Source organism: Pocillopora damicornis, chromosome 1 (assembly GCF_964200805.1).
Source record: "Pocillopora damicornis chromosome 1, jaPocDami1.2, whole genome shotgun sequence".
Lineage (NCBI taxonomy): Eukaryota > Metazoa > Cnidaria > Anthozoa > Scleractinia > Pocilloporidae > Pocillopora > Pocillopora damicornis.
In genome coordinates this window covers 20,500,147-20,639,981 of record NC_142670.1, presented here as the reverse complement: position 1 = coordinate 20,639,981, position 139,835 = coordinate 20,500,147, and the positions used below count along the sequence as shown (strand labels likewise).

Genomic DNA, 139,835 nt, shown 5'->3' with positions numbered 1-139,835 from the left:
CACCTGTAAGAGTGTTCGTTAGGTCCGGGCCTTGTAACAGGTGTTTATTCAGAGACTCTCCCTTGAACTCTGCGGCACAGTCGAAAACAACGCGAATCTTAGTTGGTTTCTTCGGATGGTATACTCCGTGGTGTGGGATATACCAGACGTTTCGTTGTTCCGTATATGACGACGAAGAGGCGCTTTGTTTCACCTTTTCGGCAAAACCCTTCTCTATCATATTCTCCATGAAGGTGACATAGTCGTCACGGTATCTTCTGTCGGCCATGAATCTTCTTTTGAGTTGTAACAAGCGACGAAAGGCTGACTCACGGTTGTTAGGAAGAACAACACTCGGATTCTTCAGGGGCAGGGGTAGTTCATAGTGGCCATTTTCTAGTTGGGTAATTCCTTCCCTGGCGATGGCGAGGAATCTTCTGTCTTCTTTTGAAAGCCCCGATCCAGGAATAGAATTCTCTGAGAAGTCCCGTTCGAACATTCGTGTCACTGCGAAAGGATTTATTTCTTCTTTAGTTTGTGAATTGAGAACGAAGCTGCGGTTGCTACAGCGGCCAGTATCAACTTCATACGCAAGGATTCGATTACAAGACGACGCTAAATGTTCTCCACAGTTCGGCTGGATACCTTCTAACGGACTGACGGGACCAATTATTCCCCATCCTAGGAGAGTGCGGACGGCATAAGGGTCTTCTCCCTTACCCAAAATAACTTCTTTAGGCTTGATCGCCTTCGGACAGTTGCAGCCAATTAGCAATCCGATTTCCAAGCTTTCTTGATACGGCATAATCTTGTCTTTGATCTTTTGGAGATGTGGCCACACAGCTGCAACTTCGGGACTAGGAATCTGGTCTCTTCTTGATGGTATCTGGTCTCTGGAGTACGTCCTGGGTAGCTCGACTTGAACGCGCTGGTCTATCCTCTCAACTACCAGCCCATCCACTTTGCAAACGTTGATTTCTTCAATTCCAAGCATGGTACTGAGGATAAGTTTCGAATTAACTCCAGGGATTCCAAGCTTATCTTTCACGTCCGTTTTGATAAACGTCGTGTCACTAGCGTCATCCAATAACGCATAAACCTTGACTTTAAGTTCGGGGTGACTCTTACGAAACACATAGACTGGGATGATTAAAGAGTTCGTTACAATGCCTTGCCCACTCACAGCGCTACACACACCGACATTGGGGTTGGAGATTGTACTGTCGTCGTTCGCGACCTCTGCACTTACTTGATGACTTTGGACCGGATCGGGCCGATATGATTCAGGAGTATTCTGTTTGCTAGATCCTTCTTTATACGTAGGGTCATGAAGTGGAGTCGGATGCTGCCTACCGCATTTCTCGCAATTTAACCTAGCTCGACAGTTCTTCGATTGATGACCCCTTTTCAGGCATCCAAAGCAGAGGCCTTTCGATCTAACCAGTGCCAGGCGCTCGTCAATGCTCTTCCTGCTTAGTTCTCCGCACTTGTGAGGTGGGTGGTTACCACCGCAGAAGACGCATGAACTTTGCTGTTTCGGCTCTTGCTCTGCATCAGGCCTTCCTCTGCTCTCCCTAGGCGGGGTACGAGAGGAAAACGATGCAAAACTGTTTGCTCCCTGACTTCTCATTACTCGGCTTCTGTCAGGCGCCTTGTTTTTTCTACCTTTCAACGCTTCGGGAGAAAAAACCGGATCGTTTGCGAGATCTGCTTCTTCTCTGACAAATTCTACTAGATCGTGGAAGGATACCGTTCTCTCCGTTTTCTTCAGGACATCACGTGCTTGGCGACACCACCTGGAGCCTGACTTGAAGGGTAGTTTTGTGCTCACTTCCTGTAGTAACCTTGTTGAATTTAGATCTTCCATGTACTTCATGGACTGCATGGCTCCTTCACAACGGACAAGAAAATCAGAGAGATCTTGAAGACCGGAGCTATCTCCTTCGACGATCTGCGGCCAATTTCGCAATTTAGCCTTATAAGCTTCCGCTACTCGAAATGGGTTGCCGAAGCGCTGAGCCAAGAGCTTACGAGCTTCTTCATAACCTTGGTCAGAATCCCAGGTCAAGAAACCTTTTACGACTTCGTGGGCTTTGCCGGAAGTATACTTGCTCAAAAAATACAGTTTATCCTTTTCTGAGTCAACTTTCTTATCTATCATAGCATCGAAAGCAGCTATGAATGTCGGGTAATCGAAATAACTTCCTTTAAAGACAGGCGGTTCTTGAGAAGGAAGCGTACTGGCTCTTTGCTGGTTGACAATTAGAGCGCTTAATTCCGCTTGTTTCGCTTGGAGACTGACTATTTGTTTAAGAGTCGCTTCTTGATGTGTTGTCGGCTCGTCTCGCTTTGGAGCGAAATTGTTAACTTTACTAGCGGCTTCTGTTATTGGCGGCGTCAACGGTGCGAAAGGAAGTGCTTCCGGTCTCAACAATGAAGGTTCATGTTTTATGACAGTTTTTCCGACATCGAATTTAGCTTCGCGGAAACTTTGTTCGAATCTCTCATCAGATTTCATATCTTCGCGAACTATGCCATTTTTCACTTCTTCGTTCATAACCAATTTTATAGCTTCTTCTTCAGCATCTGCTAAGGCGATCTCCCTTTCCAGCTGAATTCTTCTTAAATTGGTTTCCTGATCCAGGTACTTCATTTCGACCTTTAGCTTCGCTGCTCTGGTCGCCGCCTCTACTCTCTTTGACATGACCGACGACCTAGAAGATCTTGAAGAACCTGAAACCCTTGACCTTCCAGAACGGCTTGATTCAGTTTCTTGCCTATTAGATTCGAATTTTTCATGCTCTCGTTGTTCGACTGAACGAAGGATTTCGGATAGTCGCACTCTACATTCGATAAACTCCCGATCGCACAAATCGAAATATCGGTAAGCGGCACCTTTAGCGCTTTCATCATCAAGTAACTCGTCATACGATCGGTATGCCTGGTTAAGTTCCTCTTTAATTACATCCAGGATTTGTCTTTCCTTTTCTAATTCTTCGGTACCCGGGTGGGAGTCGAGCAATGAGTAAATTCTTCCAACATGTTTACGCAATTTGTTTTCCACTTCTTGTTTCTTTAAAGCGCGAATTTCCAATTGATAGGCTCTGCCTTTGTCAGTCAAAGTCCGCTCGTGCGGTTCTCTCAAATTTGGAGGATCGTGTTTCCTGCCACGAGGACTATTGGCTTCGTCTAAACTAAGATCTCTTAAATCGCATAGTTCATTCGGAATTTCAACTTCTGCTTGTTCCTTCTCCAATGTGAGAATCTTTCGAACTGTAGCTCGAGGCGATCGACTACCACTATCGCTCATTCTCAACGAATTTTAATTCCAGCCAAAGGCGTCAATTGGTGATATTTTACTGTTGCGGCAAACGAACATCAAGGCTCGATGAAATACCAAGAAAATCGTGACCGGAGAAAAATGCCAACCAAATCCAGGGAATATATTACAGGGATATAACTTTAATCAATCTCGTAAACTGTAAACGAATTAAAAAAGGGACTTATATAATAGATTGTATTCAATTAAACACGTGGCGACTTAACAGCGTAAATGAATCTAACATAATAAAAGAACTAACAAATGAACCAAATGCTACGGCAAACACGAAATATATTTACAAATAAGGACGAAAGAGCTTGCTCGAAACGAGATAAACAACAAAAAAGCGAAAACAACTTACATATCAGTCCCTATACGCCGGTGGCTTGAAATCACACTTTATAAATTAACTTTGTATGCACTCCGAACATGAACAGGCGATTAATGAAAGCGGGCGAGAAAAACTATTTAAAGGAATCAAATGGCACAAAGGCCAACTGTAACGCAAATGTCACGCAAGTTCGAAAGTCACGCATTTACAGTGTGTTTTCTTACTAATCGTACTGTACTATTTCGCAGTTTCGAAAGCAGAATCCTGAAGATACTCTCGTTCTTTTGTTATTTCTTTCCCACTCTCTCGTGTAATCAGACTTATCTCCGTGAGGGAAGAACCTTCATTTTTTAATTTTTTTCCCAGTTTTGTCATTAGTACGTGAGCTGTTGTTATCTGAAAGCAGAGCCCTTCCTTTTTTTTTTTACCTGGTTCTGTCTCTCTTGGGTAGTCAGTTCTGTTTGGGCTGTTGATATCTGATGGCAGAACCTTTCCCTTTTTTTCACCTGGTTCTGTCTCTTTTGGGTAGTCAGTCCTATTTGGGCTGTTGTTATCTGAAGGCAGAACCTTTCCCTTTTTTTCACCTGGTTCTGTCTCTCTTGGGTAGTCAGTCCTATTTGGGCTGTTGTTATCTGAAGGCAGAACCTTTCCTTTTTTTCCACCTGGCTCTGTCTCTCTTGGGTAGTCAGTAGTCAGTCCTATTTGGGCTGTTGTTATCTGAAGGCAGAACCTTTCCCTTTTTTTTCACCTGGTTCTGTCTCTCTTGGGTAGTCAGTCCTATTTGGACTTTTGTTATCTGAAGGCAAAATCTTTCCTTTTTTTTTATTTGGTTCTGTCTCTCTTTGGGAGTTGTTTCATTTTAGACTATGCGTTTTCATCTTATGACAAACTAATTTTGAATTGCGACATAATTAAATTTACTTGTCTTGATTTTTTTCCTTTGCAGATTTAATTGAACGTTAACCGCGAAAAGTAGTGATGAAAAAGCAGTTTGTTTTAATAAAAAAAGATAGTTTTCCTGTTTAGATGACCAACCAACCTTAACTTAATTACACATCATAAGTGCACGTTCCGTTGACTGGTAATTTTTACGTCGATGTTGTGTTTGCCTTGGTGGTGTCTGTCCTCAAATCCCGTGATGTTTCAATTAAAAATAAATAACGAATTTAGGAATAAATTTACCAACGAGTAAAATACCTCTTCTCGTAACGTATTAAATTGCATTTACATTTCCAACTCTTGCTTCAGACACGAGATGTAAAATCGGTCATAGATTGTAAAAGAGATTTGTGAGTAACGAAATGAGCCTTATCCCTCTGACAAACAACAGGGTGAAATCACGACATTTGCGTGGTCTAAGAAACAAAACACCGAGAGCAAATTAATATATAGAAAAAATAGGAAAAACTTTTGGGCTGTGGTGCATTTTTAGTGAGAATATTACCTTAGTGTTTCGCTGAGCTTAGCATACATGTTTAAAAACCTTTCATATTGCATTTTTTTTGTACAAGTTAAGGAAATAAGAGATGCTTAAAAGTTGGACACCAGAAACTATCACTTTAACGTTGACCATAATTTTTCTTTCTACTCTATCGCGAGGAAAATGCTTCATCAACATTTTACTTGAAACATTTGGAAACCTGTCTCTCAAAACTTCACGTCAGAAAGCAATCCATCTTTGTTTCAGCCGTGAAAGGAAGTGATATATAAGCATACAGTAAAAACTTGCACCTGCCGTTTTCTTTTCAAATATCTCTTCTGCACTGATTTCCTGCTACTTTTAATGAATGGGAGTATTTCCTTCCGAATTACTGACAACTTCTTGTTTATCGCCTGAGGTTATGATTCAAAATCCACGTCTTAGATTAACGTTATCTACAACACCTTTTTAAAAAATGAAACAAAAGCACACGACGTATTTTTGTCATTAAGACAATTTTGTTTTATTTACTGAGCTGTTAACGTAAATTGGCCTCCTTAAAAAGTTTTAAAGCTGACGTTTCGAACGTTAGCTCTTTGTCCTTATTATTCCTTCTACAATTTGTTTTTTAATTATTTCTTCCACCTAACTGCAGATTAAAATAAAAGTGCTGCTCAGATGGTGACTGTAATAAAACTTAAAACACCAATCTCTAACTTGAGAACCGCCCCTATGTTTTAACAGCAATAAAACGAGAATACGGTAACAAAAAGAAATATATGTAGATCCTTATAAAGATAAATAGCAATAATTTTTTGGTTGTGTTCCATCATCAATGTAAATAATCTTTTACTCTTTCTTTTACTCTTTCCTTGAGCTCAGCGTGATACAAAGGTGAACGGAGTTCTTGTTATTAAAACGAAACAAAGAGTGTTTATTGCACTCATAGCCAGAAATTCCGAACCAAAGTGGATGGTGCTTATTTCCGTTACGCGCCAGCGCACATGACAGCCTGTCGAGAAAGCTAGCGTGTGATTGGTTCATGGCGTCGCACGAGAAACCTTTTAGAGGGTACTTGTTGATGTTAAATGCCATCTCATTCACGAGTGCCGACTCTGACCAGCCAAAGAAACTAATCAAGTACGGAAGATCAACTTATTGGGAGTCGAAAGGCTCGTCGAAAGACGGGAAAGAAATGAAACGGTAAGTGTTTAGTCGTAGTTCCTGTCTTCGCACGTGCGCGCTTGTGTTTATATTTTTTTTAATGAATTCAGTCGAAATCAGCGCAGGTTTTTTTGCCTTTCATTTAATTAGATAGAATACTTAGTTGGCTTGGAAGGGCTTCTCGCTTTACGAAGCCTCGTGGGAGGCAGAGGAGGGTATCTTACCGCGATGCGTGGAGTTATTCAACAGGCCAAGCCCGGACGTTGCAATAATTCATGAAAATGTGTGTTTTTTTAGGGTGGCCGTCGAACGGCACTTGAAATCGCGGTCACGTTGGCCTGTAAGGTTGTTTTTTTGGGGGGAACATTTTTCGTTTCTTGTTTGCTGGTAAGGGAGTGTCTAGGGAGGGATGGACATTTTTTGAAAAAGATGATTTCAATGCTGCTTATTTTCCTCTTGGGTGGGATTCCTGGGTGAATTCTCATGGCCAAGGAATGGAGATTTTTTTACCTTATGACGGTTAGAACGTTTATTTCTTGGTCCCCAAAGAAGTATGAAATGGGTATGGGTGGGATTTCTACTGTGTTGCCAACAGCATATCAGGAGAACATTTCTTTTGATGTCATTAAAGTGGTTCTAAATGATTGAATTATGAAGAGCTACTTTATAAAAATTAATTATGGCAATTGAACTGAGCAGAGTGCAATTGGGTCTGTAATCATACACGCGATTTCAAAATAAAGGAAATACTATCCTGATATGCTCTTTTCAGATTAAATAAAGACTATATGACTTTTGCATGAGACAGTGGAAAACATTCTATACACGCGCAATTAGGAATTTCTGGTTATGACTGGCTCATTAGGTGCAAAACCCCATTATTACGTATTTTACGCCGCAACGTATCGTATCCTTAGACAAGTCTGTGCTTTAATTCTTCTCGTTCGTCAGCTAATTACTGTAATTCCGGAGATCATCTGTAAAGACAAAAATTTTTTTATTCTTTGCAAAATAACACTTGCCTGGCAGCAATGTCTTATTATTACCAGTCATATGTAATTTGGGTATGATTGAATACGCCCGCCTAGACGAACAATAAAAACTTGTCATTTCAAAGCCTGCGCATTTCATAACCTTTACTATATATTTTCAAATGCTTCGATAGTATTACGTTTTACAGTAGTATCGCCATATAAGCACACTTCATGTTAAGCTTCTCGTGCATCACCGCATAAAGGTGTCTGCCAAGTAAAAGCTATGTATTTCAAATGTGAAATTACGCAAAAAATAGTCCAAAGTCACATTTAATTTTTTTTCATAGTAACACTAACATGTACAGCAACTATATTATATTACTATCAAAGGTATACAAATTAGTCATTCAAAGATAAGAATAACAAGGCTAATTTCCATGAACACAAAAGATTGCTAATCATGCTTATTATTAGGTCTATGGCAACCCCTCCTTGTTGCTTATTAAATTCGTTTATCTACATGTATTATCTCGCTATTTCCCGCACTGAGTCCTCTTGGAGACTTACTTATCATTACGTAAATTAAATCATAGCGTTGCCCGTACTGAACCTTCAAACAGTACTCCTTTTACACGATACACCTTTTATCGCAAATTTGTTGCGTAAACTACTGATAACGGTATGTTACATGAGACTATTTTTAAAGAGACAGTCTTAACAAAGTTTAAGCCTCCTAAAGCTCTCGTAGCTCCTGTTCAACAAACTCTTGCTTGTTAAATATTATGATAATTATTATCACCATCATTTCTATCTTTCATATTATCTCTTCCTTTTGCTTTCGATCTTTAGGTCTTATACGAAATATACTCCACAGAATAACTGGAATGGCTTTGTTTCTATTTTTTTCGGGTGCTTGTGCCAAAAAAGAAACAAAATTCCATAAAATACGGAAAAAAAGAGATATACGTCTACAGCGTTGTCGCTAATGTGTTTGAACACCTATAGAGAAATGTGGTCATTGTTCAAAATACCCCACGAATAATGATTTACCGAAATTGTTGGTACACCTTGACTGCCGTAAAATACTTAAATATGTGTATTCGGTAGTTATCTCATTTTGGCGGAGTGTACCAAATACGTAAACAGTGCCTCTCGCGCGCGCTAATTGGCTGGTTCGGAAGTAATTAGCAAGTACTGTTTGCCTCCGAGCATACTTGTTGATCTTGCATATGTTAGTCATCTTGCGTTGCTAATTTTTGAACCGAGATCAAAAACTAGCCACGTGATGCATATTCAAAAGGTGAGCAATAACTATTATCGGTATTATGTTACATGGGGTTTGATTTTTCATACAACCCTCTTGCACGAGAAATTGTTGATGCAATTTGTCTTGTGTAACACCACCTTTATAAGAAAGGAGAGTCAAGAGAAAATGAAAACACGTAACTTTCTCATCCTTAATTAAGATTTTAAAAAAAGTAGATTCTTTCATTTCCTTTATGAGTAAACTTTAATAGTTTCCTCTTGCCTAGTATAGTCCTTACTTTGATGGAACAAGCCGTAACTTTTCCATTAGTTACTATTCATTACATGTATATATACGCTTACATTTTAAAAGATCGTAGGCTACATCGTTCAGGGGTAGTTGTGATAGGTATAGAAGCAGTTTTTACATACATAATCTTTACGATTGCGTTTTTAACTGCTTCGGTAATTCGACTTTTAACGATTATTTCTGATTCCTTACTAAAGTGTGATCACAGCCCGAATGAATACAGTTTATATTCTCTTCGGTCACTAGAAAACTCCACCTAGAAACAAAAAGCTAGTATGTTGTCAATATGAGCATGCTACAATAAGTTCGTGCATTGTAATGCCACGAAATGACTTGTAGCAAAAAAAAATTTGATGCAAGTCACCTTTTTTGTTTGCGACCAGTCTAATTGTTGCACACCACACCAGCATCCTCACCATGGCTACAGTTTTCGATTTCCCAACCAGGGAACGTACATCGAGATAACATTGCCTCTCCCCCTTGGCAGTAGACCTCATCCATCCAGACTGGGTCAGAACCCTGACCGTATTCAGCGCAACAACTAGCCCGAGATGCACCAGAGAAGCCAAGCTGACTACACACCACATTTGCTTCGTTGATTGTCCAGTGATCATCACACACTGTGCCCCACTGCCCGTTGTGATAAACCTCTACGCGGCCGTAGTTTGCTCCACCGCCCATTAAACGGATAGGAGCGTTCTCATTAGTGGCTGTGTAATCAACATACAAATGACTAAGTGCTGGAGGTCTCTGAAATCAAACTGAGCTCGATTGTGCTTGAATCATTTAAATTAGGCTTTAAATCATCCGAGGAACGGACTCGGGAAAGCTGTGGAAATCATGCTTAACCCTTTAACTCCCAAGATCTTATTGTCAATTCTCCCCTCTAGCTATTACAGATTTCCTTATAAACTAGTCATAAGAATTTGGCGGTAGATGAGAATAACACAAACCTGCCTGCTAAGTTTGAGTGTTCTCATCGCCTGTTTGCCGGATAATGTAGGGTATTATAGGGAGAAGTGTCGAGTTAATCTCTTCTGGGAGTTAAAGGGTTTAACTCGATCTCAATGTATTTGTTTTAAAATAATATCAATACACTGCACTCCCCGATAGTGAAAAGGGGTCAAATAACCTCCACTACTTATCATAAAGTCTTAGTACCCTACACATAACAGTTTTTTTCGATTGAAGCTGAAACCATGGCTTCAAACAAGCATTTTCCTTTTTGATTCTTGTCCGATCATTTTTGCATTTAGCTGCCCAGAGCACACGAATAGTTGTCAAGGAAACGGCTGCCTATGTGAAATGAAAAGTTTCACTGTACGATTAACAATAAGCTTAAAGCAGAACTCAAAATTGTTCAATTACAATTCAGGAGTATTTAGCTGCCCAGAGCACACGAATAGTTGTCAAGGAAACGGCTGCCTATGTGAAATGAAAAGTTTCACTGTACGATTAACAATAAGCTTAGAGCAGAACTCAAAATTGTTCAATTACAATTCAGGAGTATGAACTTTTGATTGCAATAAGACATTGCATGTGTTTCCTGAGAAGTCTGTGACATAATTGACGGCAGGGTGAACCACCAATGATCTTTCTCCTGGCTTTCAAACTACGTTTATATTTCTTTCTCTCTCCCTCTCTCTCTCCCTATATACATACATACATACATACATACATACATATATATATATATATATATATATATAAATATTATGAGAGGAAAAAACGACGCAACTACATATCCCGACAAGCCTGTTTCGTGAATCGCTTCACTCTTCAGGGGTTTAAACCCAAGCAAGAGCAATAGCAAATTTCGTTGGCAAAAGAAGTTATCACCGAGAAGCCATGAAAGAAGTAACCGTGGAGAAGACCTGGCTGCAAATATATCAAGATGTCAAAATTCCAAATTACATACAGAATGACAGAAATAGGGACATTTAGCCAAAACGAACCGCTTTAGCGGTTTAGAGTATTTTTGCTGTTGTTGCTGCTGCCGTTTTTAACTGCACTTACGTAGTTTTTAATAATTTTATAAGACAAGCTGAGGTTGCTTACAGTGTTCAAATATTGTACCGATTAAAATATACTGAGAAGCAGATTGTCGCGGCAATAGGTCTTCCCTACCCACAAAGAATGTAAAAGATAAGAAGAGGAAGTGTAAGGATATAAAGGAAGAGGGATCCATCAAGTGGATACTAAAAAAGTATTGATGACAAACAATGCAAATGCTGCACAACAGGCAATTGTTTGTGTAAATATTTTTAACTCAATCACATTTTACATTTCAAACTGAAATGATCTAAGGGCCAGTAATGATTGTTTACGTTTTTTAATGTGGAGTTTGCTCTAAGAGGATAAAGGCCAAAAACTTAAACATCGATTTTCATGATGAATTAAGGTACCTTCTGTTTTCATGTCGCAGTAAGCGAATACAATCTTTTCAGGTATGATGGAGTAAATCCAGTAACTCGCACTAACCGCTTGCCCTCCTTCACTTGTTTTAATCTCTTTACACGTTTCAGCCGGAAGTTCTGGAACGGACCCGAGAGGCACTGAAAAACAACGGATTGCTTCTTGTTTACATGTATAATTTATCATTCCATAATACATGCTTAATTTTTTATTTTCTTTTTTCTAACTTTAACATTAAGGTCTCACCTCTCTTCATGTCTTTTCTGAAATAATATCGTTCAAAGTTTGGTACAAAATCTTCTGGTCTGGCTTCCTTGGTACGGTTGCTCAATTCGCAAATGTCTTCGGAAAAGACGTAGTTAAAACTCTGGCATCTGATGTCTTGGTAACATTCCCGTAAACACAAATCACCGCGAGCCGCTTTTATGATCTTTTTGAAGATATGTCCTTGGAGCATCATACCCAAGATCGACACTTCTCCTTTGGCTTTGCCATCTTGAGAACTTGCATCTAAGAATTTTGAACTTACAACTATCAACAGTAGCAGGGTAAGGGCCATCTTGCTCCACTCAGCAGCTTGATGACAATTGCTGGCGATAAAAGTATCAGAAGATTCGGCTGATGGAAAATTTTGCCAGGTCGCTGACACTTAGTGGAAGGAGGAAACAAGATTATTTAAAGATTTATTTATTGTTTGCGAAGAACATATTTAGGGAGCGCCAACAGTTTTTTAAAGCCAAATAAAACAATCTTCTGCCAATTTAAGATTAATAAACGACCTTCAGGAAACCGCAACGGTGACACCAGGGAGAACGTGGCCAAACAAAAGATCTACTTCGCAGAACAATATCTCAGCACGTACGTTTTTAGCTTTGTACATTTCTCATTCCTTTGAAATACAACAGAGTGAAAAGACATTGCGTGATCTGAGAACCAAAACACCGAGGGTAAATTAATTTAATTTCCATTTAAAAGTGAACGATGCTCCCATACAATATGCCGAATTTGAGATTTGCGACCTTGAGAGACAGTTGACGAATCCAGCCATTCGCTAAAAATTAATTCTACGATCAAACCACGTCTTTCTCAGCGTTGCAGTTCTCACAACGTAAGGTCCCTCTAAACGATACTAACCCTTCCTGAAGGGCACTTGAAGAAGAAAACAAAAAATTCCCAAAAAAAACAAAACAAAAGAATTGTCGTTCTCAATATCCAGGGAATTTTCGAGAGCAACCTTGTCGACATAAGTGTATCAATATACATATACAGTCACCCAGAGCCTAACCGTTTTTCAAAACATTAAACATAACTAAGATAAATTAGATAGAGTGTGATTAAAATTTGACAAACATTTAAAGCTATCGCTTTAAATAACAAGAATTTACATTCCGTTTAAGCCAAAAGGTTTTACTTCAAACTACTAGCAAAAACAGCCTTACCAGTAGCAAATGTCTTCTCCCCAGAAGAACTGCTTATTTCTTTTGCTACGCGCCTTTTCTGGTTATCAGATATGAAATAGGTCTTGAGTATCGACTAGCTGGTCTTTAAAACCTGATATAAAAGGTGTATTTCAAACGGGTTTGGGTAAACAAGCGTCCCTTAATTAAGCTAATTGCGCTGTTTTTGACGTTGTTTCTTTAGGCAAACACCAAATCCAACAAATTATATAATTTTTTTTGGTTGAATGAAGTTGGATAAGAACATCAAAACTTCTTAATTTATTGGCATAAGTGCGAAGAAAGTTAAAATAGTTTACGTATAATAGTAAGAAGCAGGTAAGAATGCTCTGGTTCTTTCCTCATGTGGATGAAACTGAAGCAAATACTAGTTTATCTAATTCATTATGCCAATTATTCAAATTAAATGAACTTGTCTGCTTAATTTGACGGTCATTGTGGCTGCCATGGGCGCTTTTCAGCAATAAACGCGACTTAATGATATATTCTATTGGCTGTGGTCCAACTTCGGTGAGAGTTCTTCCTTTTGTGTTTCGTTGTGACAAAAAGATTAAACAAAATGCGATGTAAATTTACTGATATGCCAAATACTTAAAAGCTGTTGCTAAATATTTTTTAGCATGACGGTTTTTAATGAGTCATCGACAGTGTAGTTCAAATAAAATAATGGAGCTGCAAATATAACTTTCTTTCTTTCGTTATACACACTGTCTTGAAATTTGCTTACGTCCTTTTCGCATTACTAATAGTTCATTGAATTGTCCTCTGTCTTGTCTCAAGAAACCTTAAATCAACTCGTAATAATGATTCGAAATTATTTCAAAAGTTCCTATTCTTGTAAAATCGTTCGATCTTCTTCCCAGGGCTTCGTCACCACAAGTTAGACAGGAAGCACAACGTTTTCCGTCCCGGTATGATAAAATCATCCCGACAATTTGTGCACGATGAAACATTTAGCCAGCTTCACGCATTCTGTGGGAGTTTTAAAACATTTTTTTTAGGCGCACTTTTACCAGAATTAACAATTCATTTCTCCCCTATTACTTAACATAGTAAATGTTTTGTTCAAGATGACAGACAAGGCAGATAACAGAAACTTTTTATGTCTTTTTATGAGCAAAAAAATGACGTCTTTAATAAATTATCTCATATATTTTTCCAGCTTGCCTAATTCTTCGGTGGAATTTGCTCGAATTTTGAAGTTACGCTCATAATTGTTTAAGTTCTTATTAGACATGACATGCCACGGAAAAATAGCTCAATAATTTCGAACTTCAATTCAATTAAAGAAATAAAACGTTGGAAAAATTGTGTGATCCACATTGCTAGTCCTCAAGTCTCTATTGTTAAATTTGCAATTGTATTAGTCTCGATGCACGAATGGTTCAATTTCTGAAATTGAAAACTGTCAAACAATCTTTAGAACTTATGCACGGAGGAACATTTTTATTTGTTTTGTATCTGAGGCGAAGAACTGTACATAGATTAAAAAAAAAGTTCCAGTAAAGAACAGTGAAATTGTTTCAAAGACAGCTTTCAAGACATGGGTTTTGCCTAAGTTAAGAGGCTTGCATTTTTCAGGGAATTTATTCAGCGTCGCTCTTAAGGCCCTGTTTACTATTCAAGTTGTTATCAGATAGTTGTCTTTTGACTGTCGACTGGTCTCATTCGCGTTTTCAACGATATAGAGAATACTTTATTTAGGCAGGCGATAAATTAAATCGTGCTATTTTTTGCAATTACGACTAGACCAAACTGTTCGACTGAAGTTCATGTAGACTTATTTTCCATCGATTACAATTCATCTTTCGTTAAATGTGATTCACTGGCGCCTTGAAACGAAGTAAGTAGGTAAATATGTAGAATATGGAACTAGCAATCAAGGAGATGCAGATGATAGAAATACAGAATATTGTGGTGAAACTTGCGCGATTTACTTTACGAAGCATCATGTTATAGTCTTCATCCTGAACTTTTCATCTTACACTTAACGAAGGGTAAATTATGATTTTCTTGGTTTTTGCTTAAGCATTCATGAAATAATCAGTTCGGGAAGTTGAACGCTGACTACCATGCAATACTGCTTCCGTTGAAGGAAAACAACTCAAGGCCGCTCAGAAACTGGCATTACATCGTCGTTTTACAATCGATAACAGAATCCTTGGAATCTTTTAGCCATCACGGGAACATTACAGCATTTAGGTTTTTAAAATCATATAGGAACAATAAGCAGCAGGCTCGTATAACTTCAAGGTGGTAAGACATCCAATAAATTTTATTCGTACCTTGAAGTATGAGTTGCCTCTATTTCATTTTCTACGGTCTTCTTAAGGACAGGTGTCTATAAGGAAACGGTTGCCAAATCCTTTTTTTTATTATAACTCTACTTTTGGTGTGCTGTCTTGTAACAAAATAAATAAAAAAAGAGAAATTGCAGGTTCCGCGTAACTTAACGAGCCCACCGAGGAGATTACGGGAAAACGGAGAAAAATTAACACTGCATTCATTTGCAGATTTTTTCCTATCTGAGAACATAGGTATTTAGGATAAAATTCTTTGTCTCAATTCCGCGCTCAGAAATTTCCTCGTGATTTCAGCTGAGATAAAGGAGGTTAACACATAAAATGCTTGGGACAAGACAAATTTGAGTAAAGTTTTTTAATTGTTTTTGTTCATGTCGTTGTTACCGCTGCTATATTTTAAATTCCCAACTTTATGTATAATACGGGTCCTAGATAAATAGCTCTGGCCATCTCCCTCCCAAAAACGGTAAAAAAGGGAGAAACAAGAACAAAAATTGGCAGCATCGAGCATCACTTGTCTTTTGTGAAGACACAAGGTTTGTAGAGAGCATTTTCGTGTGTTTTGTTTCTCCTGAGCGATATTGTTTTAGGGGAGATAGAACAAAAGCCATCACTAAAAGCCATACGCAAATTTTTCTCAAGTTCCTTTTCTATTTCATGATCGATAAGTTATAAAAAAAATTCATTTTTCTTGATAAACCTTTTTTATATAAATAAGGTTGTACTCATAAGTGAATCGAAGGATAAAAAATGATTCGCCATCTGCGACCCACCTTTTCCAAAAGTCAAGTTAGTCAATAATGCATTCCAGGCTATGAACATGAAAAATGAAACAAACTCCATGCCTGCTTCAAAGTAACAGTTTTCCGTTTCTACCCCACGCGTATGGCGCAGGTATTAAGTTGATCACAAGCTCCTAGCAGTGGATTAAGCTTCCAAAATTAGCCTGTTTTTATGAAAGAAACCATACTATGGAAGTCAATCAAAACATAAAAAACAATTCAAAATTCTTGGGGCTATCAAGTCTATGTGGAAAGTAATAGAAATGTCGCAGATAGATGTTACCCGCTTCCCTCGATGGAGAGAAGTGGGTCTCACAGGAATATCTTTACAAGTTAACATACTTATTAGACATTGAAATTAGTCCTTAGAACAACATTGTAAAAATGTTGATCTATTTCTTTAGAAGGTCTAATTGACGGCAAAAAACCCCCAGGAAAAGCAGATATTTAGACGTTAAGTTCTCTTGGACTTTTTAATTAAATTTGACAGATGAAGAATATTTTCGGCATATTTATCCAGCATATTTTTTATTCATTCCTATCGAAAGATAAACACCTTGGAAAACTTATCATGCTTTTAATATTTGTCGTATGGCAATTTTGCTAATAATAGACATTTAATCGAAAGAAAAGTCATGTTCCCGTTTCAAGTCCGCTTTCATTTGTCAGTGTTTGGAGTTAAATACGCAGACGTGTTATTTTCATCAAACTTCGCTCCTAAAATTGTCTGAAAGAGTTGATAATCAACCCTGATACAAAGCTTTTTAGCGCACGGATATCTCCCTCCATTAGGTGTTCTTAAACTGCCCATAGAAAAACGAATGTCCATTCAGAAACGTTGGTTTTAGATGTGAAGTGACGACGACTCGACCTCGACAAAAACTTCAGAAGAAATAATGTATTCTTATTGAGCGAGAAAAATAATACGATCTTTGACAAGTTGGCTAATTAGCATTTACAAGCTGCTGCTTATCCTCATCTTATATAAAACAAAAATCCCGATGATTGTTGAAACCCTTTATTTATCTGCTAAGTCCAATAACCAAAAGGGCAAGAAAGATTCAAACATAAAGTTTCCAAACTATATCCGATGAATAATCCTTTCTAATACATCAAACATTTTGGACGGAGTTGAAACTTCAGCGACCTTTTGGTAATTTTTGTGGTAAACAGAGCAAAATATTGTTTGCCAGAGCTTTCGTGTTGCATAGAGATAAACATTTAAAGGTTCGGTTAGTAATCCCCGAGTATTGATAATCTGCTTTCGTTGAAAAAAATCCTGACTTAGTTTACTTTTAAAATCGCACCATATCCTTATTTGGGAATGAAGCCAACCTTTTTCTTTTGCTATGTAGAATTAAAGGAGCCGCGGGTAAATATCCTTTTCGTAAAGAATATGGATTTTCCAGGGAGAGTATTACTCAAATAACCCATCAAGGTTTTCGATATGATCAACTCTTACCTCTCAAGATGCAAAGCTCTTTGGTCCCTTACTGCTTTCGAGGTAAAAGTGCTTTCTTTTATAACAATATGGTAGCTACGGTTACCATAGAAACACCTGGTTTCAAGCCAAAACGATGATTAACTGTAGAAACACCTGGTTTCAAGCCAAAACGATGATTATTTTAGATAAGAACTTCCTTGTTCTCTCTACAATGTCACTGAACCATGACAATAATTAAATAACAGTTATCACGATCACGATCTCAAATTTTGCAATAAGCGTAAGTTTCGGCTGGTAACGTTGACAAATTATCATTATGAAACATCTTATTCGGCCTAAATTAGCTTTTAAACGATGTTTAAGAAGATTTCCCTTAAGTTCTCAAATAATCCAGTGTTTATCTATGGAAACTCCACCGTGTGATAATAACGGATCGCTAATGAAAACTAATACGGAAAGGATGTCTTGGACAAGGAAATATTGCCAGCCTCGAGAAACGTTAAGCTTTCCGTTGCATAAGCTATTCACAAAAGCTCTAAACATACAATAACACTCCTATGTTTGCAGCAATTAAAAGGGTCCCACTTACAGAGTATGGAACTTCTTTAAAATAAGTAGGGGCCGACTAGATTTTTACGGGCAGGGAAAACTGCTTTTTTTTTTTCTTTTTGCCTTAAGAAATGTTGCACTTTCTTGTGGTTTTGAAAGTTAGTTCTCTAATTAAGAAAGGACTTTAACCAACCTGTCGCGTAATTTTAGTTTGAAAAGTAACTTTCTCTGGCCTCGAGAAAGTCTTCCAGCAAATACTGACGATTCGTGTTGGAATTTATCTATTAAAGTTTGTACGGCTCCATTTTGCGCGAAAGCCACAATGACCATAACTCACGGACGTCAAACACATGCAATACAAATGCTTTGATCGAACCTCAAGGGCTTCAGAGCTACAATACAAATTCAAGTTGACAGTAAGGATAAACAGATTAAACATGATGCGATATAAAATTTCATTGATATGCCAAATACTTAAAATTATCGCTAAATATTTTTTAGCTCGACAGTTTTTCATGAGTCATCGACAGTGTAGTTCAAACAAATTAAAGGCGCCGCAAAAATGACAATTTTTTTCGTCATACACAGTTTCTCGAAATTTCCTTCCTTTCTTTTAATATTACTCGTAGTTTATTTAATTGTCTTCTGTCTTATCTCAAGCAACTTTAAATCAACATGGAATAATGACTCGAAATTATTTCAAAAGTTCCTATTCTTGTAAAATCGTTCGCTCTTCTTCCTTGGGCTTCGGCACCACAAGTTAGACAAAGAGCACAACGTTTTTTTTGGTAAAAACATCCCGACAATTTGTGCATGATGAAACATTTAGCCGGCTTCACGCACTCTGTAGGAGTTTTAAAACATAGTTTAGGCGCACTTTTACCAGAATAAACAATACATTTTTCCCCTATTATTTAACATATTAAATGTTTTGTTCAAGATGACAGACAAAGCACATATCAGATGCTGTTTACGTCTTTCTATGAGACACCAAATGACGTCTTGAATAAATTATCTCTTATCATTTCAGCTTGCCTAATTCTTCGGTGGAAGGTTCTCGAATTTTCAAGGTACACTTAAAATTGTTTATGTTCTCAATAGGTGTGATATGCCACTGAAAAATAGCTCAATAATTTCGAACTTCAATTTAATTAAAGAAATAAAGCGTTCGAAAAACTGTGTGATCCACGTTTCTAATCCTCAAGTCTCTATTGTTTAAATTTCAATCGTATTAGTCTCGATGCACGAATGGTTTAATTTCTGAAATTGAAAACTGTCCAACAATCTTTAGAAGTTATGTATGGACGACCTTTTTTCAACATTCGTTACATGTTTGTTTTGTATCTGAAGCAAAGAACTTTACATGAATTCAAGAAAATGTTCCAGTAGAGAGTTGTAAAATTGTTTCGAAGACAGCTTTCAGAACATGGGGTTTGCCTCAACTAAGAGGCGTGCATTTTTCAAGGAACTCATTTAGCGTCGCTCTAAAGGCCCTGTTTACTATTCGAGTTGTTATCAGATAGTTGTCTTTTAACTGTCGACTGGTCTTACACGCGTTTTCAACGACATAGAGAATACCTAATTTAGGCAGGCGATAAATTAAATCGTGCTATTTTTGGAAATATGTATCGACCAAACTGTTCGAATAAAGCTCATGTAGACTTATTTTCCACCGATTACGATTCCTCCTTTGTTAAATGTGTTTCATTGGCGCCTTGAAACGAAGTAAGTACGTGCATATGTAGAATATGGAATTAACAATCAAGGAAAGGCAGATGTTAGAAATACAGAATATTGTGGTGAAACTTGCAAGATTTCCTTTGCGAAGCATCGTGCATGTTATAATCTTCATCCTAAAACTTGCATCTTACCTTTATCAAAGGACAAATTATGATTTGCCTGGTTTTTTATGAAATAATCAGTTCGGGAAGTTAAACGCTGATTGCGATAGCAATACTGCTTCCGTTGAACTAGAACGACTCATTGATAACAACTCAAGGCCACGCAAAAAATAGCATTACATTTGTCGTTTTATAATCGATAACAGAATCCTTGAAATCTTTTAGCCATCACAGCAACATTACGGCATTGAGGTTCTTAAAATCATGTACGAACATAGAGCAGCAGGCTCGTAGAACATCAAGGCGGTAAGACATCCAATAAATTTTATTCGTACCTTGAATTATGCATTGCCCCTATTTTATTTTCTACGGTCTTCTTAAGGACAGGAATTTGTGAGGAAACGGTTGCTAGATCCTTTTTTCCCTTATAACTCTACTTTTGGTGTGCTATCTTGTAAAATTAGGAAAAAAAAATTATAGGTTCCGTGTAACTTAACCAGCCCACCAGGAAGAATACGGGAAAATGGAGAAAAATTGATACTGCCTTCATTTGCGGATTTTTGCCTATCTGAGATAAAGAAGGTTAACAAATAAAATGCTTGGGACAAGGCAAATTTGAGTGATGTTTTTAATTTCTTTTGTTGATGTCGCTGTCACCGCTGTTGTATTTTAAGTTTCTAACTTTTTGTATAATAGGGCCCTAGATAAATATCTCCAGCCCTCCCCCTCCAAAAAACTGTAAAAAAAAAAAGTAAAACATGAACAAAACTTGGCATCGAGCATCACTTGTCTTTTGTGAAGACACGAGGTTAGTGGAGAGCATTTTCGTGTGTTTTGTTTCTCTCCTCTTATTATTTTAGGGGAGATGGAACAAAAGCTGTTAATAAGCTACCCACAAATTTTTCTCAAATTCCTTCTCTACTTCATGATCGATAAGTTATGAAAAAAAAAAATATTTTTTTTATAAACCTTTTGTCGTCTTCATCATTTTACAAGTCCTTGAAAATTCAGATTTTTCCTACTTGAGTTTACACGATTTCTTTCGGTTATTTAGACCGATTATCATAAAAAGAGGAAATTTATGTTAATTTTCATTCAGACAAGATATCTTTGTCTAGCATCACGCAGCAGATTCAAATACAGGTTCAAGATGTTTCTATCGATGAACTTAGTATACATTGGAAATTCGACTTTTTCCAGGAAATAGTAAATTAAAATAGAAAACACTGTATTTTTCAAACCAAAAATATCGAAATTATCAACAATTTAACGGTCGACAGATGCCACCTGTTTTTGAGGTGAGTAACTTTAAACTTATCATTAAACATGTTTTTGCTAATAACTTTCTCCGAGACATGCACAATAAGCGATTTTAACTTTTGACAGATAAACTATGTTTATGGAAGAATATACAACAAGAAAAATGTAACTAGTCCATTACCATATGTCAGCACTGTTCTTATGTAAAAACAATTGTTCTGAGACGATTAAGAGCGGTTAAAATGTGCTTCCATACCATGCAAATATATCAAATTCCCGCCTAATAAAACACAGGGAAATTGAACATAACATAGTGTCATGCTTAAATGTTGTTGAGAGAGGAGAGATGGGAATGTAACCATTTTGAATAAAGTAATTCGTATTTGCCGAAGTTTTTGGTCGTTTTGCATCCAAAATCCAATTTTCTTAAAAAGAAACGATAAAAAATTTCCGTTAAATACCTTTTAATTTTTCAAAAATGAGTTCCAGGGCTGATTTTTTCGAATTCTCCTAACCTGGCTTATGACGTAAATGATGACGTCATCAATTCTAGTTAGGAGAATTGATTTTTATCCTATGACGTCATCACTATCACCATGACAACTTGACTTATGACGTCATTAATTCTAGCTAGAAGTATTGACTTTTTTATCCTATGACGTCATCATTATCACCATAACAACCTGACCTATGACGTCATCAATTCTAGTTAGGGGTATTGACTTATTGATCCTATGACGTCATCATTATCACCCTGACAACCTAAAACTGGGTTAGGTTCGAATGAATATATGTCACGTTTCGATCTTTCCGATCAATGTGGTAACCTAAAAAATGCGCATGCGTAGTTCTTGTTTTTGGTTTTATTTGTTTTTTGTTGTAATCTGCATTTCTTGTATGCTGTAGGAAAGAGAAAAAATGATACCTTATGGAACGTTCCCGTGAAAATAAATAATCACCAATTCATGAGGAAAAGCCACCAAGGAGGTACCATATCATAGTCCCGATAATATTTACAACCTCTACATATACAATGGTTTCTGTGAAGAGAGGCGCACCCATAGAGGTCATGGAGGTGAACAACCCGATTGAACTATAGATTAAAAAACTGACCTGAATACCCAACGAGGAATGTGGCGAGGATAATATTTTATGAGATAACAATGTCCCCACAGCCCGCGAACGAGATTCAATCTTGCACAGGTTTGGGACTTAAAAAACAAAAACAAAAAGAACATACCTTAGGCAAGAAAGATACAAGATCCAGCTAGGAAAAATATCAAGCGTTTTGTGCCATGTACACGCCTCGCAGGAACACGTCTTAGGGGGTGCAAAAAAAAAAAGCCGAGTCCTAGAAGGTACTATTTAATGTTAAATTAAAAAATGACAAAACAAAAAACTTACCAAATGCCTGTGTACTTTTTTTCACTGCTTGGACTTTTTGTCAATCATGTGATTGGTCCACTTGCGGATTATACTGTTTCGTTCTTTGGGTGGTAACGCATCAGTGAAATAGGTCAACTGAAAAAAAAACAAACCATTGATTTACTTGGGAAAAAAATACTTTTCGATAAAAAAGCATACTCACGTCGTCCCATGTTTGAAACATATCAATCTTGTTTTGTATGACTTGGAGCAAGATGATCAATTTGATTTCCAATGGACATCTTTCAAGGTTCATCCGTAGTGGGATCTGCTCTTTGGAAAGGACTGGAAACGGTAAGCTGGCGACCATCCTTACGCGACCAAGGGAAAGACTAAAATAAGATCCAATAGACGTGCGACAGTCCTTTTTTATAGTAGTGACACGAGGAGACGACGCTTGATACGACGCCATCTAAAAATAGGAAGGGTATTGTTCTCTCCGCGTCTTACCATATATGGGAAACGACCGTTGACACGACGCCATCTAAAAAATAAGAAGGATATTGTTCTCTCCGCGTCCTACCATATATGGGAAACGACCTTTGATACGACGCCATGTAAAAATAGGAAGGGTATTGTTCTCTCCGCGTCCTATCATATATGGGAAACGACCTTTGAGACGACGCCATGTAAAAACAGGAAGGGTATTGTTCTCTCTGCGTCCTATTAGGAAGGGTATTGTTCTCTCCGCGTCCTATCATATATGGGAAACGACCTTTGAGACGACGCCATGTAAAAATAGGAAGGGTATTGTTCTTTCCGCGTCCTATTAGGAAGGGTATTGTTCTCTCCGTGTCCTATCATATATGGGAAACGACCTTTGAGACGACGCCATGTAAAAATAGGAAGGGTATTGTTCTCTCCGCGTCCTATCATATATGGGAAACGACCTTTGAGAAGACGCCATGTAAAAACAGGAAGGGTATTGTTCTCTCCGCGTCCTATTAGGAAGGGTATTGTTCTCTCCGCGTCCTATCATATATGGGAAACGACCCTTGATACGACGTCGTGTTAAAAATAGGAAAGGTATTATTCTCTCCGGTGACGTGGGTACCCCCTAAGAGAATCACGTGTCATAGATTATAAAAAACACACGGCGCGCACCCCTCGCCAAAATTTGTTTACACCGATCATGGAGAACGAGAACACGTACTATCTTTTGGGTTACGATCAGGACGTGGTAGAAGAAACCCTTATATTATTGGCAGAAGGCGAAAAGCATTACCACGAACGTCAACCACGTCCCATTATCACGAACGTCATGGAACTGATACACCTCTTGCAGGAAAATAAGAAAGGAGCGAGACACGCAAGACTCTTGAACGAAGAACGGAAACGTGAAAAGGTCCGTGAAAATAAGAGACGTAGTCGCGAGAAAAAGAGACACTTGAAAAAACTATTGAAAATGAAAGAGGTATGCTTTTTTTTATCTTTACAGATGGTTACGCTTTATGTGTTATTTGTGGACTCCCCGAACAATCATTTCCGTGTGGTACTTCATTCCATCGTGAAAACGACCATGGAAGTCATGAAAACGAGATTGCAAGCTTTGGTGCAACGGTGATTATCATTTATTTAATTTTACACAAAAATCATAATGCCATTTTTAATGTAACATTTTTTTATTTTTAAAAAACAGGTTATTGAAGGACATCGATGAGAAGGGGGAGTACATTATCAAGATACGATTAGAAGAATGGACGTGTAAAATCAAAGTGTAATAAAAGTTACATGATGCAACACGGGTCTGGTCTTACTGTTGCGTGCGTAGCGTGTGCCCAATCGTTTCTATTTATCTTACCCCCTCTCTCACGATAGGTTTAATATTTCTTTTCGTACTTGTCTTGTATGCGCTTGATTCATGTTCGCTCTTGGTATTGAAATACTCTTAATCACGTATTCTTACTACACGATGCAAACGTTTGCATTCCATCGTGGCTCTGAGAATCTGGAACGTCGCGTTTTATGCGTCTGTTTTTAGCTACTAGACTATACCACGTGGGAGAATATTTCACATGCGTCCAAGCCTCCATGTCGCCAACTAATAACGGGACAGTTTTTTGGTATCGTTCTCTCCAGTTTGTGTAAGTAATCATGACGTCCCTTAGAGTGTGTCTCTTGACTTGTAATTCCTTTCCCAAATCCACGTACTCGAACCAATGAGTGAAAAGATGAAGTTGTTTTGTAGGCTCCTTTTGGGCAGGCATAGTGTTTTAGTTGCTCCGATACGGGGTCTTGGATGTCCTCATCGCAAAACATTAGGTAGTTGCTAGTGCTTTGAGGATCCCCATAATAACGCGGGGGAATATCTTTTTTTCGCTTGTACACCTGTTGTAATACGTTTAGAAATACCAAATGTCTTCGTATTCTCTGACCTTGGAAACGACCCTGTGCCTTAGTTCTTCGGAAAATCCGCGTCCAGATTCGAAACCCAAGATGTGAAAGAAGAGAAGGCTTGTCGAAGGGTCTTTTCACGCTCGTCTACGTGGAACTTGTAGTACGGATGAGGACATATGGAACTTTGATAGTGAAGTTCAGCGGGACCCCTTTCGTCTCTATTGCACATGACGTTCAGCCTTTCTGAAGTGAACTGTGAGTATCGTTGCACCTTGTGAGAACTGAACCAATTGATTCTTATCCGTCTCACTTATCTCCGTTTCTATCTCCTCGATATGGGGATTGCGTAATTTTACGTATTGAATGATGGGAGCGTCTTACGAATACGTTCCTGTCAGGAGCGGTCGATACGGGACTTGTCTCAATAAGAAGGTGGTCTGATCGCCTACCATGACGGGATTGCATAGAGAAGAATACACGTACAAACTCCTGGGTTTGTTATCTTTCTTGTAGGTACACGTCTTGGTGTTTAGGAATGTCCAGGTCACTTCGTGGAGATAAAATACGACAGCTTTGAAATTGAGGGAATAAGACAAGTCGTAGAGGGTGAGGGAATGTTTACGAACACCACTTTGTCGTTTGGAAAGGGATTCGTGCCAACCCTGACGGTTTTTCTCTAGAGTCAAGTTATTTCCGTTTTGAATGGTGGGTGTCCCGTCCGACGCAGGGAGTCCATCTTGTATCCATTGGAACAATCGACACAAATCCTCGCGTAGCATGACTTGGACGAAGGCAGCCACCGTATCCAAACTCAGGGTGGAAGTTTTAATGTTCTTGGCGGTAAGGGTACACGTTTCGCTCTCTTCATCCAAGCTGACATCGAACTGTAAGTGTTTATTGGTGAGATTGATGTAGAACGTGTTATCCAAAGCGATGACGAAATGGTCACGTTCCACGTCAAAGAGAGCTTCAAGCAAATCGTGTACGGTCACCAACCTTTTGTCTCGTACATCTTTGTAACGAACTATGGTGATTTTTGTGTCGTAGGATCGGCTCAGGGTATTGTATACTTTGCGCACACTTCGTAAAAGTACGTCGTCAGCTTTCAAGGTTTGTAGATAGTCTTGTAATAATGATTCGCACGGTAGACTGATGCTGGCCAATCCTACCTCCAATCGCCCTCTAGATCGATACGGTGCGAGAGGCGATTTTTCCAGGAATGATTCGTATTCTGTGGATAGTATTTGATGCTACCGTCGTTGCTAGGTAATGTAACGTAGAAGTGATTTATCATCTTTGGACACTTGGCGCACACGTCTGAAATGAATGGTGAGTATGGACGGACCTTCGGTGAACTGAGCTAATTTATTCTCGTCCGTTTCTGTTATAGCTGTTTCGATGAAGGAGATGTGGTTGTTCCGGAGACGCTTGTATTGAATGGAATGCGGTTCGTAACACGAATGACCTTTCAACGTAGGACGGTACTCCACTTGTCTCAATAAATCGGTCGTTTCATTTCCCATGATGGTTGGAGCACAAAGCGACGAGTAGACGTATAGTGCACGGTGTGACGGACCTCTCTTGTACGTGCAGGTTACGGTAGGTGTGAACGTCCACGCAATGGAATCGAGATAGAATACAATTCCTTTGAATCCATTTATGGTGGTGTTTTTAAGACCGTGAGGTCTATTCTGATTTGATCTGACTATCTTAGACTCTATCCATCCCTTACTGTCATGACGAAACTGCTTTGTTAGATTAGGTCCAGTGGTCAATGCCTGACCATTGTTTATCACGACGTCTCTGACCCATCCGAACTTATAACACATGTCGTCACGTAACATGACGTAAACATTTTGTATCATGTTTTTGGGAGTTATGCTATCGTCTCCAATGTTTGTGGCGGTGACGAGACACTCTTCCTGTTCCTTGTTGAAGGATACATCAAATTGCTTATGGTAATTTGTGGGGTTTGGCTGAAAACCACTGTCTAAACTATCGATGAGTAAGCGACGTTCGGTTTCAAATAGTGCTTGCAGTAAATCTTGTATAGTTTCCATCCTTTCTTCTTTGATGTCTTTGTAATACACTATGGTTACGACTGTGACATTCCCACCGGTAGTATTGAAAATACATCGCGATGTTCTCAAAAGACCGTGGTTATCCTCAAGGGTGGAGAGATATTCACTCAATAGAGATTCTGTAGGTAATGCAATATTCGTTAACCCCATTTCCCACTCACCATCCATGTCTAAAGGTACCGGTAACACGTACGTCCATGAATTGTTCCTGTTTTCGGGAAAGGCCTTAATGCTGCTGTCGTTGCTGGGAAGAGTGACGTAAAATCCGGATTAGGGGTAGGAGGTATTCATTGCGTCGCTAAGTAAAGTCAAGAATGAGACATGGGTACGTTACAAACCTAATTTTATTTTACCCTGCATGATCTTTTTCACAATCTTTTCGGTCATTGTCTTTTTTCCAGGAAATCGATCGATACCCGCCACCATTTTACGATCGGCTATCAATTTGTCTTTGTGACTCGTGGCGCGAGAATAATCGATATCGTGCTGTTTGGCGAGTCGATCTAAACGGTTTATACCAGGATCCCCGCGTTTCAATCTTTTTTCTAGTTTCGTGCCCGGCCCCATGTACTGGTACCCCGGTCAGTGAAACTCTACTCCCAATTTAGAGATCCATTTTTGAATGTCCAATCCTCCACCTCGCTGGCGTGTTCTCTTCCTGGAAGGACGACGACCACCACCTCCAGATTGAGGACATCTTTTAACCGGTCTTTTTTTTCTTGCTCTTCCCTTTCCCCTTTTTCCCCTTCCCTTGGCTCGTGCTTGGTGCGTATTGATCTTCGTCATCTTGAAATGCTTGATGGGGATCGTATCCTCTCTTTTCCCAAGGTTCCCACGAACCGCACTCTTTCAATCGTTCGACTTCGGTCTGTTTACGTTTTTTCTTAGGCTTTGGCTCCTCCTTCTTTACCGTCAGAGGTGTTTGGGTGATTTGGGGGACAATGGATTGTGTGTTGGCATTTATGGATTTTACCAATTCTTTCAACAGTCTTTCTTGTAACCCATCCATCTTGTCGTCGTCGACGGGGAGTTGAGGGACTCTGTCAATCACACTGATGTTTGTTATGGTGTAGTTCACAAGACGTTCTCCCGTGAAGAACAGAGTGGATGGAAATGCTAAGATACGGCATTGATCTAAAATAGATGAAACGTTTAAACCATAACACTAGGACTGATCTGAGGAGGATTGTAGATGTTCTTGATTTTCATGAAACACTTTTTTATATGAACGTTTGACAGTTCGGGCCAAAACCATTTCTGGATATCGGTTTCGAGCTTTGTGATTGGGTGAGATCAAAACCAAAACAAAGCAAATTTGGCCGAGAGGTGCTGGAAACAAGAAGAAGCTCACTTTTTTAGTTTTTTTTCTGTGGCGGCCATGTTGTAATGCGGTAGTAAGCTGAAACAAAATTCGCTAATAAGGACTGGACGTAAGATACCATTAAAAATATTCGTTTATTTCAAACATTCAACATGCATGTCCTCGACATTCTCGCATTCTGGAAGAGTAAAGCGGATTCTTTCTAGCACAAATTCTTTGTAACGCTGTGGTCCTTCCACCGAGAGCGTCACAGGAATAAAAGCTCCTCCGCCAGCCTGTTTGTTTCTGGAGAACTTCTGGGTAGAGCTTGGCCTCAATGTTACTGTCCGTTCTCCGTTGATTTCCCTATTTTGGGTTACAAGAAAACCAATTAAATAAGGTTGAACCAAATAATGCGCACTGATAACAATTGGGACGAGTGAGGTGTGAGATCGCGGAATTAGGACAATTTCATTTCTCTTCAGTATAGGTCGAGGAAAGATAATATCTTGCTTCTCTCCGATTTTTAAATAGCCATTATCAATTTCAGTCCATCAAACCTTTACGAAAAAGTAACAGTAAAGCAAGAAAACAGTAACTTACCCTTCAATTCCTGGTTATTTTGCCACATCGAAGCAAAGCATGCAGCTGTATGTTTAGAAAGTGCTGAACCGTGCCGATTTGCTGCCCTTTGATATCTCCTAAAGTGTATGTCTTTCTCTGCGATTTGCTGAAAAACTGGACTTCTCGTAGAGCCTCTGGAATGCGTTCCATTTCTCGTGGAAGAAGACAAGCCAGTGACTGCGAGTCATACGTGTTGTCGTCTTCACTTTGAATAACAAGCGGTGTTCCACGTGGAGCTTTGATCTTGAAATTATGATACCTGGAAAATAAACGCCAATAAATACAGGAGTGGCATAAAATAAAACAAAGTAGTCACAATCTATATTAAGACGAATACACATGATAGAATTCAATGCAAGAGAATCATACAAGGTATTTTGCGCGCTATGGATCGATTCGCGGGAGAATCTAGGTCTCAGAACACTACAAATTCGGTCCTACAGCTTTTAGTCAGCAATAACATGTCCTTTACAATTACCCTTTGATTTGAACACCCTGTATAGAAAGTTTGTTTAGGTAATCACTGCAAAATGTGAAAGCACGAGCGGTGTTTCTAAACGAGTTTCACAATTACAGACAAGTCCCTTGTGGTTTTAGACGAAAATTTCACTCTCATCAGTTCGTGTAGTTAAACTCCAACCTTTGTTTCCGGTATGCTGAGACACTTCGGCAAGGCTTTCCACCAATGTGATTTCTTTATTTTCATCTTCATGCCGCTCTTATCGCACATTTCCCGGTTACGATACCTAAAGATGTGAGAGCTCAGTGAACGAATACCTCTTTGTTTTATGTTTGCCCGAAGGAGAACTTACTCGCTGGATAATCACATTTATGTGTTAATTTATCTTTACCTTAATATCAGATGACAGGAAAGAAGAATTAAGACCACATATACAGATCAGTTAGTAAAATTGTTTTTCACAATAATATTTACACGGATTGAAACACGATTTCTTGTTTAAGTTAGTTAATCCTGTCCTCTATATGATTAATCCAGTTGTCTTCAAAGCCGAAATGTTATTGATTTTAAGCCTAACGCCGAAACAAGATACGAAGAAAGAAAAAGAAATCTTGCATGAAAGGACCACTAAAAGTATTCATGGGGTCATTGTCACGGCAATATTTTCCACTTTCTAGTAAACTTTGTCATCACCCTTTCATCAAAGCTTACTTGGTTTGAGGGGCTTTTACCCACTAACTGCCAAGAGTGACCAAGACAGAATTTCTCCCTAAAATATCAATACTATATCTGACAAGTGATGAGAATAAAGAAAAATGCTAATTAGGGGATCATCAGTTGATCTAATACCTTATTCTCCCAATTAACATCATATGAATCGGATGGTAAAAGTAAGGAGAATTACAAATGAGATCCTGGGAGTGAAAGGTATAAGAAGAATATACTGGTAACATCATAGGGCACAAAGAAGAAGTGAAAGTTTCATCAGCGATGTCATCGATGTTTGTCATTGATGCCTCCTCGGTTCCTGGCGCTAAGCTTTTGTCTGGGTGTATTAAGATGGCCAACCTCCTAGAGGCTCGGTTAATTTCCTCCCATACCTAAGTGTTCTGTCTAACAGTCTCAGCGCACGGTTTGTAGAATGTCAGAGACAACAGTTAAAATTGAGAAATGTAAGCTTCCAGTAAAGAAATAGCATGAGTTGTTGACGAAGATGAAGAAAACAAACTGACAAGAAAAGCTTATAAGTTTATGAAAATAGCTGTTGATCACTCTACCACTGCATGGACGTTGCAAGTCTGCAGATTTAGTCATTTAATTTTGCTGTTTATTTCATGACACAAGTAGATTTCATTTTATTGCTTCTTCAGTTACAAAAATATGCGATGTCGTATGTTGTTACTCGTTTTAATTGAGGTGATAATAAAACCAAGGCAATAATTTGAGACTGATCGATGTTACTCATCGTACCTGGTCGCTCCGGCTGTCAGCCCCAGTCTCTCTTAGTTATCTTTGGCTGATTTCAACCTGTGAATAGCTTCTGCCTGTTCTTTGGTGTAACGCAAAGTTGTAGAGGCATTGACCTGGACTGGTTACCATCATTTTCTATTGTTGCCAATACTGATTGAAATAGGGTCTGGAACAGTGACAGTTATTGTAAGTGTTAATTATTCAACACTCCTGAAAGTTCCAGGAGCTTATATAGTTATAAAAATAGTTATTACAGAGCAAGTGAATGCAAAAATGAAAAAAGGTGACTTCCATTGTTAAGTCTTCTACTTGATACATATGCATTTCACGGTGAAACGTTGGACCATAGCTTATGTCCATAGAAATGGCTTGGAAATCATGCTTCACCATACTCTTGAACGGCGACGGTCCTTCTTCTTTTGAATGAAATGAAAACCTTGTCTATCCTACGATATTCTTTGGACGATCGTTATCTATACGTTAAGACTATAAGCTATCTTTTTGTGGGTAATTTATGTTTAGCTTACTCATTTTATTTATAAAAGCCACACCAAAGTCATAATATGAACTACTCCTTAGTTACCAACTTAAAAAAGTGTAAAAAAATGAATTTTCTTCGAAATTGATCTCCCGCAATGGCCTCCGACGTAGTGTGTACTGGAAAAATTTCCATAGGCAACTTTGAAAACACATTTCAAACAATCCCCATAAAATTTAAAGTAGAACTCCTCGGGACTGAAATTGTGCAGAAGTTTTCTTTGGGCGGTCAGATTTGATACCTGGTCATTAAGCTCAAATAAACATCGTCCATTTAGAATTGTCGATCCTCTTTCGGTTTGCAAATAAAGCAAGCTAAAACTGGAAAGTTTTTGCAGGACAGCACATTTTCTATCCTTCTCTCTGATATATATTTCATGGTGGTTATACTTCAAATGGCGCAATTTTTTTTATGCGAACGACACCCGCGAAGGTCTACCGTATTCTTAAAGAAATTCAGATCAGATAGACGAACAGATTCTTGAATTCTTACCTCTTCGGATATAAAACCGTAAAAGGGCTGAAAGGAAATTCCGTGGTCTCTCCTCCTTAGTGCGGTTATTTAGTTCACATATTTTGTATTTCTGTTGTAGTTATAGCTTCAGCACGTGGTATCTTGTTCACATTTGATATCGCAAAGGTGGGGAGCCGCCTATGACCATCCTTCGAAGACAGAAATCTTGAGAGCCACCTAAAATGCTTACTTCTGTCCTGCATTGATCATTAACTGTGACAAACTCCACCAGAAACGCGAAGAAGAGAATTTTTACAAGGCGAAATGTTCACAACACATTTCTTCGCTCTTGATGACTCTACAGTTAACGCTCAAAGAAAACCAACCGAATTCAGACGCTGCCGTCCATCCACACTTTTTTGTTAAATAAACAACCCAATGCGTTTTCCCTCTTTAATCAAATGTTTTGTGAGGTTATCACAGGGGGGAAAGCAGACTCAAGCAGTGATCCTCGACACAGTGGTGAATAATCCTCCCTCCCCTTTTCAAAGGTAATTTATCGCTTGAAGGAATTCCTTGTCCGACTGTTAAAATTTCAAAATTTACATGGGCCCGAAACAGAAGTGACGTTTTTAAGTTTTTACGCCAGTGTCTAATCTAAGATATCCTACCGTTTAATAAAAAGAGATCGTTAACAAAATATCTTATCACCTCAATGAATGTCAAACCCTCCTTTGCATTTTCTCTCCACACATCTCCTATCCGTATTCTGTGACACTCAGGCGTCTTAATGGCTGTTCTATGTAAAACAGCTTCACTGACATCACATCCATTTGAACGGCAGGTGCCTGATAAAATTATACCAAGCCAATTGAAACCTCAATCTACATCATTCTATTTTCTTTTTTAAAGCAACTGATCAAAACAAGAAGCCATCAGCCGTAACAAATTGTTTTCCTTATTTTCGGTCTTCACAAAACCTTTCTATGCAATTTTACTCTGAATTTTCATCGACCTCGATCGAGTGAGTCGTCCAGAAAATACTGATGATGACTGGTGTCAGACACGCATGATGCAAATGATTTGAACGGAACTTGAGAGCAGAATGATAACCCCAATAGAATTCAAGTTTGAGGCCAGGACTCAGAAAAATGCATTAAAAATTCACACATCTACAAGAAGAAAATTCATATTTACACACTTCTTAGTTTGAACGTATTTCTTGAAACGTGCTTGGATTCTGTTTATATTGATTTATCATACAAGCTGTACATCATAACTTCCTTTCTGAAAGTGGTGCCCAAATTAAAAGCTCGTTTCTAATCTGGTACATTTCTTTGTTTTTTTTCATCACAGTTGATTCTCTCATACTCACTAAAGTTGTTATTGATATAAGTTGCCAATTTAGTTCAAGTAGAACCGCACAATAAATCTTGGTGCGTAAAACGTAACTAGAAAGGCCAAATTATGATTAACCAAAACAAATGAAAGGGAAATAAAGCGCTACGTTCATTGTTTCATAAGCTTATTATCACAATAGTAAGCGTTGCGCAGCGTTCATGACCACCTCTGAAGCGCTATTTTGGTGTCCATGTCTCATTTTGCTGGTTATAACACACCTAATAACTGTGTTGAGCTAGAAGCAAATATCCTGAGAATAACTGGCATGTTGGTTAATGTAAAACCTTTAAAGAAATTAACAAAAACAGCAAAAATCTCCAAGAAAAGACGAAAACTTCGCCCCTGCTTTAATAAGAGTGAGTGGTAACTACCAGATAATTTCTTTCCCAAAAAAATATCTCGCGAAGATTTCTGATTGTTACCTGACTTTGTTCAACGTGTAAATATGAGGATTCCAAAATGATTATGCGACGTGTCGTGGTTTTACGCCTCTAAAATAAACTACAATACCCTGCCAATTATTCTGTAAGATTTATTAAAGTTGTTCTTCACACCTCTTAAAATGTTATTGGATTACTTAGCTTTGATTAGAAACAAAAACTTAATAAAAAGTTCAAACAACAGATCTCACTTTAAGGTATGCAGTTATAATAATACTAGCAACAAAGTAGAGAACTCTAATGCCCGCTAGACGTAATAAGTCGAGCCTAAGTGACCCTTGGAGTTTATCCTGGTTACGGCAATTGCAGCATGTACACCCTTGTATATCACACGTAGACGCCCTTTTCCTGGACGGGATGTTAATCCATCGCCAGTTATTGCCCACCAATTCGCTTTACAATTGCTGTTACCAAATAATATCCCCCATTAGAGCCAATGCGAGGTTTAAGTACCTGGTCTAGAGACACAAATAGACTTGGTATTGTGTGTCCAGCTTTAGGAGAGATAAAACACCTCTACTTCATCAGGAGTAAATCTTAGACTCCCAGCTAACACTGTATCCTTCTCCTTTACCTCACTTGGAGCCAAGAAGGAGTGACCAAACCTGGTGTATGAATGAACATTATGACCTGCGTTGTTAGCAATATGAATATCGAAGCCTCCACCAAACGTTGGACCGTGACTCATCTCCATATAAATGGCTTGGGAATCATGCTTCACCATACTCTTAAACGGCGCCATTCCTTCTTTGTTGTCGAGTGAGTAAATAAAAGCCTTATCTGTCCTGCGATATCCTTTACTAGGATTTTCATCTACAGTCAAGACAATAAGCAAAAATTGCAACGTTTTTGGAGGTTATTTTTTCGTAGCTTACTTATTTTCTCAATGAAAGCTGCAGAAAAGTGCTGATAACATAAAGCCTAAGTTGAAAGAAACTATGCAAACACTTATTTTTTGCATATTTTTGAGGCTAAGTTGAAAAAAGCTATGCAAACACTTATTCTTTGCATATTTTTGTCATAAAGGTATTGAAACTGAAACGAGCGGGAGAGGAAAATACTGACAAGTATAAATTATGGCGAATAACTTTCCTCCTTACCACAAGACGCCCAGTCACCATTGTAGACAGCATCGAATGAACACCACGGTTTCCCGAAAATTCCCAGTATTTTCCCTGCACACTTGTGGTACATATGGCCTTCATACTCGAAAGGAAATACACAACAGCGACCTGACGGGTCCTTTGTTCTTGCTCCCGGAGGACAATCGGCTAAGAAAACATTTTGAATCCGTTAGCCATGAATGGATCCTTTTTCTCGGATAAAAGATGATTAGAATTAAAAGGAAATGATCTCCTTGCTCAGTATTTAGTGGTTAGGATTATGACAACCATTTTCAGAAGTCCTTCATCTTGATGTCAGTAACCCTGGTTAAAATCATTACACGAAAACCATGGCAGAAATACGAGAATTTGTGTCAACAGATTGAATCATGAGGCTTCAGTTGTAGTTCTGACATGAATTTCGAGGGATTGATTTATTGAAAACGCGTGCCTTCACACAAAATGCTTTAAAATTCTAGACTCACGAACCGAACAGTCTCCCTGTAGTTTTCATATCAACATTCGAACCGTTTGGTTTTCCGAAAACGGAAGCGCACGTTTGTAAATAATTGCACGCATACTACTACTGACAAGGCGGCGAAGAGGAACAAAGTAACGACATAATCTTAAAATCCCTTTAAATGCTGCAAAGGAAAGCTAAGACTGTGTTTTTGAGTCTGTTTGTTTGTTTGTTGGACGAGACATCGATAGGTTAAGTGGTTTGGGATGTAATCGTGATCGCAGGGTTGCAAATGGCGAAAAATTACTTACCCCATGGAACGTCAGTGTAGCCTCCAAAAACATACTGGTTTTTCTTTATAACTGTTACGGTATATTTCTTTCCATCGCAACGAGTGTGGAAGTCCTTTCCTTCCCAGCCATGTAAAGAGGCGCGGTAGCATAGCAACCAGTGGGAATTATTTCCGACGGCAGGGACCAGGAACTCATGAAGATAAGCCAAGTAAGATTCATTTATTGTCAGTATATTTGAATTCCTGATGAATCCTGCAAAAAAGAAAAGGGTCATCACGGAAGAGGGTTAACTATATGTGTATATACATGGATAAAGATTGTTTAGTTGATACTCACTGGGCCTACGCTATCACACCAAAACTTCCATTGACATAAATAATATTCCTGGCAGGCTTCTCCCTTTTTTGTGATCTCATTTCGAGCTTCGCAGCTCAACACAGCCAAGAGAGAAAAGCAGATGAGGAAATGATTGCATTTCCATCACATCTGTGACCACAATAAAAACCTGTAAACGCCTTGTCTCTTCCTCGTGTTTTGTGAGCAGTTGCAAATTTCGCTCCTCATTTGAAAACTGAATTGGGAAACATTTTCTGATAGCTACCTTTTATGCAGATTACAGACTATGCACTCATCGTAAGCATTAATTTTTAACTAGGTTATGCCGAGAGATCTTGTTAAACCTTCACAGTTGTGCCCGTCTACAGTAAACCCGGGTTTACAACTGCATCTAAATGATCCTGGCTTATTTTTACAGACCCTACCAGTCATATTGCAGTTGTGGGTATTTTGAGCACACTCGTCAATATCTGAAAGAAAATCCAGTAGGTTTATCATTATTGGTTGTGTGCTTCTATTGGAAGTAAAAGTTTCTTTTTTGAGCGAAACATCCCACTACGTTACGAGCCAAACAAAGGGGAAAATCTGGCTGTCTGTTTTATAATTGATTTTATGCCACTAAACCCAATTCCACAGGTCTATCATTCTTTGCTGGTTTTGTCAATACATGTTCCTTTGTTCAAACAAGGACTGTTGGCACAGCCGTTGATATCCACAAAAAACGAAGTTAAGCGCAAATTTCCAGTAGTCTTTAAACCAGTGTACAAATTAGTTATAACGAAAAATATTTTAAGATGTTTATTATCCTCTAATGGTAAAATGTAATCAACGTCTCAACATATGATTAAAATCTGTCTTTTTTACGTGCAGAAAACATTTTAGTTGGTAAATCTTATATATCAGCTCAAGTCATTTTGCCAACCCCCATTTTTCCGCAAGCTGAGGTTATACCCCATGCACAACCAAACTTAAATATGCTCTAAAGCTGTTTTCTTAGGCACAGTTCATAACATTTTTCTTCGTAGAAGCTGCTTAAACAGATGTTTGTCCACTTCAAAAGAAGGACTTTGAAAATATAAGTTAGAAATTACTTGAATCCTATGGAAAACTCAGTTTTTCAGTTCTCTGTTTTCTATTTTCATTCAGTTAAACCTGGTTTAACTAAACATGTTTTGCTGGTGTTAATTTGGTGTTAGTTTTAATTAGCAAACTTAGACAATCGACTCTTTACGTAACTACCTAATTTAGTAAATTATTTTGGATTAAACAGTTCAAGCCTCAGTGCATTGCACTATCTTTTTTTCGCAGTTATCTCCAGTAAACTAGAATCGACTTTTGTGGCTTTATCTACAAAATTTTGCCGAAGAAGTTACTAGCGCCTTTGCAAATGTTACAGGAACAGTTAGTTATTAATGTACCAAAAGAGATTATCAAATAAGAATAAAACATTGCTTTATCTAACCTGTGTCACAGTGATCACCAGTGAATCCTTGTAGACATTTGCATTTGTATCCAAAAGCTTCCTCGATGCAGGTTCCTTTATTGTGACATGGATTTAGCGCACAGTCCAAAATTTCTGTTACAATAATAAGATTGATAACAAGCTTTAAGTGACCTCAGGAAAGCCCTGTCGTGTATCATAAAGTCCAAAAAGCGCCTCACGATCGAGAATAGTAAAGCCAAGCCAACACTAAATGCGCTTGCCAATCAGAAAAAAAGGTTTAACGATGCAATAAACCAAAGGCATTTCAAAATAATACAGCCATCCAGGCTCAAGCACACGAAACTTCTGTTACTTATCAGCTCTAAAGAGCAATCCACGACTTGAAAATTTGCTACATTATGCTCAGCGTTGACGTTGGTACATATCCTTAGCGGTGGGGGCTAGCATTGATGCATATTATAAGTTCGTTCGTTATCATAAAAAGGTACTTATCAAAGAGTGGATACTTACCTTAATAATTCAAACGATTTTTCATTTTAAATAGAAAGGTAGATACACTCCATTCACACCCATAGCGGGCGTAAATAGCCAGTTTTCTCTATACCGTGACGTCATGAAACTTGGCGTCACCGTCCATTTTTTTAAACTTAGCCCTGCATTTTAGTCTCGCCTTTTCGTCTCTGATGTTTATGGCCCTTGGGACCAAATTCACTTGAAATAACACAAACAGCGCTTCACGTCAAGAGCAGTTTGAACGGCGTCGGTTGTATTTGTCAGAGAAATCTCAATTTTTTTTTCTTGAGAACAGTCTGTAAACTTTATGACAAAGGACGGTCAAGCAAGACATTCCGATAAGACTGAAGGAAGATTATTCAAAAATGAGCTTCCGGTTCAATTTAAAATAAAATCGACCAGGACTCTGATGATATTCATCCCAAATGGGTCTGCTCGGCATGCAAACTAATACATTATCTAGTCTAGGAAACCTCGGATCAACAAAAAATTGTTTTGACCCCAAACGATCTTTTTTTGTGGACATCTCATCGTGAACAAGACTGCCCTTGTGTGAGAAAAACCAGAACGCGCCCTTCAAATCAAGAAAACAAACGGCCTGAGGCCTAAGTTGGTCAAAGTATGTTCCCTCAAATTCTCGTGAGACCACTTCCAATACGAGACATTTCCTCTAACATTCATATGGAAATTGTGGATGGGATTCAAGTAAAAAATATTATTTCACCGGCCGCTTCTTTCCACGCGGTGTCTTTTAGACATCTCACCGGAAACGGATAGAATTTGACTACAAAACATTGCGAGCAGAATACGTGTACATGCAACACGTGAATAACAGCATGTACCACTAAGCCTCAACTGTTAATGATCTAAACCCGGGAGCAGCATTAGCTAGACGATCCGACCACGTAAAGAAATGAATATCAGAATTAACAATTGTTGGTACCAAAGAAATTTAAAAGCAACTCTAGATGAAGAAAAATATATACATACACACGTATGGGTGTATGTATGTATGTACGTATATATTTCTTAGGGAAAGAGATCACACCTGTCTCCAGTGCCAAGGATCTCGGAATAATTCTAAATAACAACTTAACCTATGATCAACACATATATCAACTTACCTCATCGTGCATGACCAAACTTTGTCAAATAAACAGGGTAAATAAAAGTTTTGATGGGGACACTCTACGCACGATCATCTTCGCTCTAGTCCTAAAAAAATTGTTCTATTGCTCTACAGTTTGGTCAAACACAAGTGCCACAAACATCAAGAGGCTTCAAGCTGTTCACAATTTCGCGTTCAGAATCATCACAAAAACCAAGAAATTTGAGCACATAACACCTGCGTTACGCGAGCTCAAATGGCTACCGGTTAATGAGCATCTCCACTACAGAGACACTGTAATGACGTTTAGGTGCATGAAGGGCCTGGCCTGTGCGAGTCTCTCCGAAGAGGCAAGTCTATTCACTATCATAACACTAGAAACAGAGAATCCCTTGATATTCCTCCAAGCAAGACAAAGTCCGGCCAGCGACGTTTCCTCCGTAGAGCAGTCAACATTTGGACTTTAAACTTTAAACAGTTATCTTTAACATCATTTTAAAAAAAAAGTTGACAATGCGCATGCTAGAGAATTATTTTAATTGACTGCTTTTTATAATTTTATTCATTTTTTATTCTAATGTTCTTTGCTGTTTAGTATTGAAAAGCCCCTAGCGAATACTAATAAAGTATGTAGGTACGTATGTATTACGAACGCTCTGATTGGTCGAAAACCTTTTGTTTCGTTCAGCAATCTAGTAGACCGCTCTTAAAAGCTCACTCCGACTCATTATTTACAAACTTTTCTTGTGTTCTCCCATCCCGCGTAGGTTATTACGCCGGTAAACCGATAGAAAGTGCGCTTTGGTGTTTTAATAAAACGAGAATGGGAAGTAAATGGGTTGCCATCAGTGCATGTCTTTCCACAACCCATAAATCTAGCTTGTGGCTCAGTATTGGGGCATTAGACCGCAAAACTCTAAGGTTTGAGATTCTATTCAGGATAATATTTCATTCTAAAGGGGCAGTAAGATATCTTTCCGTTAACATACTAGTAAGTGCACCTTACCGCCAAACAATTGGCTCTCACTTATGCCACACTGGGCTGAGTGTCAATAATTCATCCAATATTCCCTTTTTTTCCTAACTCGACGTAAAATAAATTATCCCTTGATAGTTTCGATACCATATTCATTCACAAAAATTTATACGATGGTCGTTTTCAAAGAATGAGCCCCTCTACATCACGTGATACCCTACAAGCCACGATAAACAAAGATCATAGTTTCTCACTCATTGACACGTTTTATAATAACAGACGTACCTTCTTCGCAGTTTTCTCCAGAATATCCAGGAAGGCATTCGCATTTATCGCCTACGCAGTTGCCGTCATTCTGACATGGATTGCTGTCACACCGATTGGCTATAACTATCAAAAAGCAGCACTGTTAGGGACTAAAAAAGGCCGTCTGATTAGAAGTTTGCCTCGCTTGTGTATAAGGCACTCGAAATACATTAAATGAAAATGCGGTTACCGGTCAATTCCTACACCTTTACTCACCGTATCTCGCTTTCGATCCCCTGCACATGCGTATAAACTTCTCTTTCTGTTGCAATTATCTTCTTTCTGAATTATGTTAAGTCTGTTTTTCTTTTCCTTTTTTTGCACCCGGCAGATACTTTTCAAACAAAGGCTACAATACTTACCTAAAATAATGTGTTTTTCGCTATATATCTATTTTATTGTTAGGTACAAGTGTGACTTAAGTATCATCATCATTAATGCCAAACAGACTGTCGTGAAGTTAGCAGGTAATTTAGTTTTAACAACTGGGTTGAAAACGTAAATTAGCCACCGTAAAGGGTAAAAAGCTGACGTTTCGAGCGTTAGCCCTTCGTCAGAGCAATAGATTAACGCTCGAAACGTCAGCTTTTTTACCCTTTACGGTGGCTAGTTTACGTTTTCAACCCAGTTGTTAACACTAAACTACCTGCTATACTCTCCCACCGACGCAGCACCACAGTTTCTTTAGAAACTTACCCCTTTATTCATTTGTCGTGAAGTTAATTTTTTCATTATTGCTTGTTTTGCGTTTTCAGTTCGTTTAATTATTTTTGTTTGCTTTCAGTTTTTTGCTAACGTTTGTAAAGTAATCATAGCTGTCAGTTTAGTCTTTATTGAATGGAAATCGCCTGTAGTATATTGAATGGAGACCAGTGAAAATAAGGATAGTTGACTGACATCTACTTATGCATTGAATGCCATTTATATGCCTCATACATTTGTGAAAAATAATCACATAATTGTCTTTGTCTTCATAGATGCGGATTAAGATACGATTTCAGAGTAATTAAGGTGTGACTAACCTATTTCGCAAAGTTCTCCGGAAAATCCAGGCTGACATTGGCATTTACCGTCCTCACAGGATCCTTGGTTCTGACATGGATTGCTGTTACACTTATCTATGACTTAAGAAAAATAAACAACCTAAGTTCTAACACACCTGCCGAGTAAAATCCCTTTAATGAATTTGCGAGTTCGTTATTCGACAGGCATCGATTTATCTCGTTTGAAAATGTGAAGATATTTGATTAGCATCTACTTCTACATTTGACGCCATTCATATACCTCATACTTATGGGAAAAATAACCATATAATTATCTTTGTCTTTATAGACGCAGTTTAAGATACGATTTCAGAGTAAAACTACATCTGATAATAATAATGTATGACTAACCTATTTCGCAGAGTTCTCCGGAATATCCAGGCTGACATTGGCATTTACCGTCCTTACAGGATCCTTGGTTCTGACATGGGTTGCTATTGCACTTATCTGCGACTAAAGAAAAATAAACAACCGAAGTCCCAAAACACCATTACACTTTTGCTACTCTTGTAATGGTCAATTAGTGGATGAAAGCTATGGAAGAAAGAGGGATTTAGTAGTAGACTTGTGAATAACCGGTGGAAAGAGATGAAATTTCGACAGCCATCGATTAATCTCGTTTGAAAATGTGACAAATCTTGATGCTTAAATGAGGACGTTCCTTTTCCATTTACCCATTCCCGTACCCATTCCTTCCTCTTCCACGTCCTCAACCGATTACTTTCCCTCAGGCTCCATCTGAGTTTTAATTACGGCGACTGTACTCATCGTCAGGACAAAATTTGTTTAATTTGATCAAATAATTTTAATTGTTTCCTTAAAAGGAAAACAGCAGTAATAATTTCCTACCGCGATCACAATTGTGGCCAGTAAATCCGGGAGAGCATAAGCAGCGATATCGTTGACTGGTAAAACCTGATTGACAGGTTGCATTGTTCTTGCACGGTGAATTACCACAGGCATTCTAAAGGGGGAAGATGAAAGCACTAATCATCAGCAAACTTGTTTTGTTACTTTATTTGTCTTTGGGTCTGCTTTATTCTCTTTTATCCTTAAATCGATTTTGTAACTCTTTGTAAAATCAGACATGATTTGATACTACTCTGGTTTAAAGATTTAGTGAATGTAACTGAGAAGTTACAATTCATAGAGGCAAAGTTTCGGCACTCCTGTCTAGTGCCTTCATCATTGTCCACCTTGTTGCTATGTGAGCTTCAATATATTTTCTTTGTAAAATATTCTTACATTCGTTCCATGGTAAACATAATTTGCTGCCTTGATCAAGTCCTTCTCATGTTCTTGACTGGTTGAGTTGTTCAGTTCACAGTTTTCTGTCTCAGGCTCTTTCGGTTGAACATTAAAGTTGATACTGACACAGCTGTGTTCCAGGTAACAACCAAATTCGCACGTGTCCCTGTCAATCACACTGATTGTTGCTATGGTGTGGTTAACAAGACGTTCCCCCTCGAAGAATAACGAGGACGGAAAGGCTAATAAACGGCAGTTATCTAAAATAATTTCGAATGTTAGGAGGACAATAAACGAAATAATTAAAATACAGCAAGGTCACCAATGTCACTACTACGCCATCACCTTGATACACATGCATGCATTTCAAAACTCAGACTTAACGTGTTACGTTAATAATTGATGAAGGATAAGAGGCCTTACTTGGATATGGCTTGAATCGATCGTATCAGCCGTGATGAGTGTTAAAAGGATATAAAACAAACAAAATACAACCAGAAATCCTGAGATGTTGAGTCATGTAACGATTCTCCACGCAGCAACCTTGGGTTTTTTTCTTATGAGTTAATTCGTTTCATATGGTTAGAAACTATCCTACCGGCCGCGATGAGTGTTAAAAAGAAACGAAACAAACAAACAAAAACGAGAAATTCTAAGATGTTGACTCATGAAACGATTCTCAACGCGGAAACCTTGGGTTTTTTTGCACAACTTAATTCATTTTATATAACTTGAATCTATCGTATCGTCCGCGATGAGTGTTAAAAAGAAATAGAGTGAACAAAACTAAGTGAAATTCTGAAAAGATCTAAACTAATGGTGAGGGTTGGAGCCATCTGCTCCGCCGCGTTGTGATGTAATAAGAAAAGTTAAAGAAGTCGGGAATATGTCTCAATAGGAATATTAACATTCTTATTGAGAAAATGCCTGCTACCCAAATTAATTTTTAAGGTTTCCGAGAAGAGTTTTGGGTATCAATATTGTTGAGTGTCACCGATATTCAAATAATGTCGTGTGTAAAATACATGTAATATTGTTATGCATCGTGTGCAAGATAGATGAAAAGAAAACATAATAATCCGCATCCACTAAACACCATTAAGTGCTTCCTTTTCAAAACTGAGCAATTTTTTCGTTGGTTAGTAGTGAAGTGATGCAGAAAGAAGTTAAGATTGTAAAAAGGGTAAAAGTTATATGAGTATAGAATTATAAATTCAGCAAAAACATGGAGCTTCTTTAAACAACTTACCATCTAAACAGGCCAAAGCTCTCTTTGAATTAATAATTAACAAGAAAAAGCTAAAATGAACTAAGAAAATCATAACGACGAGAGGAAGTTCAGTTGTTCAACTGCAATGGACTAAGGAAACCATAACGATTTGAGGAACTTCACTTGTTCATCAGCAATAACCTGTCTCTAACAAAGTTGATAATAATACACATGAAAAATACTTTCGGCTGATTGGATGAAAACAAGCGCATTTTTCATGTAACACAAGTGAAAATTACAAATTACAAAACTACAAATTACGCGCTGACAAAATTTCGTTTGTTTTGACTTTCTTTGATGCTTTTCACGTAAATTATTAACAAGTAGCATGATCTCTCGCACAATTTGGCGTAAAAAAGAAAATATTCCCTCTGCGTTAATGAGCACTGGTAAAATTTTCAAAGATCAAAAATTGCACTGGCGCTACGGGCTGGCGCGATTTCGTTGTCTTTGAAAAATTTACTTCTGCTTATCAACACCAAATTGCAGCTTGTTTCCCCCATTATGCCTGCGTTTCTCACTGAATAACATCTTCTTTTCAACAAACAACAGCTGAAAACTCGCTCATCTTAAATTGAATTCAAACGAATGATTTCATCGTTGTAGACGTAAGGTTTGGAAAATAGGAAATATCACTTTCGTTCATTGAAATTCAATTATCAACAAGGCATTATCTCAAAAAAGGTCAGTAGGTGCCTCGGAAAGCAATTTCAAGCCACCTTTAATCTGTAAAATTGAAGGGCGTTGAAGATAATTTTTTTTTTGGATTGATTTACAACCTTTTGTCTGGGTGTATTAAGATGGCCAACCAGCTATAGGCTCGGTCAATTTCCTAACTGAAACGACGATCCAGACGAATGGGTATGTTAAATCATTACATATCGTTTACACGTTGAACTTGATCGAGCGCTTTTCGATTGAGTGCGGTGAAACCAAAACTAAAGCAATTACAACGGCCAATGAGCAGAGAGAAAAATACCGCCTAAAGCGCAGGGAAACGCGGGTGACCAAGTCGGTCACTGGTTCGACTGCGAAGAAGGAAAGATGTTTTTTTGGCGCTGTAAAATTGCAGGGCGTTGAAGATATTTTTTTTTTTTGGATTGATTTACAAATTTATCTTTTCTTTGAAATCGGATAACAGGAAAGAAAAATTAGGACCACATATACAGGTCAGTGTTCACAATAATATTTACATGGATTGAAACACGATTTCTTGTTTAGGTTAGTTAATCCTGTCCTCCATATGATTAATCCAGTTGTCTTCAAAGCCGAAATGTTATTGATTTCAAGCCTAACGCCGAAACAAGATAAGAACAAAAAATCTCGCATGAAAGGAGCAGTAAAAGTATTCATGGGGTCATTGTCACGGCAATATTTTCCACCTTTTAGTAAAGTTCTGTCATCAACATTTTATCAAAGCTTACTTAGTTTGAGGGGCTTTTACCTATTAACTGTTAAGAGTGACCAAGACAGAATTTCTTCCTAAAATATCAATACTATATCTGACAAGTGATGAGAATAAAGAAAAATGCTAATTAGGGGATCATCAGTTGATCCAATACCTTATTTTCCCAATTAACATCGTATGAATCGGATGGCAGACAGTAAGGGGAATTACTAATGAGATCTTGGGAGTGAAAGGTTTAAGAAGAATAGACTGGTAACATCATAGTGCACAAAGAAGACGTGAAAGCTTCATCGTCGGCGTGATCGATGATGTCATTAAAAAAAAAAGCCGGCGACATCATCGACACCGTGGTCTATCTCTTGTTCAGTGTTATCTGTGAGACTGTAGTAGAGCAGCACGGGCATTCACCAACGCTTTGAAGGCCTCCTCGGTTCCTGGTGCCAAGCTTTTGTCTGGGTGTATTAAGATGGCCAACCAGCTATATTTCCTCCCTGAAACGATGATCCAGACGAATGGGTATGTTAAATCACTACATATCGTTTACACGTTGAACTTGATCGAGCGCTTTTCGATTGAGTAAGGTGAAACCAAACCTTAAGTTATTACAACGGCCAATGAGCAGAAAGAAAAATACCGCCTAAAGCGCAGGGAAACGCGGGTGACCAAGTCGTGATTGATGTTGGTTTTGCAGCTGATTGGTTGAGGGAGCGGCGCGAGTTTTGTGGACCAATCACAGAACAAAGTTAAGCAAAACCAGTGCAATCCCGGATTACTTTTAACTCTGTCTAAAATGTCTCTTATGAAAGCCATTAGATTGGGCTTTGACTATGACCTAGCGATCATACACTTAAGGTAATTTAATTAGCAAATGATCATGGGAAAAAATAAATCGGGAAGTGCCGGTCATTTACGTGATTTTTAACCCAAACTACGGTTTTACGCAATCAGTGTGCCTCAGAATTTCTCTATAAGAGGGTTGATTTGATGAAAGAAATGTCTTTCCACTGTTAGCTTTCGGCCCTCTTGGTGCTGTTCACAAAAATGAAAGTTCAGAGAAAAGGTTCAGCTTAATCGAGGACTGTTGAGGAAGCAGTTTCGTTAATCAACGGCTAAGATGTGTTTAAATCATCAGAACTAAGTGGTCTGCTTAACAGTCTCAGCGCACGGTTTAGAGAATGTCAGAGACAACAGTTAAAATTGAGAAATTTAGGCTTCCAATAGAATAATAGCACGAGCTATTGACGAAGACGAAGAAAACAAACTGAAAAGAAAAGTTTACAAGTTTATGAAAATAACTGTTGATCAGTCGACCACTGCATGAACGTTGCAAGTCTGCAGATTTAGTCATTTTATTTCGCTGTTAATTCCATGACAAAGGTAGATTTCATATTATTGCTTCTTCAGTTACAAAAATATGCGATGTCGTATGTTGTTACTCATTTTTACTTGAGGTGATAATAAAACCAAGGTAATAATTTAATACTGACTGATGTTACTCATCGTACCTGGTCGCTCCGGCTGTCAGCCTCAGTCTCTCGTAGTTATCTTTGGCTGATTTCAACCTGTGGATAGCCTCTGCCTGTTCTTTGGTGTAACCCAGAATTGTAGAAGCATTGACCTGGACTGGTTTACCACCATTTTCTATTGTTGCCAATACTAATTGAAATAGGGTCTGGAAAAGTGACTGTTACTGTTAGTGTTACTTATTCAACATTCATGAAAGTTCCAGGAGCTCATATTAGAAGAGTTATTACAGAGCAAGTGCATTTGTACATGCGGTGATTAACAAAATGGTTTCGATGGGTAAGAATCAGAGTTCAGTTTGAAATGCCTCTCTTACGCCAACCAAATGCAAACGACTCTTTTTAAGAGCCATCACAAATGAGAAAGGCTTAATCAACACATTTTTTAAAATCTATTTTTTTTTAAATTTTATTTTCCCTGAAACGTTCGATATTATAGTGTTTGCAATAAATCGATTGCTAACAAACGACCTTTTGTTCTTTTACGAAAGAGTTATCAGCTAAAACCCCCACACCGGCTCCTAGCATCGCAGATAAGACACGGGAATAATGGTGACCTTTGATGTCACGCGGCCTGTCACGGTTATGTCACAATACGTCTCCTTAATGGCCCCTCTGTAACTTCAAATCATTTGGAAAATCGCTACTCACAGTTCACATGAAACGAATTAACCTCATTAAAATGCTTTTCCCCTCAATTCATCCACCTTACATTAGCTGGTTTTATCTTAACCAATCCAATGTTTTTTAGAGATTATTTTCTCAATTAAACGTTTCTTAAAAATAAAAAAAAAGGCCACAATCAAGATGCTAGCTACGGCCCTTATTGTCTGAAATTTTGTTTTCAAAATTGCCTATTAAAATTTTGCCGATACTCATTACGTCGCAGGCCATTGCGGGAGATCAATTTTGAAGAAAAGGAATTCTCTCTCACTCTATTTTTTAAGTTGGTAACTAAGGAGTCTTTGAAGCAAATTTCAAGCCCATCTGTAAAGTTTTCATACCCTGTTAATTTGTTCAAGAAGACACATGCGTAAACACGAAGTAGGCTTTGTTGGCTTTCAAAGTGTAGCCAACATCTCACGCCTTTGGGTGACCACATGTCAAGTTATGTTATTTGAAAAATTGAAATGTCGACCACCCGTGGCTTCCTGCGCATATTTTGCTCGTGACAGACCTCAGTTCAATTTATGACTTTGGTGTGGCTTTTATAAATAAAACGAGTTGGATTAACCACCTACAAGAAAAAAGGTTTTTGTCTTAACTTATAGATGACGATCCGTCTAAAGGATATCGTTTTTCGCTCGAAAAAGAAAAAGGACTGGTGCTGTTCAAGAGTATGGTGAAGCATGATTTCCATTTATGTGGACATAGGCCATGTTCCCATGTTTGGCGGGGGCCATGATATTCTTATTGCTGACAACGCTGGTCAAAATTCACGCTCGTACACCAGGTTTAACGAAACCTTCTCGGCTCCAAGTCCAGTAAAGGAAAAAGGATACAGTGTTAGCTGGGAGTCCCAGTCCCCATGAAGTAGAGGTGTTCCCTTCAATCTATATTTAAAATAGCAAAACGGTCCGACAAATTTCTCTCGGTAGTGAACAGTTTTCCGTCAAAAATTCTCTTTGTGTCTCCAGGAAAGGTACTAAGTCTCTCTTCTCACTGGGGAATTCCTTCGGTTAACAGACATTTACACGCGGCGATGTATATATTGTTGGAGGAAAAAGACAAATAAACTACCAGTTCATCCCTAAAGACCTGTTTCATGGTTGCCCACTCATCAGGGGATTTAATGAGAATAGATCTTTCCCATGGCTTATATATACACAATATGATATTTATGCAGTGCGGAATTTAACAGTTACTTGTTGCGTAGGAGGGCTTTGTTTCTGTGGCGGCAGGAAGACACGAGTCCGTTAGCATACATTTGAACATCTCATATTGCATTTGTTTTGTGTAAGGGTTAAGAGATGTTGGACACCACAAACTACCACTTTAACGTCGATCATAATTTTTCTTTCGACTCTCTCGCGAGAAAAACGCTTCATCAACATTTGGAAACCTGTCTTTCAAAACTTCACGTCAAAAAGCAATCTATTTTTGTTTTCATCACACTTAAACACCACCCGTAAAGAGAAGATAAAAGAAGTCAACCTATCTTTCCTGCAGGTTCATTACCTGTCAAACGGTAAAATAAGAACTACAGGAAGAGGGAAAATTGTCCTTAGATAGAAGAAAATTATACATTAGGGTTTTTATTATGAGCTTTCTATGCAAGAATTATGTACGTTTCAGTGGAAGAAGTGAAAATAAATTAAATAGGCACTAAGGAGGAAAGTCAAAATTAGGTTAATTAATGTTCAGCTTTGTCTCATTTTGTCATCCTCGGAGGATAATATATTCTAGGTTAAATATCATCTGGAACATTAGATGGCATGAGAGATGATTGTTTTATTTCTTGAGTAAGCTTTCTTGAGCCATTAGCGCATTTAGGTGACCTACAACTCTGTTTTTATTTTTCAATATACTTCACATGCATTAATTTTTCCCATTTATCAACACCCACTGACTGAAACAGAGGAAGTGTTGATGTTCACTTTAAGTCTCACCTTCTTTAAAAAAATTTCTTCTATTTTTCACTTTCGCGAGAAAACGCTTAATCAATATTGTTTGACTTAACATTCATTTTATCATAATCAATTGCTAAATTTAACGCGCGCCTAGTTTATGTTTACTGTTCCCCGCACGCTTTAATAACCTGCGTTATATATTATATATTTTTGTATGCTTCGATAGTATTGTATGTTTTACAGTAGTATCGCCTTATTAACACAGGGCTAATTGGGCTTCTCGTGCATCACTGCATCAAGGTGTCTGCCAAGAAAACGCTATGTATTTCAAATATGAAATTACGCAAAAAATGGTCCAAAGTTTAAATCGGAATTTCAGGCTAGCATTAAGTTCTTTCCGACTCATTGGAAAACACTCTCATGCGATATACTTAACATATGACTAATTTACGTGAAATAAGATCATTCAAAAGTCACGAATGCAAGGCTGTCAGTCTCTTTCCCAGCTCATTTTCTTTTGTTCAAAATGCACCACAGCTACTTAAGAACTTGTTGTTTACAGTTAAATCCAATCATCAATTTAAAAAAAAACAGTTTCTAGTATTATTTCATAGATAGTCGTAGCATGATGCCACGTTTTAAAAATTGCTCGCAAACTTTTCAGTTGACTGAGGAATACTGATTTGCAAATGTATGCGTGCTTTCTATCGGAATAGATTAACTTTAGATGGAAAGAAAGGTTTCATCAGTTTTCGTTTCAATTTCCCGATAGGTGGTCTAAGATTAAAACAATAATCGAAGTTATTGCCGCGCAATAGGGATATATTGCTTGCTGTTAATGTACCGTTTTAGGACCTGGAATCAAGAATCATCCGTCAAGATGATGTCATCGAAATTTTCCAGTGGGCGCCTGGATGTGAAAAATTGACGCAATCTAATGTTTCACTAGCAAAATGCATGCATTTGAAGGAACGAATATCGCGCCTTCTTTGCTCAAAAGCTTTTCGTTAACGTCATTACGCAATCATGGACTATAGGCGTCTTGAAGATATTTAAACAATGACATAGTTGTTCCTGAGCCTATAGATAGTTATACCTTAGGGGCAATAAACTCAGGAAAAAGGTAGATATAGAACAAACGTTACATCAGCTCTCCTGTACCAGGAAGAATATGTGCACTAAACGGGTTGATTGAAAAAAAGAAGAACAAGTAAAAAACTGAAGAAAACAAACAAACAAAAAAAAAACTTCATTGCAGTGCAGGGAGGATGAAAAGATGGAATGCAGGTCTTTGTAATACAACACCACGTTTTAAACTTCTACATCACAAATTGGCTAAATTTCAAAAAGAAGGACTCCCAATTCTCGATTTAACACTGCGTCAAGCTGTCAGCGATATTATAATTTTTTTCGCCAACTCATTTATTAGTGGACACTCTCAGAGTGATTTTGGAAGGAAGGAGAATGGGGGGGGGGGGGGTGGGGGAAGGTCTCTTCTTTATTTTAACATGTAAGGTAGATTTACTATAGATAGATAAAAGTTGAGGCCTATCATCACCTAAACTATCGTAAGAATATTCACTGAATTAATTGTGATGCACCATGACAAAGCAATCTAAACCAAACTCTTAATTGAAAAAATTATTTTCATAATCGATGAACACTGCTACAAATCAGCACACGAACGCCATGTTGGATTCACAACAACACGACGTTTTTCTTTGGATAAGTGGTTGTCGCTATGGTTATTGTGATCAATTCTGTGATTGTTGGATTTAAATAATAATATAATTAGATGCTTCATCTTTCCGATTACAGGTGTCGGATTACAGCCAACTGTCAGATTGCACTGTCCGATCACAAGTGTAGAGAATGATTCGTGAAAACTGAATCTGCGTATGCACCAATAGCAATTAAGGAATTTGTAATGGTTATGATTAATAATGGTAATAGGACAGAGTAGAGTCCAATTCGCTCTGTAATCATTCGAGTGATTAACAAAATTGGAGGATCGCGAAGCAGGAGCCCAATTTGTCAATCAAGAGTATGATTACAGACAGAATTGGACGAAAAGAAGTTCTCTTACCAATTAATCACAACCGTTTCAATTTCCGAAAACAACAACTACATTTAGGTCGAATATCTCCGGTAGAAACAATGCCCAAAGTAAAAAAATTTCTCCATTTCCCAAATTTTTTTAAAGAATAAATGGCTGTCGCAATGGTTATCGTGTTTAATTCTGTGATTAGTGGATTTGGCTGAGTGGACTTTGTATGATTAACTACTTCAACTGTCCGATTATAGGTGCCGATTACAGCCAACTGCCCGATTACAGCTCTACAGAATGATTAGTGAAAAAATCAGGCAATTTTAAACGACATTGAGTCAAATCGCGCGTTCCTCCAGTCGCTGCTTTTAAGGTCATAATTTCATTCATTGAGTAACGGGCTTCAATGAATTTTTTCTAAAATTTCTCTTATTTAAAGGGGATAATTTGTTAACCAAAACTATGCGGCAAAAATATAGGTCATCGTGCTCGTTTCAGAGTGAAAGACCATCGCACCTCTTTACCTGGTCCATTGATTGAAAAGCAACACCGCGTTCTCGGAATGCACGCGCGCTTCTTCGCCCGATTACGTTATTTTTAAGCGCAGTATAGGATGCGCAGTGCAATACTAAGGAGTCACCTTCAACGAAATACCGTAATTTCAAACAAAATGAATGTTCAGGGGCATGGTCACAATACTTCCAGGGCAAGTTTTTAAGTGTGTATGAGCTCCAGCTCATCCACAAGTGTAAAGGGTGTGAACAGAATTATACAGGTGTTTTGTTTTGTGGAACCGAGCGAAGGAATTGATCGAGTACAGCTTTTTTCTCAATATCCTGGACTCAATTCCCAGCACCGAACACAAGAGTTACGTGTCATTAACTTACAGAGACAAGCTCTGGTTTTAATGTTTTTCAACCCTTCAGGCCTATCCAGTAGTGTTAAAAATGTTGCAAATATTTTTTCCTCTGTGTGATAACCAACGTGGCAAACCAATATAATTGCTGCTCGGAGGAATCCCACAAACGAGCTTATGCTTTGCAAGGTCACGTGGAGCCACAAAAGTTCAAGGCAGGATTCGCACGTAATCCTGAAATTTTGAAGGTAGCTGGCCGTTTTTTTTAATTATTTTTTTAAGTCAGAAGCATTTTTTTTTCTTAATTTTTAAAATAGTCAGAGTCCGACTCGAGGGACTATTGGATATTTTTATATCATAATTTGTGACTTTATTATCGTATCCGAGATGGCATTGACTGGCAGTTGTCCCACTTCATTTTCATAACTACAGAAATGCATTTGCGTCTAGCCAAAATGAAATTCAGCTTAGTACCACTTGAGTTTAATGCTTTCTCTATAAGGTGACTCGGTGTATTCACGGAATTGAATGAGACTGCAGGGGAACGTTTCACTTTTCACTAATCCTTCAATCTCGAAAAAGAAAACGGCTTTAGTTTTTTTAATATAAAAGAAAAGCGTTTAGCAAACTTTTACTGCGCCAAAAGGCGCTCTTTACTCGTAGAAAGAGACGTGTCAAAAGATGAAATTTGTTAAATGATGGTTGCATCCACCCCAGGACGTTTATTACTTCAATTACTGGGGTTCTGTTTTTAATATAAAAGTTTTCCACGAGCTAAGTTTATCTTCATGAAGTCAAAGGTTGCTATTGTCTTGATTTAAGCCGTTCCTTTCATTTAAATACATTGCAACACTTACCATGATGCTCCAAGCTAACGCATCGTCCTCAAATTTACACGGTAGTCTTTAAGTTGGGAATCTCGATACCTAGCGCAGTTTAAATTGAACCTTCTCCGAACCTTCCCTGACCCGCAAAGAACTTTTAAATCTCTTTTTTAGCAGATAAATACTTTTATTGTTTAGAAACGTGCAGATGAACAGATGCTGTAATTGAAAGAAGCGTTACAAAATGAATGAAACCTTGAGATTGGAATCTAAAAGCAAGCAAGAGTCGATATTCTTCCAACTTCCCAAGTTTTGAGATTACATTATGTATACACAGGAAAGGCGTTCACTTTCAGTCAAAAAGAAATTCATCTTTAATAATAACACTTGACTAGATTGTTTCCCAGAATTAGCGGTGATTCGTTGTATGGCCTATAAACTGGAATTGAGTGAAATGAAATCATCGAAGCTGAGAGTTTCATAATATTGACTACACAATATGATCGACGTCCCGTAACCAGCATGGCATTTTATCCCTTGTTAACAAGGGGTATTTTAATACAGTCTTCCGTGAAAGCTAGAAGGAGCGCCTCCGCTAAACCTGGTATTTGAAAATTTGGCAAAACTTCGGACGTTTTCGTTTGTCATAAACGTGAAACTTATGTTGAGATAAGAGCTCTTCTCGAAAATTAGGTTTTGTTACAAGGCCTTACTATCTCAAGAATCCGCCTTATATCTGCCGTCGCAACCGCTGCCACTGGCACATCAACTAGTGCATACGACCATGAAGAAACATAATTATCTTATAATCGCTGTTTTGGTTTTTTAGTTGTTACAATTGTTGTAGTATTTTGTTCGTTCGGTTTTCGGTTGTTCGTACTCTTAACGTTGTCGTGTGACTGAATAGATGCTAGTTAGCTAATCAGTGCTGCAATATCGTAGAGTGCACGCTGGTGTTGGTGGAAGATTATAAACAAAATAGGAGCCACAGTTCCTCACTTCAATGTTGATGTTCCAGAAACAACAGTTTGAACTCCAGTTGAAGCAGACCTGTCGTGTAACTTTTCCGTCAGCTGTAGTAGGGTGGACTCCGTTTAACCAACCAGTAGAGCATGCGTCGCACCTGTTCGTAGGTGGGCATGTGGTAGGCATCCGTGTACCTGCGGCATCTTTGAAACGATACCAGCCACTGAGGGAGCTATCACACGTGTAACAGCCCCTTGTGTTTGAGGTTTTTCTATCGCTTGTGGTAAGAGATTGGTAATTGTCACATTCTGAAAAATTCATCGCAAGGGTATATTGATACGCATTACTATATTAGTACATGGCTTGTGGTCAATACAAGGCGCGCTGTGATGGGCTAAAAGTGAGATCAAAGCAATTGAACTTGGCCTATTATTGCTCATGCAAATTAGGAGGAACACAAAAACTCATTCAAGGACCGAGAATTCTTTTTTCTTTTTTTTTTCCTTTTTCGTCATCGCGGAAAACGGTCAGGAATGTGATAACAACGTTATTTCTCGTCGATAGAAATGAGAAGGTAAAATCGTTTTTATTTACCCGCTGGTAACCTTAACCATTAGTAAAGTTTACAGTGGTGTCCGCAAAATCCAACTTACGGACAGAATGACAACACAATAAATTGGCCAAACCTCTCCCACATAAAAACCCTAAAATAGCAAAACTTCGGTGAAAAATCATAAAATCAAAGAATGTATCACGCTTTTTTTACCTTCCGGTAGCGCTATCTCGCAACTGATTTTCCCGTCTCCTGTATATCCAGCATTACATATACAGCTGTATGATCCGTCTGTGTTGATACAAGATGCAAGGTCGGGAAGACATCCATGGGATCCTTGAGTGCATTCATCAATATCTGATGACGATTCAATAAAGTTTGATAAATAAAGAACTTACAAGGAGAAAAAGGAGTATGATATGGCCAATCATCTCATCACCTGTGCAAGTCAGTCCATCCCCAGTGTATCCTGTTTTGCAGGAGCAATTAAAAGATCCCACAGTGTTTCCACATATTGCATTTGCATCACACGGACTTACAGAAAAACTGCATTCATCTGCGTCTGAAATGAATCAAACAGGCATGTAATGTCAAAAAATATTGAGTCACTGAGGGGCTTGGGGCATTAAATGTTTCGGTATTGCCGGCTATTTTATTTGTACAACACCGAACCCTAGATGTTTCAAAAAAGATAAGGAGTGGACTTCAGCTTTCTCAAGGTCTGGATAGAGAAAGATATTTTTATGTTTTCCGAAATTTCCTAGGTTCTGTTTGTTACTATGGTCGTTGTTTTTGCATACACCTGATATTGCCTTAAAAATCCTCATCATTAGTAGAAATTTAGAAAAATTAGAAATTTAGATCAATATCTCTTACCAGTGCAGGTTCTTCCGTCTCCAGTGTATCCGCTTTGACACAAACATTGAAATGATCCAACAGTATTTTGACAGGAGGCTAAGGGATCGCAAGGATTCAGTGAAGAATCGCATTCGTCAACATCTAGGATAGAGAGAAAAATAGGACAACGATTGAGAGAGGTGGCAGTATTTTTGTTTGATGATGGAAGGGAGGGTGGTGGTAGAAAAATTAGCAAGATTTTCAATTCAGATACTAAGTAGCATCACTCGTATTCGCGCTTCGTTTCTAAAAAAAGTACCACTGGTCCTATTTTCTGTAATAAAGACACTTGATAACCGATAATTCTCATAAATAAGAACGAAAACGAAGCCATAAGTTTGCTTTTACTTCAGTTCTCGTGTCTCTTTTTAGCTTCTTGTCCAAATGCGGGAGGTTTAAACCGGAAAGGCCTACAGTTAAGACTTCTCTGAAAATCCTCTCTTTCCAGGAAGATTAATTGCGTAACTTTCTGGTGAATATGAATTTAGTTAGAAATGATTGATTTCAGGAGAAGCAGTTTTCCTGATGTCTACCAGTTTCTTACCACTGCAGGTTTTTCCGTTTCCATAAAATCCCGATTTACACGAGCAAAGATAACATCCAAAAGTATTCTGACAGTCGGCGTTAGGGTCACAAACTGCACTGCCAGTACTGCACTCGTTGACATCTGGAAGAAAACACCATAGAGAGGCCAACTGCAATTTCTTATGACAATCCAAATTAATACACCCTTAGGTAGTTACAAAGGGGACGATGGAAAGGTATGATAAGGAAATAAATGCGAAGTCTCTCACCGGAACATGCTTTCCCACTTCCAGTAAAACCAGGCTTGCACGAGCAAACATATGAACCCCAGGTATTCTGACAGTTTGCATTGATATCACAGGGTCTAAATGAGCTCTTACATTCATCCAGATCTTAAAAAAAGTACAGATGTCAAGATTACACTTTTTTATCTATTCAATTTTTTTTCCTTGCAAAGTTGGCATACTAATTGCTTTTCAGTTAATATCAGAGATAAGACAAAAAAGTATTCTTAGAGCTCCTCTCATTCAAGGGATTACAATTTCTTTCCTAGCTTCTGTGATTTATAACTGTCCTAACCATGGTTATCGCTTATGAATGTTGCGCAGTAAAACGCTGAGACTGCTACTTCTCTGAGAAATAGAGACAGGCTGGTGAATGGAGAACATGGAAATAGAGTATTAGCCACCGCTGACAAAAGGTTAACAGCACCCAGCTGACTGGTTTCTGGTCATAAAACTGCGAAAGGAAACGTGAATTAATAGCATATGATCATGGGGAAAATATTCCCTTGAAGACTGAGGGAACGTTAAACCGTTCTAAGTAAATGCGAACTTCGTAATTCTGATTCCCAACCTGGCCGATAAATTGGCGTTTGGGGGAACTCCCTATTTTCACGCAAGCATGCTGAAATACAAACCATTGCAGTATCTCCCGGAAAATCCAACTTCACACGAACAAATAACTGAACCAACAGTATTCTCACAGCCAGTTGCATTGGTGGCGCAAAATGGCTTGGTAGAGCTACACTCGTCGAGGTCTGCCGAGGAAAAAAAATATAGATATATTGATAAACAAACGTATAAATCCATTCTAATAAAAAATCGAACAAAATACTAAATTTTCAATCAATATGTGCGACAGTAGATAGAGTTAACAGATGGAAGATAGAGTAGTTCTGATGAGAAAGGACGGTACTGTGTATTTGTGACTTACTTATTTTATTTAGTCTGTTTACCTTCCGTCTCCATATTACAATGAGCCTGGACAACTTCTCCAGGTATTAAAGAATCAAACCAGTATTTGCCACTGGTCGCATGTCCTCCCTCACTCGCCTTGATTTCTCGACAAGTTTCAGCCGAAACATCAGGGACTGAACCAAGTGGAACTAAGAAAAATTAAGGGCATTTAAGTTCTCTTTAACCTCTTTAACAGTTTGGGAAACTGTTGTGAGGTGATAATCAGGAAAGTTCCTTTACCTCACATCCCCTTTTTTTGTTCACAAGAAAAAAAGATCACTTCATCGCCGCCATATGTTTTTAACGCTCTAGTGCTGATGACTTAGTGCGTGGCAGCTCGAAAACGAAAAAAGAACAGGACTCTAAACTGAACCATGGTCAAATCAGAAGCCCAATTTAGGCTCCAGGGTCCAGTCTTTGTTTCAATTGGTGATTGGTGATTTCCACTCGACACGACATAATCCTGATCCGACAAAATAGAGCATGCGATCTGACCTAACCACTTTTTATGATTTTTTTTAAAGTTAGATCTTTTCTTATTTCATAATAAACAAATATTTATCATCACTTTACATTTCTAATTACAATCTGATCTATAACGTTAATCAATCTATTTAATATTTACACGGGATGAGATTGAGTCGCTACCTCAAATTTGTGATCACAGTCGGTCATGTTTACCTACCTAATTTTTTATTTCTTCGAGAATAATACCGGTGAGGATCAGAAATAAAATCTTCAGGCCTGGCTTCTTTGGTTCGGTTGTTCAACTCGCAGATGTCTTTCAGAATGACGTAATTAAAACTTCGACAGCTAAGGTCATCGTTGCAAGCCTGGATACACTGCAGAGCACTTAAGGTTTTCAATTTCTTGTATGTGTGTCTCCTTAGCATCATGTTAAATATTGAGATGTCGCTTCCACACTGCTGAGCGGTTATCTTGTACAAAATCAAACACACAACGGTGACAGATAAAACGCTTTTGACGTTGTGTTGCTGATCCATGTTTCCCGCTGAAATTGTAACAAAAATGATTGATACATCGCATATGCAGAAAGGCAAGACGAGTTTAATTCTTTAGTAACTGAATGGCAGGTCCGTCAAACGAATTCGTGGTCGCGAATTTAGTACCAATAACCACCCAAGTTGACTTAATAATTTGTCAGAAACTGCAGCTGGCTTACCGGCTGCAGAACATACGAGCTCGAAAGGTACAACATTATAAGTGAAAATATCTCATCCTCCTGTAATTATGGGTGTTTCTACGCACTTGTCAAGACGTGTTTTCCTAATGAGTGTTTCTGCATCATTCACTCGATTTCCCGTTAGAATTTAGTGTGCATAACAACCTTAAAATTAACTGTACACCAGAATACAAAGAATAATAGAGCTCCCTATCAGTAAATAATGTATATTCTTTTTCCGGTGTTTTAAAGAATTTAGTTATTTATGATCCCTCTCGGGGTGTAGTTGTATTATGAAAGTGGATATGATTCAATATTAAAATAAGAGGTTGTTCGAGTTTTAGTCGATAGGCGAAGTTTCCTAATTTTCACTCTTTTAATGTAGCTGTCAGTGTAATTTTTTGTATAAACCGCATAGCCATTTTGGATAACCTCGGCTTGGACTTCCATTAATCGATTAGTGTCTTTTCATGTTTCGTCATTTCCATATTTCGAAAGACAATTTTGCCCCATATTTTGGATAGCCATTCAGCTCCAAACTCCAAACTAATTCGGTTTTGAGGTATGTCTCGGTTACATGACGCAATTTTAGCCGTTTTGCTTTTTAATTGGGTGCATCATGTAAACCTGTTTTCACCATCCTTCCACCCCTTTAAGAGCGTCTTCAGGACTATTTTGTGAATGACAACAAATACCGGCAATAATAGCTGTCAATGCGAAGGTTCAAACCAAAGTTCTCTAAAGGAGAGAGGATTTAATGAGGTAGAAAAATTATCACAAAGCTTCCACTCGGCGAGGAATGCTCATCTTTTCCAAGACCTTCATCATCTTATTTTACTAGTGTAAGGCAGCTCGCATGAAATTAAATGTGTACCATTACTTTCATTGTGCGAGAGATCAAATGCTGTCTTACCTTTGGAAATGTTTTTCCCTCCCTGAAATACCTAGATCTCGAAAATGAACGGGAATTTTTTTGCTTTAGTTTTCTTTCTGAACTTGCTCGGCAGTCTCAGACTGCGCTAATAAGGTTGAAAATTCGTAGAGGGAGACGCACCGACAGATGATGTTTGTCAAATGAGGTTTACATCCACCCATGGACGTTTAATAGCTTATCGTAAGGACGTACCTCCTGAGGTTCTGTTTTCACCGTAATTTATATATCTGTTATGTCCCAGAATGATCACTATATTACTACAGGTTGCTACTGTTTTGAATGAGGTCGGTTTTTTTAATTCAAATACACTTCAACATTTACTTTGATGTTCGAAGAGACATAGTTGCCTCTGAAATATTAATTTTACACCCAGTTTGAGCTGTAAGTATTTTTTTACCACTTTTTCAAAGCGGCTTTGCTACTCTCTGAGAGCCTCACGATCTTTTTTTATACATATATACAGATCAATGCTTTTATTATTTAGAGATGTGCAGATTAGCAGGTGTTAAACTTGAAAAAGCACCAGCAAATGAGTTAAACCCCGTAGCGGTGATTATATCTCTGAAATTGAAACTTTAACATTTGATGGAAGAGCGAAACAGTTAACATAATTTGAGTGCTTTTCCCCACTGTATTGACCAGGTATTTGACAGGATTTCTCAGTAAGTTCTCAAAAGGAGATTTAAAGCGTAACTAGCGATAATACATGACAGAACAAAACGATAGAAATGATAACAACAATAGTAATAATAATTATAATTTCAAGACGTCCAAGAGATAACTGAATATCCCGCATGGAATTTAATTACAAGAGATACCTGGATGGAGCGCCTTTTCTGCAAGTGGTATTGTAAATGCAATGAAACTCAGGGCTCGACATAACTGTGCAAAATTCCATTGAGTAATTCATCCTCCCCCCTTTAAAAAAAAATTTAAAAAAAGTTCAATTGATCAAGAAATTATTGAGGAACTTTGTAGACTTGCGTCTTCGGAGTGATCACAATCTTCATTTCCCATTTCAAGAAAAAATATTATAATAACCCCCGTCAATTGGTGCACCTCTATAATAATAGTTGAATTTACGGAGAAGTGCGAGGGATATTTTTAGGTAAGTGAAACTCTTTAGAGTGTATTTACATAACTATTTATGGAAAGCGCTGAGACTGTAAATTCATGAATTTTGGAAAACTCCGCTTCCCTGTCCTTCGATCAGTTACTTTTGGGGGTGAGTAATTTAAGTAGGTAATTGTGATAACGTTAACCCGATCAAGGGATTGTGGAGGAGCATTCTACACTGGCGTCTTCGCTGTGTCCACAATCATGATTTCCCCATCCATCATGATTGCACTCGTCGATGCGTAACTCATATCCTGAGCAGTCCAAATTATCAATCCATATCTGACCAGACCCTTGACCATGCGTGGCGCTATAAAAGGCTTGAGTGGCTGAAGGGAAGCCAAGCTGTCTGCAAATCACATGAGCGTCGTTGATGTCCCAGCCGTCTTCACAGATTGTTCCCCACTGGCCGCTATGGTAAACTTCTACCCTCCCAATTAGTGTCGTGTTTCCTCCAACAAGGCGAATTGTGTTATAAGCTGTATGGAATAAAATTAAGAAACCACAATTATCAATAGACTTTTGCCGTTATTTTTTCCACTATCATAATTCAGATTATCTTAAAGAACAATGATTTCACAGGTGCACCATGATCAACAACTATTTACTGAAGTGGAGGTGACCTGTGGTAAATATTTCACTTTGATGAACAACAGTGTTAGTGAATACTAAAACAGTTAGATGATATAGCACAAAAGGATGATTTTAACTCATAATGATTACAAAGTTTTCGGCCGCAAATCCCGCGCGCGTTAGTCAGTGAAATACAAAGGATATTCAGACTTCAAGTAGCTATAAGAACTCACCTTCAACTTTATCCCCTGTTTTAGTATATACGAATATATCATTGTCATGGTTTGCTGTTCACCTTTTCATTCAGACCTCAGTTATTTCACCCGTGTTCTTCGTTTGTAAGAAATTATTTCTCTACCTATTTTCTATCTTTTCACTGCTTCTAGAGAGCATGCCTATACCAATTTTTCTGTGGTTAAATTTAGTTTTCTCTCTTGAACTATAATCAAACATTTACATCGACGTTTTATTAAAGTAACTCCTTAGGTTGTTTATCTGCCCTGAGTTTTATTAAAGAGATGCAGCTCCAGTTATTCGGCATTAGAACCTTTGATGTTGCAAACCTGTAAATGTTTATATCTCTAATGTGATTTGCTTATGGTTGAAAGCCACCTAGTTATCTAGCGAACCAAGTCGAGCGGAAAATTAGGATAGAAGGACAGTTTACACTTATTCATCAAATCTGAGGTGGCTGGTGGTGGATATTACCAAGCCTTGTGGCTGCGAGTTAAATACCCACCCACCGACATTGAGAGGATAGTTGTTTAATATATATAATAAAACAGTGAGATAATGTAGCGTTAGAAGATTATTTTAATTCATTTACTCCTGCAACGATTACAATTTTTTCGAGTGCAAATCCGGCGCGAGTTGCTCGGGGGTGAATAACAAAGGCTATTCGGAGTTTGGGTAGCCAATCAGAGCCCGCCTTCATAGCTATCCACTGTTTTAGTATATGCTAATTACTCTGAATTCTTTTTTTTTTCCATTTACTTTTACAGTAATAACGAGAGTACAAGAATTCTGACAATTATACAAAGATACCTTACCGTGGTAACTTGCCGCAAACCCAGAACTTGAAACTGTTTTGTCACTACTAAAGGTGACGTAAAGCTGTTTGGATGAGCTTGTGATGACCGCTGGTAAGGATTTTCCGTGGTATTTGCCAATTAAAGAGGACATTATAGATGCGCCATCGTACACGTAGATATAGTCGTAATTTTCTTCAGTATCGAATTTGAAAAATATTAGTTCCACATTATTACTAGACGATATACTCCAACTGCAATTCACGTCATTAGCGTAGGCACCATCTCTGTTTGAAAATATCATTCCACTTGAACTTGACCGAACGGTCAACATGTCTGCACATGAACTCGAAACAGTCGCAAATGGCTGGCCAGATACTGAAAGAGGCGATAAAACAACGTAAAATAATGAAAACAATAAAAAAAAAACCACGTTACCAAAAATGTTCAAAAAAAAAAGAACAAAATACAAAAACGTTTCTTTAGAAGTCCTTTTCAACCATTTTATTGAAGAAAACGTTGTACGCTCGACTTTGCATATGACATACGGAATTTTATTTGTAGTAATGGACGACTCTTGAGCCGCTCTTATTATACCCGTACTATAAATGCGAGCTAATTTGGCTGTACAAGGAGATGGAAATTATAATTAATAATCTTATGGTAAAATTAATGATGGATTTCTCATCCGCATAATCTCAGTCAGTGTAAGAACTTGTTTGGTGCGGATGAGTGCAGCAAGGCCAAGCTCAAGATGAAAACATAAGCCATGGTCCTGAATTTCGGACGTCCCGAGCAGCCTTAGCAAATTTTGAAAGGCTGATTCTCCATGAGCTACCTTTTATGGAAACGTGTTGATACTTACTATGATAGTTCGCTAAGAACCCTGATTTTACAACTGAGCCGTCAGTTGTGAAAGTAACAGAGAGCTCGTGAGAAGAGCTTGTAATGCTTGCAGGCAGAGAGTCTCCATCATACTCGCCGATCAGTGTGGAAGATGTTAGGCCATCGAACACCTTAACAAAGTCACAACCAGACTCAGTTTGGAATCTTATAAATGCAAGTTCCAGTTTTGCATTTGAAGAAATTGTCCAGTTGCAATTCATGTCGTTCGAGTATTTCTGCTGCATGTTAGAAAATATTATACCACTTGCATATGATTCCACAGTCAGAAGGTTTGGACATAAACCTATGGCCCTCACAAAGGACTGGCCATGCACTGATGAATAACAAAAATATGTTAAAGTTACAAGATAGATAGGCAAAACACAAACGATTGACAACCAAGCATTCCCACTTTCTAAAGGAAGAAAAAAAACAACTAATACTCACTATGGTAGTTTGCTAAGAACCCAGGGTTTGTAACTGAACCGTCAGTTGTGAAAGACATAAAGAGCTCGTGAGAGGAGCTTGTAATGAGTGTAGGCAGAGAGTCTCCATCATACTCGCCGATCAGTGTGGAGGAAGATGTTGGGCCATCGTACACCTTGACAAAGTCATAACCAGACTCAATTTGGAATCTTATAAATGCAAGTTCCAGTTTTGCATTTGAAGAAATAGTCCAGTTGCAATTCATGTTGTTCAAGTAAGTTCCATTATAATTTGAGAATATTAGACCCGTTGTGCTTGTTTCTATGATCAAAAGGCTTGCGCAAGAACTTGTAACTGTCACAGACGACTGTCCAGATACTAGGAAAAACACCATGAAATAATTAAATGATTGGACCACTCAATCAATCGATCGGTCGGTAGAACAAAAGGCTGATCATATAACCGATAAATCAAACAGTCGATCAATTATACTCTCAAGCCATACAGCAAACAATCAGTCACTCCATCGATCAATGCTTTGTAATTTGACCGCAATAAATAGTTTGAATCCAAGGTAACATGTGATGATATGGGAGTAGTCGGGATTTTCCCGCAAAAACTTGTCTCGAGCTTTAAAACTTTCTGTCAAGAATTCAATTCGCTTTATCGGTTATGAACAATTAATGATGTCAATGCATTCTGCCCGATGGAACTATCGAGAAACTGCACTTTTTCTCAAATAGGTATAGGTTAATGCAAGAGTCTACTAGCAGCAAAAACGCTTGTAATCTTCTCCGTCTTTCGAACGAACTGTGACGTAAACTCCAAGTTCGTCCTTTTAAAATTACCGTTAATTTTGCTTTTTGGGTGTTTTTGTTCTCTGTACTCTTCTTAAATTTTCTAAATTTGAAAGTTATTAGTTTCCCCAAACCTGTCTGCCATTTTGCTTTTTTGTGCTCTCGCGACTTTTCTGCAATTCAATTAACTTTGAATTGAACCCCTCTGAACTTAAGACTGTATCAGATAAATTGACGTGGCCTTAGCCAATGAGCATGCGGCTGATGTTTTTTTAATGAATATTACTTATCTTTGAATTAGGTGCTCCTACCTGAACACATGTTTTTGCCATCTCCTTCATATCCTGGTTTGCACATACAATCATACGAGCCAACCACATTTACACAGTTAGCAATCTCGTGACAGTGATAGGACCCCTTTTGACACTCATCAACATCTATAGACGTATGAAATGTATCCCGATAGTTATAAAGAGAAAGACAAAATATCATGATTATTTGTTCCTCGAGAGATTAGAATATGAATAGATCATTTCGTTACCTCATTCTGCACGTATATTCTGCGTGATAGGTTGTCAATGATTTCTCTGGGGATTTTGTTTTAAATTGTGTCCGATGATTTCGTACATTTGATCAAATTTTGCATCAAAGCCCTATGCAGGCGAATGATATCACCAAGGACATTAGATTTGGATTGATATTAGTTCACTGCTTGACGAAGCGACACAATAACGAAGCTAAGATACTGCAATGTAATCTCACTCGTTATCACTTTAATTTCACGTGGGATATTTAAGTTCATTCATGGTTCCCCTCTCTCAACCATGGTCACTTAGAGGTATTAAATGATAATACGAAATCTTACATGCGATATCTCTAAATAAAAATTAACGAGGCACATAAAAAACCAACTAAGATGTTTCACGAACCTAAACACGTTGTGTCGCCGTCCCCGGTGTATCCGGGTAGACATGTGCAATCATAGGAACCTTGCGAATTCACACAATGGCCTTGAGCATGACAGGAAAATGAACCATCTTGACACTCGTCCACATCTGATAAAAAAACACAAAGCGCTTTGGAAAAGGTTAAATAAAAAAAGAGGTACACAATTCTACAGTTTCTCTCTTAATGATGAAGACTAAACATATCTTCATAAGAATTAAAGGCGACAGCAATTTTGGATGTAGAGACTGGCGTAAGGTGATTGTATCTATTTAATAAAATGCAATTCTTGCAAGCATTTTTTTCTTCGTCAGTGACAACAGATGTTACAATGTAGATTGAGACATTATGGCAAAAATAGCCCTAAGGAAATTTGTACGGTCATCATTAATGCATAAGATTGCCATAAACATTAATGTATATAAACTCCTTAATATCGAAAAAAAAATGTACATGTTTGTTGACCTCTAATCACTATCATTTTCAAAAGAGGTGAATTGCTATTTCATTTGCTATGCATCGTTATCTACTATTTCCATAATAATAAATGTCGTCATTATCATTTTCCAAAGTCATCATCATGTTGGTACCTGAGCAAACCTGCTGACCATCTCCCCCATATCCAGATAAACACGTACAGTTATAAGAGCCATTCACATTGACGCACTGTGCTTGTGCGTGACATGAATGTGAACCCGCCTGACACTCGTCCACATCTGTTAATGAACATGTTATACTTCACTTATATAAAGGAAGAGATTGCTTTTAGACATAACTTTTGCAATAGGTGCTTCGATAGTTGTTTTCGTTATTTTAAATACGTTCCTAACATCTTGGACGAAATTTCTAGGACTTGAAAATTTAAAGAATTATCTTCCACGAACTTGCCATAAATCGAAAGGGGTCTAAAACTTTTGTAGTATAGCAGTCACGTTGAGATGATAGATGAGTAAACAGGTCTGCTTTCATCACCGCTTTCTCTTAGGTAGGAAAAGCTATAAATTACCCGAGCAAACATGTTGACCGTCTCCTGTATAGCCTGGAAGACATCTGCAATCATACGAGCCCATTACATTGATACACTGGCCTTGTGCATGACAAGAAAAAGAACCGGAATGACATTCGTCGACATCTGTTGAAAAAGCAATTGTTTTCCATGGCGAAACATAACATACTTTGTACAAAAACAGAATTGCATGTGTATAGTGCGTTTTAAGTCATATCTCTGCTGTAGAATCCTGACTTTAATTGCAGCATGTGCTTCGCGTGCAGATCTAAAAAAAAACGTACTTCTTACAATAAATCGCTAGCCCGGCTGGAAACAGAGTATATTCTCTCATCATCAAAATGCTTTTATTTGATCTTTCTTCAGGGCATCGTGAATAATCGACCTAAGAATGCACGAGGTAATATCCCAGAATCTTGGGTTTTATCAGTGTCTAATGTCCCTTCCTAATCAAACTGTCTCCTACCAATGCAGGTTCTACCATCCCCGGTGTATCCGCTTTGACAGAGACAGAGAAAAGACCCAGCGGTATTTTGACAAGATGCCAAGGGATCACAGGCTACAACTGAAGCACTGCATTCGTCGTAATCTAAAGGAAGGAAAATAGCGAAACAGCCATTAACAGGAGAATGCAAGGCGGTAATTTTATATCCGTTCATGAGGAAATTCTTTTAAACGGCTGATGATAGAGATGTGCTCTACTATGTTTTTTTATCACTCCTTAGGAGTGTTTTACATTCAAAAGGGGGTGAAAATAAAACTCTTTCAATCCATAAGGTTAAAGAGTGCCAGTTTCCGAATGCTTTCTTCTTTCTCACCGGTGCAAGTTTTTCCATTTCCAAAGAACCCAGATTTGCATGAGCACAGATATGATCCAATGATGTTCTCACATTTGGCATTGGCGTCACAGACTGGACCAAGAGCACTGCACTCATTTATGTCTACAATAACAAAAAAATAGAAACAAAAAAAAATTAAAAATTTCATTAAAACAAGTACAATTCCATATATATATACGTACATTAATAATTCACCAGAAACCTGTCCATATCTTTTCACTTAGCTTAGTGATCAAAAATGGAAATCTGGGAAAGGAGAAGAAAATGGAAAAAAATCAAAGACGGGTGAGAAAAATGGGAAACTCTAAAGGATTAAAACTACAAGGAGCTCTTTTCTTACCAGTGCAAATATTTCCATTCCTATTAAAGCCAGCTTTGCACGTGCAAACATAAGAACCACGTGTGTTCTGACAGTCAGCGTTTACATCACAAGGTTTGACTCGGCTCTTACATTCGTCGATATCTTAAGAAGTGGGAAAAATGCATTATTTCAAGCGAAAGCATTGATGAGTATGTTTATTGTTGGCCACTATCATCCTACTAAGCAATTTTGTTGCTCTAAGTTAATTAACGGTGCCCATTCATGCGTTTTATAAGTACTAACCACTACAATATCTCCCGCCAAACCCAGCTTCACAAGAGCAACTAAAAGAACCAACAGTGTTCTGACAGCCAGTTGCATTGGTAGCACAAACAGGTTTGGACGCGCTACACTCGTCAATATCTGCCAAAGAAACCAAGAAAAAGAAATAATAGCAACAAATATAATTGCGAAGCAGCCTTAATTTAGCAAAGGGTGAAATAAACAAGACTGATTTCTGTATCCCTGGACGTCTACATTTGGAATTGAATTCCATGATAGGCCATTTAACTTTCCTCACAAAGTCTTTTTTCACATGCAAACTGAGCTCCACGACCTTCACCATCACAACCCTTCCTCTAAAATAAGGCTCCATACAGATATCTTTGAAATAACACTTTTGTCCCATCGACATAATGAATAACTAGAATTAATTTATGAAAAATATTCCATATCTTTATCTCATCTTAAGACCATATTATACATTGCTTTGTTGTAACAAAACTATTATCATCTGTCTCCTTACCCAGACAGAAGAAGTCATGATGTGTAGATTACCTTCCGTCTCCATGTTACACTCGGCCTGAATAACTTCTCCAGGTAATAAAGAATCGAACCAATATTTGCCACTGGTCGCACGTTCTCCATCACTCGCTTTGATTTCTTTACAAGTTTCAGCGGGCAGCTCAGCGACTGAACCGATGAGAACTAAGAATAAACCAAATGAGTTTTTTTAGTTTTCGTTTCGGAAGCATGAACGATAAACTAAAAAACCAACATTAATTAATGAAGGCGTGAATGATGACAGTGCCCAAGGTTTGCCTATTGTTTCTTTGGTTTGTTTATTTCTGTTGATTGGTTGCAATTTTTGTTTGTTTGTTGTTAAATTATATCATCTTGACTGACCTAATTTCTTCTTTCTTCTAGAATAATATCGGCGTGGATTAGAAATAAAATCTTCAGGTCTGGCTTCTTTATTTCGGTTATTCAGCTCGCATATGTTTTCCAAGAAAACATAATTAAAGCTTTGACATCTGAAATCATCGTTGCAGGCCTGGTCGCACTCAAGCACGCTTGAAGTCTTGAACGTCTTGTATGTGTGCCTCTGAAGCATCATGCTTAGTAAGGAAAAGTCGCTGTCACACTGCTGGGCGACTATTTTGTAATGCATTACACAGAAGACGGCGGCAACTACGATTTTGTTTAGGTGAAGTGGTGGATCCATTTTCTTCATTCCAACAAAAAACTGCAATAAAATCGTCTCAGTCATTATTTTGACGTCGAGCAATTTATTGTGTTTTTTCCTTTTTTTTTTAAGAATTACACGCGCCTATATGTACTATTGTACAATCGAATAGCGCACAACGTAAAATTACAAACTTCTTCAGGAGATCAGTAAATGTAAAGGCACGAAATGCAAATCCTTCAGGTATATTTTGAGCGATGAAAGATTGCGTATCTACATTTTTTACAGGTTCATTCGATTAAGGGATTTCCTAGATTTCATAGAAAAGGATGCAAGCAGGCAAAACATGTTTTGAATTTTCCTAGATTAGTTCGTCTCGAAACATTTATTTCTAGAGTTTTTAGAAGATGATCTTAAATTCCTTTTTCTGTTTTCTCTCAGTATGTTTCACAAGGTTATTCGTAAAACGCCGGTAAAGTATGACAATTTTTAAGTATTTGAATGAGACAGCAAACAACCTACCTTTCACAAAATCGTCTGTCCTGATAACTGGTTGCCCAGCGAAGTTCTTCAAATGAAAGCGTTGCTGGATTTTTGTTATAGCTTTTAAGCAGCCGCGAAGAAATGAATTTCTTTTACAGAGGAAGTAGATAACTGGATCATGTCAATAACGGTGTGTGTTCTTGTTATGGAGTTAATTGACTTACTCAACAGTTAGACCACCTACTATTCTGTTTTCAATACTTATAAAAGCTGTCTAATGGCATGATTTATCAGTATCAATTTGCAATGTTATGTTTTCGATGCTGTACGGTTTGTTTCAAACATATCAACAAAAAGGGTTTACGTAAGTACTTTATTAAGCTCACCTATTATGAGTTCAAATGACTAAGCATTTCCCAAATACCTAGAGAAACTGTTAATCAGGTAAATCGCTTCAATTCAATTCAATTTGATTCTTAGCACAATACAAACTCATCGATTTTTCCCCTTTCATTACTTTCTTAAGGCTGTTTCTTTTTCATAACTGCATACGGTTTGCTTTTCTAACAAAACTCTTTACCGTTGTTTGGAAATGTAAACAGATGTTACAAATTAAATTACGAGACAAAAACATTGAAAATTCGAGAATGCCGATCGGCTTGCCTTCACTTGGACTTCTATGAAAATAAGAATAAATGAGTAAAATAAATCAAAAAATTAATGGCTTTGCTAAACTTTTTTACACAGGTAAAAAAACTAAAAAAAAATTTTCAGAGTTCTAGGGGGGAAGTTTCTTAATTACTTGGAAAACGAGATGTTTTGCAACACATTTGGTAAATAAACATAAAAATTCAAACTTGAAGAAGTGCCGATCATTGAATTAAAAACTGAACGCTTATGAATACCACGAAATGATACTAGGCTAATCGAGCTGCGAAAAAAATCTTGGCCGAGCTAGACAGGTAGCAACACGCACAAATAAAGATATTTGTCTTAAACGATTGCCTTTAACAAAAACACACGACTTTATCATCATAAGATTATAGATAACTCTACGGCTATTATTTGCGGTAACAGATCGTCACTCGCCGATGTTTGCTTTTTGTGTTGTATTGTTTGCTTTATGTCGAGATATGGCAAACCATATTGTAACTTTTCGTTTGAGGAAGGCTACATCTTTCACATTATCTCCTTTCGTTGGTCATGCAATAATTGATTTAATGAAATTTTATTTTCACTGATTGTATGTTGTGCGATCTAAAGCTGAGTATGTGAAGCCCGCGGCCTTCTCTTCGATCTCTTCTCGTGTCTACTTTGCCAAATTTAATGTAAAGTACCAGACTTTTTGCAATAATATTAGATTTCCCTCGCACAGAGTACCCTAAATATGTTTTTTGTTGCTAAATCAATGTGACTTCTTAACGGTTGCACGAAAATAGCCTCACGAAGGATGATTACCCCGCGTTACCCAAAAAAACAACCGTCATAAACAACCTTTCCATGTAGTGTAGCACACTTTGAATTGAAATAATGATGAACCCCCAAGAGATACTAAGAAATTTCTTAATCAGAGTTGTAATTTAATCTTTTAATCAGCGGAACATTAAGTACTAACACAATTATCAAGTATGATTAACAACAAAAAAAAGTCCTAATTTCTGACTAAAAGGGACCTTAGACAATCACAACAGCAACTTCAAGAAAGCAAACGCATGAATTCCCCTAGATTGATACTTATTTAGATTTTCACAGTTGTTATATTTGAAAAGCTTGATTAGTTACGATCCGCTGGAATACCAAGACCACGCTGCTAAAATGATTTAAAATTCAGACTTTGCAAATTGTTTAAAACTCTAGAAAGATCTTGGCAGCATTGAGTGTGTCAATGTCCTCTGGCGTTCAATTTTCGTGTGTCGATGATGTGATTTTTTTACCTGATCCGTTTGATCTTTTAAAACTGTCGACATATCAACACTGTCACTCTTGATGATTAACATAAAGACTAGACAGTTCTAATCTCTGATTTGATGGTAATCAGCGCCTAAAGAAGGTCTCAGTGGGGTTAACCGTTAAAATGACATGACATTTTTTTTTTAAACCATCGGTTGTGAAAAAATTAACCTTTACAATTTTTCTGATAACTATACCGTTAGCCGTAAAAGCCATCACCCTATCGAGACCCTTGAATAACTATCTCGAAATTATTTACAATGCTATTATAATTTATTGAATATTGCGTTTAGTCTAAACATGGCGCATGCGTTTAGTCGCCGAAGTAAACTACTCGCTATTACTTGCTAAACCTTTGTATTCAACATGCAAAAATCAAGTGTTGGTTTCGTATACCAAATCAACGACCTCATTTTAGTGATATTACGGAGCAGCCAGACCTCGTATTTCTTTATCATTCGAAAAAAAAAACTGTATGGTGGAAATCGAAAAGGATGAAGAAGAGTGTCAGAGAATAGCTTACACCCTCTCCTCCCTTTCCCCATAAAGAGAAAACATTAAAATGAAAAAATCCTTTTTAAAAGAGTCTTTCCGGAACGACTTGCACTGAATCAGTCATTTCCAAAGTCGGAAAAAAAAAAAGCAAAACAAAAAAAATCCCACACCTGAACAACGAAGTTTGAAGGAAAAGCGCGAAGAATGTTGTTGGATTAGGCTCTTCAGCATGCTTTTCCGTTACTATTCATCGAAAGAGCTTAAAAAATTCAAGAAACTTTGAAAATTCTGTTTCTTTGTCCTTCAGTTACATTCGGTTGAGCAATTCAAACAGAAAATTACAATAAAATTCACCAGATCAAGGGATTATAGAGGAGCATTCTGCACCAGCGTCTTCGTCGTGTACACAATCATGATTTCCCCATCCACCATGGTTGCACTCGTCTATGTGTAACTCGTATCCTAAACAATGAATATCATCAATCCATATCTGACCAGAACCTCGTCCATGCGTAGCCCTTCTAAAGGCTTGGGTGGCTGGAGGGAGACCGAGTTGTCTGTATACTACATTGGCATCGTTTATGTCCCACCTGTCGTCGCAAATTGTTCTCCATTGGCCGCTATGGAAAACCTCTACCCTTCCAACCAATGGTGAGCCTCCTTCCCTTAGGCGGATTGTGTCAACAGCTATAAAAAGATGACAAACGCTTCATGCTTCACAAGCCAGAATACCTCTTACAGTAGCGAGATGGCTAGACCTTTCATCTATTTAACTATAATAGCCTCTCTATCAGCTAGGAGCATAATGGAAAATTATTTTTTATTAGTTTAATTTGTTCATAATTGATAGTTTCAATCCATTTCGAGTTTTTTTACACAAACCGCACAAGGCCGTAGCTTTGGTTTTCATAGTATATTAATAAAAGCGTTATGTACGTATATGTAGATGATTTGCTCGGACGCATTTCAATCTAAAAAACATTTAACTGCGGTAGTCTGTAACTTTCGAACTTTTGTCGGCCTCTTCATTTCGTCGATTTGGCTGAAATATGGCATGAAGTCTTACTTTATGATCCAAATCCCGAAATGGATATTAAAAAGTTCCAGTTATTTTTGCTTGCCAAAAAACGGGAAAGTGCCCTTGGTCTGCCTATACTTGCCCTCCAACATGGCGGATCGAAGGTGATCTTTTGAATTCAACTCAGATCCTATCGTAAAGATTTCAGTCAAAATCTCGTGATATCCGTGAAACGATCTTCCCTTCCCCTTAGTAGTTATTTAAAAAAACATGGCAAATGTCTGGTTTTAACAAAATGTGATCCCAACGTTCTAAGGTCGCTTTAGGCCGCCTTGAACAAAGGGAAATTTACCCCAACTTATTAACCGAATATCTTCAGTGTTACTTCGATCCAGGAGTTACCATTTACTGTCAACCAAGTTTGTTCATAGATAAACAGATTTCATAAACAAAAATGGGGTAAAAGAAATGGTCAAGGAAAAAAAATTATCAACCCGTAATGACCTGTTTGGGACCTGGTCCTAAAAGCTCTTAAATCAATTTACGATCAGAAGAAAACGGTTAAAGTACATTTATCGTCCGGAAAATTTCTTGATTGTATGGAAATATCTTTTGACTTAACATAAATGTGATAATGTGGGGTGGAGTTTGAACCGGAAATGTCAAGTCTTTCTAGACGATTAAGAAGTAAAGGTCCACAAGGTCGAGAGTTTTAAAGCTCAGTAAATGAGTAGAAAGTCACGGATTTGAATTTGTTTTGTCGATTTGACAAACTTTTCAAAAGCGATTTGTCTAAAAGATATCGATTCTGAATATTTTTTCGGATTTGTAAAACATTTTTGGATTGTCCCTTTTCGGCTTCCGTACCTCTCTCGTTGCAATCAAAAAGTAAATGAAGTATGGTTTCTTAGGGCTTGGGTCTTAACTTCCGTTTTCTCTACCGACAATTCAGTTATGAACACGGATTCAATTCGAATTCATAGTTTCATTTTTCATATAGATTAAGTGTAAAGCTAGTTTAAAGCCATCGAAAGGAGTTTTAAAAAATATCCTTCAAGAACAGCCCTCAAAGCAAAATAGATCTTAGAGCAAACTCAATTAGCGATTGCGCGCGCATTCCAACGAGGTGATGTTTATTTCAAACAACACTTAATTCATGTCTGCCTTAATAAGGTCGCTTCATGTGAGTATTTTGCGCTCAACGTTGGTGAAAATAAATTTGCAAGGAAGTATCCTGAAAGGTTGGGTTTCCTTTATACTGATAAGAAAGTTGAAACATAAGAAAAATGAAATTAAGACCCACTCAAAAACACAATGTAATTTACGAAATATCTAACGAAGAAAATCTAAATCATTGGCGTGACAAGGAGGATCAACTGCAAATGTAGCTTACAGGCTCAGATTTTGAGCAAGTCAGCACCACCAAATAAACTGGGCTGGAATTCACAAAAATCTTCTTTTTTTTTCGAAATTTTTCGTACTCAAAATGGTTAAGTGAAATCAACCCCTCCGAGCGTCAATACCAGATCTATTATTTGCATTATATGGGTAACCAAATACTTATCCCATTGCGACAATGTCGCCCATATATATTCGCTTTTGCCCAAAATCAACAGATACTTCCACAATATTAGAAATTCGCTTTCATTCTGGGCGAAATAACTACTTGGGCTTTACTTCTGACCGGTAAGATAATTAGGAGCTGGTCCCAACTATAGCTAAGTCATCATAAAATAATAAATTTTCTCCTTTGACCTTTAAATTTCCCCATTTTTTTATTAATGGATTCAATTCATCCATAAGCAAACATTGTGCCATATAGTAAATGGCAACTTCTGGATCGAGGTAACATTAGAGATATAAGGCTAACAAGTTGGGGTAAATTTTTTACTGTTCAAGGCGCGCAAAACGACCTTTTAACGTTGGGATAACCTGTAATCAAAATCTGTCATTTCCCACATTTTTTCCAATAAATGTGAAGGAAAAGGGTAGATCTTTTTATTTATCTCAAGAGATTTGAGGAAATCTCTACGACAGGACTGGAGTCGAAGTCGTAAGAACACCTTCGATACGCCATGTTGGCGGGCAAGTATAGGCGGACTTGGTCGGCTTTAACGACTTTCTGTCAAGCAAAAACAACTGGAACTTTTTAATACCCACTTCGTGGTTAGGACCCTAAAATTAGCCTTCGTACCAGATTTCAGCCAGATCGGTGAGGTTAAGTGGCCGTGATCTTTTTTAAAAGTTCGAAAGTTACTGACCATTGCTCTTAAGGCATCGTTTGAGTAACCCGAAAAATGTATGATAATACTAAGAGTAACAACAAATGGAATTTAGCATTGAGCTTTTAGATACCTCGATGGTGCATCTGTGGTAATCATTGAGTCTAACTGATGTCTCTAAAGAACATCAAATCACATTTCATGGCCTTTTTAAACATATACACGAGCAATTATGCATTAAAGACCTTCGCCGTTTCCGCGCTAGACATTCAAGTTTGTATTAACGCGCGAACAGTGGCTTACTACTACTTACTAAAGGGCTATTGATACTGCAATCGTCTCCTTAATCTTTTTTTTTTCTTGAAAGTTTCCCTTTTTTCCAGATGGCAGTAATTTCTTAAGGTCAACAGGAATGAAGATATTCCTTACCGTGGTAGCTTGCTGCAAATCCAGACCTTACAATTGAGCCATCGCTGGTGAAGATGACAAAAAGCTGATTGGATGAGCTTGTAATGGCTGCAGGCGAAGAATTTCCATGATATTTCCCGATCAAAGGTGAGGACGGGGATCCTCCATCGTACACGTAGACAAAATCGAAACTGCTTTCCGTATCGAATCTGAAAAATATCAGTTCCAGGTTGGTATTAGAAGATATGCTCCAACTGCAGTACATGTTGTCCGAGTGGGAACCATCTCTGTTTGAATATATCATTCCACTTGTACTGGACCGAACAGTCAAAACGTTTGCACATGAACTTGAGGCTGTGGCAAATAGCTTCCCTGAGACTGAAAAACAAAAGGAAAATAGTACATAGTGGGGTCACAGGGGGAAAGAAAAAGCGAATAAACTCGCATAATCACCTACAGACTCGGTTGAAATGGGACATACCGGCTTCAATCCCTATTTCTTATTCAAGATCCACACAAGTCATTTCAATGGCCTTGAAACGACTTTCTTTATTTTGCCAACGATCATCATAACGTCTTCAAACGTCTTATAGTATTTGACACTTGTTGTATGCGACAGGAGTGTTGTAGAGGTCTTTGCACGTGCTTTCTTTGCATTCTCGCTGGTATATCAATATATGCATACATCATAACAAACGCCCTAGATAGCCAAAACAACGTGCGTTACCAGAATACAGACGCGCAAATAATTGGTATCACGCTGTCGACACCCTTTTTAAGACCTACCAATTTTCGGATTTCTCTTTCTTGGTTTTTCGTTTTTGTTTGTTTGCTTATTTTTTAAATTTTTAAGTTATCTTTTTTATATACATTGTTGTGGTTTTTGACTCGGACATCTGATATGATCTAGAAAAGGAATATATAAATGACCTCTTAGCTTGAAATTTTACAGAACAACCTGTAGCTAACAACACAAATTACGCAGGGGATAGAAAGTGAAATTTCGGAACAAGGAACTGATAAAAAGGTTGAGCTGTTACGTAGCAAGATGAGAACCAAAGAGAGTTATAAAAACGTTTCAAGTGCCGAAATGACAAAAATTATTATCGCCGACAGCAGAAACAAAAAACATCAGAGAGATCAATAAACGAAATGTCCAAGTTTTTGATGGTTTCAAGCTGAATGAGAAAGAACGGTTAGTGCGGTAGTTTAAAACTCAGAAACAGCTACCACTTGTTCAGTATAGTTTTGTGTTTAAAAATAACACATTACAAAACAACAACAATAATTTAATACATATCCAACTGGCGTCTCTGTCAAACATTTTTACAAATCTATATTCTAGATTACTTTAAGAGAGTACAGATGCACGCTCATGCCATCTCTGTTCAATTGGAAATATGGTTTGTTTTGGAAATTGTGTGCAAACGAATGGAAAAATAATGTTTTTTTATAAAACAAACAAAAAAGCCTGGACTGTTCTCTCTTTTGTTTTAAAGCACTAAGGAAGCAGCTGTAAGTAGAGAAAACAATCGACTACGTCTCCTATTTCTCCCCTACAGCACTTTCCCGCTTTAGCCGTTTCCAGCGTGCATTATGAGAGGACAGAACGTAGTCGAAGCTTCTTTCTTCGTTGACTTTAAAGTTCAATTTCCTATAAGAAAGCCCTTACTGTGGTAGTTCGCCACAAATCCAGACCTTGAAACTGAACCATGACTGGTAAAAGTGACAAAAAGCTCGTGAGAAGAACTTGAAATTCTTTCTGGCAGCGAGTCTCCATCAAAGCGCCCGATCAGTGGAGAAGAAGAAGATGAACTATCGTAAACAGTAACAGGATCAGAACCTGTTTCAGTTTGAAACCGAGTAAAGGAGAGTTCCAGACTTAGATTTGAAAAAATACTCCAGCTGCAATTCATGCCGTAACTGTATTCTCCATGCATGTTAGAGAATATGATTCCACTTGCGTATGATTCCACTTTCAGCAGGTTTGTACATGAACTTGAAGCCTTTACAAAGGATTGGCCTTGGACTGATAGAAAAAAAAAACAACAATAGGCAAGAATTAGCTTATGACAAATAAATCGACAAAAAATTAGTGCTCTTAATATCTATGGTGGACATGTTTATCTTACAGTGGTAAGCAGCTTGAAATCCAGACTTTACGACAGAACTGTCACTTCTAAAAGAGACATAAAGCTGGTATGACGAGCTAGTGAGGCTTCCAGGCAGATCATCTCCTTTATATTTGCCGATTAAAGAAGAGGAGGAGCTACTGCCGTCGTATACAGACACAGTATCGCAACAGTACTCTGTGTCAAATTTCATGAAAAACAGTTTTATGTTTTTGTTGGCAGACAGATTCCAGATGCAGTGCATGTTGTTTAGGTATTTTCCGGCGTTGTTTGAGTATATCAGACCGGTTGTACTTGTTTCTATCTTCATGAGGTTTGCACAAGAACTTGTGACTGTCACGAATGGTTGTTCAACTATAATTAAAACAACACGATAAATCAGTCACTCGAGAATTTCTTAATCAACCATCAATCAATTAATTTACTATCTCCATTTTAAATTTTCTTGTATTCTTGCAATCTGATTAGCTTTCATCAACACAATTTATTCACGAATGGTACCACTTTTTTCTCTAAATCGTATCATTTTTCCCAGCCGATGAGGAAGTTTTACTGAAACAAAACTATCATATTTTGAGACTTTTTTAAAGTAACCTATCAAATTGCAGGAAAATGAACAACTTTTGCAACTTATTACAGACCAGCTCAATACTGACTTAATAAAAAGTATTTGCACAGACTAAAAAATGCTGTATTTGTCCGACTGAATTTTGCGATTTCAAAATGGATGTAATAAAATGATAATTAAATTTCGTTTCGTGCAATTTTGGTCTGAATTCATACTCATGATTTCAAATCACACGTATCAGACCAAATGGACTCCACTCAGTTCAATAAAGATCAATACTACAATTTTTCTTAACCAGCAAACCTACCCGCGCAGGAATGTTCACCATCTCCTGTGTATCCAGGTTGGCAAATACAATCATATGAGCCAATCACATTTACACATTGAGCAAACTCGTGGCAAGAGTAAGAACCCGTTTGACATTCATTCACGTCTACATTTGCTAACAACAAATAGAAACAGCTTGAGATAAATTAAGATTCTGATTGGTCAGTATTACGCTTTATCCACTAACGTGTTACTTGGCCCTCTGAGTAAGATTGATATGGTGTTATGCAGTTGTTCAGTTTAAATAGTCATTATGATTATTTCAGAGACACGCATTTCTTAAAAAATATCATGAAAAGAGAATAATCGTATCATTTTTCCCAGCCGATGAGACTTTTTTAAAGTAACCAATCAAATCGCCGGAAAATGAAAGACAACTTTTGCAACTTATTTCAAACTAGCTCAATACTAGATCAATAAAGTATTTGTACAGACTAAAAAATTCTGTATTTGTCCGATTGAATTTTGCGATTTCAAAATGGATGTAACAAAATGATAAACTTCGTGTCGTGCAATTTTGGTCTAAATTCATACTCGTAATTTCAAATCACACGTATCATTTCAGACAAGTTGCACTTCACTCAATTCAATTTCTATTATTAATTATTCAATCAAGTTATCAATATTCATTACCATAAAGATCAATACTACAATTTTTCTTAACTAGCAAACCTACCCGTGCAGGACTGTTCTCCGTCTCCTGTACATCCAGGTTGGCAAACACAATCATATGAGCCAATCACATTTACACATTGAGCAAACTCGTGGCAATAGTAGGTACCCATTCGACATTCATCCACGTCTACGTTTACAATCAACAAATAGTAACAGCTTAAGTCAAATTGAGATTTTAATTGGTTAGTATTATGCTTAATCCACGAAAGGGTTACTTGGTCCTCTGAGTAAGATTGAAATGGTATTATGCAGTTGTTTGGTTTTAATAATTATTATGGTTATCTTCAGAGACACGGATTTCTTAAAAAAAAATCGTGAAAAGAGAAATAGAGACTAATACATGGGCACGCGTAGATATGGAATTTCTCTTCGAGTTTTTAACTCGATAGCTCACGAGTGAGCGCAGCCAACGAGTGGGATGTCGAGTTGAACACGAGAAGAGGAATTCCATAACTACAAGCAACCATGTATTATTTTGTTTATCATATAACCACAATAGCCCCTTACTGAGAAGAAAAGCCTACTTCTTGAATGAATGAAAATAAATGAATCAACAATCCCCAAATAACAATCGTAGAGTGCGTTGGCGCTAACTCTTAAGATGCAAATTGCGTTGAATAATGATTACAAAAAAATATATCATTTATTGTCCTTACGATAGAAGAAGTCTTTCAGATACACGGCCAAAGTCGGCCAGTGACAAATCTTCCAGCTGTAGATTCTCACTCTCAGCCGAGAGAAACGCTAACACCAAAGCCAATGAATAACTAACTTTTGGTTTTTCTTTTAGTACATTGGTTTTCTTACCCTTCGAAGAAAGTTTGAACCTCACAGTCAGCGATACGGATTTTTCAGTACTTTAGCCGCCATAATTCGAGAAACCTCCGACAAACAACTTGTATTGAGAATCGTGAAGACTTTGCCGTTCATTCATTAACCTGACCGAGTGGCGCTAGAGGCGAGTGACGTGTCAGCAGCTGATTGGCTATATCAACACACGTGAAAAAATACGATTTTTTTTCACGTGTGTTGTTACAACTTTTCTCAGGGCCGCAAATCCCTGTATAACACTGCAGTTTATGTGATAACAAGAGATTAACAAATAAGTGGTTATGATATTAATAATAATGATATTGAAAGAAGATACGGACTTAAGGCAAGAGTACTCGCAAATTTAATTTTAAGATTGCTTTTTTGCAATAAGATGATTATTCTTATTTCTGTTGATATTCAGAGACAGAGACTTAATCTGCTTCGAAGAAATCATGCAAAGAGACCTTAAAAACTGAAATATAAGAAGTTTGGTTATTCAAAATAGCCCAGTCTTCAACTACAATAAGCTGTTTCATTCACAGCTTTCCCTCTACTCATGTTAATTACCAAAGATTTCCAAACTGAAAAATTTCCTTTAAACTTTTAAACAACCATTGCGCAAAGGGTTTATATTTGTCAGCCTAGTTTTGAACGATTAATCAAACGTCATAGTTGCCAAAAGAAGGATCTGCTGAGCCGCCGAAGACAGTTGCATTTTGCTCAGCTTAGTTCAAAACTGAACGCGCTCTATTAGAAATGATTTGGATTTGTGGTTATCGTACTTGACGCATTACTTATTGTGATTATATGTAACCCAGTAACCCACGTTATTCTCAAATTACTGCACTCCAACTGAGAGCAGAGAACAGAACTTGCTCCATAGAAAACTAACACACCTGTACAAAGGTGCTTTCCGTCGCCAACATAGCCAGCTTGACAGGTGCAGTGGTAGGATCCGACATCATTGACACAGTTCGCTTGTGCATGGCAGGTAAATGAGCCCAACTGACACTCATCTACATCTGTTTCAATATGAGATGAACCTTAGACACGTCAAATACACTTATTGATGCTAAGCATATCCGGCTTCGTGGATAAACAAAGGTCAAACTAAGAGACTAGTCTCCCAATGGTCATTGAAAAAAAATACATATCTCAGTATTACAATTACGTACATACCTACATAAACTTTATATAACGATAAGAATAAACAGAAATAAACGAATTTATTACCATTAACAACAAAGGGAGAAAAATCATACTTTCGCTGGCTGCTTGTTTTATTTCCACCCTCCTTAAATCTCTTGTTAATTCAATTTCTATTTCCTCACCAGTGACACCCTGAAAGTCCCTGAAGTCTGCCTCCGTTCGAGAAATTAAACACGTTAAATATCTTGTTTAAAATTCTATTTCCTGACAAAGAAGGGTATCATAGAGTAAAATGTCTAGCCCAAAAGCTAAACACACCAATAAGACAAAGGCCGAAACCAAATGGTCAACAATGGAGCAACGATTGATACTTCTCACTATCCATCACTCTCAAAGGAAAGATGGCAAAAACTTCGCAAGAAAATTACACTTTGAAGCTAAGGTTAAGTGGAATAAGTGACAGATGACCGAATCATGCTGGTTGGCGTAATATTTAAACCCGTTTCTAGTCTTTTTGTACCAAGGGCGTCTCGTACCCAGTCGATTTTTTACTCAGCTTGGTCGATTCACACCCAGGTAGCTGAGTCGCGTTGTACTCATACTAATAAAGTAGGTCATTCATGTTAATATGTTTAATAATTAGAGTAAACAGAGAAATAAACGTTGGCAAAAACTCCGCAAACAAATTCAGTGCACCCCTCTGAACTATATGCATGCCTCCATGTAGAGAAAATTGAAATAACATAGCTCCATTTTCCACATATAAACAGAGAGGTGCAACCCCGAATTCCTTTATTCGCTCTGACGAAGGCAAACGCTCGAGACGTCAGCTTCAGGAGCTCTTTAAGGTGAACAGTTTACATTAGCAACTCTGTTGATAAAACCAAATTATAATTTATTTTAAGACTTACCTGTTTCACAATCGTGGCCGATGAATCCTTTAGGACATAGACATCGATACCGTTGTTTTGTAAAACCCGACTGACAAGTTCCGGTGTTCTTGCATGGTGATTGCGCACAAAAATTCTTGAAGAAAAACGGAGAAAAAGGCCCGTTACTGAACTCGAAAGGAGAGCCTGTAACAGAGATAAATTTACCTAACTTCGAGGACTAATCCCAGGAGGTTTCTTTAGCATGAATCAACCAAAATGAATTAGCATGGGATTTTGGGTGCCAGATATTCTTCCCAAGGGCACCACAAGCGAAAAGCGCTGAAAGATCAATTAAACCTTTTTGATTTACAATCCCACATACTTACCATTAGGACAATATGTCTTCAAGCTAATATATTTCGGTTTGAATAAAATAATATTTTTATTATTTTTAACTGCCATTTAAATGCATTTTCATAAATTGTACTTTTATGCTTCCTTTTACCCTTAAGAAGTTTAGTAAACTTAAAGACAGAAAAAATCAATGTAAGATTAAAATACTAACAATTGCATTAACTTTTTACTCGACGAAAAAATTGCAAATGAAACTAGTTTTTTTTAAATTGTTCTTCATTTAGTTGAAAGAGCTATAAAAATATTTTTCCCATAAAAATCTAAGCTTTCACCTATTTTCTCTTGGGCGACTAGAGATGTAAAAGATCGTGGTGAATGAAGAGCTTTCCTAAATGGCCTCGAGCGTCCTTCAGGAATCATAACAAACTTTAGTATATAAGTAGATAGTGTTTAAGGCGCGCTCTAATTGGCTACTCAAACTCCAAATATCCGTTGCTATTCACCTCTAGGCAATTTGCGCGGGATTCGCGCCTGAAAATGGTAATCATGCAGGAATAAATTTGCTAGAATCATTTTTCTGTGTATCATCTCGCTGTTTTAGCATACACTAAAATAACTATTTACCTTAGTGTCGGCGGCCAGCGGTGAATATTTACCCAGCCACTTCGCCACCACCAGCCATTTCCACTCAGGTGAGTAGTTGTTAAGTATTACTTCGAACTAAATCTACAAGAGATACTTAATGGCACCGCCCTTTATAGCACTTAATAGAAATAATGCATGATTTGTACATAATCCTTTCTAAATACGATTTTAAAGAATATGCCTTCAGCGCCAATTCAATGCTAAAAGCCAAAGAATTGACATTGATATGTAATAGCTCGTACATTCGTTCCGTGGTATACGTAGCTCGTTGCTTTCACCAGATCCCTCTCGTGTTCTTTACCCGTTGAGTTATTTAGTTCACAATTGTGTGCTTCTGCTCCATTTGGCCCAAAGTAAAAGTTAACACTGACACAGTTATAGTGCAGGTAGCAACGATATTCACACGTGTCCCTGTCAATCACACTGATGTTTGCTATGGTGTGGTTAATTAGACGTTCTCCTACGAAGAACAGAGTGGATGGAAATGCTAAGATACGGCATTGATCTAAAAAGAAAAATCAAGAAAACATCAAATTACTTTAGTTCTACTCCTTTGAGACAGTTTTAGATGTTGCTAAGCATGCTAATCGGAGATGACAACACGCATATAGATTATTACAATATTTGTTTGGATTCTCTACAGCAATAACTAGATACCGAGGTTTAACGGGTAGTAGAAACAGTGTTTACATCATGCGACATCAATCGCTTTTTCGATTTGGTAAGCTCGTTCGCTCGACCTCCAAAAAACCGATCAACAATTTTCCAATACAAATGTAAATTTGAGAATAAAGGTAAAAACAGACCGACACAGACTCTCCGTGTGGCTTTTGTGGTCGCGTCGCATTGTCGCCTTCAAATTATATTTTTTCTCTCACAAGCATGTCTCAAAGTCTCTAAGGGATTTTCCCTTTATGTAGGAGACTGTCGAAGGTTTTGAAGGAATTGTTTTCAGACTCCAACGTTCTATCAATATTTGTTTAGAATTTTTAACTACCGGGTAAAACGTTGCGAAAAAAAGCCAATCCCTCGTGACCTTTTTGCCTTTGCATGTGTGTAAGAGCCGATTGTCTAAAGGCAAAGTTGACCCCTGACAGCGACCTTTCTATGTTTTCTGGGTACCTCCTTACTTTGAGGAGTTGTTTGAGTTTCAAAAGGCCCTCTTCGGGAGTTTTTTTCTGAAGAGTAAGTTCTAAGCAATCTTATTGCGTTGCTTTTAATGAAACCATATTTTACGCCTGGTGGGTGGCACGAGGCGAAGTGCATAAATTGGAAGGTCTCGGTCGGCTTGTAATGGGTTCTGATTATCTTTCGTATCTTTAAAGACATTCATTTCTTGGTTGCACTTTTCGTCACTGCAGCGATAGTCTGGCGTCTTTGGTGGTGAGATATCGTTTTCGTCTTCATTACCAAGACTTGGTGTAAGGTATTCCGCCAGAGAGTTACCAAAAGCAAACATTGTTGCAATGGTTTCGACTCTTCACGAGTCTCTTCAGCTGTTGTTTGAAGATGGTTTTGCAATTGCAAAGACTTTCGGAAGATAGGGGGGTGTTCTCAATTCCGTTCTCTAGTGGAAATTGCTTCTGCGACCTCTCTATAGATCGATCGGCTTGAGGATCGAGTTTGTATTATTTCTATTTGTCCGTTGTGCTGGTTAGGGAACCAATCAGGGAAACGCGAATTCTATCCTAACCGATCTGAATGTGAGATTGCGTTTTAAGAAGGCCTTTTCTGCTGCATAGTTCGCTAGAAAAGCTACCAAGACGCATGACTGAAATTCGTTACAGTATGTTTTTTAATCCCCTTAAAAAGGAGGAGCTTTTTAAAGCAATTTAAAGCCTTTTAATCATTTAAAAATATTCTTTCTAAGCTGTATTTTGCGTTTTGTGCGTTTGTACATTAAATGACTATGCACGCTTAAGTGGTTGCACATAAAGGAAGGATTCTGTCTGGAAAATATCAACATGAGAATTCTCGCCTTCAAATTATACTTTTGCTCAATTTTTCAATTAATCAATTTGTTTGTTGGGAACGGACAGTTTCAATAACGATATTAAAAAAAGCCTTAAAAAACTCTACTGAAGTTAAGACCTTTCTTAAATATTGGAAGAAAAAATACATATTAACTCGATGATCAATAATATTACAATTATTATCGCGAATATCCCAACCACTTTTCGACTAGAAAGATTTCCCTGCTTAGTTAATATTATGTTATTTTCATACTTGAAGTATTTTCTTTATCTACAGTGTAAAAATATTTTTGGGTTTATTTCTTTAATCTGGAAAATTGACTCGTCAGCTCCATTTTGTGCAGACCACAGAACAAAGCGAGGTCCTACAAACACGGAAGAAAAGATTCGAATGCCGAGTTTTAATCAACACGACAGATGACGCGAAAAAATTATTGCGATGGAAGTTCGGTCAAATAGCCAATGCAAAACTATTTGCACTGATTATGTAAGATTTTGTTATTTCTTGATTCTGTCTGGCCCATTGAAATATCAATGGATCTTAAATTGCGAAACTCGTGTCTTTTGAAAGACATTACGAGAGCTCTGTTGGACTTTTTTTTGTAATGAAAATATGGTAAACTGAGTTACCGCAGTGACGAGTGTGGTACTCTCCTCTCCACAAATTTCTTAGAAGGACAAAAGAAGTGAATAAGGAGAGAATTTTCCCTCATAAACAACAAAAAAAGACTAAAAAGTAACAAAGCATTTAAATTCTGCAAGTAGTTTGAGGGCTCCATCAATTAAGCCTTCAGTTTTAAGTCTCTGAAATGATGCATTCCAGTTTTAGTAAAATGCTGAGGATGATTTACTAATATAGACAGAAAAAAAGGTTTATCCAATTTCTTAAAGCAAGAAAGTAATCTTACCATCCATGCAGGATAAATTTTGTTCAAGGTTAAAAACCAGAGAGACGAAAAACATATAGAGCCAAAGTCCCATGTCTTCAAAACCCGGCCAAAGGGAACCTTTGTGATGTTTGAATGATATTTCACAACAATCCACTGATTAAAATCGCGCTGCCTAGGTAAAAGAGGGGTATGTTTACTTCCCTTATAAGGTAAACTGATGGTATATTGTTTTGCTTCATACCTAAAATAAATTATGATGTTTTTTTCCTGTCTTTTTCCATCTGCTATCTCTATCTGTTGACTCCGCTCTCCCACCTACATTATTTCCTACATTCACAGTTATATTTTTGTAAACGTTATACTTATGTTCTGGTACTATTTTCATTCACCATAATTCAAATTCTGTTGGATTTTTTTTTCCGCACAATTTTTTTTTTTTTGTTTTTAACAGCTTCAATGCAATTTTTCTTTTCGGTTTTTTTTCCCATCTGTTATTCTTTATCTGTTGCCTCCACTTTCCCACATACGTTACTTCCTACATTCACAGTTACATTTTTTGTTTTGAATAAACATTATCACTTTTGTTCTCGCATTCTTTCATTCTTTTTGTTTTGTTTTTAAAAGCTTCATTTTGAATGTTCAGCAATTAAGTTTAAGCTTTCGAGAGTTCAACATTGGTTAATGTTTGCATGATAAACTAGCAAAAAACTCGGTGTTTTTTTGGTTTTCCCATTACTTGTCTGCGTGTAGAGATATCATAGGGAGAAGTTACATGTTAATTACCCCCTGAAGTGGAAGGGTTAACTAAGCTTAACCAAGTACGTAGCAATGAAAGGAAAATAGCTCCGGTCCGTGAACTGACTTTGGTATGACAGTGACAAAATCAAATTTTACTGTTATAATTTATTTGTACCAAAGATCAAAAGTTTAATCCGTGACTGCCTTCCACGTTGACGTCAACTACATCTACCGTCATAATAAGCTAAACATGTTTCTTTATCAAGTCCCAAACTTTTTTTATCCTAGGGATATCTTTCAAAATCTTAATTAACAAGACCACGCTAATAAAACGATTTAAAATTCAGACTTTGCAAACTGTTTAAAACTCTACAATGTCCTCTGGCGTTCAATTTTCGTGGGTCGATGATGTTATTTTTTTACCTGATCCTTTTGGTCTCTTAAAACTGTCGACATATCAACACTGTCATTCATGATCACGATTAACACAACGACTAGACAATTCTAATTTCTGATTTGATGGCGGTAAACGGAGCCTGAAGAAGAAGGCCTCAGTGGAGATAACTGTTAAAACGGCATGAAAAATCTTTTTACCGCTGGTTGTAAAAAAAATTAACCTTTAAAATGTTTCTGATGACTACACCGGTAAGAAATTGACTTTAGTCGTGAGCCGTAAAAGTCATCATCCCATCAATACCCCCGAAGAACTATCTCGAAATTTTTAACAATGATATCATAATTATTTGAATATCGCGTCTAGTCTAAACATGGCGCATGCATTTATTCACTGTAGCAAACTACTTGCTATTACTTTCTAAACATTTGTATTCGACATGCAAAAATCAAGCGTTGGATTCCAAATCCATGCCCATATTTTAGTGATATAACGTAGCAGCCAGACTTTGTATTTCTTTATCATTTGGAAAAATTACTATTTGATGGAAATCGAGAAAGGATGAAGAAGAATTTCAGAGAATAGCATACACCCTCTCCTCCCTTTCCCCAAAAAGAGAAAAGATTCAAATGAAAAATCCTTTTTAAAAGAGCCTTTCCGAAACGACTTGTACTGAATCAGTCATTTCCAAAGTCGAAAAAAAGACAAAAAAAAAACAAAGCAAAACAAAACAATCCCTAAGTTGGCACACCTCAACAATAAAGTTTAAATTTAGGGAAAAGCGCGAAGAATGTTGTTGGGTTAGGCTCTTCAGCATGCTTTTCCGTAACTATTCATCGAAAGAGCTGAAAAAAATTCAAGAAACTTTGAAAACTCTGCTTCTTTGTCCTTCAGTGACATGCGGGTGAGCAATTCAAGCCGCAAATTACAAAAAAATTCACCCGATCAAGAGATTATAGAGGAGCACTCTACGCTGGCGTCTTCGTAGTGTACACAATTATGATTTCCCCATCCGCCATGGTTGCACTCGTCTACTTGTAACTCGTATCCTGAGCAACGAATATCATCAATCCATATTTGACCAGAACCTTGTCCATGCGTAGCCCTTCTAAAGGCTTGGGTGGCTGGAGGGAGACCGAGTTGTCTGCAAACTACATTAGCATCGTTTATGTCCCACCTGTCGTCGCAAATTGTTCCCCATTGGCCGCTATGGAAAACCTCAACCCTCCCAATCAATGGTGAGCCGCATTCCATCAGGCGGATTGTGTCAACAGCTATAAAAAGATGACAAACGCTTCATGCTACACAAGTCAGAATACCTCTTACAGTAGTGGGATGGCTAGACCTCTCACCTATTAAACTATACTAGCCTATCAGCTAAGACATAGTGGAAAATTAGTTCTTATTAGTTTTAATTTGTTAATAATTGATAGTTTCAATCCATTTCAAGTTTTTTTACACAAACCCCACAAGGTCGTAGCTTTGGTTTTCATAGTATATAAATAAAGGTGTTATGTACGTATATGCAGATGATTTGCTTGGACGCATTTCAATCTAACAAATATTTAAGAACGAGTGTGAATCAAGCAACTTGGGAAATGGAAATTTTCAACCACCCTTCAAATTTTGCATGCAGTTAGGTACCCCGGGGGAATGCACAAAAATGCCTTTTTTAGAGGTTGCAACATTTTTGTTGCCATGGTAACAATGAATTATTGTTATTGGTGGAAGGCCGTACTTACAAACAAAAATTTGCCTAAAATGTAAATCTCTCAATCTCACGTCCATTTAAACGATACAACTTAATACTTACAGCACACTTAGTTATATTGCTCATCTTTACTGTGGTACATTCAATTTTTCATGAGCGGCTGTTTTCAATAGAAGAATTCTTGACCCCGCAACAAATTAACTAGTACTTTTCTCGCTTTGCGGCCAAACGAAGGCAGCTCAGTGAATCGGAAATTGACGCAGTTCAATTAGAGAATGCTGTAAGGGAGGTTACCGAAGATGTCATAATTGCCCCACAGTAAGAATCAATTAAGTTCGATCATCCAATCGTGTTCAAGGAGTTCAAAATATGTGAGATGTCGCAGGTTGAACTGTCCATGCTACACTTGACAACGCTCAAGGCAATCTCTGAAGAATTCGACTTGCAAGTCTCAGGACGGCGAAAGGCGTCTTATGTTGACTGTGTTGTTTCTTTTGTCAACAGCTTACCCCGCAAGGCTACGTAAGAGTTGCAACTCAAAGTAAAGGTACCACTACCGTCGTGTACATGGTCGTGGAGCATATGTTGTGTCGATTGTAATATAGGCTTGTTACTAAAGATAGTCTTATCAAATACATTAAGGCAAAAAAGAATAAAAGCGGCAATATTTTGCTTAAAGAACTACAGTGGCAAATGGTCAAAACAAATGAAGAGACAGCAGTGAGTCCCTAGTGACAAACATACTCCCTAAATCAAATCCGCTGAACAAACGTGGTTTCTACTTTCGTCTAGGGTGAGTGGATTTCAGGGTCAATCGCCCCTTTTAAGAAGGTGATTTTTGATTTTTCGTTCTGTTACTTACCAGAACTTAGTTTTTATCTTTCGAGATAATATCTGGGGTGGGAAACCTACTATGAAATGCTCCTAAACATTTCATGCTTGGTCGCTGGCTCATTGTTGAAGTAGCTGTCACTTTTAGGTGGAATTGTCGGCTGAATTTGATATTTTTAGCGAGTCAGTAACCTCTGACGATGAACACTAGCGAATCAATAGCCCGAGGAAAATATAACTTCCTTTGAAGCTCATTTCAATGATGATTCCTTGCAGAAAGGAACCCATGCAATAAGCCTAATTATGAGACTGAGAGTTCACGGTAAGCTTTACTTTGACTGATGTAAAATTACGGCTAGAGGCGATAGTTTCATGTGAGACATTGATCATGTTTGTAAGTACAGCCTTCGGCCAAGAACAATCATCCATCGTCACCATGGCAACAAAAATGTTGCCATTTTTGTACATCCCCCGGGTACCTAACTGCATGGAAAACTTGAAGGGTAGTTGAAAATTTTCCTTTCCCAAGTTGTTTGATTCTTACAGAGACTCGTTCTTAACTGCGATAGTCTGTAACTTTCGAACTTTCGTTGGCCTCTTCATTTTCGTCATACCTTATGGTTCTAATCACGAAATGGATATTAAAAGGTTCCAGTTATTTTTGCTCGCCAAAAAAACAGGAAAGTGCACTTGGTATGCCCATACTTTCCCGCCAATATGGCGGATCGAAGGTGATCTTTTGAATTCAACTCAAGTCTCAAAATCTCGTGATATCCGTGAAACGATCTTCCCTTCCCCTTAACATTTATTAAAAAAAACATGGCAAATGTCTGGTTTTAACAATATGTGATCCCAACGTTCTAAGGTCGCTTTAGGCCCCCTTGAACAAGGAAAAATTTACCCTAACTTAGTAACCGAATATCTCCAGTGTTACCTCAATCCAGGAGTTATCATTTACTGTGAAGAACGTTTGTTTATAGATAAACATATTTCGTAACCAAAAAAATAGGGGAAATGAAATTGTCAAGGAAAAAAACTATCAACCCGTAATGACCTGGCTATGTTTGGGATCTGGTCCTAAAAGCTCTTAAATCAATTTACGATCAGAAGAAAACGGTTAAAGTACATTTATCTTCCGGAAAGTTTCCTAATAGTATGGAAATATCTTTTGACTTAACATAAATGTGATGATGTTCAAGCAAAATTGTCGCAACGGTACGATTTAAGGTAAGTAATTGAATTAAACAAGCCACGCGCAGTAACCCTCAGAGTTTAATTCACTTACCGTTTTGAGAACAAAGGATTTTGTGAAAGAAACATTCTCATCAATTCTTACATACTACTGGTAAAAGCATTTGGTCATTTATTTGAATTAAATCACTACAAACTTAAGATTAATGATGTAGTACTTACAGGTCGCGCAACCGGTTTCGTAAATGATATGCAAATTTGTCATGTTTTGCAAAAGGAGTCAGTTTACAATTTTCTCAAGTTTGCATTAAAGAAAAACCCCAACCTTTGGCGAATCAGTTAGAGTAATTTTCATTTATATCAAACGTAATACACTCTGGCAGTGGCCACACACACGAAACGGAATGTTGTTTGAGATAGACATCAACTTGAACCCGTGAGAATGCATAAGCAATCAACTTTATTCTTGAGTCTAAGGGTGCGTTCCTTTGGGAGGATTCGGATTTGGATTTATGATCCAAGATCACACAGATCACGGTGCATGAAAGGAGCGGAGTTTTAGAGTGCGTTCCTTTGGGAGTATGCATATGGGTTATTGAGCTCTTCCCTAAATGGCTCGTCTAACTGCACGGGCTTTTAGCACGCACTATTCATTAGAGGCTCATTTTTTCATGGTAAACTCAAACGATGGTATTAAAACAGAAGCAAGTATTAATTAAGATATGGATACTTGGGAACCCTGAATGCCTGCGATCAGTGGCCGATCGTTTTAAAATTACAAAATCGATTTTATTTTGTGTTTATCGCGGAATTTGTGGAGCGATTGCCAACCATCTTCCCGGTCAATATATGAAGTACCTACTTGTTTGAAATTGAGCACCGCTGGGCGAAATGATTAATTTCGGATCCTTCGCCCAAAGGAACGCGTTGGATCAGTGATCCAATGAATCCTTGTCCAGAGTGGATTTGACAGATCACTAATCTGAAAATGGATTTGCTCGAAAGGAGCGCCACAGATCAGAAATCCTGATCCGGATTCTCCCAAAGGAACGCAGCCTAAAAGTGGAAAGTTATTGCTTTATTTGGTGATCCTGTTTAGATAAGGTTCGTCGTTTTTTTTTATCATTTCACTCTTCTTCATACTTCTTTGACAGTTTTGCCCACAACAAGTTCAAATATTGAATTTTGTTTCGGTTTTGTAGTGAACACTGAGATGTCGGTTTCATTGAGGAAAAATATTGGAAAAGTTCTCGTTTTTAACAGAAAGCCAAACTTACTATGTCTTTGATTAACTTCCCTTTTAATTCAGTTTATTTTCCAGTTCTTTTGCATGAAGAGAATGCTCTAGGATAGTTTCGGACATACTGTGCAGTAGAGCGAGTGCATATCCCTTTTATGATGTACTCGAGACATAAAGCCTCATTTATGGGGCTTAAACGTTGTTGATGCGTCTTTGAGAAGTGAAATTCAATTACAGAGGGCTGACATTTGTCTCAGTACTAGGTACTGAGACAAATGTCATGCTTATGCATTGACCAACTCGAAACTTCAACTTCTTTCCCCCGTGGAAATTGAACTCTTGAGAATTAGTTCTTCAAATTCCAGCCCCGGGGCCAAAATTATGTTCAAAGGCCCTACTCAAGTTCCTTTTTTTTCGGAAAAGGAAGAGAATTGGAGTGGCGAATTTCAACCGGAAATTTCTAGTCTTTCTAGAGGATTAAAGAAGTTAAGGTCTGCAAGGTCTAGAGTTTTAAAGCTCGGTAAATGAGTAGAAAGTCACGGATTTGAATTTGTTTTGTCGATTTGACAAAATTTTCAAAAGCGGTTTGTCTAAAAGATATCGATTTTGAATATTTTTTCGGATTTGCAAAATATTTTGGATTGTCCATTTTCGGCTTCCGTACCTCTCTCGTTGCCATCAAAAAATAAATTAAATATGGTTTCTTAGGTCTTGGGTCTTAGCTTCCGTTTTCTCTACAACCGACAGCTCAGTTATGAACAAGGATTCAATTCGAATACTTAGTTTCATTTTTCATATAGATTAGGTGTAAAGCTTGTTTAAAGCGATCGAAAGACGTTTTAAAACATATCCTTCAAGAACAGCCCCTCAAAGCAAAATAGATCTTAGAGAAAACTCAATTAGCGATTGCGCGCACATTCCAACGAGGTGATATTTATTTCAAACAACACTCATTTCAAGTTTGTGCCCCTAATAACGGCGCTTCATGTGAACATTTTGCGCATACCGTTAGTGAAAAAAAATTGCAAGGAAGGGTCCTGAAAGGTTGGGTTTCCTTTAAACTGATAAGAAAATTGAAGCATACGAAAAACGAAATTAAGACCAACTCAAAAACGTAATGTAATTTACGTAATATCTAACGAAGAATATCTAAATCGTTGGCGTGACAAGGAGGATTAACTGCAAATGTAGCTTACAGGCTCAGATTTTGAGCAAGTCACTAGCCACCACCAAATAAATTAGGTTGGAATACGCAAGAACCTTTTTTTTGTCGAAATTTTTCGTTCTCAAAACGGTAATTAAGCGATATCACAAGATCACTAAGAATAACAACAAACGGAATTTAGCATTGAGCTTTAAAGATACCTCGATGGTGCATCTGCTGAGGTTTGAAAGGCCCCAATTTTGCATTTGGCTATTGTCTAGTCTTCGTGGATATCTCCTTTTGATTCCTCGGTGACTACTGAAGCTCATTTACTTTCCTTCTGCTTTATCACTCTAATAACTCTTTCGGTAATCATTGAGTTTAACTGATGTCTCCAAAGAATATCAAATCACATATCATGGCCTTTTAAACAGATACACAAACAAACTTGCATAAAAGACCTTACCCTTCCCCGTTTCCGTGCTAGACATTCAAGTTTGTATTACAGGAATGAAGATATTCCTTACCGCGGTAACTTGCTGCAAATCCAGACCTTACATTTGAGCCATCACTGGTGAAGATGACAAAAAGCTGATTGGATGAGCTTGTAATGGCTGAAGGCAAAGAATTTCCATGATATTGCCCGATCAAAGGTGAGGACGAGGATCCTCCATCGTACACGTAGACAAAATCGTAACTGCTTTCCGTATCGAATCTGAAAAATATTAGTTCCAGGTTGGTACTGGAAGATATGCTCCAACTGCAGTACATATTGTCGGAGTGGGAACCATCTCTGTTTGAATATATCATTCCACTTGCACTGGATCGAACGGTCAAAACGTTTGCACATGAACTGGAAACTGTGGCAAATAGCTGATCTGCGACTGAAAAACAAAAGGAAAATAAAACATAGTGGGGTCAAAACGCACATAAAGAAAAACACTCATCATTTAAATGGCCTTGCTTAGGGTTAGGGCTTCTTTTATTTTGCTCACCATCACCATGTGACAGGAGTGTTGTAGCTGTCTCTGTACGTGTTTTATTAGATTTTCTGTGGTATGTCATAAATATATTCCTTCAAAGTGATATACGTATACATCATGACGACCGCCCTGATTAACTGAAACAACGTGCGTTATCACAGTACAGACGCACGAATAATTGGTATCACGCTGTCGACTCCCTCTTTAATCCCGGCCAATTTTCGGACTTCTCTTCCTGGTTCGTTTTCGTTTGTTTGCTTATTTTTTTAATATATATTGTTGTAGTTTTTACTCGAATATCTGATATGATCTAGAAAAGGGATATATAAATGACCTCCTAGCTTGAACTGTTACAAAACAAGCTGTAAGTAATAGCACAAATTACACAGAGATAGAAAGTGTAATTTGGGAACAAAAAAAAAACCAAAGAACCAGAGAGAGTTGTAAAAACATTTCTAGTGCCGAAATTGACAAAAGTGTAATCCCTGACAGCGGTGACAAAAAACACCAAGAAACGAAATGTCCAAGTTTTTTATGCTTTTCAAGCTGAAAGATACGGTAAGTACGGTAGTTTAAAACGCAGAAACAGCTAACACTTGTTTAGTATAGTTTTGTGTTTGAAAACAACACAAAACAAATCAACAATGATTAAATACGTATCCAAGCTGGCGTCTCTGTCAAACATTTTTGCAAATTTTAATTCTAATTACTCTATGAGAGTAAAAATGCACACTCGTGTCATCTCTGTTCATTTGGAAAATATAGTTTGTTTTGGAAATTGTATACAAACGAAAGGCAAAATAATGTATTCGTTTTTATAAAACAAATAAAAAAGCCTCGACTGTGCTCTCTTCTGTTTTAAAGCACTAAGGAAGCAGCTGTAAGTAGAGAAAACAATCGACAAGTCTCCTGTTTCTCTCCTACGCTACTTTCCTGCTTTAGCTGCTTCCAGTGAGTATTATGATAGGACAGAACGCAGTCGTAGCTTCTTTCTTAGTTGAATTTAAATTTTAATTTCCAATAAGAAAGCCCTTACTGTGGTAGTTCGCCACAAATCCAGACCTTGAAACTGAACCATCACTAGTAAAAGTGACAAAAAGCTCGTGAGAAGAACTTGAAATTCTTTGTGGCAGCAAGTCTCCATCATAGCGCCCGATCAGGGGAGAAGAAGAAGATGAGCCATCGTAAACAGTAACAGGATCATAACCTCGTTCAGTTTAAAAACGAGTAAATGAAAGTTCCAGACTTAGATTTGAAAAAATACTCCAGCTGCAATTCATGCGGTGGTTGTATTTTCCATGCATGTTAGAGAATATGATTCCACTTGCGTATGATTCCACTTTCAGCAGGTTTGCACATGAACTTGAAGCCGTTACAAAGGATTGGCCTTGGACTGATAAAGAAAAAAAACAACAATATAAAATAGGCAAGAATTAGCTTATGATGAATAAATCGACAAAAAACTTAGTGCTCTTAATATCTGTGGTGGACATGTTTATCTTACAGTGGTAAGCAGCTTGAAATCCAGACTTTACGACAGAACCGTCACTTCTAAAAGAGACATAAAGCTGGTATGACGAGCTAGTGAGGCTTCCAGGCAGATCATCTCCTTTGTATTCGCCGATCAAAGAGGAGGAGGAGCTACTGCCGTCGTATACAGACACAGTATCGCAACAGTACTCTGTGTCAAATTTCATGAAAAACAGTTCTATGTTTTCGTTGGCAGACAGATTCCAGATGCAGTTCATGTTGTTTAGGTAGTTTCCAGTGCTGTTTGAGTATATCAGACCGGTTGTACTTGTTTCTATCTTCATGAGGTTTGCACAAGAACTTGTGGCTGTCACGGATGGTTGTTCAACTAGAATTAAAACAAAACGATAAATCAGTCACTCCAGAATTTCTTAATCAACCATCAATCGATTAATTAATTATATCCATTTTTAAATTTCTTGTGATCCTTGCAGTCTGATTAGCTTTCATCAATGCAATGTATTCACGAATGGTACCACTTTTTGCTCTAAATCGTATCATTTTCCCAGCCAATGAGGAAGCTTTATTAAAACACAATAACCATCATATTTCGAGACTTTTTTAAAGTAACCAATCAAATTTCAGGAAAAGGAACAAATTTTGCAACTTATAACAAACTAGTTCAATACTGGAACATCAAAGCATTCGTAAAGACTACAAAAAAAGACTATTTGTCCGACTGAATTTAGCGATTTCAAAGTGGATGTAATAAAATGATACTAAACTTCGTGTCGTGCAATTTTGGTCCGAATTCATACTCTTGATTTCAAATCACACGTATTAGACCAAATTACACTCCACTCAGTTCAATTTCTATTATTAATCATTCAATCAAGTTATAAATATTTATTACCATAAAGATCAATACCACTATTTTTCATAACCAGCAAACCTACCCGCGCAGGACTGTTCACCGTCTCCTGTATATCCAGGTTGGCAAATACAGTCATATGAGCCAATCACATTTACACATTGAGCAAACTCGTGGCAAGAGTAAGAACCCGTTTGACATTCATCCACGTCTACATTTGCTAACAACAAATAATGACAGCTTAAGTCAAATTAAGATTTTAATTGGTCAGTATTATGCTTTATCCATCAACGTGTCACTTGGCCCTCTGAGTAAGATTGAAATGTATTTAGTTGTTCAGTTCTAATAATTATCATGATTATCTACAGAGACACGGATTTCTTAAGAAAACATGATGAAAAGAGAATAACAAATTAACAAATAAATGGTTATGATATTAATAATAATGATATTGAAGGAAGATACGATCTTAACGCACAAGTACCGCCGCTAATTTAATATTCGGTAAGTTCGGTGCAAAGAAAGATTGCTTTTTTCTAAGATGATTATTCCTATTTCTGTTGATATTACGAGACATAGATTGATCTGCTTCAAAGAAGTCACGAAAAGAAAACTTAAAAACTGAAATATAGGAAGTCTGGCTATTCAAAATAGCCCAGTCTATATCAAACAGACATTAACTACAACGAGCTGCTTTATTCACGGCTTCCTCTTTACTCATGTTAATTACTACAGATTTCCAACCTGAAGAATTGCGCCAAGGATTGATATTTGTCACCTAGTTTTAAATGATCAATTAAACATCATAGTTGCCAGAAGAAGGATCTGCTAAGCCACTGATAATAGCTGTGTTTTGTTCAGCTTAGTTGAAAACTGAATGAAGTGTATTAGAAAGGATTTTGATTAGTGGTTATCGTACTTGACGCATTACTTTGTTATGATTGTAAATAACCCACGTTGTTCTCAAATTGCTGCATTCCAACTAAGAGCAAAGAGCAGAACTCGAACCTTAAAAACCTGACACACCTGTGCAGAAGTGTTTTCCGTCACCAACATAGCCAGCTTGACAGGTGCAGTGGTAGGATCCGATATCATTGACACAGTTCGCTTGTGCATGGCAGGTAAATGAGCCTGACAGACACTCATCAACATCTGTTTTAATATGAAATGAATCTCAGTCACGTCAGAGACATTCATTGATGTTGAGGAAATACGGCTTTGTGGATAAACAAAGGTCAAACTGAGTGACTTGTCTCCTAATAGTCATGAAAAAAAACACATATCTAAATGTTATCATTACATACATACATACACACGTACGTACGTACATACATACATACATACATACATAAACTTTATTTAAACACAAATTTGAGTGTAGCTAAAAAAGCTGAAACAAAGGTCAAACTACGTGACAAGTCTCCTAATAGTCATGAAAAAAAAAATATATCTCAATGTTACAATGACATGCACACATGCATACATAAACTTTATTTAAATACAAATTTGAGTGTAGCTAAAAAAGCTAATGTCTTCGTGTTGCGTGTTATAGGTACAAATTCTAATAAGAATATAAAATTTACATGCCAATCAAATAAGACATTATTCAAGTATAAAATAAAATAAAATTGTTATTATTGTTTTTTTTTTTTTTCCGGTACCTAAGCAATCGTGCATTCCGTTTCCAGTATAACCAGGGAGGCAGCTACAATCATAGGAACCATCTGTATTCACGCACTCAGCTTGCGCATGACAGGAAAAAGACCCGGTCTGACACTCATTGACATCTGTTACATTTGTATATGTAAGCAAAAGGGATTAAGATTACTGAGCATAGTTGCAAACGCACTTTAACGAACGTCGATAATAATAGCTGACAAGTCTCGTTTTGCCATGATTATAATTAATCTTAGGCAAATCTCTGAATCTTCAGTAGAAGTGTGACTACAATCCCTAGTTAAAAAAACTATTGAGCGGAATTTGAAAAATGGTTTTCCATTAATTAGCCTAGAGACCTTTTTTTAAACTGAAGGAAAAATCTCAGTTTCATTGTAACTCAAATCTTAGGCCCGGCCCGTTTAGATCGAATAATGTGCCTCAGCGCTCTCTTAGAGCCGCAAAACTTTCTTCCATGGGGATACTACAGTTATACGGGATGATTTATGATATCGGACGTCAAAAGTGAGTCGACAGCCTGATCTGTTGATTAAAAGTAGGATAACAAACGAGATTCTATTATCAATCAAGGAAAGCTTGAAAAAGGTAAGACTAGATGCAAAATCACAAAGACTTTTTATATACCTGGACGTGCTTACAGGCCGGGGAATCACCGTGTACAGAAAACGTGCACTGCCTCCTGATAACCAGTCACGTTCGAAAAATGTGGCTATGGATATTATTAAACTATTCATTTTGCAGTCCATACTACCGTGAAAAAATAAAATTATGTGAAATTTAGGTGTGATAACCTGTGCAAGTGTACTGACCATCTCCTTCATATCCATTGCGACATCTACAGTCATAGGAGCCATACACGTTAACACAGTCAGCTAACGCATGGCAGGATTATGCTCCTGACTGACACTCATCTACATCTAGAAATATAAAGGTACTTATTAAAAGAGCAAAAAAGTCATGCGAATAAAGAGTGATATCCCTTTATGCAAAACTATGGGAGTGGGGCATCACTAAATGTTTCCTATTGTTGACGACATACCTGAACAAGAAGTGCTTCCATCTCCAGTGTAACCATTTAAGCACGTACAATCATAAGATCCTTGCAAATTCACACACTGCCCATGCGAATGACACGAATATGACCTTGTTTCACATTCATCAACATCTGAAATAGAGGTGAAAGCGCTAAGATTTAAGGATGTGGAACACAGACAAAACTTTTAATATATTTTGTGAATTGAAATCAAAATAGCGAAATGTTTTGATACCATTGAAAGTCCTCAGTTCGGTGATTTACGTTGTCGAAATCAGTTAGTGACTGGGAATAACACACTTGAGGTATATGATGGTAGATAGTTCGTGACAAATGTGTTTTTGCATTTCAGGTTTTTTTTCCTGATTTTGTTGGAAACACCTCTGCACCGTTAGCATGAAAATGCCTACTCCACAAAAGTAAAAATATTGCCTCTTGGATTCCGGTAGACGTTCACAAAATTTCAATTTGATGTTAACGCTACGGTAATTATAGGTGTTTTTTAATTGAATTTATAGGCTTTTACCTGAACATGAGAGCAGGCCATCTCCTTGGTATCCAGCCACACATGTACAAGCATAAGAACCATAAACATTTACACATTGTGCACGTGGATGGCAAGAATATGATCCCGTCAGGCACTCGTCGACATCTGTTGACATGCATGCATAAGACTTGATTCCAGAATTGCCTTGAAAATTGCGCCAAGCTCTTATTTTTTTGTTGATTTTGAGACAACCGCGTCCATTTTAACGAGCATTGCTGACATTCAATTTGTACACGCTTGGGACAAAATTTACGATGGCCCTCTCGGACTCACCCCAATTCCACCCAACTATCCTTCATAATTCTAAAAGCGCCTGAGAAAGCCCTGAATAACTCTATTTATAACACTATGACACTTGATAAGGGGATATCCCTTGGGGAATTTTAACTGCCCACATGCAGCGAAAAAAAAAGCAACAATAACTAAATAAAAACATTGGTAGAAGCAAGATTGCAAGCCTATTTCATTTGGAATTTTGTTTGCTTCCTTCCTGCTTATGGCACTGTGGGGTGCTTTTTACTATTACAAATTTTCATAAATGACACATGAGTATTTTCCTCTAGAGAATCTTGGCGAAAAAGAGAAAGAGATGACAAAAGAGAGAGATAAGGACATATATCTGTATCCACACTGGTACCATATACCTGAGCAAGCATGGCGACCATCTCCTGCATACCCGGGTAAACATCTGCAATCATAGGAGCCTATAACGTTCACACACAGACCTTGCGCATGACAGACATAAGAGCCAGACTGACACTCGTCGACATCTGTTAGATATTCATATTTAAAGTTCGTCAGAGAATAACACACATTTTCCGTTGTATGCAATTTAGCACAGGACCACAGGATATAAGTGCAGCTTCAGATGGTTTCGAATTTAATATTACGGTTCAGCATGGTAGCTTGTGAACCATCTTGTTTCTCACGAGGAAAAAAATTTATTTTCAGTTTATATCTTAACGAGTAGAGTTTTAGTGCAGGCTCTCCTCGAGGGTTTTGCGTTTAAAAAATAGCACGCTCCTTAAAGAATATGATTCCATGATATCTTCATGTGGTACCAGGAATGAGTTATGAGCTAACTGATTCGTCATAGAATTCACAGGAAATTCAAAACAATTATCTAGGTTCAATGATTGAATTAATTTGGTCAAGTATACGTACCTGAACAAATGTGAAATTCGTTCTCTGAATAACCTGGCAAGCATTGACAGTGGTACGAACCAATCACATTGACGCAGTGGAATTGCAAATCACATGAATATGACCCTGACAGACACTCGTCAACGTCTTTCCAAAAAAGAGGAATAATAATAATTCGTTACATGTCACTCCCAACAAGTAAATCTTTGCGACAGAATCATACACGGAGTATGTAGACTAAGTGATATTCAAACCTTGACATGAATGGTAGCCATCTCCATTATATCCCGCTGAACATCTACATTCGTAAGAACCAGGCACGTTAACACAGCCAGCTTGCGCATGACATGAGTATGAGCCTGACGAACATTCATCTTCGTCTATAGGAAAAGTATATTATAAGTAAAATCATTGAATAGATAAATGAATGCAAAAATTAATATCTAAAAATAGCTATAAGGCAAATGTGGAATCCATGGAGCTATTAATTTGGGCCCCAGAAATGGCTGGACACAACTTTTGAAGACTGGAATTTGTTAAGGAGTTTTCTCGACACGTCTGTCATCCGGCTTCTTCTTGGGATAAAAGACATTACAAGAAAAGTCATAACTGAACACCGCCTAGTGAAACCTATTATACCGTTTTCATTGTTTTTCCTCATTCCTTTGCTTTTTACCCTCTATTTTTTAAAGTCAACTGTGATTTCTTCACCAAGAAAGGGCGCGTCAACAAAAATATAAACTGTCCATCTTTTATTTAATTGATGCCCAAAGCATGACCTGGCGAACAAACCTTCACAGACGTCTCCACTCAGGCGGTAGCCAACAGGGCATGCACAGGAATAAGATCCATAATTGTTGACACAATACGCATGCACTGGGCAATAATCTGGAAAGTTCCTGCACTCATCGTAGTCTAAATTAAAACAACGGAAATCAAATAAACACTAAAAGCAAAAGAAGAAAATACATCAAACGCGAACGAAGCACATCTATATTACCATGTGGTATTGATTAATCGAAAAGTTGTTGCAGTGCCAAACACACCATAGCACTTCAAGAACTACAAAAACGCAAGGTTAGACAATGCAAGGCTGGTGGAAATAGATTCCACCTGCTGGACTTCTCTTTTAGTGATCAATCTTCCCACTTTCGAAATTCTTTTACCTGGGATATCAGGGAAAGTAAGAAACAGAAGCGCAAAAGCGTAAAGGCGCAGAAACAACCTACAATCTGGCTGCATTAATACGGAGCCAAATGCAGCCGAGAACTATTTGTTGCAATGCTTTATAGACTTGGACTGAAACTAATCGAACGTAAGCACAGCACAGACGAAAGGATTAAAGAAAGTCCCACCTTTCTTGCATGTAAACCCATAACAAGCTGAACAATTTACATCGTTCCATTGGAACTTATGGAGAAAGCCAAGAGCATGAACACAGTCCTGGTTGTGAATATTATTCGGTTGGCCGTCAGCCCAGTGATGGAAATCTAAAGCAGTTCGATCGCTCCACACGAATGAACCTTCGTCGTTGATGTCCGAAAGGCCCAACCAAGAATGGCGACTGCCATGTAGACTTTGCACAAACACATTTTCCTCATGGCTGTGGATACTTGGTAGATTGGCTGCTAACGAAGTGCATGTTCTTTGGCTATCACTCCAAGAATCGCAAGAGGAGACTTTCCGGTAGCAATACCCATTGTTATAGATCCAGTCATCTTAGCAAATGTCTTTGAGCAAAAAAATCATAAAATCGTAAACGGAGGTTACGAGAAAGTTTGTTGGAAAATGATGATTATATTTATCATAAAATAAAATAAAATGTCTTAAAGAAATCTTACCGCGACTCGAATCTACATATTATAATGAGATGCAAACATTCTTAATGCGCATGGTTTTGGTTCTCGGTCAAGAACAGGAGCCGTAAGAACACACAAGTTTATTACAAAGCACACAGAACAGAACTAAGGAAACTAAATCACACCACCAGGGAATAATTATTATTAGGTGCCCATTTTCGTATACAGTGGCTTAGCTACTAGTAATGTGGTAACCGTTGGCCGGAATATAGGTAAAATCACGACAAGGATGATTAAAAGACACTCCGGTATCACCTTCGATATGCAACGGGAGTAAGCAGCAAATTATTAATTTTTTAACCTTTTTTTAACGTTATTATCAATATCTATTGGTGTAGTTTTGTTCTTTAGTAGAAACTACTGAGAATGTCTGTAAATCAATTAATTTTCCATTAGAAGAAATGAAATTACTTACTAGTTTAACTAACCAAAAACCTCGCGAGTAAATAAAGAAGTCATATCTGGGAAACGCTAAATCATGCTGACAAGTCGGCGTCAATCTTGTTTTATTTGACGCGGATAACTTGCTTTTACGGGGGAAAACTTCCATAGAGGCGAAACCACCAGTAGCCAAAAGTACATCAAAATGCAAGAATTAAACTATAGTAATAAATTCAATTACCTGTCAACACAGCATATGATACAACCAGTGGATCAAAGCCTTGAACAAACAGTTCCTTAACACAAACTCGTATACTTGACTCGGTAATGAACTGTATTAAAGAAAAGACATGTTAAGAAATGAATGCTGAGAGGATTCTGAACGTCGCGAAAAATGTTCACGTTGTACAGCAAAGGCAAGGCGCGTGCTAAGAGAAACTACACTGGGTTGAAAAGGATTGAAAAGGTCACTTGATAAAACCAAATTATTTTGTTCATTCTTAACCTAATCTAATAAGAAACCTCCCTTTCAGTTACTCACATATTTCACTCTCTTATTTGGCGCCATATGAAAATTCGACTCTTTCATTCTTTACTTTCGTATTTGATTCACCTTGTCACTTCTCAGATTTGTTGCCTGCGTCGTTACCGCTTTCCGTCTTCAAGTAGTTTTGGTTCAGTATTTCAACTTTTCTTTTTAATGATATCTTTTGCAAAAAGCATTAGTAAGACAAGAAGACCCCGTACGTTAGAGACTATACTCAGTAAAAAGCCCTGGTTTCTAAGGAAAGTTCTTTTCGTTGTTGTTTTCTTTTACCTATAGGTATGCACGATGAGAAACGGGGTTCTACAAGGATATCTCTGAGTAGAGCACAACTGAAAGCTTCGAAATGAAAAAAAGTGTCATTTTGCCTCGCGTATATTCACAGGGAGAATTACAGTGATCACCCCGTTCCCTTCACTAGGAAAATCAAATTAAACAGCGGTCACACTTGCAAGCAAGTGTTATTTTAATACCTCAATCCAGTTGGCAATTCCATTGCATTCTGCGGCAGTGTCTCCTACATTTGTGGGGTGTGTTGCTGTAATCAAAACAGTCGGTGGTTTACTGTAGTTTTTAATGAGGGCTGCCTCCTGTTGATCAAAAAGTCCTTTCAGGACACCGTCATTCGTTTAAAACGTACAGAGTAGGTGTGAAGTAAATTCAATTTTTTTAGATTTTATCGTCAGCTTACGGATTTTAGCCGCAAAAAAATAATCAAAAACTGCACACATAAACATGGTGGCAAAGCCTCTTTTCACCTACCTGGTAGTTATGGTTTGGGTGGGAAGGAGGGAGAAGGAGGCTCGGTAGGCCAATGATTCCTTGCCAATGTAGGCTGATTTAGTGCCCTTTTAAGCTCTGAAGATCAGGGATTGTTGGGCTCTTCAATTCTTCCGAAGATTCAGCCACATTAGGCTTGAAAGTTTTCAGTCTGTTTGCTACTAACCTTACTTGCGGGAGATCCGCGCGGTATATAACGCTGACCTCAAAACCTTTATTAGTTATGAAAATACTTTACCATTTATATGCGTCTTATTTTTACCTGACAAAAAGCGAAGTTGTGATCTGCCGATGGTAAACCGCCATTGGGGAAGGTTATACTGCCGTGCTCCTTAAAAAATGGCTTAGGGCAATGCTGAAAGACTAGCCAATGCTGCGAAAGAGTAGTACAAATATGAACCTGATGTGCACCTTTTAGCAACATAAAAATGTCTTAATGCAGAACACGAAATGTCCTCTTTTTTTGGCGTAATTTGAGGCGTTAGCTGGTTGTTTTGGCAGAGTTTGGTTTGGTTAAGTGAAAATCATCCTCTTACGCGAAAGGGCAGTGATGAAATTAAACATGTTAGCATGAATAACTCAGTCAAAACGTCCGGTACAAGAGCAAACCGCCTTCGAACGTGTGATATTGACTACTATTCGTTAAGGAGAGTTTCTAAATTTTCACATACTCAATTCTTTCCCCGCTTCCACGTGGATGTAAAACAAAAACAACGTTCAAATAGCTTTTATATAGTTTACCACTGAGATATCATCGTGAACTCCAGCAAAGTTTTTAAGCTCCGTGAGGCAAATCCTGAAAAAGCTAGTTGAAACATCTTCAAGCCAAACACTTGCAGCATCGTGCATTAATCCTGTCCTGTAATACTGAGCTGTTACAAGAACCGTTGGTGGATCAGAATATTCTTCCTATTAAGAGTTGGAAACAATTGTAAAGTTTTATTCTCAAGATAAGATATTTGAATGATATTATGATCAGATAGCATTTTCACCCCTCGCTTTTAAAGCACGAATTTGAGATCTGCAGGAATTATTCAGCTCCGTTCTGGACACTCACCGCAGGAAGAGTGACTCTTTGACAAGTAGTTCTAGTCCACCATCTGGAGAACTTCTCTTCTCCCGTTATTCCACCAGGCGGGGCACCTTTATAAGCAATCCAATCTACTGTAGCGATACTGTTCGACGGATTGTCATTCCTACCAGCGCCAGTAACACAGGCTGTAAACTGGGTGGTATTTAAGTTCTCAACCCAAGATATAGTGGCTTCGTGAACAAACGTGGTGTTAGAATAATTAAAGTGGTTAACGGTGAGTTGAACGTATATTTTGCTGTGGGGGTAAAACACAAATTGCTCAAATTTGATAATGTCACATTGATCTTCTGCCCAGGAAGGAACATTTTGGAACTGGTGCCTTCCTTTCTGGTACGGAAAATCTGCAATGAAACATAAAACACAACTAGCGCCTTTAAAAATTAAGATGGTTAGGGGTATTGTTTGTTTAAATCAATACTAAAGGTATTCTTGACGGGTGGATGCTCTCGCATTTCTCTTATCTACCAAATTATGCCTGCAGTGCAAGCAATGCTACTTTGTAAATGTATGTGTGTCTGCGTGTTTGTATCTTTGTCTATATTACTTTTCGTCTGCCTGTCTTTAAGCCTTTATGCTTGATGGAAACTGTGGATGAAACAGTAATCAAACTTTAAAAGGTTGAAGCTTATTTATTTGAGATACCTGTGCAACTCCCGGGATGATAGACAGTATAATTCGCTTTTGTTTCACATATCTCTTTTTTCAGCATGCATAGATTCCTGAAAGTCCGGCCATTAGAAGCACAGATTTGTTCTTCGTATGGTGGGCAGCTGCTGTTACAAACGCATGTAAATTGATGCGATGACAGGAGAACACAGTGCGCGAAGTAGTCGCAGCTCCTATTTGTGCACGGGTTAATATCTACAAAAGAAAAAAAAGCAGAATGTTTCAGCTTAGCAAGAACAGCGTCCGTGGCGAGAACCTGCAGGTCAGAAATTCTCGAGATTACGTTCAGTTCAAACGTTTTGATAAGCACAATGTTAATGTACTTCCCATCGGCAATGGTAAATTATTATCTCAAAATGTAGCACTTGTGAAATTCTCTTAGAATTACCTCCTAAAGCCATGTAGTTTACAGTAATGTTGTTTCTCTGACCGTTAAAGCCTGAGTCATCTTTGGTGCACACTCGAAAGTGATGGTTGGTAACTTCCTTGAATGGAACAAAATATGAAAAGGTCACAATTTCATTTATTTAACGAATTATTTTGAATCCAATTGAGATAAATAGAGCATGAAAGTAATGAAAAAAAATTTCCTAGCGAAATAGTTAACAGGCGCAAAAAAATAAGAAGAAAAGAACCTTCTTGCTCAGAGAGATTACCTTGACATTATTCTATAAAGGCAACTTTACCTCTAACCAAACAATAATCGATTTTCTCATCGAGCACATGCTGTTGTCGTCGCTTCTCTGACGCTCATTACCACAAGCAGTTGAGAGTACAACTGGTGGTGTGTAAAACGAAGTCATAAAGCGCTCAATCTGAAAGATACAAGCAGTAACAAACTCTTCGTTGCTTTGATTTGAAAGGTTGCCAGTACAGGGAAGAAACGAAGAAAAAAGCCAGATAAATGAATAGGAAACTTAACTCGCATTGATGGATGAAACAGACGAAAATATCAGCATAAACTAGAAATGTGATGTTTTTTAAAGCCACCTCATCTCCTTATTGAAAAAATTAAGACAAAAACAGTTTAATTTACAGAAGAGCAATAAAAAAACTTAATTTGGCAAGAACACCTTGCACAGCGCGTAGTTTGTTTCTTCAGTCGGTACTTCATCCTCAAAAAACATGACTTGTGCTGACAGTTTTTCTCCCCATGACGACGGGTGATTATATTCATATGCCATCCAGTTCTAGCGAATGAGGTTAAAAATATAAGCATCACAAAAACTTGGCTGATATCCAATATTCATTTAGATATAAGGATAATAATCGTGATAATAATCAAATAATTTTGATAATGATGACGACGACGATGATGATGATGATGATTTTTTTAATTATAGTCATCATTATATTAATAATTATTTTTAAAAAAATAACGAGAAGGGTAATGATAAGGACACACGAATAACCCAAGTCGTAATAAGCAAAATACATGTTGCTACATTATTATGTTTAAAATAGGCTAAGAACATATGGCTCACCACCGTTAAGTTTCTATGAAGTCCTTCGAATTTCCTTGATTCCTTTAAACAGACTTCAAATTGACTCGTGGATATGCTTTCTAACCACACAATTGTTGCGTCTTTCCTTTGGTTTGGAGTATTATGAATAGCTGTCACGTGAACTTGGGGCACCAATGAAAATGCCTATATGAGGTAAATCGCATATACATTAGATTTTTTTCAAGGGAGGAAAAAAAGTCTTGTACTGAACTGTTTTTGCTTTTCTTCACCTTGTGACTGGTCTATAAAGCTTGCGTCAGCTATTCGACTACCCAATAATCGCAACTTACCCCAGCGCGTTTACCCACGCCCCAAGGGGGTTGTGTTTTAATTCAGTTACAGAAAGCTTTCATTGTAACCCATACATTTCCATTTATTTGTAATGCGCACTCAAATTTATCCTCTGACTATAACATGGTTTATTTTGCTTGATCTCCCAATAGTTTTTATTATAATCCTTCAATTGTTTTTGATTTTGCGCCGTTGGTCTCGATGCATCACGTCCCCAAGGGAAAGTTCATATCTCACAATTTTCCACGAGCTTTGCTCCTGGAAAATTGTTCGCATCTCAGAACAGGTAATGCCCCCGTACAAACACCCGAGTACGGTGGCAGAGTAAAATGTTCTCCGTACCAATACTCTTACCTCAATATTTCAATTTAGAATTTTAATATCTAATGTTATACTTTACCCGGGGAAATGTAACCAGGTTGCATTTTTTCTCCGTAGTAAATGGATCGATGCCAGCTTCACCATGATAAACTCCAGCCTGATGGCCCTGGAATGCAAACCAATCGATAGTCGTATTTCCCCCATAATCTTGACCACCTTGTACTAAGCAAGCCTTGAAATGGGTTGTCGTCACGTCTTCCACCCAAATAAACGCAAAATCGTGAACGATGGATGAACTGTGGCCGTGGTTAGCAGTAACGAAAACTCGAATAGGCATAGAACCGGAGAATCTGCTACTAAATGGCACATATTGGCAATGAAAACCATTTTCTCCAGCCTGATGCATTTCAATTTTGCCCCTTTCGACTCCTAACCAATCAAAATTGAATTCAAAATCAAACAAGTAAATAAATAGCTGAAGACATGAAGTAAGTATTGATCATGATTGGTGTTAAAATTCCATAAATAATCTGGGGCATCTGTTATGGTGTAGATGTTTCTTTTCTTGGCTTTAAATCTTAGATAGGGCAATAATGATATCCTTTCGGGTTACCCTTCAATTTAGTTAAGTGCCGGAGATCTTAAAACTTCCCTACGCTTTGCCTGGGCCGGTCAGATTTTTGTTTGACCTTAGCTAACACAGGCGAGCGGAAAAAAGCGTCTCGCGCTGTTGTCAGTGCAAGGAAATTACATATTTCACAGGATTTATCGGACCATGTTGTGTCTGAGTATGTAATAATAACAAAACAAAACCAGATTAAAGGCACAGGCGCAAGGTTTATTTTTATAATACCCTAACAAATTCGGGCATCAATTTCTGATTGAATTTGCATTCCATATTGGTCTTCGCTATTATGTTAAAAGTGTTTTCCTATGTTTTCACAATTGACTGAATAATAGCTGACTCCCTCTCCGTCTATAAGGAAAGAGGGCAATCCCGCGGAGACAGAGGTCATTTTTATCAAGACAATTACAAATAGAGCTTTTTTTAGGTTATTCGCAGTGATATACATATTCGTACAGCTTTCTTTTATTATATTTTTTTATTAATTTGTTTATTTATTTTTATATTTTAAAGTTTTCTAAGAAAAATTTTGCCGATGTGAAATTTTGAAGTATGCCGCTCGATCGGGAAATAAAAAGAAAAATGAGCATAGTCCAAGAAAACGGTATATTTTGAAGAGGCGATTTCCGTACCCTTAATTTCCGTGCGCGTTATTTCAATCTGTTTTCAACTCATTCTTAGGAGAGGATTTCGACAGCTAAGAATGTTCTCTAAAAATTCAAGCAAATAAAATCACTTAAGAAAGCTATGTACTTCCAGAGTCTTCGATGATGAGACAGCAGTAAACCAAAAGGAATACGCCTCTCTTTGTGAAGAAGGACATGGTTCGGTGCTTAGATGTGATCAGTACAGACCAGCGATGAAAACTGACTCAGAGAAATATGAGAAAAAGTCTTTATAAGAAATGTAGCTAAATATGGAATGGCAGCTGACAAATCTTGGTTCCGCAAGGAAATCATTCAAGTAATTTTTTTTCATTTATTTCTATAGTTATCATTTCCTGCCTGCCGATACTTTTGATGAACGGTTATTTTTATTTGGGTCTTATCACTACGGTAACTTTGCTCAGAAATGATCTTCGTTAAGCGATTATATGGTGATCATAAGGTTACATGGATGAACGAAGTTTCTCCGATTTTCTCTGTTCTTATGAACTCAGACATTTGAAAAGTTTGCCTGCAATCGCACCGCTGATAGATGTCGTTTTTAAGCGAGGGCTGGTAAAATCTCAGAGATCATTTAATTATCTGTGTTGTTCCGAATTTTTATGAACGTCGCCGAGCAAGTTATGAGTATTATCGAATGGAAACGGTTGTTCGTTTTTCAGACTGAAACTAGAAATACGTCATAAGTTTGCATGTTTAATAAAATTATGAGATTCATAATAAATGATAATTGTCATGTCTGTGATTAAATAAATAAAAAATAGCGATAGAGTAGAGATAGCTACTTTTGTCAACATAAATTTAAAGTGGTTGACATAGAGACAAAGGTCACAACGAAATAACATTGCGATGGGCTGGTTATGTTATTCCGCTCCTTCTTCGTTTTCCTTTTCCTCGCAGTCTCTAATGATGCACACGCAATGAAACGCTGATCAAATTCAGGTTATTAATAAACATATCATGCGAGAAATTTGCTTCATCACTACTATTTTTTCACAGTGCATAATACCTCCTTTTAAAAAATGTGATGCGTTACCAGTCACGCCAACCTCACACCCACAAGAAACTTGTTGAAGTCGTTTTAAGAGTTTGGAAGGAGTTCGAATCGCTAATGTTTTTTTCGGGAAATACAGGACGGATATCCTTTTTTTGTAAGAGAGTTATCTCTATATATGATAAAAAGGTAACAACTTTTCACTGAACTAGAGGTCGCTAGTGCCGGATATTTACCGAACCGCAAAGCTGCGAGGTAAATATCGGCACCACTTTCGATCAATACTGATGTGAATATTTGTTTAAGTATATACAAAAAATACAGTTCGTTCACTCAGTTTGTGAACCAAGAGCGGTTTAAAGAATATCAAAATGATGAAATGACATCGGCCGTCTAGTTATAGTAGACATAATGTGAGGCTTAAGGGGACACGCAAACGTAGTTTATACGACCCGTCCGATATCAGCAGATTCCTTAACTGCCGACTTCCAAATGCAATGATTTCCACCGAAATTTGAAACACGGAGAACAATTAATTAGAACTCCTTCCGGTTGATTTATTTTCATGCGCAATATATTTTTTTTGTTGTCACGGTCTACATAAAACGTTCCTAAGCGACAAACTCAAAGTTTCCCCCCAAAATCGAAGCCAAGGTGAGTAAATTGGTTTGATGTAGTCATTTATGTGATGCTTATAAATTCAGTTGCGTGATGAGGTAGATAGGGACCACAAAAAGGAATAGGGAGTGAAAAAGAGTCTAAGGTAGATATCAGTATAGAGGGAGCACTGGGATTTTCGGTTTTGCGGTTTTAGCTATTTTTTAGATCGGTTTTTCGGTTTTTGTGCCGAAAAGCTTCGGTTTCTCGGTCATGGTGTTCGTTGCGGTTTGCAGATTTTCCGTATTTTAGCATTTGCCTTTCGGTTTTTGGCGAAAAATATTGACGGGTTTTAGGATTTCATATTCGATGCGGTTTTCAGTTTTTTGTATTTGACCTAATTTGGTTCAGGTTTCTCTTTGATCTGAGCGGCAATTACGCGCCTCCAGAGATCTCGAATAGCAGCTAAACACAAATTTTATCGAGAGGAATGTGTGACAAACCAATTGAAATATCGCAGGGATCCCTAGGTAGCCTACGTGCAGGGGTGGGAAGGGGAGGAGGGGAGGGTACGGCTACACGAAGGGTTATGCTAAGCGCGGAACATTGCTAGAGTTTCTTTATCAATGCCACCTCGAAGTTCGCGACCAAGTTACAGGCCACACGTGACTGATTGATTCAACATTCCAATACAATCTCCAAACTTATCAGGTCTTAGTTCGCAAATGGAAAAGTTAGATTAGAGATTTTCGATGAAACTTTCCAGAGCTATAGCTTTTTGCGACTGCAAAATTGCAACCCTGTAGAGGACTTTTGTGCGAATTTCCTTAATTTAATTAGGCTCCATTACCAGCGGCTGAGTCCGCAAAGACCACGCCCGAGGTCCTCGAGAGAGCAGCTGTTAATTTAAGCAGATATTAGAGGATACGAATGCCAAGTCCATGGCATTCATAAATTCTGTAATGAAATTAGTGTAGTTAACTACTCTGTATGCTCCACTTGTCATCACTGTATCAGATCGATCAGGGTTGTAATAACTGGGATGTGAAAATGTATCGGTTTTGACAGTTTTGCACGCGGTTTTCGGTTTTGATCGAATTTTTTTTCGGTATTTTGGTTTTGGATGATTTTTTCTACGGTTTTGTGGTTTCTAATAGGCCTTAAAGCCCCCCTCAATATAAATACATACAAATAGATGATTGGGCTTTGTACGAAAGTAATTCATTTCGGAAGAGTTCAGTCTGGCAGTGTGTCTAAGCCTAAGATGAGGCTGAATTTTCAAAAACTTCCAAATAGAATGAAAGCACCGCCTCATGTTTAAAATAAAATATGCGTTTTTTCCGATTACAACGAACGAAAGTGATATATAGAATAGAAAATTTTAATTATCTTCTATTTGTGCCTACATTTACAAGGAAAACAAAGATTTCAGTGGCTGTGAGCATTTCAGGGTAGTTCAGCACTAATACCTCCTCTATTATCTCTCGCCTTGTTCGATAGTCAGTTGGCCCTTAGAATCTATGTAGTTGTATTGCATCTTATTCTATTTTAACCTCTCACCGTTCGAAATCAGGAAGATTTACCTCTATATATGGTACCCAAAACTGTGCGTTTTTGCACCACCGAATACTCAGCTACGACTGTAAATTGTATAGGGTATATATAGTATGATTTATTTCTATTGAATTCTAGGACCTACTGGTACAAAGGATAATATGCCATAGCTTAATGTTTCTTGCCAATTTTTCTAGCTTAGATAATCTTGCAACGCAGCTTATGGTTATTCTCCGCAAAAAATGGATGAAATAAAATAAAATTTTCATAAGAATTCAAAAATGCCGTTAGATACTGATCTCTTTACACTCTCCAGCAAATCTTTCTTAAAGACGAAACATTTCGCACTTCAAACATTAAACATATAAATCTACCGGCAAATAAAATTTAATTTTCGTTTTGGTTTGTTTAAGCGATGAGCCAAATCCGCAAGGGCGAATTTCAGTAGCCAATAATCTACCTAGTATCTATCTAAAAGCTTTGCAGCTGTTGTTATTAATTATAACGGAGACACCGTCTCAAATAGAGTTTGACTGCTGCTGCTATTATGACTAAAAATATTATTACCACGACCTGCACTACTATAACAGTTGACAAGATATCAAAATCATGAGTTTTCGAGGGTGTTTTGATATCAGTTGACGTTCAAATATTACATTCAACACCAGCATCCTCAGCGTGCGAGCAATAGCGAGATGAACCGTATGGACAGTCCAGCAATGATTTTTCGTCCCCTTTGCATCTGACAAGGTTTCTATGGATAGGACCGGAGCCTTGACCGTAAATTGCACTTCCACGCGCTCTGTGTGCGCCTTTGTAACCTAGCTGACGGCAGATGACTGTTGCATCATTCATGTCCCATTTGTGATCACAGATAGTTCCCCACTGCCCTCCTATTAGAACCTCTACGCGGCCATATTTTCTACCTCCGGATATCCTTACATTGGTAGAACCAAAACTGCACTTCATGCTGGCGTCTTGTTTATGAGTACAATCGTGGTCTCCCCATTTTCGTTTATTGCACTTGTGGAGATGAGTCTCACTCCCTGAGCAGCGCACGTCGTCAAGCCAGATTGGTCCACTTCCTTCGCCATGTGCAGCGCTCGTAAACGCCCTATCAGCCAGTTTGAAGCCAAGCTCTCTACAAACTACGTTAGCAGCTTTACGGTCCCAGTTGTCATGGCAGACGGTCCCCCATTTACCATCGTAGAAAACTTCCACTCTGCCAGTAAACTTGTTGTGCGAAGAGGTGCTATTCATACGCACACTGCCATCCGTTATTGCTATTAATAAAATTAAATCAGATATATTTTGGGTAAAAAAATAATAATCATCGTAGAGGGAAGAAGGGCAAGCAAAAAAAAACCGGACCCCCACCCCACTCGTTGGCTCAAGGTCTGCATCCGCCACTGATACTCTTAAAAAAACAAAGACTGTACTTGAATCATAAAAACCAATTCTTGTGCCCCTTAAGCCACTGTACATTTCTCTATTCGCTAAGAGCGAAAATTATGTTTTAAATCCACGCAGAATACACCACATAGCATGTATTTTGGTGGACAAGTTTATAACTTAGTCGAATACGGCGAATTCTTTGAAAGGTAAATTAAAAAAAGGATGTGAGTGAACTTTCAATGATAGGGTCAACTGAGGGACAGTAACTTATTCAGCAAAATCGAAAAAAACCTTACATGATAAAACAACAAAGCCAATATTAGCATCAGTTCTTTTCTAAAGGCTTGCCTATCACAAGTAAACTGGTATAATGTCCATTTAACGGCGTATCTCAATACCCATTCCTGATTAGAAAACTTCATAAAATAACGCCCCTATATATACACACCGCGCTTGGTTAACTCACGCTGTCTCACTCAGATAGTGACAGTAAACCGTATGCCTTGTTGTCGTTTATACAGGACCTCATTCAAACTAGCTTAAAGCTGAACTGGGTCAGCCAGCACAAATAATATACAATACATACGTACAACCTACCTCGATATTCTGCCAAAAATCCTCTATATTCTTTACTAGCATCAGATTCAAATCTCACAAAAAGATTATTGAATGTGCTTGTGAACGATTCCTGGGGGGTAGTGTCTCCAAACAAAGTACCAATTACAGGAGCAGAAGCTGATCCACCATCGTGTATGAAGACCTTATCTTGCTTATCCTCAGTGTCCAAACGTAAAAAGACAAGATCAATTTGTCCATTTGACGTTATATTCCATGTGCAGTTCATGTTACTTTTGTATTTAGTAGCCTTTGAATTATCAATTGGCTCGATGTACCCTGTTGAATTTGATAGCCATATTGTTGTATCGGCACAGGAAGAAGTTACCATCGCGTAAGGTGCTGTAAAAGTAGCGAGAGTATATTTTTAAAGATGATTTTGTCCTGATAAGTCGATATGTTCTACATAGGTGTGTGAATGACGCGTGAATTTTGCTATCAAAACATAAACGCTATTGATCAAGGGCAGTTTAAATAAGGTTTCAAAGGGGATAACCAACAGCCGAATTTTAACTATTATAAGTAAAAAAATTTACTGTAAAAACCTTCCTTTAAACCATAACGGTAAGAACTTTAAAATGGCCGAATAAACCGTCACCCCACTAAGATCCTCTTTAAGAAATGCAATAATTTGCCTCGCATGTAAACAAAGTGACACCAATCAGTAAAGCTGTTGCTGCAGGAATAAATTGTGAGAAAATTTGTCGATAAAATCGGTGTTTTGTGAATAAACGATTGAAACTAGGACGTTAGAGAAAGTCACAATAGGAAAAAAAAAGCTTCATGGGAAACGGAGGCATCAAACGAAAAGTTTAAACATTTTTCAGCAGGAGATTCGAAATTAACCGTTGGAACCTTACCCCCGCATTCTTTAACGATTCCTGCCAGGCCGGTTCCTGCCAGGCCAAGTTCACATCTGCATCTATAGGAACCAGGAACATTCTCGCAGGTCGATTTGGCAGGGCAGGTATAAAAACTGCTTCCCAGGTCGCACTCCTTCCAGTCTGTTTCCCACGAAACAAAAAGGGGAAAAAAAGTGTTTGCAAACTTTAACTACAACATATTCATATCTCAAGATCACAATAACTTGGTTTTATTCCAAATATCAAACAGTTTGATTGGTTTTTTTTTTCTAGTGTTAAATGTTGAAATAATCTGCCATAGGGTTGAAAATATCAACTCGCTGTTGACTGAGTTATTCTGTTAGTCATAATTTAAATCAAGATACCTTCACATTTTTTGTTTGCATTTAGGAAGAATCCTTTATTGCATTGGCAGTCGTAACCGTCAGGATCATTAACGCAATGAGAATCAGCTGGGCAGTCATAATTTTGGTCAGCACATTCATCATAATCTGTACAAGAAAGCAAACACAAAATGGTTATTCAGTTTCTTATTATGGTTATAGCAGGCGAAATAAATAAAAAGCAGTCTATGACTGCATGTGCCTACTGCTGTATAGCTGTGTAGTACTGCAGTGTAGTAAAGCAATGTTGTATAATTTCCTTTTCATCCTTTTTATTTTAAAAGACCGGTTGCAAAAGCAAAATTTTATGACAACAGGCAAAAAAAGAAATTCTAGGAAGGTAGTGGGCACAAAAACGGAACTTCTTCTTAGCGATCCCAACTGAAACAAAACAAAATTGTGGCAAAACTATTGTTTCACTGAAGCATGACAGTTACTACGCAATTTTCTAGATGTTCCATATGATATTTTCAGCTGAAGTATACTTCTATATGTTCTTTTAAGCACTAACCTCTCTTGCAAGAATATCTGTGACAATCAGAGCAGTTCACGTCATTCCATTCGTAATGATGATTTTTAAGGAAGCCAAGAGCATGAACACAATCTTGATTGCCATAATTGTTTGGTTGGTCCTTTGCCCAACGCCTGAATTTGGATGTGCTCTTGTCGCTCCACACAAAATTCCCTTCAGAGTTGATATCATTGAGCCCCAACCAGGAGTGTTCTCCACCATGCAGACTTTGGACAAAAACGTTTTCTTCCTGGTTACGTATGCTGGGAAGGTCAGCTGACTTTAAGCCGCATACTCTATTGCTGTTGTCCCAGTTATCGCATGCAGCCACTTGACTGTAGCAATAGTTATCGAAATAGTACCAGTCGTCTTTACAAATGCTGTCTGTAAGATAAACACGATTGACAGTTTTTTTTTGTTTGTTTGTTTGTTTGTTTTTTAATTGGTCGTTCTGTTTTAACTATTTAGTGCATTGTTATATTTGCCGCCGGGTAAAGAGCAAGGTAAGGCTGATTTTTGTGAAGGATTTCTTTCATTAAAAAGGTGAGAAATGACTCTAGTTTAGAAGTTATTGACTCTTGTCAGCTCTCGGGTACCTCGAGAATAGAGCCTTTATTTAAGAAATAGAGAAGCCTTGACTGTGTTCTGTTCTGTTGTAAAGTACGCAGGAAGCGGCTAGAGCACAAAAGAAGTTCTTGAGCACAGTCAAGGCTTCTTTATATATGTTATAATAAAGAATCCGTTAAATTCCCCATGCATTTCTTTCAATTTTCAAAACAAACTTTATTTCCAAAGCGAACAATAATGTCGTCTGCATGCTTTTTACTCTCATAAAGCACACCACAATCAGCCAATCAGAATCCCTTTCAGAATGGTTCAAATAACCTATTTGGCTTTAAAAGACTAAAGCTGTCAAAACTTTCAAACCATCAAAGTTCACTTTCTGCAATAGATTACAAACTTAAACAGTTGGGCGGGTCGAATTTAACATTTTTGCCTGCAGCTTTTTAGTCTCTAATACTTACTCTGAAAGTGAAATGTTCATTGAAATTCGGCTGAATTGTGGCTCATAAAAACTAGCAAGTTCCTTCACATGACAAGTAGAAAACAAACTGTTCAAGGCGAGCGTTTTAAGAATGAACTACAGCCGAATTCACCGGAACATGAATATTGCTCGGGATGACAGCACCGTAAAACTCGGCTGCAGTCACTGATGTGGCCTTCCAATCAACGCATTAAAAAGGATATCAGAGCAAGCTCTTATGTTTTTTTCACTCGAAGGGAGGCCGATGTAGTTACTGAGGCCTGCTTCACTGGAATGGCCAATGATCGCCATGATTAGCTAGCCGCAATGGACCTCAGCATGATCGCAGTCGCTCTGATACCGTCATGTTTAGTATGAATTGTAACATGCAGTTAAGCCAGTTTGGTTATATTTTCATCGTTCCTGTTTTGTTTTCTTTTGTTCTTGAGCACGAAACTTATATATTATACGAGTTTTGGCTGTGTTTGTTTTTAATTACCGTACGTAAGCTTGCAATCTAACTGAGCTTGAAATCCTTTAAAACTATGACTGTTCATTTCGTTTTCTCTTTGAAGATTTTCGTCTCTGTTCACGTTATAATAACGTAAATTACGGCGCCTGGCATGTTTACTAACCTTTCTTTGGTTCTTCTGTTGTTACTTGCCAGCTTGCTTGTTCCGAAATTTCACTTTCAGTAAACGAAAACGAGCTAAAGAGAATTCCCGGAAAAGGCCGGCCATAGTACAATTCGGCAGATAACATGAAAGCTTTAGCTCATCTCTATACTCTATACTCTCATAGAGCACGCTCTTTTAACCAATGACAGCGCGCGTTATATCCCAACTTTATGAAATTATTATCACTACCCTTTCTTTTATTCTTAATTTACTGGTAAACGTATGTGATTTTTTTTTCTTTTGAATGTAATCTGTTCCACTATAAGGAACACCAAGTGTTCAATTGTATTGCTAAGTGAGGACTTTAAATACGCTAGAGGTTGTCATTAATAAAGGCCGGCTCTCCGCCTATTAGACTATTCGTACCTCCCAACACCGCATATGAAACGTTCAGTGGGTCAAAGCGTTGCACTTCCAATTCTTTGACACAGATTCGGAATGCCTTCTCTGTGATATACTTAAAAAAAAATAAAACAAAATTTCTTTTTTATTATAGAGCTAGGCGTATCTATTATTTGACACCATCGAAACGAAACATTGTCTAAGTATATATAGTTGAGTGTTGATGACACAACTCTGTAAATGCTACGACAACAAAGTTGACAACAACAACAAACATGCAAACAGAAACAAAAAAGGTAAAAATCATATTTGTAGGTAAAGGTAAAAATCATATTTATAATTACAGTCCCCTGTACCTCGAGAAAACTGAACCATTGAAGTACGGAAGCAAACGAAGGCCCAAAGAAAAATATGCATGGCAACATACAGTAAAAGCATAAAAGCAGCTTGCCATCTAAACCTCATGCCATGATAATGGAGAAGTTATAATTTGACACACCTCAATCCAGCTTACGATTCCATTGCACTCTGCTGGAGTGTTGCCTCCACTGGTAGAATGACTGGCGCTTATAAATACTTTTGGGGGCTTTTTGTAAGCCGATCGAGTGTAACTCACATCCTTTTGATGAAATGAGGAAAATTTTCGATTGCTTCATATATAAGTCATTCAACCAATTAGATGAAATCAACAATTATAAAATCAAGAAAATACGATTATTGCATAATGCATTCGAACTAAATAAAAACCTAAAAAGCAGATTTAACTGGTTTGTCAGGTTTGTCTCAAAAATCAGATCAAAATGAAGAACGACGCTCGCAGAATAAAAAGAACTAAATAAAAACCTAAAAAGTAGATTTAACTGGTTTGTCTGGTTTGTCTAAAAAATCTGATCAAAATGAAGAACGACGCTCGCAGTATAAAACAGCCTGTTTAGTTAACACGTTAGACTGGCTTTATTATATATCTAATTAGTTTATTGGATGACGGGAATTTTCTTGACCAATAGCCTAAAGCCAAAGTAAGAAAAATTAGTCATATATAAGATATCTTTAAAGTAAAACTTTCAAATTGGTCTACCAGTGCACTACATGCACGCACCCACACCCACGCAAACCACTTTTGTCAAGGGACACAACACTTACCTTACAGAAAGCGTAGTTGTACTCTTCTAACGGCGAACCAGTATTCGGAAAGCTTACGAGGCCGTGCTCCTTAAACCATGGTCTGGGTGTTTTTTCGAAAAACAGCCAGCTCTGAGAGAAAAACAGAAGACTTAATTCATGAAGGTAAGTACATAGACGCAGCCTGGGTAGAAATTGAACCAAGAAATATGATGTTTTGCGATTAGGTCATACACCAAGCCAAGAGTTCCTGCCGCTATCAGAGAAACGTCTGCTATCCAGCCGAGAATTCTCTTTTCCTTGCACGATACTGGAAGTCTACTCAGGATCGAGTGCTGCTGTTCATTACGACAATGCCTACTATTAGTGACAGCTCGAACTTTAGTACCTGGTTGGGATCCCATGTTTTAGAATTCCAAAGGCTAAGGAAACCAGATGAATTAGAGTTAGCACCAGCGAGTAACAAACCTAAGCACAAAACTTACCACTGTAATTTTATCATGAGCTCCTGCGAAGTTTTGGAATTCTCTAAGACAGATCTGGAAAGAACTCGTTGAAACATCTTCGAGCCATAAAGAGGTAGCATCATGCCTGAGACCTGTTCTGTGGTGCACTGCTGTTGCAAAGACAGACGGTGGCTCAGAACGCTAAAGTTGAAAAAATGAGGAAACTAATTTGACTAGGAAGTTATACTAAAAGATACACGACAAGAACCAGCACATCTCATCATCATTAAGTCATGAAATGGCATCATAGCACAAATAAATCAAGTAATGATAAGTTTATTCTCCAAAGTCGGGTTGTTCAAAGCTAGGTAAGATGACCAAAGGTTAGTGTGAAATCTGATATCAGATCTGAGAGCTTTAACAGAAAATTCGGTGTAATTCTCTTTGTCTATAAGTTAATGCTTGGATGATCTATAATGAATGGAGAGAATTATCCCAAAAAGGCTATTGAACAAAGGAATATAGGAAGCCAGATTAAAACTTGAACCTTGGTGAGCGCTAACAGCCTTCGAGCGACATGGCCCCTAAACCAAAGCAGTGTGAAGTCTCGCACTAAATTACTGGTGTTAAATAGGAGTATTCAGTTGCATAGTTTGGAAGGTGGTTTGCCTAGTCAAGCCAAGTGCCAAGTGCTTCCCCCCCCCCCCCGTTACCTATTTATACTCCAAGGTGTAGAGAGGCACAATGAGAGTAAAGTGATCTGCTCAAGAATACTGAAGCGAACTGACCATAATGGCACCGCGTCTCCCGCAAGTTGAAATAGGAATAACACAATCCTTGTTTGACAACAAAAGAGTTAAAAAGTGCAAGTTTTTAGAGCACTTTTCAAAGCAGCATAAAAAATTAATACGATGTTTATCACAAAAAATGTCCAAATCTCGTTACTCTTAAATTACAGAGGAATACATACCTTTGGAGATAAAGGGACTGTTACGCAGCTAGTTCCAGTCGACCATGTTGTGAAATTCGCTTCCCCTGCTACTCCTCCAGGTGGATTTCCCTGATAGGCCATCCAGTCTATTGAAGGGAAGCTGTCTGCAAGGTATTTGTTCTTTCCAGTTCGAGTAACACAGGCTGTAAACTGAGTAATGTTAACGCTTTCGACCCAAGGTGTAGCAGCTTCATGTACCCAATCGGCATACGAGTAGTTGAAGTGGTTCACAGTGAGTTGCACATGAACTTCTTTAAGAGGATAGAATATGAAAGGTTTGAACTTGATCACAACACACTGATCCTCTATCCCGGGAGGAGGATTTGGAAACTCGTGTCTTCCTTTCTGCATAGGGAAACCTACAGTTGGACGGAAATAACAACAACGAAAACGATTTAAAAAATTCCCGTTTCCCCATTCCATATCTTATCATAAGACATGGAAATCGCGATCTCTCAAGCTATGGTAGCTCCGGATGAAAAAAAGGTAACTGCGAAGTCCTAAAATTAACTTTAAAAAAATTTTAAAAACCATTATATCGTGCCACTCAGTAAAGCTTTTTAACCTTTCTTCGCCTCTCTTCTGACATATTGTTTCTCGAACCAGCCATGGGACTCCAACTGCAACCTCAATGAACACAAAACATTTCGACCTACTCCCCTTATTTTGCAAACTCAAGATTTCTCTAGGGGTTGTCGTCCAAGCAAAACAAGAAACTCACTTAAGACTTCGTCAACATTAAAATTACATATTTTCACGCCCTCATTACACGCGCCAAGCAAGCCACAATCTCTGGAACCTCGTCATCATTCAAAATTCTAAAATTATCGCTCCGAAGTTGCCGCTTTAGCAAAACGTTATTTGTCATCCATCATTTTCGCCAGGTAATATTTACAAACACAAGCCGTCAAAGGTAACAACTTGAAGGATATAAACTGTGAATACACACAAAAATTCACTCCATGATGCCGGAGAAAGCTTCGAAATAATCTTCGGTGAACTCTATTTCATGTAAATATAGCTTATTTCATGGTTACGGAGCGCGTGCGATTCTTTTTTACGAGTTTTGAAAAATAAAACGAAACAACGGGGAAATAACGAGTGAGCTTTCTTTTTCATAGCGAGTTTATAAAAACTGAACGAGCAGAGAAGAGCAAAACAAAACAAATAAATAAATAAATAAACAAAAGGAACAAATACAACAAAAGAAAACAATAAAACAAGCCGAAAACATTGCACTCTGCAAAATGGGAGAAAATTGAAAAGGAATATAGGACTAACGTTCGAAACGTCAGATTTAGAAATCCTTTGAGAAGGGTAATCTACATTATCAACTCAATTAATAAAACCAAATTATCTTTTCAGATCTCTCAGTCTCGAAGTAAAAATAAAATTCAAGTAGTTAAGAGGAATGTAAGGGTACTTTTGGCAAAGTTTAATAAACAAAAAGACAATATTTTATACCATTGCATCTTCCAGGATGATAGTTTGTATAATTGCCGCGTTCTTCACAAATCGTTTGTTTGAAGTCACACATATTCCTGAAAGTTCGACCGTTGGAACCACAGACATGTTCCTCGTACGATGGGCAGTTACTTCGGCAGCGACATTCATACGTCCACTCATCACGAGCATAGCAGAAGCTTTCGTAAGTGCAGTTAATATTTCTACACGGGTCGAGGTCTATAATAGAATAAGAAATCACACATTTAGTGAATGGAATGCATGAAAGTTTTAGGTGGTCTAAACCGAGTGAGCAAGGGAATAAAAAGAACAAAAAAAACAACAACTTTAACAACAAAACAAGATGAAGATTTATTACCCCACAACGGCAAAAGAACAAGAGAAATCATGGAGTGATTGACTCACTCACTTTTAACATTTTGCTGTGCTTAAGTGACAAATATCTCATGAAATTGAATAATGCATAGACAATTTAACCATATCTAACGTACAATGCTAGTACAAACGGGGTTTGACTTCAAATGGGTACAAAATATTTGTAAATCATATATATGAGCATGAAAGAAAAATAAGTAAATGAATCAATAATAAAAAAAACCTATGATAAAATAGGGTCCCGATGCAATTGCACACGGTACTTCATGTAAAAACCAAAGAGCTCAACGATCAACTTCTGTTTGCTGATCATCAAGGCACACTAGAACACCAAGAACACTTGCCCATCATGGAATTTCTTCTGTACACAAACCAAAATAAATGAAAACTGTCGTTTATTTAAGTACAAATTTGAATTGTTTCTAAAACAAGGCACGGATTTTCAGCCTCACCTCCAATAATTAAGTAGTCTATAACCACGTCGCTTCTTTGGTTACCGTATCCTGCGTGGTCTATTATGCAAATTTGAAATTTTTTCTTGGTCACTCCCTTGAAGGATAAAAGAAAGAAAAGCAAGCAATAAAATGACAAATTAAGGAATTTTGAGCACATGTAACTTTGATGAAAAATCAGGAGCAAAGTTCTCGTACTTAACTGAGAGAGGAGAAAGGAGAAGAAAAGAGAGAAACACAAACAAGAAGATAAAAACAAAGGACTTATGATAAAAAGAAAGGAAAGAAAAGAATAGGTCAGGAAACAAAGCAACGAACAAATAAGCAAACTAAAAAAAAGAAATGATACAAAGGGAAAATAAAGGGAAAGCTAACAGGGCTATTTTGTCACATATTTGATTGATTTAGGTTCAATTCAAAACTGTACTTCATTTCTCTTTTAAATTTCATCTAAATCTAGCATGATCGGCGAGTTAATAAGTCATAGGCAAAACTCAGGGGGTCAGTTTTAACGTTACTCTTACCTCCATCCAGGTTAGCAAAGGCTCTTTTTGTTTCGGACCACATCCATTGTTCGATTTGTTACCTTGAGCAGCATTGAAGACAGTTGTCAGGACGATGGGTGGGTTAAAAAACGGCTCGTCGTATTTGATCGTCTGTTGAAATAGAAAAAAAAACAGGAATCAAACAATAGGCATAACAAAAAACGAAATAAAAAATTAAAATAAAAAACGTTTAAAACTGGCTAAACTTGGATCCACACGCGTGACCCAAACTTTTCTTTCCTTTTATTTTTTCTTTCCTTGTTTTTATTTTCACACTGACAACGGTCCTTTACCCGACAAGGAAATCCTCGTTGGACACTATCGTTAAACATGCAGAATGCTTTTATGACATAGGTCGGTAGATTTTCACAAATCATAGACCAATTTCTTTAAGGAAGAAATCACAGGCAGACTTACAGTACCTTACACAGTGCATACTTGTTTTCGGCTGAGGGTAACTCCTTTCCGGAAAACAGGACGGTTTTGGACTCCTTAGCTCTCCAATTTTGAGGATAGTTCTCGTATGCCATCCAGTTCTTGAGTAAAGAGCACGTAGAAAAGAACATTACACATTTGCTTATGAGCTGAATAACATTTACACATAATCCACAAATAATAACATCCTTAAGTTTGCTTTAGCGATCTCAGTGAGAAATAAAACGAGTTAGGAACTTATTTCAAGCTAAATATACTTTGTTTAGGACACAGGAGAAACCATGACCGACAGAAGGAAGAAAAAACACAAGATGAGGCATTTTTTACGAGCAAAACATGTGACTAGCAATATCAATTAATCTTGATAAAATATTGATCTATATAGAACAGGAAACACAAATAATAAGAAATACAAGTACATCAAAGTATTATGTAAGGACAAAAGAAAGCAAGCCATCACTAAAGAAAACATTTTGGTTAAAATCTAAAGGAAAATAAATCAATCAGTGAAAAACGCAAAACAACCTATTAAGCAGCACATAGACAGAATAACGGCTCACCGCTATAAGTCCTTCGTGGAGCCCATCGAATACCCTTGACTCTTGCAAACAAACTTCAAATTCACTTGGAGAGATGTTTTCAATCCAAACCAGCATTGCATCGTATTTCCGGTCTTTTTTAGTGTGCTGCACAGTGACGTGAACTGTAGGAGTTTTCTTAAAACCCTGAATGCAACAAAGGAAAACATGAAAATAATAACTAAGCTATAAGCTATATTCTAATAGTAGACCCAGTAGTACGCTACCAACCTTTCCACCACGTCGATGCTAAGCAAAATTCAATTCAAATGAATGAACCTGTCATAACTTCATCTAAGGATTTTCAGCAGGCGCCCAGTACCTCCGCATTAATTGTGAAAAGCACATTAGCCAGCAATAAAGCGCTCAGCCCTCGAAGAACGAGGATTGATGGCAAAGCAGATGGCTTCTTACAAAGCGTAGTAGCGGGTTACCTACAAGAAAATTCAATTGAGTGCAAGTACTGTGAGTTAATGCAAAGTCATATCAGACCCAGCACTCTTAACAACTCAGTCACGCAGCCTTTGAAAGTTCAAAGAATCTTACCTTTTTAAATGTCACCCGGTTGCATTGTGATCCTGTGGTGAATTTGCTAAACGGTGTTTTACCATGTTCAGCTCCTGTCTGTGGACCTTGAACTGCAAACCAGTCGATAGTGAAATTATCCCCAGCTTCTTGGCCTCCTTCAACGACACAAGCCTTGAAGCGATCGTATTTTACATCTTCTACCCAAAGAAAGATAGAATCGTAGACATAGGACGATCCATTTCCTCGGTTGACTGAGGCAAATACGCTCACAGGTGTTCCCCTGATGAAACGGTTTTTAAATGTCTCATGCCGGCAAATGTAATCATCATTTACTTGGCTGAGGCGAATGTGTCCGTTTTGTGGTTTAACACCTGAGAAGAAATTTTTATATTAACCTGAGTAAAACTCGAGCAACAAATGTAGTAAAATAATGCGCCCGTTATTGCAATGCATCCTGGGCAACGACCTAGGCAAACCCAAGGCATGCGATCACGATGGCTGATCAGACCGATAGAAAACATCCCCGAAAAAAACGAACCATAAGAAAAACAGAAAGACTGGTTAAACCTCTAGTGATGGCCTGTTAACAAGTAAAGATTAGTTTTTGATATGTAATCACGACTGATAAGATGGCACGAATCTTCTAGACCAATCACTCAATGCAGCGCAACAAAACAACCCTATCTCGGATTACCCTCGAGTTTCCATTAAAGATGTCTTTGTTTTGTTAGGTTGGGTGTGACTTAAAACAGGGGATCCAAAATATAGAAATACGAAATAAAAAATAGGAGAAAAAAGTAAGGTGCCGTTAACATGTACGCCTCACCTATTCCCTAGGTGAAGTTAATGAACTATAGAAAAAGGTTGAAATATTGAATATCGCGCTCGCATAAGTGAAGTGCCGATCAATTGCTTGGAGAAACGCTCTACCCTGTGACTGTTTTCAACAATATTCATTTATTCTTTAAAAAGCTTAAAAATTTGCGAGGGATTGAATAAAAAGATCTTGTTTATGCCTGTTATGTCATAAATATCCTATGTATATCGATCTTGGTTTTGATGCGTGAGTTTTTGTCTTGGCACATGTGTATTACTTATAAATTCAATCAACGGAGATGTTAGAAGTGTCCAGTCATAAAATTGAATGATAATTTCACCAAAGTAAGGAAGTAAAATTACTGAAGGAGAGTGATTCAGCACTTCCAGTTTCGACACGAATACGACAACTTTAGACTATTTGCTCTAGGTGAGATAACGTATGTTTTGCCTGGAATAAACTGCACGGTAAAAGCAACAATGAAAAAAGAACTTTCTATCACCTTCGACACTGCTGGACATGAGGAAAGTAACCAGCAAAAGCGATACTTGCCCGGCAGACAACACCATAGTTTCCTTGTACAACTTCACCTAAACTCCACTCCTTTGGAATGGAGAGCTATTCGCGAGGCAGGTAAGTTTTCACGGATAACAGGTTGAGAACGTGACTTAAATATCGAGTGTGCGAGTGCGCACGCACCAAAGATACTCAAGGGATCATTTGTTTGAAAGCATTTTAGTTCACTTGCGCTTAGACGAGGTCAGCAGAACAATAACAATAGCGCCTTAGGAAGACCTTCTTATCTCGATTAACTTATATAAGGAGAAGTGCGATTTTTGCTCAACATCAATTTTTTGGTTTACCAATTATAGCTTTTGTAGTTTGCCCAACCATACTGGGGAACATCTATTTTATTTCTTTCAAATAGGAATTCGTTTTGAGAAAAATGGGGACAGCTATTAACTATTCCTATCAAAACATCAACTCTCCATTCTCTGGCGCCAGAGAGTCTTCAATTGAAGTTTGTTCTGAGATACCAATCTTACATCAGACCATACCTTAAAGAATGAAACTCGTACAATTCTCCGGAAGAGCTGTAATAGGCTTTGATAATAAATCTCCGGAAGAGCTGTTATAGGCTTTGATAATAAATCGTTCGATCGTTGCAACGAGGCAATGTATCATGCCTTAGTGCTATTTTCACACCACAGCATTTTGCAAGAATTTCTGCAGTCGCACCCAAGATAGGTCAAGAATGTTTAACCTAACAACAGTATTTCAAATCATGCGGTGCAGCTTTGTAAACCAAAAGAAAAATAGATAAAATATAGATAAATGAATGGAATGAATTCGAAAAATGTTTGTTTAAATAACTACGGCTGCTCAGCAATCAAAATGTTCACAATAGCAAGAAACGTGAATTCAAATAAAGAATGGCAACCAAGTGGAAATCTGACTCTTAAAATTCTTTTGTTCATGATGAAGACTCAGAAAAGAATTGGAGGACCTTCAGATTTAAACTTATGTAACCGGGTTCGATAATAATCAATAACAGACCAATGCATTGGCGGTTGAGCGAGGTCACATTTTTCATTAGTTTCTTTAGCTTTTAAGAAGTTTGATGAAGAAACACGTAAGCATCTGTGTGTTTTAGATAAATATTGACAATTCTTTTATCGATTACAAGTGCACATTCCATAAATTAATAACAAAAGGACATTCTTCCCATTCTTGTATCGACAAGGTAGTAATGAATAGAGGGATGAGTGCAAGTAGAAATAACAGAAAGTTCCGCCGTTGTATGGACACATGTCGAGAGAAACCCGGCGACGCTCAAATCAGTCAAAGGATTTAATCAGAGTTGACTCGGCGTTGCTCTCAAACCTTGATCCTTTAACTAAATGGAATCAACAGATGAGAGAATAACATTAAAAGTTTTCCGTTGGCACTAATCTGGTGAATACAGGTTATTTAACATCTAAGATAGGGGATAAGGTTTTAAAGAAACTGTGGTCCTGCGTCGGTGGGAGAGTAGAATAGGGTAACTAAGTATTATCAACTAAGTTGATAACGTTAATTTGCCACCGTGAAGATTTTTAAAGCTGGCGTTTCGAGCTTTGGCCCTTCGTTAGGAGCGAATAACGAAGGACTAGCGCTCGAAACGTCAGCTTTGTAATTCTCTACGGTGGCCAGCCATTTAATAATACCAAATTACCCTAATACCATCTTAGGATCTTTCCGCAACAACGGACAAAACTAGAATTGTCCCTAAAAAAAATCAAAGGACAAAATTTTTTCACGAAAAATTTTTGTTTCGTCTATTGCATCCGCGCCAAAAATTTCAAAGCTGTCAAATTCCGTCAGTGCCTGATCTGTTCATGAGACTGACCAGCATGACAAATTATTCCACCTCCAGTTTCCAGGATTTATCCTAAGTCGTTTTAAAATTTCAAAATTTCCCAAGTTTTTCAAAAAATTATCATTTCTTCGTACAGTTCAATTACAATCGTAAAATCGTAGCTTTAACGTCAATTCATCTCCAAGCTTATCACGGTTTTGTCTATTTAGTTGTTTTTTTTTCCAGTGTTCACAAGACCTAAGCGCAGTGGAGGTCAGAACTCTTGATTGATTGAAAACTGATAGCATTAGGATTTATTCAAACATAGCGTGGAAGAATCTGCTTTTGCAGTCAAATGGTATTTTAAAATAGTCATCGATGTACATCACTGACAAGAAAATATAATACAAGAATATCCAGATTGTTTTGCAGGGTGGTTCTATGGCCTTAATCGTCGCACGGTGTTCCCAGTGTCCAAGGTCGTAGGAGGCTATTTATGTGACTGTATACCGCTTTATAATTCTAGCCATACAGTTTCATCCATTAGCCATATCTCTCCCATATCATGCAAGAAACGATAAGCATGTAAAATTAAATCGTGACTACCTGTCTGGGGCTGAGCAATTTTCCCAGAATTTCTACTAGAACGTTGTGTGGAACTTCTCGTGAACATTCAAATTCTGAATAGAACATCAAATGTCTGTTAACAAAGCTGTGTTGTTTTTCTAGTCAGTGAAATAACTGAACTTCGGCAAACTGTTAATTCGTAGTGTTATCGCAAGTCTGCCCTTCCTCATAGTCAGCAAAATTTGCCAAATTCCTATAAAGAAAACTTCATGAAAATCAAATGCGAATATCCCATGTTCGAATCGACACAACTTTCTGGAGTCGCTCGAACTTTCCCAGTAACCATCTGGTACTCCCAAGAAATGTGAAAGAGTCTTTCATTGCCCAAACGCAAGAATTGTAAATTTACGGAAGAATGAGGGCCCCGAGTTCAGCTCTTCTCAGTGGACCTTAAATCCAATCCAATTATCGATGGTGAAGTAAACCCTTTCTTCTTGGCCTTCTTCAACGAAACAGGCCTTGAAAAACCATGTTTTACATCTTACCACCCAAACTGAGATAGAATCGTAAATATTGGAGGATCCATCTCCAAAGTTGATTAAACTGAATGCGCACTCTGATAAACGCTGCCACAAACTGCCAGAGATAATTGTCATCCGCTTGACTAAAGCGAATTTTCTTCCTTTGATCGCCGTAAAGGAAAATATAATCTCCAACTGGGTAAACTTCATGATTCCAAAGAGCTTTTCTGAAAACCCAAGGAATACATTCACAATGGCTAATCAAAAGAAAAAACAGAATACTATACAAAGAAAGTCAGAAATCAAATAAAAAAACACCATGTGCAGATCAGCTTTTAATATGCAATTCAATAGCTAATGAGGTGGGACGAGTTTACCAAGACCAGTTTCACCACGAAGTCCCAGATAACTTTCAACACCATAAATAATTTTCCAAATATTCATATGCGGATAGACCAAGAATAAGACCTTTGGAGATCAAAATTCACATTTTTATTATGGTAAATTTCCTTTGGTCATTGAACAATAAATACGCTGCTCTTGACTAATGGGGGCACCCATTGAGCAAGCAAAGAAAACGTAAAACCTAGTTGCTGCCAATTTACAAAATCGAATTTGGGCATGGTTAAGAAATCAGCAAGGTCAGAGTACGATAAATATTTCAACGAAAACCAAAACTCTCCATTTCAAAATGCCTAAGTACGTTATTTGGTTAGGCATTATGGACCTTATGTAATCCACGACGACGACGGTAATCGGCGATGACATGGCAAAAACAAAATATATATATTTTTAGAGGACAGAACAATAGCTCAGCGCGTGCATTTTAAAAATTGCACATTTCTTAGTGGCGGTCTTCTGCAAAACAGCAACGTGAAATCACCAAAATTTGCGGGGTCTGAGAACGGAAACCCTAAGGGCAAATTAGTTAAATTTCCATTTGGAACTCAACGCTGCTCACGTAGGTTACACTGTGGCGCCCAGAGAGACGGTTAACACATTCAGCCTTTCGGGCAATTCTATTAAATTGATATTAATTCATTTCTTAATCGAAGTCTTCCTCGGCCTTGCCGCTCTAACCGCTTAAAGTCCCTAATTCTTGTGAAGACGACGGTAATTACTGTGTTAGGAAGTAATCTTATTTAAAAGTCATGACGTGTCACCTAGCCCTAACCTTAAGGGATGGGTGCCTTACAGAACCAACAGTGGAAGAGGGAGGAGGTTTGCGACTTGCCACTGATTTCAGAAATTGTTTCATTGCGTTTTTTTTCTCTGAAACGCATGAGCCCTTGTTTTATTAAATTTTCTCACTCAAAAACGCCTCAGATAACACGTTATTTTCGAAATACAACATACTTAATTATCAAACATAATTATTCAATTTTGGTAGAAAAAGTACATGAAACAAGTTCAGCTCAGAGGTCGCTCTAGACAAAATTCAAAATGTATCAAAGGGTTTGCAAAACTACAAAGTTGGTCTCGTATTTTACTCAATACACATTTCTCAGGCTAAACTCCTGAATCCGATCACTGAAAATGACTCCGCATTTTCTGCCTTGGTACGATTTAAGAAACGTTCGATCATCAAACAGTATAATTAAGCTTTCCCAAGTTTACTGAGAACAAAGCTTGTGGTGATAACAACTAGAAAAACTCATCCTATAACAAAACACCGCTTAGCAATTAGAACCAAAGATACTTGCCTTGTAGAAGCATCATTGCTTCACTGTATGAAGTCACAAATACGCAACGCCAAGTCGGAAATGACACTGCTTTCGGTGGCACAGACTCAGACGAAAAGAGGTGTACCATCCTACGATGGAGCTCGTAGGCTTAAATCAAGAAAGGGTCAGTAAGATCGAAGTTGAGCGGATTTTTATGGAAGGGTTGATTATCTTCAGGGGCACTGTTCCATCCTCAGCGACTAACAAGCACCGAGGCTCAAAATATATAAAAGCGGTGAGGGAGATCCACCCTTTCATTCCATTCACTCCTAACCCAGTCGGTGGCAACTTAAGCTTCCCTCATACTAAGACTTCTAATTGAGACGTACAACAAAGGTATGCGTCGCATGTACTGACGAAACTAAAGCTGCATCGAGACTCACATCAACTAACGCATTGCCAAAAGGAAAAGGATCTGCACTAGAGGTAAAATTTATAACTCTATTCTCAAAACGATTTTAAAGCAACATTTCAGAGAAAAATTTCTCCTAACAATCACATCGTAAGCTGAATCTTTTATAACATGACCTTCAAAGGGAAATATTTGAAAATCAATAACAAATTCGAATAACGTATCCGCAGGTATCCCCATCCTAATCCTTAGTAGTTTAACTTTTAGCCGCCATTTACTATAGGACGATGTTTTGTCGTTACATTCCTCAGTAGCGTCAGGACATCCTCACTTTCAAAACGAGCCCACGCGCAAAAACTTAACAATGAAGATGTCAATAATGTACCATCCACCGAAGTCACACTTTCTTACTCAGGACTACTTAAATTTGGGTAAGCGCGACGCAGATATGTTTGCCAAACTTCTGGGTTCACTGCGGTGACAGCCGCTCCTGAATCCGAGAAACTACAAAACTCATGACCATTTTATACCAATCATCATCGAAGAACTACCAGCTTTAAAAGGAAAGCGAACATTTTTATTATTATTATCTAGTTCTTTTCGGGCCTGAAGGCGTGATGTCTGTTGATCGACTGTACTCAAAGTTGAATTACTTTGACATCCAGATTCTTTCTTAAACACTTTTCTAGAATCATTACTCACGTCAATCAAAAGTAGGACATCAACAGATTCATGACCCTCATTCATATCACTAAAGTTCGAACATCGCAGCTGTCTGACATATTGATAAGTCAGCGTTGACCTTTACTGACGATAATTCATTTGGCAACAACTCACTCAAAATTCTGGGGTTTCTCTTCTCTTGGGGCCCCAAAAAATAGACAGAAGATTTATTATCAACAGACGAGACGGAAAAAACTGGAGAACGTAAACTTAAAGACTACCTTTCTCCTTAACTTGAAGATGACTGATTCACGAAGCGAACAGCGTTCGACAAAATTCCGTCATCAATTTAATAACTATAGCAAAAGAAATAAATGATCATAACCAAACTGTGCTTTGTTCTCTATTAATTTAGTGCTATATTATCTTAGCGATGCAGTGATGCAAGCCAAAAAAAAGTAATACAAATAAACAGACATCAATGAGTCGAGTTGCCCATCTCCGAAAATATTTTGTTTTGAAGAACTGCACCTCTTCGGTGTAAACAACTCATGGAAGGTTATATTCTAAACTAGAGCAGCGTAGAAACCTCAAGTTAAGATAAAAGAACAGAAATAAACTAAAACAAACAAACAAAGAATAAAAACTAAATCATATTATGTGACAGATGCATGCTCCGGAAACGTAAACAGGGTTGATTTCTAATATTGAGGTCATTGTGGTCGCTTTTTTTCACAAACATTAAACCTGCTGCTACGATTCAAGAATCGAAGTGGTGCTTTTCCCTGAGGGTCCGAGGTGGAAATAAAAATAGCACCACTTATCTCCGCTATGTGTAACAAAGGCTGATAGCGTGATCGATAAAAGGCAGAAGCTGTGGCGCTCAAGTGAGGCCAGATTCTGTATTCGAATCATTCAATTGCACGGTAATTTGATCAGGGCAAAGAGCACCCAGGTATAATCATATGCAGATCCTAAATGGATTCCCTCTTTTATATTTTGTCACACCCCTTTATTCTTACGCAAGATTGACTTGTTCTCTTACAAGGAGACTTTTTATGTTATCAGGATCCTTCATATACACCTATTTCTTCAAATGTTTCAACATAGCACCTATAAATTAGAAAATGTATGGAATAAAAATATTAGCATCCGGTTTAACTTGAAATCAGGGAAAGTCCCGCTACAAAGTGTTCAAAGGCCACAGGGAAATATCATGTTTGCTCACCCATATACACTCTCAAACGAGTTCTAGGTTTTAGTTGAATTTTATTTTGTAACATTTTGAACAATTTTTAATGATACCAATTTATGAAATATCCATTTAACTCATGACATCAAAGCTGTCTTAGATTAGATTCAAACATACAGAAGACATCACTCTAAGCCCAGACGAGGTAAAACCTCTCAAAAGGAGATTAAACTGATAAGAGCATGGAATATTATCTCAGAAAGAAAGTGATCAATTTTATAATCGTTAGAATTGGTAAGGGCTATCTACGTCTTTATTTCACTTAGGAATACATGTAAGATGCCATAAGAGAGCCTGCATGAGAAAAACAGGCGGTAACAGGCAGAGGGTGATAACGCTAAACAACTGATCTCAGTCAACCCTGGTGCATTTTTAAATATTACTTACTTAAAGAGGTCGAAGATTAGTTGTTGGTTTTCATCGCCAAAATGGGTTAGGATTGCACCTATAACAACATCTAATAAACAAATAAAATAGAAATGAAATTACTATCGACGCCTTTATGAATTTCAAAACGTTATAAGCCTGCGGCTCATCATCAAGATACATCACTCCAGCGAAACGTTGTTGCGGAAGTTAGTCGAAGAGCCTGGGATCCGACATCACAATGTGTCATTCAAGCGATATATCGCTTCAGTGTTTTACTGTTTGATGAGAAATGCAAAGCGAGCTCATACGAAGTTTCTAACATTTAATTTGTCTGTGTACTTGCTGATTGCGTCTTGATACTTAAAGCAACATATAGCATGGTGAGATCGAGTATTTGAGTCACAAAGGGAAACATTTATTTGTTGCAACCGTCGACAAGACCGCTCCAAGCGTCTCCTATGACTTCGGTCATAAAGTTGAATATAAGAGACACAGGATAGAAATAAGAGGAAGGGAGGCTGGGAGGGGAAGCAATGGTTATGATGGAAATCTGGGATGTTCTGTTGATGTGAGTTAGGTCGGACAACATAAGTAAAGACCCACTCATGCTCTATATATCTCATTCATTTTTTTTGTTTATTTTCAAAGTGAACTGAGGTTAAAAGTACCCATTTTCATAGCAACTAGCCTGTCTCTGGCTCATAAGTAAATACCTATTATAATTCGCTCAGTTGAGAATTTCACTTCCTCGTACTTATTCGGTCAGTAATTAACTGCGATGTAGATATATGTACTATGCAACATGTAACTGCACGGACTTATACGATCGGTTGTGTAGACTGACTTGTCTGTTTCACGCTGTTATTTGATTGTTCTAAACATAACATCCTGTCAATTGTCAATTGCACGCACTTATTCAGTCCATCCTACCACTTGGTACTAAACATACGTTTGTTATTGCGTAATTGATATTTAAATTGGTAAAACCATTTTTTTTTTAGAGCGAGATCACCTAGAACATATGTATATGTAAACAGTATCCTTACAACGTAAGTTTACTATTTTATCAAAAGTAATAATCTATTGTTGGTTAGTTTTGGTTTAACTGCTGCGTTTTCAGTAAGCTTAGTAATTAACTATAAATTTCCTTTAACTTGAACGGAAACACCGAGTCAAATATAGCTTTATTGCAACTGCTATTATCACAAACACTATAATTACTGTGATTTGCGTTACTATTACAGGCAACAAGACATCAGAGACAGCAGTGTTTGAGGGTTTTCTGATGTCAGTAAACAGTCGTGTGTTGCACACCACACTTGCATACTCAAAGTGATAACAATGGTGATAGGTACCATAAGGACAGTCAAGCACACCTTTCTCGCTTCCCTCGCAGTAAACATGATCTCTATGGAAAGGACCGCAGCTTCGCCCGTATTGCTCGCCACGCTGCGCGTGTTTTGCACCTTTTATGAAGCCTAACTGATGGCAGACGACATTTGCATCCAAGATGTCCCACGTTTGGTCACATATAATTCCCCATTGGCCCCTTACTAAAACTTCAGCACGGCCATAGTTGTGTGAACCTCCCGCCAACCGAAAAGTATTGGAACCATAGGTGCACCGCACGCTGGCGTCTCGTTTATAAGTGCAGTCGTGTTTTCCCCATTCGTCAAGAGTGCACTCGTGGAGAAATTTTTCATCATTGGAGCAAGGCCGATGCCGACGTGTTTTGCAGACAGCTCGGCTTCAAAGAAGAAACCGCACAACCTTATAGGGACGCTACTCATGGCGAAGGAAGCGGACCTATTTGGCTTGACCACTTGGTTTTTTCAGGAAATTTTCCACCAATGTTTCTGGATCTTGCTATTTATTGCTCTTCCTTTTACGACACAGAAATTTTGAACTTGGGAATAATTCCTGCAGGGGGTATCGTTTATGGTGATGTATTCCGCTCTGTTTGTTCTCCTATGGCCATTTCACTCGAAATGTGCGTTTTTCGACAAATCTGATGGCATCTTCAGTGATAGAAAACCGTCTTGTAAAGGCCATCGTTTGACAGTGAGGTCTTAAGCAGGTCTTTGTTGGACTCAAAGGTGTGCAATAATTGCTATAATCGCTACATATATTACTGTGGCGTTCGGTGCTGTGAAATCAAAGAAAGTTAGGTTCAGAAATAAGGCTTTCGCTGATATGTCAACACGTCATATATCCCACATACCTTGATCATTGTGTAAATAAAAGTTAATAAAACATAAGTAGCTGGAAGAAAATCAAGGATAAGAGTGTCTCGAATATTTACTTCGAGAGCTTCATCAATGAGATCTGTTTGAGATTCATACTTCGACGACAAAGAAAACAAAAAGTGAAACTCTGGTTAGCTTAAAAAAAGCCTGTGAGTCTAAACGCTAGATCGCAGGAAGGCAAAAGAGGAAAACATTGTAATGCAGGCGTATTAAACAAATGTCAAAGACCTACCTCCACAGGCTGTATCGGTTCCTGCTAAGCCTGGATCACATCCTCATCCATAGGTACCAGGAATATTCTTGCAGGTGGCATTGACATGGCAAGTTGACGCAATCTCTTTGAAAAAAAAAGACTTTGCAAACCATTCCTACAGCATATTCATATCTCAAGGACGAAGTCGACTTTGTCCACTGATGTTGCTTTCTGTTGTATTCAAGTCATACATATCAAATACACTCAATCTGACTCGATTCGTCTACGGTAATTGACAAATCGACTCACCGGAAATCGAATCATGGGTCTTAGGGGTCGAATCGTCCGATTTAAGTGAAATCGAGTCAATTCGATAACAGTTTAGCCCTCTCTCGTAGTAAGCTGTAGAACATTTGTAAGTGACTTCCATTTATAATGAGAAACGCTCGAGATGTTCAAATATATTGCTAATTGAAGACCTTGCATGCGCTGCAAGTTGTTAAGCTGATAGGATCTGAGATTAGGTTATTCATACCTCCCAGCACCGCATATGAAATGTTCAGTGGGTCAAAGCGTTCCACATACAGTTCTTTAACTCAAATGCAGAATGCCTTTTCTGTGATAGACTGAAGCAAAAATATATTTTTTTATGATAGAATTAAGAGCGTGTCCACGAGAGTACCAGGCAGTCGTACTACATACCATTACACCGATTTCAATGAAACTTTGCCAGTTTAAAGGGTCTACCCCAAAGCTCAAAAAGACAAACTGGTTTCTGTTTTGGTTGAATGAAAAGCGACTAATTTATTCCTGTTTTCTCGTCACCATATTCCCACCAATGGCGTAGCTCCACTTTCTACATATAAATCCACACACAACCCACAATTCCTCTAATCACTCTGACGAAGGGCTAACGCTCGAAAAGTCAGCTTTTTTACCCTTTACGGTGGCTAATTTACGTTTTCAACCCAGTTGTTAACACTAAATTACCTGCTATACTCTCCCACCGACGCAGCACCACAGTTTCTTTAGAAACTTACCCCTTTATTCACACATATTTTTACATCCTTAGTTAATATCCGCCGCAAGTATTGGTCAATTTGAATGATGGCTTGTTAATCAACAGAGGCAAATAAACGACTGTTTTTAGACTTTTCGATTCATCCAAATATTTGACAACTTTGAGGTCAAATATCTCCCTTTACCAGAAAGCTACAACAATAATCTTGATTCCTCTTAATAACCCATCATTTCATCTCTGAAAATCATCAAAAAATATTTGGGCACTACAGTATATTTGTCTTGGATGCCTTTTAAAATCTGCAACTGTGACAAGTTTCTCTCAACTACACCTGTCACGCAATTCTAGCTGCAGGCGGTCACTTGACCAAATAAACCAACACTTTTTTAGCTCTTTATACAAGATGATTGATGAAGAAAGATAAAAAATGTGTAAAACTATCGAGATTTTTTGTAGGAATGGAAAATTTCGCGTTTAGAGAGATGCATGTAGCCGAAAAATCTATGGGAAAATCGAAGCGTTTCTCTCTTCTTTCGTTTATTACTTCGAAGATTTGCTAAAATCAGGAAATAGGGCTCTTGTACAGAAGAAAACATTCATTAGTCTATAATTTGATTGTCTATTATCATTATCGCACAGTTCACAATAAGGAAACTGTAACAGGAGAGGAGATTTTAAAGTCGCATGTTGCATACTTGTTTAAGTAAAAGCTTTTGTGTGTAACAACTTCGGCTCTTCCAAACCGTGGATGACAGGAAACTCTGCCCCCCCTAATTTGATAGGAATTCCACGCAGAAATAGTATTCGTAGCCTGTCTGCGTGACCTTTCATGAGAAGTAAAAATTGCCGATCTCTTTTTTTTCAAGAAGACATTTCTGAAAAGTTCTTAATCCTTCTGTTATCTTATTTGCCAGTTTTTTGACTGCAAATATCATCTGTATTTGCTATTATTTCTGCTGATTGTCATGGCCTTTCCTGCGTGCACGTGCGAGCCAGTTCATATACAGCACTCTTTCGAGTTTCTTTGCGTGGTGTCGGGCTTAAGTGTGTAGGTCTGGCTCAAAAGATATCTGCACGCTGCAGCACGGGTTCCAATGTTTTCTCTTTTTTCTTTATTTGTATTTTTATTCTCTTCCTTGCATTATCACACATGTATCTTTTTTTTTTATTCCCTCAGCGCGTTCTCTTAGATTTGAAAGTAGGCTATGAAAAGTCAACATCGAGCAGAACTGAAACCTTTTCTATCACTATTTGTTTCAAAGAACTCCTGTTTTTCATAACTCTATGTCTCAAGAGAACGTGTTTTTATTTGCTATTTATTTCCATTAGAACATGAAACTAGGTCCTGATAAGTTTTTTGTTTCGTGACTCCCACAAACTGTGTTTGCGACAACATCAATTGAGAAATCAAAGGCAATTACGCCCAAGAAATTCGCTTTTAGCCTTCTACCCACAGAAGGCAAATCCATGTAATGAAGCGTTTTAAAACCTCTGTAAACTAGAGACATTACGTGATGTTGAAGAGTCAAATATTTACACTAAATCCGTGACCCTCAAACGGATCACGTACTCGTACATGTAACGTCCGAAAAATGTCACGCATGTATAACACCGTAGGCGAATTCTATCCACTGGCTGAAATGGTAAAGAGACAACTGCAACTTATTTACTATTTGTATATAAGCAAGCTAATTTATCCTACTTGTAAAACTCTTTGATGAAGTCTACTATTGTTAGACGAAACGCGTGGGAGATAAATACAAGTTTTTACTTTCTCAGTTCGCGCAGTGATGCTCACTAGTTTGTTCCGTCAAAAATGCTTTTAATGGCGAAAACTTGAGCACTTGGTAAAACACCTTGACTTGGCAGCTCTGGTGATTACAGTTTGCTGAGGTAAGTGAGATGTTAGTCTCCATGCAGGAATCTTCCACATGACCTGTAAAGTCGTATGCTATGAGATAACTTTAGAAAAATTTTTTTTTTTGGAGACAAAAATTAATGATTTCCTGTTAGCATGAATGTTTGGGAGAAGTTATGGTGGTAATTGACCCTTTTTTTTTGTAGGATGCATAGTGTCTGATGATTGCAATGTCTATCATTTAGCTTTAAAAACTTTCAACTTTGTATTAATTGAAACTTTTTACCATATCTATTTCTCTTTACCTTAAGCCCTAAAAAAGTTGAAACAGGTGAGTCAATAACCTGACTTCCTCTGTTTCGGATTGTGTGATCATATAATTTTGCTGTGTAAGCTGCCACATTGTAATATGTAATATTATTATCTAACTTGCATTAAACACTCTTGCTCAAGTTTTCTTTAATGCATGGCGTTCCTTACTACCCAACTACTACCCAACTAAACATTGATATAAGGAATTACAAGATATGTGAGTTTTAAACGGTGGAAATCTGGAAAAACATGGATCCTCCTTTAATAAAGTCTGAAATTAATGGAGGTCCCTCCTATTTTAATTCATGTTTTAACCATGACCTGCCTCCACCCCTGTGATGTTCAGAGTACATAGATGAAGAAAACATTTTTTTTGTATTTTCGACGCATGAAAGTTAAAGTAATTGGCGTCAACTTAATGCGCAAAGCAAGAATATAAATGCCTTAGCTTTAAGATTTTAAAAATTAAAATAAGAGAATTGTGCTGACCATATCTTACTTTTTATCCTCCTCTGGATATTTATTGAAATAACGTAGTCACTATCAGTCTCATTCACTCTCACTTTCCACTGAGCTTGTGGAAAGATGATAACCTTAGTATTTTTTTAAATGAAGAAAGGAAAGCCTTCCCCTTTTACCACAGAGAGTTCTTTTGGGCATCATCAGTACAAACCTGGTCTAATTTGTACAAGAAGGTGATTTTT

The 139,835-nt window shown here is 37.8% G+C and overlaps 8 protein-coding genes, 2 long non-coding RNA genes and 1 pseudogene across 16 annotated transcripts in view; 1 reads left to right on the top strand and 10 right to left on the bottom strand.

Annotated features, from left to right (window-relative positions):
* LOC149052691 (uncharacterized) overlaps positions 1-3,852 on the bottom strand; it is a 7,507-nt gene extending 3,655 nt beyond the window's left edge. For 2 of the 3 annotated variants that reach the window (XR_016185755.1, XM_089203528.1), the window contains exon 1: positions 1-3,852. This exon is cut by the window's left edge and continues 2,098 nt beyond it. Coding sequence is in view for 2 of the 3 variants with exons in the window: in XM_089203528.1 (XP_089059654.1) it covers positions 1-3,289 (3,289 nt within the window). In the remaining variant the exon portion in view is untranslated. The other variant, XM_089203539.1, reaches the window with a different exon arrangement.
* A 3,652-nt stretch (positions 3,853-7,504) lies between these two features.
* LOC149052690 (neurotrypsin-like) lies at positions 7,505-17,227 on the bottom strand. Its single transcript, XM_089204538.1, has 4 exons — positions 17,165-17,227; positions 11,407-11,750; positions 11,151-11,300; positions 7,505-9,455 (listed from the first exon to the last, which is right to left on the bottom strand). Exons 2-4 carry the CDS (start codon positions 11,717-11,719, stop codon positions 9,130-9,132), a joined length of 789 nt encoding a protein of 262 aa, XP_089060664.1. The 5' UTR covers positions 11,720-11,750; positions 17,165-17,227; the 3' UTR covers positions 7,505-9,129.
* Positions 17,228-22,215: 4,988 nt separating this feature from the next.
* Positions 22,216-23,959, top strand: LOC149052689 (uncharacterized). The gene is made up of 3 exons (XR_016186214.1): positions 22,216-22,515; positions 23,660-23,781; positions 23,861-23,959. It is a non-coding gene; the product is annotated as an uncharacterized LOC149052689 (long non-coding RNA).
* Positions 23,960-28,030: 4,071 nt separating this feature from the next.
* Positions 28,031-28,829, bottom strand: LOC149052688 (uncharacterized). Its single transcript, XR_016186348.1, has 2 exons — positions 28,543-28,829; positions 28,031-28,305 (listed from the first exon to the last, which is right to left on the bottom strand). It is a non-coding gene; the product is annotated as an uncharacterized LOC149052688 (long non-coding RNA).
* A 4,574-nt stretch (positions 28,830-33,403) lies between these two features.
* On the bottom strand, positions 33,404-43,589 carry LOC149052687 (uncharacterized). 3 transcript variants are annotated; one of them, XM_089203870.1, is made up of 11 exons: positions 43,405-43,589; positions 42,153-42,415; positions 41,757-41,871; positions 41,259-41,360; positions 40,887-40,988; positions 39,844-39,948; positions 36,980-37,093; positions 35,943-35,987; positions 35,200-35,433; positions 34,426-34,596; positions 33,404-34,138 (listed from the first exon to the last, which is right to left on the bottom strand). In XM_089203870.1, exons 1-11 carry the CDS (start codon positions 43,475-43,477, stop codon positions 33,822-33,824), a joined length of 1,641 nt encoding a protein of 546 aa, XP_089059996.1. In that variant the 5' UTR covers positions 43,478-43,589; the 3' UTR covers positions 33,404-33,821. The 3 variants fall into 3 exon arrangements, with proteins under 3 accessions (XP_089059996.1, XP_089060005.1, XP_089059998.1); XM_089203879.1 differs by having other exon boundaries at positions 33,404-33,930; XM_089203872.1 differs by lacking the exon at positions 36,980-37,093.
* Positions 43,590-52,040: 8,451 nt separating this feature from the next.
* On the bottom strand, positions 52,041-66,748 carry LOC149052686 (uncharacterized). Its single transcript, XM_089181467.1, has 20 exons — positions 66,500-66,748; positions 66,192-66,393; positions 65,726-65,851; positions 65,310-65,435; positions 64,704-64,829; positions 64,086-64,211; positions 62,999-63,355; positions 62,532-62,885; positions 61,688-62,044; positions 60,245-60,544; positions 59,768-59,867; positions 57,518-57,906; positions 56,832-56,981; positions 56,514-56,633; positions 55,864-55,986; positions 55,614-55,736; positions 55,049-55,171; positions 54,612-54,734; positions 54,386-54,529; positions 52,041-53,927 (listed from the first exon to the last, which is right to left on the bottom strand). Exons 1-20 carry the CDS (start codon positions 66,746-66,748, stop codon positions 53,572-53,574), a joined length of 4,074 nt encoding a protein of 1,357 aa, XP_089037593.1. The 3' UTR covers positions 52,041-53,571.
* Positions 66,749-66,839: 91 nt separating this feature from the next.
* LOC149052685 (uncharacterized) lies at positions 66,840-69,229 on the bottom strand. Its single transcript, XM_089204510.1, has 4 exons — positions 68,051-69,229; positions 67,703-67,852; positions 67,169-67,288; positions 66,840-67,027 (listed from the first exon to the last, which is right to left on the bottom strand). The coding sequence occupies exons 1-4, from the start codon at positions 68,412-68,414 to the stop codon at positions 66,840-66,842; spliced, it is 822 nt and encodes a 273-aa protein (XP_089060636.1). The 5' UTR covers positions 68,415-69,229.
* Positions 69,230-70,387: 1,158 nt separating this feature from the next.
* Positions 70,388-94,758, bottom strand: LOC149052684 (scavenger receptor cysteine-rich domain-containing protein DMBT1-like). Its single transcript, XM_089203713.1, has 11 exons — positions 94,573-94,758; positions 93,081-93,437; positions 82,684-82,946; positions 81,482-81,596; positions 80,318-80,443; positions 78,610-78,735; positions 77,914-78,048; positions 77,039-77,392; positions 76,579-76,935; positions 74,928-75,284; positions 70,388-71,945 (listed from the first exon to the last, which is right to left on the bottom strand). The coding sequence occupies exons 2-11, from the start codon at positions 93,361-93,363 to the stop codon at positions 71,617-71,619; spliced, it is 2,445 nt and encodes an 814-aa protein (XP_089059839.1). The 5' UTR covers positions 93,364-93,437; positions 94,573-94,758; the 3' UTR covers positions 70,388-71,616.
* Positions 94,547-98,381, bottom strand: LOC149052683 (protein tolkin-like). Its single transcript, XM_089181458.1, has 6 exons — positions 98,364-98,381; positions 96,904-97,029; positions 96,622-96,655; positions 95,963-96,097; positions 95,041-95,394; positions 94,547-94,743 (listed from the first exon to the last, which is right to left on the bottom strand). Exons 1-6 carry the CDS (start codon positions 98,379-98,381, stop codon positions 94,547-94,549), a joined length of 864 nt encoding a protein of 287 aa, XP_089037584.1.
* On the bottom strand, positions 98,346-109,165 carry LOC113666920 (uncharacterized; annotated as a pseudogene). Its single transcript, XR_016179521.1, has 20 exons — positions 109,096-109,165; positions 107,797-108,146; positions 107,085-107,249; positions 106,674-106,790; positions 106,287-106,415; positions 105,989-106,085; positions 105,577-105,795; positions 104,899-105,275; positions 104,583-104,750; positions 104,104-104,214; positions 103,535-103,651; positions 102,759-102,849; positions 101,633-102,007; positions 101,070-101,192; positions 100,532-100,657; positions 100,299-100,424; positions 99,779-99,904; positions 99,114-99,239; positions 98,594-98,719; positions 98,346-98,471 (listed from the first exon to the last, which is right to left on the bottom strand). The product of XR_016179521.1 is annotated as an uncharacterized LOC113666920 (transcript).
* A 3,083-nt stretch (positions 109,166-112,248) lies between these two features.
* On the bottom strand, positions 112,249-126,956 carry LOC113666908 (uncharacterized). 2 transcript variants are annotated; one of them, XM_089203599.1, is made up of 17 exons: positions 126,774-126,956; positions 124,917-125,269; positions 124,353-124,517; positions 123,780-123,893; positions 123,337-123,468; positions 122,813-122,909; positions 121,986-122,204; positions 120,501-120,880; positions 119,570-119,731; positions 119,106-119,216; positions 118,462-118,581; positions 117,987-118,077; positions 115,920-116,303; positions 115,391-115,516; positions 115,023-115,166; positions 114,145-114,504; positions 112,249-113,435 (listed from the first exon to the last, which is right to left on the bottom strand). In XM_089203599.1, the coding sequence occupies exons 3-17, from the start codon at positions 124,446-124,448 to the stop codon at positions 112,798-112,800; spliced, it is 3,174 nt and encodes a 1,057-aa protein (XP_089059725.1). In that variant the 5' UTR covers positions 124,449-124,517; positions 124,917-125,269; positions 126,774-126,956; the 3' UTR covers positions 112,249-112,797. The 2 variants fall into 2 exon arrangements, with proteins under 2 accessions (XP_089059725.1, XP_027038514.2); XM_027182713.2 differs by lacking the exon at positions 126,774-126,956 and adding an exon at positions 126,218-126,457.
* Between the last annotated feature and the right edge of the window lie 12,879 nt (positions 126,957-139,835).

What these genes read in the sequence shown, in the direction of transcription:
- LOC149052690 (XM_089204538.1), bottom strand. Translation starts at nt 11,719, where the DNA reads ATGGCCCTTACCCTGCTACTGTTGATAGTTGTAAGTTCAAAATTCTTA. An exon ending in CAGAAAAGACATGAAGAGAG is followed by an intron (nt 11,301 to 11,406) that starts GTGAGACCTTAA and finishes GTTGTTTTTCAG; the next exon opens with TGCCTCTCGGGTCCGTTCCA. An exon ending in CTGCGACATGAAAACAGAAG is followed by an intron (nt 9,456 to 11,150) that starts GTACCTTAATTC and finishes TTGATTACACAG; the next exon opens with CCACTAATGAGAACGCTCCT.
- LOC149052687 (XM_089203870.1), bottom strand. Translation starts at nt 43,477, where the DNA reads ATGATTTTCTTAGTTCATTTTAGCTTTTTCTTGTTAATTATTAATTCA. An exon ending in CGGAGAACTTTGCGAAATAG is followed by an intron (nt 39,949 to 40,886) that starts GTTAGTCACACC and finishes GCTTTTTGATAG; the next exon opens with TTATAGCCAATCGGTGTGAC. An exon ending in CTACACTGACGTTCCATGGG is followed by an intron (nt 34,597 to 35,199) that starts GTAAGTAATTTT and finishes ATGTTTTCTTAG; the next exon opens with CCGATTGTCCTCCGGGAGCA.
- LOC149052686 (XM_089181467.1), bottom strand. Translation starts at nt 66,748, where the DNA reads ATGTACGTATATATATATGGAATTGTACTTGTTTTAATGAAATTTTTA. An exon ending in GTTCTTAGCGAACTATCATA is followed by an intron (nt 62,045 to 62,531) that starts GTAAGTATCAAC and finishes CGCCTCTTTCAG; the next exon opens with TATCTGGCCAGCCATTTGCG. An exon ending in TTGTAATATGGAGACGGAAG is followed by an intron (nt 56,634 to 56,831) that starts GTAAACAGACTA and finishes TTTCCTCGGCAG; the next exon opens with ACCTCGACGAGTGTAGCTCT.
- LOC149052685 (XM_089204510.1), bottom strand. Translation starts at nt 68,414, where the DNA reads ATGACTGAGACGATTTTATTGCAGTTTTTTGTTGGAATGAAGAAAATG. An exon ending in GTGTAACATGGAGACGGAAG is followed by an intron (nt 67,289 to 67,702) that starts GTAATCTACACA and finishes TTTCTTTGGCAG; the next exon opens with ATATTGACGAGTGTAGCGCG. An exon ending in TGGCGGGAGATATTGTAGTG is followed by an intron (nt 67,028 to 67,168) that starts GTTAGTACTTAT and finishes CCACTTCTTAAG; the next exon opens with ATATCGACGAATGTAAGAGC.
- LOC149052684 (XM_089203713.1), bottom strand. Translation starts at nt 93,363, where the DNA reads ATGATATATTCAAACAGAGATGGTTCCCACTCCGACAATATGTACTGC. An exon ending in TGGTGAACATTCCTGCGCGG is followed by an intron (nt 77,393 to 77,913) that starts GTAGGTTTGCTG and finishes TTTTAATTATAG; the next exon opens with TTGAACAACCATTCGTGACA. An exon ending in ATTTGTGGCGAACTACCACA is followed by an intron (nt 75,285 to 76,578) that starts GTAAGGGCTTTC and finishes TTTGTTTTTCAG; the next exon opens with TCTCAGGGAAGCTATTTGCC.
- LOC149052683 (XM_089181458.1), bottom strand. An exon ending in CGGAAAACACTTCTGCACAG is followed by an intron (nt 96,656 to 96,903) that starts GTGTGTCAGGTT and finishes ATTTAAAACTAG; the next exon opens with GTGACAAATATCAATCCTTG. An exon ending in CGGTGAACAGTCCTGCGCGG is followed by an intron (nt 95,395 to 95,962) that starts GTAGGTTTGCTG and finishes TTTTAATTCTAG; the next exon opens with TTGAACAACCATCCGTGACA.
- LOC113666908 (XM_027182713.2), bottom strand. Translation starts at nt 126,284, where the DNA reads ATGGTGTTGTCTGCCGGGCAAGTATCGCTTTTGCTGGTTACTTTCCTC. An exon ending in TCCACGAAGGACTTATAGCG is followed by an intron (nt 123,894 to 124,352) that starts GTGAGCCGTTAT and finishes TCTTTACTCAAG; the next exon opens with AACTGGATGGCATACGAGAA. An exon ending in AATCGTTAAAGAATGCGGGG is followed by an intron (nt 114,505 to 115,022) that starts GTAAGGTTCCAA and finishes CTACTTTTACAG; the next exon opens with CACCTTACGCGATGGTAACT.